The sequence below is a fragment of the Sinohyriopsis cumingii genome, chromosome 8 (assembly GCF_028554795.1).
Source record: "Sinohyriopsis cumingii isolate HCF-2022 chromosome 8, ASM2855479v2, whole genome shotgun sequence".
NCBI lineage: Eukaryota > Metazoa > Mollusca > Bivalvia > Unionida > Unionidae > Sinohyriopsis > Sinohyriopsis cumingii.
Window position 1 is genome coordinate 37196967 of NC_142968.1, and position 144179 is coordinate 37341145.

Sequence of the window (144179 nt, forward strand, 5' to 3'; positions counted from 1 at the left end):
TTGGAAAAGACGTCGATGACACAAAACAAATATTTGTAGCCACGATTGTAGCTGGCCAAATGAGAGACATCGGCTAAATCGGCTTGCCATTGATGATCGATGCCTTCCACTCGGGTGCGACTTCTGGCAAACTTGCGTCGAATGGGTTTGTGTAAAGTGTAGGTAGCTTGTTCTTGTAACCATCGTTGCACTTGAGGTAAACGGAGACTTTTCAGTCGCGTTTTGGCAGCACGATACAATTTTTGAACTCCTGCGTAACCTGCAGGATGGGAGGGATCGTAGTAAATGCTGGCTAAGTCTTTTTCCATTTTTTTTGTGTTAATAAGACACCCACTCTTGGAGGATGCTACTCTTTTTCTCTTGGGGTACTTTCTTGGATTGCAATGCTTTGCGTGTGCGACCAGCAATAGGTGTCGAAGAGGAGGATGTCTGAGCGGGGGATATCGGTTCTTGTTTCACTTCTGTCTTCACTTCTGTCTTCACTTTCTTTTTCTCTTGTGATGAAGAAGGGGTGGCCATCATCTTTTTAATCCATCCAATTCTGGAGGTAGGTGGTGTTGTTAACTTGCGTACTTTTTCTGGTGGAGTTTGAAACCCTTCTTCTTCTTCTTCTTTTCCTTTTTTTGTCTTGGTCACTGGTACTGGTACTGGTACTGGTGATGGTGCTGGACTTTTCATCAAGATCTTAAAATCTTTGAGAGTGGGTAGAGCTGTTTCGTCTAAAGCTTTCTGGTGAAAGAGTTGCAGTCGTTGCAAGAGTTGACCGTACTTTTGCGATTTTTCTGTTTCGGACAAATCTTGGCGATCCATCAAGGACTGCAATTCGTGTTGTAACTGGGACATCTCGCTCAAATTGGGATTGGGAGGTTAATGCGGGGTGCGTTGTTCTTGCCACCGATGGTATTCCATCCATCGTTTGTAAGGCACTAAAGCTAGTTTTGGTCCTTCCATGGGGTTGTCAGGGGTCGATTCTGAGATCTTGGGACTTCCGAGGATCTTTTATCTTGCTCCCACCAGTCCTCCCAACATGGTTCCCAAGACTCCTTTCAGTATGGGGCCTTACAAGAGAGGCAAAATGCCTCCACGTTGCACTAACATCTTCTTTTTTTGACGAATGGGAATTTTCTTTTGAACCATTTGGCGAAGAACGTGACGATGTTTGCCTAAGCATTGTTTCTGGTGTTTGGACAAAGGGATCGTGCCTTTCAAAACGTTCAAACAACATTCGCACACGGTATCGATGACCTCTTTGGAGGCCGTTTGAATGAGTTTTTTTCGTAGGGGTGGAGAAGCTTTGGACAGGACAGATAACATGTCCCCATGTTTGGCTAAACGTGGTGGCAGTCCTTTCCTTTTCTTTCCTTGGGGTTTTCTGGAGGGTGACATCTTTGAGTCTTCAGGAGCACCAAAAAAACACTGATACCCTACTTGGTCACAGGCTTTTTTTATACTGGAACGCGTCGCCACTGATTGTCTTTACGTCGTATTAGTTTGAGGACAGGCATGACACGTCGTGCAGGGGTACGTAACGGACTAAATCGAGCCAGTTCTTGCTTGGACAAATCCAGTAAACTTTGTAACATGCCAGATCTTTCTTGGACTTTGATTTTGGGAGAAGATACTTTGTGAGCAGCAGCCACTGCCACTAAATTGGAGGGTCCTGCCACTGGGGAAGTTCTTTTGGGGGTCATCAACGGAGAAGTTCTTGGTGTGATCAACGTCTCCAAGTACTCTTCAGTTCCTGGTGTCATCAACGGAGAAGTGGACAAACGTGAGGATGCCGGAGACGCAGTCACTGCCGTGGCAGATCGTGGTATGCGAGTGTAAGGTTGCGTCCTGGCCGAAGTGCCTCTCTTGCGACTAGTTTTCTTCTGTGGACTTTTCTTTTTCTGGGGACTTTTTTCTGTTCTTTTTCTGGGGGCTTCTTTTCTTTTTCCCGGGTGGTGGTGTCTGGTCAGAGGAGGGTCCTGCCACTGCAGAAGTTCTTCTTCTTGGGGACCTGGTCTTTTTCTTTTTCTTCTTGGGGCTTCGTTGGACTTTTTTCTTGGGGATAACTTTGGGGGCATTAGGATCCCATCTTAAGAGAGAGCGAATGATGTCCCCTCCTAGAGTACCGCTCCCTCCAGGTTTCAAAATGATTTGTTTTTTGGTTTGAGTGTCGATGCGGGGATCGGCCAGTTGGACCAAAGCGACTTTGTTTCGATCGAAAAAGCGTTTGGTTTGATGAGGAATCTGAATGATTCCTTGGAGTAATTGACGTGCCGTCACCGTGAACCATCGTAAGACTTCTTTGAGACTAGCTTCTAAGACACGAGCTCGTGTTTGTGGATTTTTTTCTCGACTGATGCCATACAAGGCACGAATCAATTTGACGGGAAGATGCGACTGAAGGGACGTCATGTTCACACTGTGTGAGACAGACGAAAAAGGGTCTGAGGTTTTTATAGATTTTTTTTTATGGGGAGTGAAATGAAGTCGAGGACGGAGACGTGTACAGCACAGGCCCTCCGTCTTGGCACCAGTGGTGAAACAAGTGGGTACGAAATCGCAAATCATCGGGGGTCGTAGGTTTCAAATCGACGAGTAAATAGGCGTGTGGCGTTTGAGTGGCATCGTCGTACGCCTGAGTCAGCCAAGGCGTTCCTAACTGTTTGGCTAAGACTTGCACTTGCGATTTATCTCGAGGGCTTTTAAACAAGACCACGTAATGCGCATTGAGACTGATGGTGCGATGGGCTTTACTTTGTTGAAACAAATTTTGGGTGATGTAAACGACACTGGCATTACGGTGATGCCCTTTGCGCGTGAACCACAGTTTAATTTCTTCTTCGTCTTCTCCTAACATGTCGTCGAAAATGACCAAATGGGTTTGACGGGAGTCAGAGACGATGCCGTCGTCTTCTTTAGGAATGCCTTCCACAAACACGATGGAATCGCCTTGACTTTCTCGCAAGAGGTTGTACGCCGATTGCCACTCTTTGTAACACCACACGATCCGTTGAGGTGGTCGATCGATCAAATGATGTTTATGTTCGATCAAACGTTTGACGAATTCGGTTTTGCCTGAACCGCTAGGTCCAGCAATGAGCATGTTAAAGGGATGACGAAGATACAAAGCCTCCCAACTGGCACTATCTAAGTGTTCGTCGATGACTTTGACAGTAGAGGAAGAGGGAGCAGAGACAGCAGAGGTAGCCATTGTGTGAGAAATGTCACTTGTGACACGAAAAAACAAACAAGACAAGAGTTTATATACTTTTTCAGAACACGTTTATTGAATGTTTTTTTTCAAACATGAATACGAAATACAAAAGTACATAAAAGCCAAAGGCTTAAGTACAAGAATAAAAGGCACATGATAACCATGAACGTGGAATAAAAACAAGTGTCTGTACAACAACATGTTTTGGGTAATGTTCTAACCAGTTCTATAGTAGGGGGTAAGGTCACACAAGTGTCCTCCCGAAAGGGTCTTTCAGGCCTGTCCACGACAGTCCTGTCCTGGGTGACGGGTTCTTCTGGCACCGTCACTAACACGGGTTGAAAAGTAACTTTTTTCCTTGAACAACTCTCGTGCATACTGGGCCACTTCTTGGGTCCAAGCCTCAAAACCCCATTCTTTCCAGGCACGGACATCTGTCCAATGGGGATGTAAGTCACAAGCTACACACACATCGTCATACACGTCTTGGGTAGCTAAAAGTTGACGAATCTTTTTTTCCTGTTGAGGTCGAGAAGTATCCAGATGAAAACGCAAGGCTTTGAGCAAAAGAAGTTTTTCGTGACCATTTAAGGCCATTGAGGTGGTAAGTACTGATCGTAAAGAGTCCACAAAGAATCGGCTGGTAAACGAAATCCCAGAAAACAAGTCACTAATACACACACCACTTGTCGTCCCAAATTGAATGGATAAAATTCTTGTAATAATTGATGGTAATGATCCACGGTTTGAATATGGTCATTGAGTACCTTCCACGGAATCTGTTGAATGATATGTGACATAATCCGTGGCATGGCAACTTATAGTGTCTTTGTTTCGGAAGCAATAAAGGTAATTTCTAACCAAACATGTTCGTTCTCCAGTAGGGAATTTAAATGTTACATACTGTAACTGAAACGTCAGAGTTTGTCTAGATGTTTCGTCTTTTTCTAAGCAGATTCCATGTAACAAATGTTGGTAATCCTTTAACTCGTCTTCCTCAATACGTTGCAGTAAGTGAATCTCGAAGTAACCAAAATTACGAACGTCTGGTCCATCATCATCATTTACAAACTGAAAGTGTTCAACAAGGTCTGACCACTGAAAAAATTTCTGACGAATCAGTCCTCTTATACCATTCAGGTACCAATGCTTAAAGATCTGGTGACGTAACGGATGCAATTATTCTTTACGTTTCACTTGTATTTTCACCAGCTCTAGGTAAATCCTTTCTCTCAACTCCTCAGGCAAGCCCAAAATGTTCTCTTGTAAAGTATCCATAAGTATATACACTGTTTTTGGAATCGTTGGGTGGTGGCCAATAGCCTCGTTTAACTTTGTGCCTAATGTAATATCCACTCATAATCAGTCTTCTTGTACTTTGGAACAAAGCATAATTTAAAAACGGATGAATCACTTTGCGTTTGCGTTTCACTTGTATTTTGATCAGTTCTCGGTAAATGCGTTCTCTCAACTCCACAGGCAAAGCACGAATGTCCTCTAGCAAAGTATCCATGAATAGGTCATACTAAATCCTCTTTGGTCTGACACAAGAAATGTACTGTTTGCACAAACATGGTTTTACTTCAGTGTCGAATTTAAATCGTTCAGTCACTAATCTACACATTACAATTCGTTCAGAAGTTTCCTCTTTCACCAAGTTGACATTGTGTTCAAGATGTTGGTAATTCGTTAACTCTTCCTCTGGAATTCTATGCAGTACGTTTACAATGATGTACCTACAATCGTCCATACCAAACCAATCCTTTTTAAAACTAGAGGATCGTTCATCAATGTCTGTCCGATGGAACACTTTCAATTGAATCAATCCTTGTATAGCCTTCAGGTACCAGTGGTTCAAACACCGGTGACGTAACGGATGCAATTGTTCTTTACGTTTCACTTGTATTTTGACCAGCTCTCGGTAAATGCGTTCTCTCAACTCCACAGGCAAAGCACGAATGTTCTCTTGTAAAGTATCCATGAACAGATGATGGTAAGAAGTTACTTCAATGTCTCGGTCCCACTAAGGGTAAGTAATGACAATTCGGTGACCATCGAGCATGTTCAACGTAGGCCGAATCTTGCGGTTCCCAGTGGTGAAGGGTCACGCAACTGAAGCACTTGACTTTATCTCCTTCGCCCAAGTAGAAAAATCCGGCTCTGGCTAATTCTTCGGGGGTCGGTCCTCCCAGATACTTAGGCCATTTTCCTTTGAACGATTGAAGACGATTTTCAAAGTCGCAGTATTCCGACAAACGCACAGGGAACGAATATTCGTCTTTCACAGGTTCGTTTCGATGAGAGTTGAGTGACATGGGTAGGAGTTTGCTCAGGGCTGGATGACATCCGTAGGGGGGTAGACGTGAAGGTGAACATTCCCCTTTAAAACGAAGCCCAGTAAAGTGTCCAAGAGGACGAGCGGCATCACTTTCGCATCCCTCAGGTTTGACACGCACAGCATCCCTTTCCATGATAGGGGTAGGGACACTAAAGTTCCCATGATGCTTTACGGCATCGCTAAGGTCACAAGGTACAGCATCGTACCCATCGCAAGGCTCACAATCGCATTCCACTTCAGAAGCCTCACACTTGAATTGTGCCTTTCTAAACAACTTGTTCTGTGTTTCTCTGAAAGTATTCATCTTGTTCGCTCGGTCTTGGTAGTCACAATGAACTATCGATCTTGCATAGGGTTCCTTTTTATATACAGACCAATACCGACGTGTCCATACGGTAAGGTGAAATGATTGGGAAGTCGCACTCGCTTCTGGTACACGATCTGATAGACTTTTTCCAAGGGCCGACTGACGATGTGGTGAGTGGGTAAACGTACAATCTTGTTCGGTTGATAGGTGGTCACTTTAAAGTTTCCATCCTCTCCCGATTGCAAGGCTTCTTTCAATACCCCAAAGTTGACCACTCGACTGGTACGATAATTCAGAGTCAGTCCTTTCACTTTGCACGTCATGTGCACTTCTCCTTGTTTGTCCCGGTATTCGTAGCTGTACTTTTTGGGACCGCCACTGACGAAACTTAGAATCTTGTCGTCGGGATGCTCGTCTGTCCAGGCTCCTAAACGGTCTCCTTCGATGTCAGGGTGATGTTGAATCGGGTGATGAATGTAAATGCAACTGTCCGTGTCAAAGTACAGGACGCGTTCCCCTAACAGTTCTAAAGCTTCGTACAATTTTAATCGAGCATGAGCTGTCACGTAAGCCGCAATGATGACATTTCCAAAAGGGTCGTCTTGTACAAAGTCCAAATCTTCTTCGTAATTGACCAAGATCAAATTCTCTAGAAACGACGTCCACGTATTTCATGTATTTGGTTTTGTCGTGAATTATCTGGAAGTAGAGGGAAGGTTCTGTCAAATATTCCGTCTTGGGTAAACACGGTCGTTGTGCCATTTTACCCCACAAGCAATTTAACATCACTTTGGCAAACGATCGCCTGCCTTCGTTTTTTTTCGATGTGGTCTAAAGAGATGCCTTCTTGTTCATAGTATTTCTCTTTGAATTGTATTTGGTCTTTGATAGTGTGACACCAGGAAGGATAGCCGCTGGCTTCTTGCTTCAATTTCAAAAAGGCATCCACGTAGTCAGCGAAAATGCCTTTCTGCGTGGGGTCACCCTTGTGGTACTGTTGTGTCTTGGGAAAGTGACAAATTTCGTACACTTCTAACAGTTGGTATCCCATGTCCAGAGCTTTGAACAATTCTACGCTGACCCAGGTTCCCGTCAAGGCACGTTCTTCCTGGGTGTGATGGCAAGGCTGGTCTTGGTTGCACGTTTCGGCACAAGTACGGCACAAGGGAAACATCAGTTTGCCTTGACAATGGTGAGGTAAGACGGGATGGTTTTAGTCCTTTGGAGGCAAAACTTTGCACTTGATCAAGCCTTCGTATTGTCGAATGTTGACCAGGTCGATGTGTTCCGTCAGCAATTGCGGGTGCCCTGTAGGAAAGCGACAATATTTGCACACGTAGGGATACAGCGAACACACGTCCAAGTATTTGATTTCTTCTCCTTTCTCTTCGTCGGCTTGGTACAGCAAACAGGTGGCATTGGTCCTTCCTCCGTACAAACTATCCCTCGGGTTCAGCGGATCCATGAACTGGTAACTTTCCACGAGGCGTTTAAACTCGGGATCGGTTTTCAAACGGTGATCGTACTCGTGTTCCCACATTTCCACCACTTGGTATCCTTGCTGTTCTAACTTTAGGCGTCGCTGACAAGTGTCCTCGTACAAGTCTTCCATGGTTCGTTGCAAAAACTGATTTTTAGTGCCACGGTCAGGGTAACAGACGGGACATCCGTGAAATAAACAACCGTTAAACTCGTACACGATCTTGGGGTTTTCTAAGTCCCAGCCATCGACCGAATACGTTCCGATGGTCTTTTCGCCCCCTCCGTTGCGAGCATGCTGAATCCACTTGTCTTCCTTGTCGCACAAGTAATGTAACCAGCGTAGGGCTTTGATCGAGTATTGACGTTTGACATAGTGGGTCGTTTGAGGGCTGATGACAGCCACGGTGTTTTCAGGCATGAATCGTTGTCGATACACTAAGGAACACGCTTTGGCAATGGTGGAAGCTTCTTTCAAAGGATCGACCACTCCGTGTTCCATGAACAGTTCTCGAAATTTTCCACAGCAACTCCGTAAAATGTCCACGTCGGAATGACAATACTTTAGCATTTCTTCCTGAAAGTCGAAAGGGTCCGAGGCGTGAGCCTGGTACCAAGCGTAGAAAGCTTCTCGTTGTTCGGTACGCATGTTGTCGGGGTCGTAATAGTGAGCCTCAGGTAAATGGGGTAGAACGGCATGTTGATTGGCTTCCGTATTGAAAAAGTGTGGAAAGTACCCTTTAGCCATTTCTGTCATTCCAAACGTTTTAGGCATTCGACTCAAAGGCATGGCCAAATAGCTCATCGAATCTTTAAACTGTACTTGTCCCACTTGCATGAAAATGATTTTGGCTCCGTTCAAAGTCACTTTAGGACGTTCAGTGCCTTGTTCCGTATAGTACCTCAAAAGAAACTGTCCATCGTATCCGGAGAAATTGTGAGCCATCACCGTGGCATGACGATGACAATCTCGGTAACGTTCGATGTCCTCTTGGCTTCACGTCTTGTCGACGGGGTCTAAGACCCATTGGGCAAAATCGGCTAACGTGTTCGACCCCCGAAAGATTTTTTCACGCCCTCCAGGAATTTTGCTGCAGTGAGGGCAATAACTGAAGATAGGTTCTTGAATACACTTCTCGCACGCTCGATGAGCCACGCAGAAATTAGGAATGTGAATCCCAGTCTCTTGCATGCATTCGAAATCGAAAAAGATGAAATTGCCTTTCTTCTTGTGACCGTCCTCTTTCTCTGGTGGGTGTTGGTATTTTTGCACGTAGCATTGGTGTTCCAAGTCCACGATGTGGTGACAAATGTGACATTTTTTCTTTCCTGAACATACGTGTGCCTTGGTATTATTGGTACGTATGACTTGTTCACACGTAGGGCACAATCTCAGGAGTTGACAAGCACATTTCTTCTGTGAACCTTGCGTCTTCAAATGTTGTTGGTAACAGGTAGGGCTGACAAACGCGCGCAGACAAGTTGAACAAGGCACTGGTTCTTCGCTCAGACAGGGTGAAGAGGCCAAACATCCTGAGCATTTCCATCCACAATGCTTGTGTTGCTCTCGATTATTATAACCATGGTCACATTTCTCACATTAATAACCGTATCCCAGGAATCCGGTGATACTGGTAATGGTATCGAAATGGTCATCGTGATAATAAACATGAATGTATTTTCTGTCCTTAAAATCTTGGCCTCGAAACAACAGAGGCCCACGCATTTCTTGAGGGTGCACTTTCAAGGTGTATCGTGGAGCTAGGACATCTTGCAATTTTTGCATTTCAGGAATGCCACAGGGTGTGTCTTTGGACAGGCCAGCTTGTTGCAACAGGAGTTCTGCTTCGTTTCGTTGTTTGGCTCGGTCCGATTGTTGAATAGTTTTCCAGGCTCTTTTCCATTCTGCCGTGTCGTTCTTGTTGGCATAGGTTCGTCCCACCACGATGGCTCGGGCTAAGCACATCTGGTCTTGAGGGTTGTTAATTTGGACGAGACTCTTTTTGGTGCTGCGAAGGTCGTTCACCAATAACATCTTTTTGCATCCAGTCCCTTGAGGAGGAGAGACGTGGGTCATGTCCAGTGTGGCTTTACCATCGGAGATGTCAAACTGATCATTAGATTGTTGTACGTGTTGAATCTTGTCCATGACTTTGGAAGCGGTCAATTCTGCAGGGCTGCTAAACTCGATCCAAACGGGGGATTTCAAACCGTCGTGTTGTATGGAAAGTCTCAAGCGATCGTCTTCTTTGGGTTGACATTGTCGCTTGAGTGCAGTGAGCAAAGAATCCCACACCCCAGTGATGAACACTTCTGCTTTCTCTAACGGCACTTCAGCCTTGAAATCTTTAAACTTCACCGTGTATTTGTAAGCCGTGGTTCTAAATTTTCTAGAGGAGCGCTTTTCCGTCTCTCGAATGGAATAGTATTTTTCAGGGTTGACTAAGGGTGGTGAAATTGGTTTAGAGGTTTCAAATTCTGGTTCACTCATGTCCTCTTCAAAATCACTGGCATGAATTTGTGCCAAGATTTCAGCCCTGGTAAGAGGCGATAGATCACGTTTCTGCCTCTTACTTTCTTCTTCTTTCTTCTCAAATGAATAGGATCGTTTCATCTTGAGTGAAAAACGTCAAATGACTCAAGTTCAAACACCATAGACTAATTTATAGTCATGGCAGACTAGCGTATATAAAAGGGTGTGTGTCTTGTTCTTTCACTATTCATTTCACTCTCAAGCCGAGCACAACGATGGAAGAGACTAACCAAATCGAACGTTTCGTCAGAGCTTTGCGAGGGGTCATTAGAAAATTCTCTTTAGACCAGCCGACGGACTACTCTCCTTCCTTTCGAGATAAAAGTCAAGATACTTGCTATATCTGTCAGAAGAAAGGGCATTGGTCTTCAGAGTGTCCAGACCGTCAAAAAAGAACAAAAACAGGGACTAAAAAGACAAAAGTCAAGATACCTGTTATTATTGTAAAGAAAAAGGACATTGGTCTCCAGATTGCCCAAAAAAGAAAGAAGAGGAGTCAGAAGAAAAGAAGGATTCTTCAGAAGAAGAGAGGGATTCTTCGGAAGAAGAGAGGGATTCTTCAGAGGAAGAAGAGGAAGAAAGAAGACAATTCTATTTACAAGAGGCAAAGAAACAGGAGAAGAAAAGAAGAAGGGAAGAAAATGAGGAAAAGACGGTGAAGAAATTTAAAAAACAGAGAGACTAAACAAGGAGAAAGAAGAAGTCAATGAACTTTTTCAAAGTGTTCTGTTGTGAATTGTGAATTGGATTGTAACAATGGAGAAAAGAATAAATTAATGATATAAGGTAAATGTCTTTGAGTTATGATTTTAAAATAAGAACGTACACTCACGCACTCATACACAGAAACGTACTATAAGGGTAAAATGGGCTGTTTAATATCTTTTGAGTTATTGGCAAATTGAAAGGCTATTTCTTTTCGAGAAATGTGGGTGGCCCTGAAAAGGGCCTTTTTTCTTCATGGTGAAGGGGTGAGTTTAAGCAATCAACTTTAACTGCCTTAAGCCTTTGCCACGGCCAAGGCCTACTTCTGGACTGCCTAATGTTGATGATGATGATTGGGTTGAAATCACTAAGGGTGGTACGGTAGGCTTAGTCACAGGGTTGACGTGTTTAGCTCGGGAAGGTCGTATTCTCTTCGGTCGTGATAAAGAAGTCTGATACATTTGTTTCAGACTTCTTAACTCCGCTAAAATGTCCAACAGTACCGTGACCGTTTGATTTTCACCCTCTTGTTTCTTTGCTGCTACTTCTTCTTGCTGTTGTTTTTTTCTTACCTCTTCTTCTTGCTGCTGTTGCTGTAAGAGAAAAGCTTGTTCCGCTTCCTTTTGTCGTTGTATAAATTTCTCCAATTCTTCTTTCTGTCTCTGTCTAAAATTCTCCACTTGCGGTAATGAAGAAGGTAACGAAGGTTCCGGAACAAATTCTTGCGAGGAGAGAAAATCCACAAAATCCCAATTCACCTCTTCTGAAAGTAAATCTGGGTTCCCTTGGGCGGTCTCCCCTGTTGGTGCACCCCAATGGATCGTTTTCTGAGTTTCCGTCATGTTGAATCACCGTCGCATAGATTGACTGCACACAAGCGCTAGCGAATCTATATAAACCACGTGACGTCACAGACTGCTCTCTTCGGATTGGATGCGAGCTTACTGAATTTTGTAACGCGTGTTCGGATTGGTGAATGAACTCAATCCGTTTCAATCCTTCCTCTACCTATAAATAAGCGCAGTTCACTGCATTGATTCACCTGTTCTCGTCGCTTCAAGATGTGGACCACAGTTGAGTCATCCACCCTTGTGTCTTCCATGATGTTTAGGACGGACATGCTCATGTATGTCCGATCCAAGTGGACCGTTGTCCACAGGACAAACACTAGCCTGTGGATACGTAGGATGTACGTTGAAAGACAAGGATGCCTGAAAAGAGTGCTGATTTACGGACCAACAGTAAGACGCAGCCTAAGGACAAGAAGAAGACCAATGCGGTGCCCTTTATGTTAATGAATACATTAACATAAACCCAAAGGCCCTTTTCAGGGCCAGCCATATTTCTCGAAAAGAGATAGCCTTTCAATTGCCTACCTCTTTTTTTATAAAAAATTTAAAAAAAAATCCCATGTTCAATTTCCCTTGACGCTATAAAGTTCCACCCTGTTTAAATTCCCTTGACGCTAAACCGTCCCACGATTTTTCTCCATGTTAATTTCCCTTGACGCTAATCTGACCCACGATTTTTCTCCATGTTAAATTTCCATTGACGCTAATCTGTCCCAGGGGGTGTCTGTATTGCTAATTCCCATTGACGCTAATCTCTCCCCCTTCACTACTTTCGCTTGACTTAGTTCTGTGCACTTTTTATCACATTATACCTTTTCGTTATTGAAATCGGTGGGGGGGGGGGGATACAAACAAACGGGGATGTATAGTCAGACTATACCTATGCTTTTCCATATAATTACACTTTTTGACAACACATTCAGTTAATAATTGCTTCCGAAATTGCATATCAACCGATACATTTTAAAGTTATTCTATATTACTTGGACCCTTAGCTATGAAAAAGGTCAAGTACATCAACAGTACAAGAGCGATCTGCTCGGATATTGCAACACCATTCCATATACACGTGCCACTTATCTATTGTATCGGTCGTCTGAGTCTCACGATCTGTTTATTTCGCGTTTCGTTCTGGAATGGATCGCGGACAGACGTAGATAGCTGGCCTTATAGCTCCGCACCTTGTTCTGAAATCTGCCTCGCTAAATATGGACTGAGAATTAATTGATAAAGAAAAATTCCTTGCTTGGTGCCAGCAATCTCTCTATTAACATAGACCACACATATTTGCATAAAATCAGACAGCCATGCAGACTCATACATGACGTACAAGTACAACCTGAACATTCTCTAATTATTATTTTAGCTAAGTTTATATGTTTCATTTTTGGTTTTCAGCGTGCCGCAATGTTTTTTTTTTCTTCATATGTTTTGGGTATGTTATGTAGGGAGAAAATAATGACATTTGAGATAATAAAAGTCAAACCCCGTTGCGGATTATTTTGTCATAAAGTAAGTGTGAACTAAATACAGCAAAAAGTTATCAAGGCTCGATATCATCATCAGAACGCTGTTGCCAAATATTTGCCCATAACTAACTACACGTTGAAACAGTAGGGATACCGACAGGTCGGTTACGCTTGATAATGTCGCTAAGTACGATCCAGTTCTATTGTGTGCTTTTTATTTTATATGTACCTATATAAATTTAATGGATTCGGCTTTGAGTTTTGAGTTTTACATATAACACATCTAAGGATCTTTCAAAATATGTTTTTGTCTGCGATTCTAACATAAGGAGAGAAGGAATGTAGCAAAGCAGAAACAATATATTCTTCCTATTCCAAAAATGTGCTGGGTTCCTCTGGTACATACTCGCAAATGGTGTGAACTATGCACATGTGGTTGGAGGTCCAAGTGCAGCTAAACACAGGTTAAAACATCTCTGGTCTAGAGCTAAGCGATCCCCATGCCAACCCCTGCTCTGAAAGCATCTGTGTATGTATGCAATATGTATGTAAGTAAATTGGTATGTATAAGTGTACTTACATGTGTACTTTTATGTTTGATTGTTTGGTAGGGTAGGCAAGTTGATGATCGATTTTAATAACCGGTAGCGAATGCTTATAAAAACTTGCTAAATCACTTAGTGTTCAGATCTGAAAGAAAATATAATGATCTTGTCAGGGTATGTATTGTATCCTATGGAAACACCCTGTACATGTGTATGATCTTGTCAGTGTATGTATTGTATCCTATGGAAACACCCTGTACATTTGTATGATCTTGTCAGTGTATGTATTGTATCCTATGGAAACACCCTGTACATTTGTATGATCTTGTCAGTGTATGTATTGTATCCTGTGGAAACACCCTGTACATTTGTATGATCTTGTTAGGGTATGTATTGTATCCTGTGAAACACCCGGTACAGTTTTATGATCTTGTCAGTGTAAGTATTGTATCCTGTGGAAACACCCTGTACATTTGTATGATCTTGTCAGGGTATGTATTGTATCCTGTGAAACAGCCGGTACATTTTTATGATCTTGTCAGTGTATGTATTGTATCCTATGGAAAGACCCTGTACATTTGTATGATCTTGTCAGTGTATGTATTGTATCTTATGGAAACACCCTGTACATTTGTATGATCTTGTCAGGGTATGTATTGTATCCTGTGAAACACCCGGTACATTTTTATGATCTTGTCAGTGTAAGTATTGTATCCTGTGGAAACACCCTGTACATTTGTATGATCTTGTCAGGGTATGTATTGTGTCCTATGGAAACACCCTGTACATTTGTATGATCTTGTTAGGGTAAGTATTGTATCCTGTGAAACACCCTGTACATTTTTATGATCTTGTCAGGGTATGTATTGTATCCTATGAAACACCTTGTATATTTTTATGATCTTGTCAGGGCATGTATTGTATCCTATGGAAACACCCTGTACATTTTTATGATCTTGTCAGTTTATGTATTGTATCCTATGGAAACAACCTGTACATTTTTATAAGTCCGTTGGTATTCGCAGTTATTGGAAACTCTCTAGAAATTTTTTAGAAAAAATGTTATTTGTTATTTTAGACAAAAGTAGTAGAAAATAGATTATTTCGAATTTATAGTTGCAAACGTATTATTCTTCAAAACATGAACCACAGAAAAGTCAGTTTTAAAAGAGTTAAATGTTCTATATAAGTCACTAACATTAATTTGCTACATTTTGTATTAGATCACTCTTGGAAAGAAGTTTTTGTACTTACTTTCTATACTTATTTTCTATTCTTATTTTCTATACTTACTTTCTATACTTACTTTCTATACTTATTTTCTGTTTCTTTTTTCTTATCGATTACGTCATTTGTATGATATCGTTACTATAATTCAACTACAAAAAGTACACAACTTTATATAACCAGTGCGTCCAGTATATTGACACAAAAATTGATAACGGCAAAAATTCAAAACGGTTTCACAACGTTTCGAGCTAAACCAACGTTTCGTCGGCGAAATAAAAAGTTTACATATACACAACAAACAATGGACTCTTACAATGTTTGAGTCACTTGGTGGAATTTACAGCAGGATATATACAAATAAAAACTTGTGGGATTAGCGTGTCCATCAGATAGAGAACCAAGATGTTTTTAATCTAATTCCAGCCTGTGAACAAGAGATGGAATTTATAGTCCGGTAGAATTACGGTATGCGTGGAGGTTCTAAACGGAAGATGTCAAGAGAATTGTATATGGAGATAAATACTAAAATAAATAAATAAATAAATAAATAAATAAATAAATAAATAAATAAATTAATAAATGCAATTATTTTGGTAAATGTTATTGCAAAAATTGCATACGGGTGTAAAACGGAGGGCTGTCTCTAATTTGTATAAGACTATAACGGGAAGGTTTGATTTTTATTTTATATTGTCCGAACTTCCTGAGTTTTCAATTTTAGTATCCAGTATCATTCCTTACGTGTGCGTTCTATGTCGGTCTACCCCAGGTTTGATTCAGTCAGTGGCATCTCTAACATCTCTATGAATTCGACTGAATGTTCAGTCGAGTTGTAGTGGTTGTCGACTTTCGCGTTGATTTTGTTGCTAGTGTGGCATTTGTTGTTATTCATTCTTTTTCTGAAATAAACGGTTCCTCTAACATCTTGAGTAACACGGATCTTGCATTCAGAACAATCATACCATCGTTAGATCAATGTTGTAATATTTGGTTGATCGTGGAACTAAATCCTGTTGTCGAACATCTGAAAGATTTGGTCGCGGGCATAGGTTTGCAAATTAGGCTTCGTTTGTCTTTGCAGCAGTATTTGCCAAAATCTGTGATCTTATTGGAAGTTACCTTGGCACGTACAGAATGGTCCTTGAGATTTGTACGTCTCCGGTACGCAGATACATAGGAACATATTATATAATATAATATAATATATATATATATATATATATATATATATATATATATATATATATATATATATATATATATATATATATATATATATATATATATATATATATATATATATATAAGTAGTAAATGGGGATACCCTAGCGACAATGGGAATTAGCATTACAAACACCCCTGGGACAATCTGGCGACAAGGGAAAATTAACATGGAGAAAAATCGTGGGACAATCTGGCGACAAGGGGAAATTAACACGGAGAAAAATCGTGGGACTGTTGAACTACAAGGGAAATGAACATGGAGAAAAATCGTGGGACTGTTGAGCGACAAGGGAAATGAACATAGAGAAAAATCGTGGGACTGTTGAGCGTCAAGGGGAATTGAACATGGGAATAGAGTGTGGGTCTGTCTAGGGACTAGGGGAATTTAACATATGGAAATTGAACATGGTGGGTCTGTATAGCGTCAAGGGGAATTGAACATGGTGGGATTGTCTAGGGACAATGATGGTAGAGGGTCAAACACAACAGAGACAGAAACATACATACACTAGTACAAGCGTGAGATTTATATATAAAGCATTACCAAGACCTGAAATCTTGCTGGGGTGTTCAAAAATCTGCATAATTGTAATGATGCTATAAATAGCTATAATCAAGGAAATGCTCAACGACAAAATGGATGTGACTAAAAGTAACGTTAAAATGACGAAATTGTCCCAGAATTTAAAGGAAAATAAACATATCCCCGAAAATTAAGTTACAATGGTTTAGACTAAAATGGATAAAATTAGTAACTACTTACAATATCAACTTCTGTGACGATCATGGATAAATACCTATGTATCTATAATCAGCTGAAATTCCTATCAAATCCCACTATCTATTTATAGCTCCAACTTGTGGGTTTTTCCTTTGGAAAATCCCACTATCTTTTTATAGCCTCAGCTTGAGTGACGTTCCTGTTTATGAATTCTAGTATATATGTATAGCTACAAAATGTGGAAATCCCCAAGTCGATATTTATAGTCTCAAAATTTCCAGCGTCAGTGACGTCAGTGTACTGAACACTAGGGGATAAATGGCAACAGTGTTGCAAGTGGCTGACCTGAATACGCGCTACTGTAGGTAGGTAGGTAGAGTGTATCTGATAGGGATAAAGTGAGTTTTATAGGGACAAACAGAGACCAATACACACACACACACACACACACACACACACACACAACATACGCGCGCAGACTCACACACACACACACACACAGAGGGAAGAGGAAAAAACAAACCCCAAAATATACTATCCACACTCGGGAGGAAGAAAAAGAAACAACCAAATATACGATCTACACAACGTACGCGAACACACACACACACACACACACACACACACAAACACACACACAACATACGCGCGCAGACTCTCTCTCTCTCTCTCACACACACACACACACACACACACACACAGACAGGGAAGAGGAAAAAACAAACCCCAAATATACTATCCACACTCGGGAGGAAGAAAAAAAAACAACCAAATATACGATCTACACAACGTACGCGAACAAACACACACACACACACACACAACATACGCGCGCAGACTCACACACACACACACACACACACACACACAGAGGGAAGAGGAAAAAACAAACCCCAAATATGCTATCTACACTCGGGAGGAAGAGAAAAAAACAACCAAATATATGATCTACACAACGTACGCGAACACACACACATACACACACACACACACACACACACACACAGAGGGAAGAGGAAAAAACAAACCCCAAATATGCTATCAACACAGAAGGGAGATAATACAAACCCCAAATAAACTATCCACACAAACGTACGCGAACGCATACAAACCCGAAATATACTATCAACACAGAAGGGAGATAATACAAACCCCAAATAAACTATCCACACAAACGTACGCGAACGCATACAAACCACAAATATACTATCACCACAGAAGGAGATAATACAAACCCCAAATAAACTATCCACACAAACGTACGCGAACGCATACAAACCCCAAATATACTATCCACACAACGTCGCTAACGCATACAAACTCCAAATATGCTATCCACACTCGGGAGGAAGAAGAAAAAACAACCAAATATACGATCTACACAACGTACGCGAACACACACACACACACACACACACACACACACACACACACACACACACAGAGGGAAGAGGAAAAAAACAAACCCCAAATATACTATCAACACAGAAGGGAGATAATACAAACCCCAAATAAACTATCCACACAAACGTACGCGAACGCATACAAACCCCAAATACAGTATCAACACAGAAGGGAGATAATACAAACCCCAAATGAACTATCCACACAAACGTACGCGAACGCATACAAACCCCAAATACACTATCAACACAGAAGGGAGATAATACAAACCCCAAATAAACTATCCACACAAACGTACGCGAACGCATACAAACCCCAAATATACTATCCACACAACGTCGCTAACGCATACAAACCGCAAATATACTATCCACACTCGGGAGGAAGAAGAAGAAAAACAACCAAATATGCGATCTACACAACGTACGCGAACACACACACACACACACACACACACGCACACCACAGAGGGAAGAAGAAGAAAACCATTATACACTATCCACACGCAGTGAAGAAATAACCCTTTATATATATATACTATCAACAGAGAGTGAAGAAAATAACCCATTATATTCCATCAACACAGAGTGAAGAAGAAAAAGTTTTTTGAAAGCACCTAAGCCCTCACCTGCAATGACCAACTCTGCCAAACACCTACACCCCACCCACCCCCACTCCCAACACTACAAAACCCATTTAACCCGTTATTTTATGGCATCAGTGTGTGATTTAGGAAACATCAAGACACAAAATGATGGACGAATAGACTGACTATTGTTTACGGACTTGCATGCCTAAAGAGCGTGCGTGAAGGAAAACATCCTTCCATTTCAATTCTAACTAAAACATGATCCAGAGGGATAGAGAGAGGTGAAAGAGCACAATTTCATAAAGTGTGAGTAAAAACAAAACACGCCATCCTTATTATACAATGTCAAGACCAAGAGACACTTACGTTTTCTTTCTGGTCTATTCTCTTTTAGAAGGTAGTATGAAATTTCACATCAGGGCCAACGCCACTGCTCACATTGTCAATTTTTCCATTTCCATGTTTTTACTGGCACAAGTTCTTCATCATCTTCAATTTCTTCTTCTTCTGAATCCCTCTTCTCTGTTTCGTCTTGTTTTTGTTTCTTCTCTTTTCTCGTAGGGCACTCTGAATTCCAGTGTCCTTTCTCCTGACAACGATATTAGGTATCTTGACTTTTGTCTCTCTTTCTTAGACGAAGCAGGTATTCTGGAGACAAATACCCATTTACCTTTGCAGATATAGCAAACTTCATTAGCACTTACACACTTTCGTATGACTCTCATCAAATCAACGACCAAAAGAGTAAGTTTTGTTGCCACTTTCGCATGTGAATTATGCTTTCGTATGACTTTTAGCAAATATTTGACCAGCAGGTCGGTCTGTGCTGACTCTTCCATCTTCTTGATCGTTTGAGAGCGGAATGAATACTCTGACGCTAAGACACTCTCCTTGTATACATGGACCTGCTGCGTATGAAACCTAGTCAAATGTAATTTTGCAATAAGATGAAACGATTTCATTGAGGAAGTAAAAAGCAATGATGTACCGTATCGCCTCACACAAAACCTGAAGTTTTAGTTCAAATCCGTGTCAGCGATTTCGAAGACGACATAACTGAGCTTTAATCAATGCTCTCCAATTATGCCACAAAACCACGAGTCCTGATTCACGCCAAAAGAAATTTCGTTCGGTCCATAAAAAATAGTATCACATCTGAGAAATGCAAAAACGAACTTCCAGAAAACTGAGAACGACGGCTTACACCTACAACGTAAATGTGTGAGTTCAACTAGTGCGTAAAACTTAGTCAAATTAGATTTTTATAGTCAAGACGAAACGATCTCTTTTCGAACAAGAAAGCAGACACCAAGCGACAATGGCGATCCGTGTCACACAACACTTTTCAAAATGTATATTATCAGAGGTTTGTTCTAGCGATCTGCACGGTTACATTAAATGTTGATGTATTTTGCAATAAGACGGACACAATTTCCATGGGATCGCCCATGGTACGATTGTTCGTGCATTAGTTTAATTTTTAAAAATATTTTTTTATATAAATCGCCTATAGGATAGACCCAGTAAAGCATGGCCATTCTCGTCACTGTCTGAATAGCTACTCAAGTCAATTCGAAGCGAACGCGGTAAGAAAATAAGTATAGCCAATGAAATGGCTTACAACGGGTGATGCATTGTTTTGTTCTAGGGCTGTGTGGCATAATAATCCCTATGTTCTTACGTTGTTACCATTACAGTGCAGACAGACTGAAATGTGAACTTACAAGCCCTCTTTGTGTGTGTTGTACCATTTCCTCTTACCACATCAAAATACTGAGCGTCACAGTATTGGTTCGCGTTTTCAAGCTGACCATTTTTTTATATCTCACTTAAACATTTCGACATAAACACTCACATCGGTAGAGTCAGAACAGACGTGTTACAGTATTGAGGGGCATGTTATCTTTTCTTTTTCAAACTAATAAATTTGGGGTTTGTATGAAGTAAAGAACCGAAAGTACAGTGAAACTCAAGGATGATGACCCAATCTGTCTGTCTATTGATGCGTGTATTTACTTAAGAAGAAATATGACCTCTAAAACACAAAAAGATACGGCAAGCATGATTAGATTAAACACAACGATGTTTTCCTTCACGCCCGTGTAATTTAGAGTTTCAATCGTCTTTGAAGACAAACTTGGTCTCCTTTTGTAGGGCTTGAAATAATAAAAAAACTGAAAAATCTTAAGCACTTTGCTATAGATAATTTCATCAACAGACCAAACAACATAAATACCGTTACAACAATAGAAAGCCTTAAATCTTCTATCAAAAAGAAATGCATGAAAAAAATTAAAGATTAACGATAACTAACCAATGAAACCGAATTTAACAAAGGCAATGACATGTGAAGAAATGCTTCTCACTTTGGAAAGGTAGGCGAATGTACTCTGTCATGCACCGTCAACTTGAAAAAAATTATAAACAGAGAGAAACCTGAATTCAAAATTCAGTTGTTTCTTTTTCTTCAAAATTATTTCGTTTCTTTTTTCTTTTTTTTTTTTTGGAACAAATCTAAGCACTAATATAGAGTGGAAAAGGGAAAATGCACATACAAGCTTTGATATTTCTGAAAAAAGGAGGGGATATTCCTAACGTTCATAACCACCTATATATGCTTGGACTTGTCTGTGACTTATCCACAAAACAAGATGTACATATTTCTGGTCAAGCTGCAAGTGTGTGCGTGTTTTTGAAAATGGTAAAAATTGGATATACAATTTTCTCGTGACACTTATAAAGTGAAGAGTCTGTGCAAGTGTCAAAAGCCAAAGTCATATAAGTTTTGTATTTTGTACGGCTTGTAAAGATTTCTACTTTAGAAAATGTGAAGTATCACAAGTTATTATCACAAACAGAAGTGGACCATAGGGGCTTGCAAGAAAGAAAATAACCCAGACAGTTGGTGTCATCAAGAGTGCTAAAGACGGTACCCGAACTTGCTTGCCTGCTTACTTGAATTAAAGTGATTTTCGCTCTAATGGAGCATGTATCACTGGTTTAATAACGCACCGCGTGATTTTTAATTACTCCTGGGGAAGGAAAGAGAGCCTCATCCCCCAAGCTTTTATGTACTCACAGACTATTTTTAAATTTAGCCACTCAGGTGTAGGACTAACTAGTCCTTAACACCCTGACTGAAAGACTTTAAACATGAGTGGGAATTGTCTCACCACACACTCATTTTTCTGTCCGAGCGTGGTAAAGGAGGAAAAAGGTGCTCAGCAAGACAGCCATGGATGTTAAGTACTCATCAAAACGCTAGCCCGTACTTATTTCAAATCAAGTCCCGTTTTTGCTAATGGACAATAAAAGGTACCAATAATGTGTTAACCACCTGTGCAATTAGTTCAAATCTAACGAGTCTGTTAAATTTCCTACTTCCTAACATATCTGTCTAATATTAGTACTTAGTGTACATAAAAATAGCCATACTGATCTTATTTTAAATTATTATGTCTAAGCGACATATACCAGTTTGGTCACTGTTAGGTTTAAAAAGTTAAGTTTGTTGTGGTGTTCCAATGGGTCAAGTTTGTTTCGAGAATAGTTTAGTCAAGGAGGGATACCAAGCCAAATATGGTTCCCTATTTAATAAAAAGCAATCTTTTGGAGCCCTAAAAAAAAGTCTGTTTTTTCTGTTAGAAGGTAACACGTCTCTCTTTTGCTTTCACGTTCTTTCCCGCACTCCTAGTCTCATGATTCTTGATATCAGGAAATGCGTAGCCATGATGGGCGGTAATGTAAGCAGCGGTTTCTACCAGTTGACTGAGGGGGTATCCAGTGTAGGCTTGTCTGTAGAATTGGGGAAGAACTCTGACCCCTAATCCCCATTGAGAAGGTCTTGGTTTAAAGGTGTCTAGAGATTTGTAGGCAACGTATTGTATGGCTGTAATAAACTGCCCTGCTATGTTGACGTCATACAATGCTTGATCTAGCCCCATTTCGGTGTACTTCTCAACGAGGGTCAGCGTCCCCTTCCTCCTCAACCGCCTCAATTTCCTCTTCTGGTTCTGATACTAATTCTTCAGTTGAGGTAGATAGTTTCAAATCCGCTGCTATGGTGTCTGTCGCTGTTATTGTTGTTGTGGTTGTTCTTTCAGCTGAGATTGCCTGTAGTATCGGAGTGAGAAAAGAACGTAGTGCCTCCGATAATTACATTTGAGTTTGCCATACCGTTTGTGTAACATAATTAGACCTTTGTTTTGCCACCACTCTTTCCGGGACGGGTTGTTTGTTAGGTATAGTCGGCTGTTGACTAGCTGTTATTTGTGTTCTCGATGTGGGTGGAGTGCTAACTGGCTAGGTCTGCATTTCTTGCTCCCGCTGCTGTTGCGTATATTTCTTCCCTCCACACCGAGTTCTGGACCTAATTCTTTAAATTTCGTTGTACCCGAACTTACATTATCCATATTATCACCAACAAAAGAAAACAAAACGCACAGACCTAAAAGAAACACTCATTCACTTTTTACAGAACATTACTATTTTTAAAATTTTGATAAGCGACGGAAACGAACAACTTAGAGTCACACTTTCTAACCAAGATAAAGAAATCATGCGCTGATAGACTCACTTCTGTATTTTTTCTTCTAACTGACTAACGTATCATAGGCAATGGAATGTGATTTCTTTTCGAGAGTATGGGGTAGCCCTGAAATTTTTTTTTGGGAAGTTGAAGCTATGGCGATCGCTTCGGTTATAAGATGACGGCCTCCTCTGACGACAGGCTTTCTCACAGGATAAGGAATTCAAAAATGTTGTGTTGTGTTGTGTCTCCAGTCTGTCCATCCATTGTCGACTCATCTTCCTACGAAGATGTGCTCAAGATAAGCCAAGTTGAACGAAGCCTATGTGAATTTGCATAGGGTCATGACAAGTCTGATACCGAGACCTGAAGAGATAGACAATATCATAATGTTGAAAGTCACTGAAGACCTGAAAGAAGAGCTCTTCAAGGAGGAATTCAAGAAGGAGAAAGAAGAATGGACGGAGAAGTACAGACTTCATAAACAGCAGAGAGAGCAGCAACAGCAGCAGCAGCATGAACCTGGCAGAGGCTTTGTTAACAGTTTTATCGACACCAAAGAGTTCTTCTTCTCTTTCCGAAGAAGCAGACCTTATCCTGTGAGAAAGCCTGTCGTCAGAGGAGGCCGTCATCTTATAACCTAAGCGATCGCCATAGCTTCAACTTCCCCAAAAAAAATTTCAGGGCTACCCCATACTCTCGAAAAGAAATCACATTCCATTGCCTATGATACGTTAGTCAGTTAGAAGAAAAAATACAGAAGTGAGTCTATCAGCACATGATTTCTTTATCTTGGTTAGAAAGTGTGACTCTAAGTTGTTCGTTTCCGTCGCTTATCAAAATTTTAAAAATAGTAATGTTCTGTAAAAAGTGAATGAGTGTTTCTTTTAGGTCTGTGCGTTTTGTTTTCTTTTGTTGGTGATAATATGGATAATGTAAGTTCGGGTACAACGAAATTTAAAGAATTAGGTCCAGAACTCGGTGTGGAGGGAAGAAATATACGCAACAGCAGCGGGAGCAAGAAATGCAGACCTAGCCAGTTAGCACTCCACCCACATCGAGAACACAAATAACAGCTAGTCAACAGCCGACTATACCTAACAAACAACCCGTCCCGGAAAGAGTGGTGGCAAAACAAAGGTCTAATTATGTTACACAAACGGTATGGCAAACTCAAATGTAATTATCGGAGGCACTACGTTCTTTTCTCACTCCGATACTACAGGCAATCTCAGCTGAAAGAACAACCACAACAACAATAACAGCGACAGACACCATAGCAGCGGATTTGAAACTATCTACCTCAACTGAAGAATTAGTATCAGAACCAGAAGAGGAAATTGAGGCGGTTGAGGAGGAGGGGGACGCTGACCCTCGTTGAGAAGTACACCGAAATGGGGCTAGATCAAGCATTGTATGACGTCAACATAGCAGGGCAGTTTATTACAGCCATACAATACGTTGCCTACAAATCTCTAGACACCTTTAAACCAAGACCTTCTCAATGGGGATTAGGGGTCAGAGTTCTTCCCCAATTCTACAGACAAGCCTACACTGGATACCCCCTCAGTCAACTGGTAGAAACCGCTGCTTACATTACCGCCCATCATGGCTACGCATTTCCTGATATCAAGAATCATGAGACTAGGAGTGCGGGAAAGAACGTGAAAGCAAAAGAGAGACGTGTTACCTTCTAACAGAAAAAACAGACTTTTTTTTAGGGCTCCAAAAGATTGCTTTTTATTAAATAGGGAACCATATTTGGCTTGGTATCCCTCCTTGACATAACTATTCTCGAAACAAACTTGACCCATTGGAACACCACAACAAACTTAACTTTTTAAACCTAACAGTGACCAAACTGGTATATGTCGCTTAGACATAATAATTTAAAATAAGATCAGTATGGCTATTTTTATGTACACTAAGTACTAATATTAGACAGATATGTTAGGAAGTAGGAAATTTAACAGACTCGTTAGATTTGAACTAATTGCACAGGTGGTTAACACATTATTGGTACCTTTTATTGTCCATTAGCAAAAACGGGACTTGATTTGAAATAAGTACGGGCTAGCGTTTTGATGAGTACTTAACATCCATGGCTGTCTTGCTGAGCACCTTTTTCCTCCTTTACCACGCTCGGACAGAAAAATGAGTGTGTGGTGAGACAATTCCCACTCATGTTTAAAGTCTTTCAGTCAGGGTGTTAAGGACTAGTTAGTCCTACACCTGAGTGGCTAAATTTAAAAATAGTCTGTGAGTACATAAAAGCTTGGGGGATGAGGCTCTCTTTCCTTCCCCAGGAGTAATTAAAAATCACGCGGTGCGTTATTAAACCAGTGATACATGCTCCATTAGAGCGAAAATCACTTTAATTCAAGTAAGCAGGCAAGCAAGTTCGGGTACCGTCTCTAGCACTCTTGATGACACCAACTGTCTGGGTTATTTTCTTTCTTGCAAGCCCCTATGGTCCACTTCTGTTTGTGATAATAACTTGTGATACTTCACATTTTCTAAAGTAGAAATCTTTACAAGCCGTACAAAATACAAAACTTATATGACTTTGGCTTTTGATACTTGCACAGACTCTTCACTTTATAAGTGTCACGAGAAAATTGTATATCCAATTTTTACCATTTTCAAAAACACGCACACACTTGCAGCTTGACCAGAAATATGTATATCTTGTTTTGTGGATAAGTCACAGACAAGTCCAAGCATATATAGGTGGTTATGAACGTTAGGAATATCCCCTCCTTTTTTCAGAAATATCAAAGCTTGTATGTGCATTTTCCCTTTTCCACTCTATATTAGTGCTTAGATTTGTTCCAAAAAAAAAAAAAGAAAAAAGAAACGAAATAATTTTGAAGAAAAAGAAACAACTGAATTTTGAATTCAGGTTTCTCTCTGTTTATAATTTTTTTCAAGTTGACGGTGCATGACAGAGTACATTCGCCTACCTTTCCAAAGTGAGAAGCATTTCTTTACATGTCATTGCCTTTGTTAAATTCGGTTTCATTGGTTAGTTATCGTTAATCTTTAATTTTTTTCATGCATTTCTTTTTGATAGAAGATTTAAGGCTTTCTATTGTTGTAACGGTATTTATGTTGTTTGGTCTGTTGATGAAATTATCTATAGCAAAGTGCTTAAGATTTTTCAGTTTTTTTATTATTTCAAGCCCTACAAAAGGAGACCAAGTTTGTCTTCAAAGACGATTGAAACTCTAAATTACACGGGCGTGAAGGAAAACATCGTTGTGTTTAATCTAATCATGCTTGCCGTATCTTTTTGTGTTTTAGAGGTCATATTTCTTCTTAAGTAAATACACGCATCAATAGACAGACAGATTGGGTCATCATCCTTGAATTTCACTGTACTTTCGGCTCTTTACTTCATACAAACCCCAAATTTATTAGTTTGAAAAAGAAAAGATAACATGCCCCTCAATACTGTAACACGTCTGTTCTGACTCTACCGATGTGAGTGTTTATGTCGAAATGTTTAAGTGAGATATAAAAAAATGGTCAGCTTGAAAACGCGAACCAATACTGTGACGCTCAGTATTTTGATGTGGTAAGAGGAAATGGTACAACACACACAAAGAATGCTTGTAAGTTCACATTTCAGTCTGTCTGCACTGTAATGGTAACAACGCAAGAACATAGGGATTATTATGCCACACAGCCCTAGAACAAAACAATGCATCACCCGTTGTAAGCCATTTCATTGGCTATACTTATTTTCTTACCGCGTTCGCTTCGAATTGACTTGAGTAGCTATTTAGACAGTGACGAGAATGGCCATGCTTTACTGGGTCTATTCTATAGGCGATTTATATAAAAAAATATTTTTAAAAATTAAACTAATGCACGAACAATCGTACCATGGGCGATCCCATGGAAATTGTGTCCGTCTTATTGCAAAATACATCAACATTTAATGTAACCGTGCAGATCGCTAGAACAAACCTCTGATAATATACATTTTGAAAAGTGTTGTGTGACACGGATCGCCATTGTCGCTTGGTGTCTGCTTTCTTGTTCGAAAAGAGATCGTTTCGTCTTGACTATAAAAATCTAATTTGACTAAGTTTTACGCACTAGTTGAACTCACACATTTACGTTGTAGGTGTAAGCCGTCGTTCTCAGTTTTCTGGAAGTTCGTTTTTGCGTTTCTCAGATGTGATACTATTTTTTATGGACCGAACGAAATTTCTTTTGGCGTGAATCAGGATTCGTGGTTTTGTGGCATAATTGGAGAGCATTGATTAAAGCTCAGTTATGTCGTCTTCGAAATCGCTGACACGGATTTGAACTAAAACTTCAGGTTTTGTGTGAGGCGATACGGTACATCATTGCTTTTTACTTCCTCAATGAAATCGTTTCATCTTATTGCAAAATTACATTTGACTAGGTTTCATACGCAGCAGGTCCATGTATACAAGGAGAGTGTCTTAGCGTCAGAGTATTCATTCCGCTCTCAAACGATCAAGAAGATGGAAGAGTCAGCACAGACCGACCTGCTGGTCAAATATTTGCTAAAAGTCATACGAAAGCATAATTCACATGCGAAAGTGGCAACAAAACTTACTCTTTTGGTCGTTGATTTGATGAGAGTCATACGAAAGTGTGTAAGTGCTAATGAAGTTTGCTATATCTGCAAAGGTAAATGGGTATTTGTCTCCAGAATACCTGCTTCGTCTAAGAAAGAGAGACAAAAGTCAAGATACCTAATATCGTTGTCAGGAGAAAGGACACTGGAATTCAGAGTGCCCTACGAGAAAAGAGAAGAAACAAAAACAAGACGAAACAGAGAAGAGGGATTCAGAAGAAGAAGAAATTGAAGATGATGAAGAACTTGTGCCAGTAAAAACATGGAAATGGAAAAATTGACAATGTGAGCAGTGGCGTTGGCCCTGATGTGAAATTTCATACTACCTTCTAAAAGAGAATAGACCAGAAAGAAAACGTAAGTGTCTCTTGGTCTTGACATTGTATAATAAGGATGGCGTGTTTTGTTTTTACTCACACTTTATGAAATTGTGCTCTTTCACCTCTCTCTATCCCTCTGGATCATGTTTTAGTTAGAATTGAAATGGAAGGATGTTTTCCTTCACGCACGCTCTTTAGGCATGCAAGTCCGTAAACAATAGTCAGTCTATTCGTCCATCATTTTGTGTCTTGATGTTTCCTAAATCACACACTGATGCCATAAAATAACGGGTTAAATGGGTTTTGTAGTGTTGGGAGTGGGGGTGGGTGGGGTGTAGGTGTTTGGCAGAGTTGGTCATTGCAGGTGAGGGCTTAGGTGCTTTCAAAAAACTTTTTCTTCTTCACTCTGTGTTGATGGAATATAATGGGTTATTTTCTTCACTCTCTGTTGATAGTATATATATAAAGGGTTATTTCTTCACTGCGTGTGGATAGTGTATAATGGTTTTCTTCTTCTTCCCTCTGTGGTGTGCGTGTGTGTGTGTGTGTGTGTGTGTGTGTGTGTGTGTGTGTTCGCGTACGTTGTGTAGATCGCATATTTGGTTGTTTTTCTTCTTCTTCCTCCCGAGTGTGGATAGTATATTTGCGGTTTGTATGCGTTAGCGACGTTGTGTGGATAGTATATTTGGGGTTTGTATGCGTTCGCGTACGTTTGTGTGGATAGTTTATTTGGGGTTTGTATTATCTCCCTTCTGTGTTGATAGTGGATTTGGGGTTTGTATGCGTTCGCGTACGTTTGTGTGAATAGTTCATTTGGGGTTTGTATTATCTCCCTTCTGTGTTGATAGTGTATTTGGGGTTTGTATGCGTTCGCGTACGTTTGTGTGGATAGTTTATTTGGGGTTTGTATTATCTCCCTTCTGTGTTGATAGTATATTTGGGGTTTGTTTTTTTCCTCTTCCCTCTGTGTGTGTGTGTGTGTGTGTGTGTGTGTGTGTGTGTTCGCGTACGTTGTGTAGATCGTATATTTGGTTGTTTTTTCTTCTTTCTCCCGAGTGTGGATAGCATATTTGGAGTTTGTATGCGTTAGCGACGTTGTGTGGATAGTATATTTGGGGTTTGTATGCGTTCGCGTACGTTTGTGTGGATAGTTTATTTGGGGTTTGTATTATCTCCTTCTGTGGTGATAGTATATTTGGGGTTTGTATGCGTTCGCGTACGTTTGTGTGGATAGTTTATTTGGGGTTTGTATTATCTCCCTTCTGTGTTGATAGTATATTTCGGGTTTGTATGCGTTCGCGTACGTTTGTGTGGATAGTTTATTTGGGGTTTGTAGTATCTCCCTTCTGTGTTGATAGTATATTTGGGGTTTGTTTTTTCCTCTTCCCTCTGTGTGTGTGTGTGTGTGTGTGTGTGTGTGTATGTGTGTGTGTTCGCGTACGTTGTGTAGATCGTATATTTGGTTGTTTTTTTTTCTTCCTCCCGAGTGTGGATAGTATATTTGGGGTTTGTTTTTTCCTCTTCCCTCTGTGTGTGTGTGTGTGTGTGTGTGTGAGAGAGAGAGAGAGAGAGAGAGAGAGAGTCTGCGCGCGTATGTTGTGTGTGTGTGTGTGTGTGTACGTGTGTGTGTTTGTTCGCGTACGTTGTGTAGATCGTATATTTGGTTGTTTTTTTTTTCTTCCTCCCGAGTGTGGATAGTATATTTTGGGGTTTGTTTTTTCCTCTTCCCTCTGTGTGTGTATGTGTGTGTGTGTGTGAGTCTGCGCGCGTATGTTGTGTGTGTGTGTGTGTATTGGTCTCTGTTTGTCCCTATAAAACTCACTTTATCCCTATCAGATACACTCTACCTACCTACCTACAGTAGCGCGTATTCAGGTCAGCCACTTGCAACACTGTTGCCATTTATCCCCTAGTGTTCAGTACACTGACGTCACTGACGCTGGAAATTTTGAGACTATAAATATCGACTTGGGGATTTCCACATTTTGTAGCTATACATATATACTAGAATTCATAAACAGGAACGTCACTCAAGCTGAGGCTATAAAAAGATAGTGGGATTTTCCAAAGGAAAAACCCACAAGTTGGAGCTATAAATAGATAGTGGGATTTGATAGGAATTTCAGCTGATTATAGATGCATAGGTATTTATCCATGATCGTCACAGAAGTTGATATTGTAAGTAGTTACTAATTTTATCCATTTTAGTCTAAACCATTGTAACTTAATTTTCGGGAATATGTTTATTTTCCTTTAAATTCTGGGACAATTTCGTCATTTTAACGTTACTTTTAGTCACATCCATTTTGTCGTTGAGCATTTCCTTGATTATAGCTATTTATAGCATCATTACAATTATGCAAATTTTTGAACACCCCAGCAAGATTTCAGGTCTTGGTAATGCTTTAAATATAAATCTCACGCTTGTACTAGTGTATGCATGTTTCTGTCTCTGTTGTGTTTGACCCTCTACCATCATTGTCCCTAGACAATCCCACCATGTTCAATTCCCCTTGACGCTATACAGACCCACCATGTTCAATTTCCATATGTTAAATTCCCCTAGTCCCTAGACAGACCCACACTCTATTCCCATGTTCAATTCCCCTTGACGCTCAACAGTCCCACGATTTTTCTCTATGTTCATTTCCCTTGTCGCTCAACAGTCCCACGATTTTTCTCCATGTTCATTTCCCTTGTAGTTCAACTGTCCCACGATTTTTCTCCATGTTAATTTCCCCTTGTCGCCAGATTGTCCCACGATTTTTCTCCATGTTAATTTTCCCTTGTCGCCAGATTGTCCCAGGGGTGTTTGTAATGCTAATTCCCATTGTCGCTAGGGTATCCCCATTTACTACTTATATATATATATATATATATATATATATATATATATATATATATATATATATATATATATATATCCTTCGGACATTCGGACGATGCGTTATGGGGCATCGTTGTGTAAAGTTATCACGAAGGTGTCATGCTTCTTCTTTGTTTCCTTGGTTTTATATTTTACAAGGGCTCCACTATCGAAGAGTCTAGTTTTGTTAATAGCCTCCTCAATGTAGCTTCTTCTGTGTCCTCTCCTTCAAAGGTGACCCTTGAGCTTTTCGAGTCTCTTTCCAAAGGTCATAGGATTAGAGCATATGTGTTTGGTAAGAACGCACACGCCTTAAAGGAGGCCTTTATTACCTGCTGGGGATGGAAGCTGGTCGTGAGTAGATACCGATGAGAGTATGCTTAGAAGTTCATTTGCATGTTCACTCCAGGAGGGTAGATTGATTATTCGAAAGGATACTGGACCTGTTCGACTAAGAAGCAAATTTAATCATAGGATAGAAGTTATTGGCGAAGTTAAACACTATTTTGAAATTGTCTCCCGTTTCGATCAACTTCGATTCTATATCTCGAATAAATATGCACCAGCGTACCGGTCTATAATGTGCCTTGTTGAGAAGCTTTTACTCGATTCTTTCCATAAAAAATTTGGCATACGAAGCGATCCCTTTTAGTGACCATTATAGTCCCTTTAAATTGTATAAGTGTTGGCTGTTGAATGCAAACTTGTGCAACCTGAGAAAATGTGTTAAATGTTTGATCAAAGTGAACGATTGAGGGGAATGATCAGGTGAATGCTTACTTCTGTATGATGTCAGTGTGTGTACATACAGGAACACATTCATTGTGACAATGAGAATTTTTCCAAAAATTAGTTCGTGATGTGATGCTATGTTGAGATGGTGCGTCGTATTTTGGATATATGAAGGCGGTTTTTCCATATATATATTTGAAAGGTTTGGGGTCATTATTCAGTACATGACAAGTTATACGTCGAGGCCAGTATATTTGGTGCAGGAAGAACCCGGTAAAACCGAGGAACGAACCATAGACCACGGGAAGCTACTGGCAAGATTCATGTCATACCCTCAAAGGATGCAAGTGAGATCCCAGAGACGACTCGGCTACCCGGGGTACCGTGTTCCAACACAAGGATTATGCAGATATAGTCTAAAATTAAACCCACACTCAAACTATATATATCCCATTTTAATGCTAAGCGCTGCAACAGTGGATAAGAACTAGTGACGATGGATTAAGGAATTTACGCCCCCTACGCACCGTTTTTGCATGAGTGGAATAAAATCACTTATGATCAGCGACTGTCAGTAAAGCATATCTATTTACAATAAGAGTAGATATTGGAAAATTTTACACGAATTTCGGAAACAGTGCATTAACTTGCACTGTTACATCCCCATCAATCTAAACGTTCTTTCGAGATACATACTTTTCTTTCTTGATTTATTAATGTAAACAAACTACAAACGCACAGAAAACATAATTATTTTCTGGCTACTTTTCTCTACCCCTTGATCCATCCCAAATTACCCCTCCCGAAAAAAAGGTGCACGAGAACATCATTAACTGGTCAGTGATATTGTCTACGTTTGTAAAACTAACTACAGTCATAACCAACAGACACAGCAGGGTGACCGGTTTGAAGCTTTTACTAGTGTATTTTGCGTGATGGAAAAACTATATGCACGGTATCTTCTTGGACTTTGCATTTCCCACCCCTCCCATCCGTTTTCTATGTGCAGAATAATTTATACATCCCATCTGATTCGGTAGAGAACTGGTACTTTCTTTTTGTTCTGTCTCGGTATCAAGTCAAGTGATCCCATAGTCGCGAAACTGTCTGGGCACAAAAACTGAATTCATGCTAAATTTTCAGAAACGTTAATTTTCTATAACCACTCTCTGGATGTGAGATTAATTTTAAAATATCTTTGCATAATCCTTACGCTTGAACAAGGGCCCCATTGGTAGCCGAGATTTCTAAGGCTCTCGCCTTTACAGATCACTGAATCTCACCTTTGTCCGTGTTGGTTCGAGTCTCTGCTCGGCCATGAAGGGTACGTAAGAAACTTGTTAGTAGCTTCCCGTGGGTCAGGGGTTCTTCCCCTTATTTTCCCGTTTTCCTCCACCAAGTGTACTGTTTACCATGTATAGCCTGTCATGTACTGAATAATGGCCTGAGACCCATAAACAAACACAGATTTGAGCACTTACCTACGTACATGCCAAATTACAATGATGTGAGTATATTCGAAATATGGTTTTTCAATTGAAAAATTTGGGTACAATTTTTCATTTTGTGCTCAGACTGTTTTGCGACAGCGAAGCCTTTTTAAAAAAAATAAAAATCAAAGACATTTTTTATCCATATCCGTAAATATGGATAAATGATTTGAAAAGATTTATCACACGTTAATTAAGCAATTTTTATTTCCTGGTCACTTCTAAGTTTGATTCGCCGATTTTGACGTCATGTGTTCGAATGTGATTTCTTCCAAACCGTAGATGACATTAAATAAAAGAATACAAACAAGTCACAGATGTGCCCTGTCTCATCGCTAGGTCCAAGGAACTGATATTGGTAATTCTCTGACACGGTCATTCTTATCTTCTGACTTGAGGACTTCATAATAAGATAAAAACCAGCCCACATAAAGCATGTAAGCGGTTACCTGACATTGTCAACAAGTGTACACAAATAATTTATGTTTATGATTTTCAATTTTGGGCACGCCATGCCACATATAATGGCTAATTATGAAAACTAATGATAACGAAGATGTAAAACTATCGGAAATTACATTAGTAGCTAGGTCAACGGGAATACTAAGCCAATATTGTATTTGAAAGTTAGAAATTATAATCGGACATTTTTATATCGGTTTGAAACATTTTTTTTTAAATGAGTACCCCTGAATCAGTCTGTACACAGGTTTGTTGGAATTAGTATATGCAGACTGGCTTTATTCTGGGTTTAGGGATGTAAAAATGAACCGTAGCCCACATGACCCTCTCTATTATCGCAAATGTTTACAAGAAAATTTATTTCCCATAAATGTAAGGAAGATTTGTTGGGAAACTTTATCCTTTATAGATACATAAATCGACTACCAAAGTAACGTTAACGTCTTGTTAGATTATATTGTAACAACACTGGGGAGGGATGTCTCTAAGCACCCTCTCAAGCAATGAATGTAGAGTTCCTAAATTTGCTTTTACATAGAAGTTTCTGTGCATTACACCGCTACACTATTACATCATTACACCAACACGCCATTACTGTGAAACGTATGATATAACCAAGGGAGTCTGCATAGCACCTTCTACATAGCAATTCAGTTATCAAGACAATTTTTTACATTTTAAGACCTTAGAATGTTTAACGGTTTAACATCTTAACATTGATAATAATAACAAAATAGGCAAAAACTTTAACGGTCCTTTAATATCAGCATACAAAATAATGACTACTTGCTATACAAGGCGAAAACTTTAAAGGCCCTTTCTTATCAGCATACAAAATAATGACTGTTTACTATCATAGCCAACTGTAAAGCAACGATTCACTCTGCAATGAAAAGTCCTGGTTTCATAGTTGTGAATAGATTCCAATAAATAAAATATCAAAAGAAATGTTGCTATTCAATTGCGTGTATAAATAAAGATATACTTGTAGCAGTTGTAGAAATAGGGACTGATTTAGCTTGGTTGTATTTAGTGTTTTCACCACAGCAATACAATAAGGTTATAAAGTCCCCGAGGCAGATGGCAATCGGAATGCCCATTTATTTACCTTGTAGAAAGATTCCTTTTATACCGGACATACAATCAGCTGGTGTGCTCCGAAAACAATGTATACAATAATGATACAAGATAGAGCTGGCAGTCTGTTCTGAGCATGTACAAGACATTTTCTTAACACATTAACTCCTGGAGGTTTTTGTCTTTTTCGCCTGAAATTCTAGTAGGAAACACATTTTGAAAGCTATTTCTGAATACATCCGAAAACACCAACTTCCAGGTGATCTTCCAATAACATACTGCCTAGTTGTGTTAGAAACATCGTTTTTCATTGGCTATCTGGCTCGCGCATAAGCAGAAGGGTAAAAGTTGTATTTTTTAAAAAAAAAATTGTTGCTAAACGGAGCCATTAATTTTGTATCGAGACCACTCTTTATTCCAAATGCCCATCTTATCCTACTTTTTGCAAAGGATAATCTGTCTGTTTGCAGTTCATACCGGTTTGCCTTAGATCTGAGTCCAAAAAGTATAAAAATCCGGACACAAAATCAGATTTCGACCACGGGCGAATTTTGGGGGGAAAAAAATCGGGTCCGAAAAATGAGGTATTTCCCTCTGTATTTTGTAGAGCAAATTGAAATTCCAGATTATTTGGTATAATTATAGAGCTACAACTGTCTACCTTTCTATAATACCACCCATTTTAGTGTATCTTGCATGACCATGACGACACAGAGCTTGGCAGTAGGCTCCTACCTCCTGCCACGTTAACTCGTCGCCAGGGGTTAATCTGTTAATGCAGTGGCCCAAGTGACATTTTTGAAAGGGAGCGAAATTTAAATCTATCTTAAATTATGAAACAAACTGAAAAACCGCTAGAAAACATCTGATCTTGTATGGGCGACTATATACCCTTTCGCGGGATGAGGGATCAAACCCCGGATGGCAACGGTGTACAGCGGACTCGTTACTGCTGCGTATATTGGCCCTACAAAAGCGTTCTCTGACAATCCAACTTAATACAAATATTTCTCTACATAATTTCGTTCCAATAATTACTCAATAAATGAAAGAAAAATATTTTTTTTTGTTTATCAATGAATATTTATCATACTGGCCTATTAATCTGAAAAGTTGGGTCAATGTAAACGACGGAGATGATTTCATCTTATCACATGATAGACAGCTGGCATGCCTATCTCTAATCTTATGGGAATATGACGGTCACGTGCCCAAGCAAGTTAAAACCCGAGCGGCTACCAATAAATCGTTAGTTTACTGAACAGAGAACTACAGAACAAGGTAAGGACATATCAGCTGTATGTGTATGATCATGTAAATACTCATATATGACAATGGGTTGTTTTCACAGTCACGATTGTGTACGCAAATACCCACAATGCAAAATGAGCGTACCTTGTGTAGCCATTCCGAGTCTCTAACAAATCTTGATCAATGCGAGTTATCACGTATATTCAAGATACAAATCTGATTTAATTATCGATAAGGATGTTTACTTAATCGACATGAAACATGGATTATGCTTGAATTTATGTGTCCCAATAGCACGAAAATATAAATAAAACTGTAAGTTACCTGGCTTATATCAAAAGACAGAAAAGTGAAGTTGAACCATAATCGAGCATATTGTTATCAAATATAAATACATTTTTTTTATTATATAAACAGACAATATTGTCTTTTTTAAAAATATTTTGTATGATGTTCCTAAGCAAGTCATCTTGAAAGAGTATTTCCGGACAATTATCTTCGGATACAATAACTGTTACGGAAATAAAAGTTCGTAGCATGTGTACTATGCCAGAACTTTAATGAACAAATACTTTTCGCGAAAACATGTCCTTGTGCCAAAGACAGTTGACAAACCAGTTTTAATAAGTACGGTCAAATATTGTATTTGTGGTGGAGACGATGGACTTATGGTGATATTGAATGTAACGGATAACCGTTCAAAGAAGTTTTATCATCAGTGTATTAAAACGAAACATTTGCCTAACGGAGCATGACTTTGTACCGAACGTCAAAACCGAGTATTCTTGAAATGCTTTTAGAAATATGAAATTATATATTAATGATTGGTTTTTAAACTTTGACTATAACTAAATGATTGATTTCAGCCCATGTAAAGTGAAAATCATTGCATGTTTATACTTGTTAGTGTATCTATTTGTTTATGCATCTGTTTATTGATTGATCTATTTGTTTATGAAAGAATAACAAAGATGGTTGAAATGTCAATGTTTTACCTGAAGAAAACATGGGGAAGTCAAGCATTTGGTATCGTGCGGCTGACATGCTGACAGAATGTGATACATTATTATATCCTTACGCACAAAATGAGACTTGCCTTCATAGTTATGTAGGAAAAACAATGTTGTTAAGAACCGGTTTGAGAATCAATATGGCGGATATGGAAATACACACGTTTTTTGACGTCAGGTGAAAACAACGGATAGAATATCAAGTAATACATTTGAGAAGGGACGGGGTGGGTAGGGAGACCACAAGATTTTGATAGAGTGAGCAGCCTAGAATTGCATACAGGTACCAGTGTAGTACAGTAATTTGAATTACTCTACCTGTTCATATAACAAACATTTTCTACCTGTAGAAAACGAAATAATCGACAATCCTGGTCGACCGTAAAGTATGAAGGTATATGTAGTGTGGTCCCTAAAATCGTCCATTTGAACAACAAGACTTCATTTGAACATATATGAAATCGTACACTGTCCTTAATTCTAAGTGATCGGAGTAGCTGGATTACAGTATAGTAGTTACTAATTGGTACAACTATTTAATGAACTGCCATTGAAAAAAAAAACATCTTGGTACTTATTAAGTTGAGAAATTCCGTATAGACCATGATTGACAACAATAAGCGACCGTATATTCCCAGTATTACTACTTCTTGGCCTCGTTAGAAATAATACAGTACAAAAGTCTATTCTATTTACTATGTTTATGAACAATGTTTTATTAATTTATTGTTTGTTTATTTAATCATGTCTATTACACTCCCAACAGAATACGTATCGGGTAAAATATCTCGAATAACACGCCACAAGGGATGATTCCATTGCAAACAAAAAATAAATGAACAATACATTTTTGAGAAATTTACCGTTTTATCTGTAGAAGTGAACGAATTATAATGATGCACTTTGAAAGTTAAAATGGCGTTCGTTCTTATGTTTCTTAACTTTCACCAACTTGTTGAACGATATTTTTAATTTTACATCTGATTACCGTTGTGTTTCTTGTTTAGGCTTTCCGAAGTTGTCTCCCCTTGTAATGCCATGGTCAATTTATCTTACCCAATGTATGGCTATTTTGGAGTTAAGTTTCGAAATCAAACGAATTGTTTTTAACACATGGGGCGGCAGGAAATCTCAGAACACGCTTAAATGTTAACTACAATATCAAATATAGACGAACTACTTATATTTATTGTCTTTGCCAATTGATATATCTAAATTTTCTTACTCCTCTAAAAGATCGGTTATATGTATCTAACTTATATTTTCTCATTGTTAAAGACATGTATTTCCTAAAAAAGGTGACTGGTAAGTCAGATTTTGCTTATGCTGCCTGCGGCGAATAGCACAAACATTGACTAGCCAATATGGATGCCCAATGCGGTAACAAAATCATGCTTCATGAATATGAATGTATTTCATCTACAGCTTGATCATGACTCTTGGATATATAGGTCCCTTATCTATAACTAGATCATGTTCCATGGATATATACGTCCCTTTATAAGTAGACCATGTCTCATGGATATATACGTCACTTATCTATAAGTAGATCATGTCCCATGGATATTTTGGTTGGCATCCGTTAGTCTCGAGAGACGACGGAAGTGCGCCCATGAGAGATATCCAGGTTGGTGGTTGTGCAGCGTCTGCTGTGGCTATGTAGTCCAACACGAGAGTGGCAGTCCTTGCTGCTGTTGAAGGTTGTGTCTGGTGTTGGTTGGAGCTGCTCCTTCTTCTTCTGCGATCGTTTTTCATCAGCTAGCAAGTGTATCTTGTCCTCGCCGGCTTTCAGACCAGTGATCAGATCATGTCGCCAGCTTGACCTGTCTAGAGCGAGTTCGTCCCAGGTGTTGACATCGATGTCAAGGGCTTTCATGTCGCGCTTGCAGACATCCTTGAAGCGGAGATGTGGCCGTCCGATCGACCTTTTGCCAGAGGCGAGTTTGGAATAAAGAATGTCCTTAAGGATCCGTCCGTCATCCATCCGACGTACATGGCCCAGCCATCTGATGCGACGTTGGCGGAGGAGTGTGACCATGCTGTAAATCTTGGCACGTTCAAGCACCTCGTTGTTTGTTTCTCAATCGCTCCTAATCTTTAGAAGCTCTAAGCGCTTTACAACATTAGACAACACTTATAACATAAAAAAAACATATATAATGATATGATATATAATGATATGATTACAGAAACAAACACCATGAAATTAGAAACATAAAAAAACATGCTGAAAATATTTAAGGTAGGAAACATTATTAGGTCTTTAAGTTTGTTTTTGCAGTCGAAATAAGTGAGTTTTAAGAGATCTCTTGAATGGGATCACTGTGTCTTTGTGTCTAAGTTCAGTGGGCAATTCATTCCACGTTGCTGGGCCCTGGTATGCAAAAGAACGCTGTCCATATGACTTTGTTTTCATAGTGGGAATAATGAATACACGATTGTCAGAAGAGGAGCTTAAGTATCTTGCTGGTGTGTAAACATAGGTGAGGTCGGATAGGTATGTTGGACTGGAGTCCAACAGTGAAACGTAGCACAGAGAACAAATTTTGTGTTTGATTCTGGATCGAATGGCTAGCCATTGTAGGGTACAGAGCAGCGGGGAGGTGTGCTTTGATCGTGGTACTCTAAGTATGATCCGAGCAGCTGTGTTTTGAACTTGTTGAAGTTTCTGGAGTAGATACTGAGATGAACCAGACAGAACTGAGTTGCAATAGTCCAGTCTTGAAAGTACTAATGAACACACAAGTGTGTTAGTGGCATCAACTGAAAGATATTTGCGAATGTGACTGATGCGTCTCAGCTCAAGATATGCAGCCTTGCATATGTTCATGACATGTTGGTGCAATGTGAGAGTACTGTCCAGAGTAACACCTAGGTTTCGTACTGATTGGGTGAATTTAGTGTTGGTGTTGCTGATATTTATTGTTTGAGATAAAGAATGTGAATGAGAAAGTCTTTGTGTTGTGATCAGAATGGCCTCAGTTTTATCATTATTCATCTGCAGCTTGGTACATGTCATCCATGATTTCACAGCAGAAATGCACCTCTTTGCACCTTGGATGGTAGCATCAACTTCAGTTGGGTGGCTAGATTTGTATATTTGGGTGTCATCAGCGTACAATTGGTGAGACACTGGATGATGATCTATGACACTTAAGAGCGGTTGAGTGTACAGAATGAAGAGAACAGGTCCAAGAACAGACCCCTGTGGAACACCACAACATAGATTAACTGGGCTGGAGTGTATTCCATTTGAAGACACAATTTGTGTCCTGTTGACCAAGTAGGACTTGAACCACAGTAAGGCTTTATCATGAATACTAAATAAATGCTGAAGACGGTGAAGTAATATATCATGGTATATTGTGTCAAATGCTGCAGACAAATCAAGGAGGGTGAGGACTGTAATCTTTCCGCTATCCAAAGCATAGAGAATGTCATTAACTACTTTTAGAAGAGTAGTTTCAGTACTGTGGCAAGGGCGATATGCGGATTGTACATTGCTAAAAAGACTGTTTGAATTCAGATGAGATACAAGTTGGGATAGAACAAGCTGGGATAGAACAACCTTTTCTAAGATTTTTTATATGTTCTTTAAATCGTTATGGTCGAGTGTTGGTTTCTTCAGCAGAAGCTTTACAATGGCAGTTTTGAAAAATGATGGGAATTCACCAGATGAGAGAGAGAGGTATTAATAACATCAGTTAGTGAAGGCAATATTGTATCTAAGCACTCAAGCAGCAGTGATGTTGGAATTGGATCAAGTTCACATGACTTTGGTGCACTCTTCATCACGATAAAACGTACGAAATCCATAGAAACAGGTTCAAATGCTGCTAATGGTTGCCGCTCAAATTCTGCATCCCAACTGCATGGTGCCGACGAGTCAGCTAAACTTGTGGTGTCAAGCTTATCTTTAATGGTTTGTACTTTGTCACGGAAGAAATTTGCAAACATGTCCGGAAGGTCGACTGGAGAGAAGGTAGTTGGAAGTGGTGTAGATTTGTTCCTTGACATTAGCTTGTTAGTAATCTCGAAGAGCTCTTTGCAACTGGAACTTTCCATGATCTTAGTAGTGTAGTGGGCTGATTTCGCTGCATGGACTATATTTGTGACATTCTTCTTAGAGGCCTCATATATTTGCTTAGTCTGGTGGAAAGCCAAAGCCTCTCAACTTTACGGCGGTCACTTTTAGCAGTGCAAACCTAGTCTCTAACACTGCGATACCATGGAGAACACTTTTGAATTGATACTCTGCACTTGGTAGCTGGGGCATGTTTGTCGAGCAATAAGCGCAGGCAGTTATCGAGTTGTTCTGCTCTAGGAGGTAAGCAAGTTGTTAGGTTTGCTTGGATGTCATGCATTAGTTTGGTAGATCATGTCCCACTGATATATACGTCCCTTATCTATAAGTAGATCATGTCCCATGGATATAAGCAATATACATCCTTTATCTACAACTAGGTCAGGATTTATTGATATGTATATCCCTTATTTACAATTACTGTACTCACACACCATACTGTTTTTTCCTCTTCTAATTATAAAAAACAGCATCAAGGATATAAAAGCTATACAAAACTTAATAATTTCATTCATCAATTTTGAATTTCTGACCTGATTTTGTCAGGAGGACTCAAACACTGTCAGCATGTTAGAGTTTCGAATCAAATTGGGGGTTTTGTTAGTAACAATGTCGCCATATTTGCATGGGCGAGTCTATGTTACCAAGCAACATGTTTGATGTCATTCGCCGTCTTTGATAGTTTCAATAATTTCGACAATGTTTGACATTCGTATACAAGAATTCATCTTTATTTGTTCAATTATTTTTATTTAGAATTTTTAAAACTGGACATTGCAAATATTGGACGCAGACGACATAGCTTTTACTCAAATGGACTGTTCTAGAAACCAGATAACGACGGTGATCAGTCTGTCTGCTTCTTTACATTGAGAGATTCAGTTTGGTTTAAAACGGCAATAAGTAGAGAATATTGGGGACCCCTTGCGACAGTCATATTAGACAATAAAAATTAATGAGTGAAATGACAAACATTTGTGCATTGTTTGTCCTTGACGCTTCGCTTATAAAATCAGTAGGGGGTACAAACGAACTGGAGAATGTGCAAATGCCATAGCTGTGTGTAGTATTCACACGAAATGTGCTGATGCATATTTTGCTTTTAACTGGAAGAGTTTATAGGGAACTAATCAAACAGAAGAAATACACCAATATGAACGGTTGAATAAGACTTCCTTTGATGCTTAGTTACTGATGAAAACAGTTTCACTTCTAACAAGAGAAAACATGCCCCGCTTTCCTAACTGAGAGAGAGAGAGAGAGAGAGAGAGAGAGAACTGATTTGACTAAATTACCTTAATTTATACTTCTATTTATATTTAAATATCATATCTTACTGTGAGTGACGAGTATCGTGTTGTTTCTCAATTATTTTTTTCAGATATAAGCATACTTTCAATTTTAAGGTGGTATAATTTTTTTTTATAAACGACTCATCAGAGTTAGTATTAATACAGTTTCTTGATTTTCTGTAATAAAAAAGATAGCATCGCTTTTACTGACTTTGAATATTTGAACTGTAAGCAACACAGTTTTTAACTTTTGCATATTCAGAGTTGACCTAGTTTAATTATATTGCATGAACCTGAATTGTCTCGTTCCGATGTGATTATTTACCATTTAGTCCATTTTGTTTACTGGATTATTTATTTATTACCGGTTCGATAAACCAAAAGAGGTCCTTCAATCACTTCCGTATTTGCGCGCTTGCGAGTATATCTGTGTAAAAAACAAAATAACTGGTAGCTTGTTGGACATCGAGACCTAATGTCCATCACCTTTCTGTCTGCCACTAAATATAATCTGCAAATTCAAAAGGTCATACCATCCAGCACTATTCAGCTATTTTGTATGATATTTGCTGCATGCATTAATTGTTAAATCTTAATTTACATGGACCAGGTGTCAACATAAATAACGAGTAGAAGTGGTTTTCTCTTCTCTGACGACAAGTCAGTTAAAAACACGATAATATTTACCGAGGATGATTCAATGAATAAATGGTTGAATTTTGATACTAATTCTTCAGCAACTTCAGAGCATTGGTATAAGAAATAATATCGATAAAAACTAAGTGTGTAGTTATTAACAATAGTTACCCTAATGCTTTGGCTTTCATTTGTCTGCGAGGAAACTCCAAACAAGGTGGAGTCTAACATGCGATAGCTAGAACGATGGATCAGTTCGACATACAGATACTTTGGTTGAGTTATATATGAACTGGGTCCAGGTTCGCATTAACATTTTCCCCTCTGGTTTAATTATTTATCTATATGCTAATACAATTGCATACGACAATTATAGCGCATTAATCTTCTCGTTTAGATGTTACGCGTTTTTCTACTGGCTGGTCTTGTGGTCCTAGGGCTATCATTCAACCTTGAGCTGGACAATGAGTTTGAGTTATACAAGACAACGTACAACAAGAAATATACCCCAGAGGAGGAACCTATGAGGTAAGACATTTATGGACATGTAAGTTTGCTTTGCAGGTCATCATCAATTTTCCGAAAAGCTTCTTTTTCATATTCGTAAAACTTATTATACGCATGTACGTTGAAAATGTTTTTGTTTTATCCCATTTGTACTGCACTGTTAGCAAAAGAAAGTCAACGTGACCTATTTTCACGTTCCACAAGGAACCCATTGAAAGTAGGTTCCAGTGATTATGCTGAACTGCATTTCTTGTTCAAGTGACTATAATAATTGTTTAATCACTCTCTTGCGGGACAGACGAGACGTAAAATTTCGCTATTTTTGTTAAAAATTTGTTTTTTTATTATATTTTCATAAGTTATTTTGTGTTGATTTATATATCAACCAAATTTTAAAAAGGTAAGAGTGGGGTGTGCTCTAAGTGACTTCAGCTAACTAATTATATTTAATTTTTGCTGGATGTTTACAATGTAATCTATACGTTGAAAGTATTGCACTGTGGTTAAATTTTTGACATCAGTTTTGCTATGTCTTTAGGCGCTTTATTTGGGAAGAGAACCTAAAGCGTGTCCAGCAGCATAACCTGGAGGCGGACCGTGGCGTGCATACTTACTGGCTTGGAATGAATGAATATGCCGATATGGTCAGTTTGGACATGCCCCCAGTAAAAGACTATGTGCTACAAGAACAGATTTTTGACCCAACTGCAAAAAGTCGCTGATATAAAAACAAAGCTTTTTGAAGATGCATTTTGTAATGACTAATAGCAAGACATGAAAAATCTGTAATAAAAAATAAAGACATCACATTTTATCATGTTCTGAGATCATAACAGAGATCTTAAGTCCCTATTCCTATAGATGATAGATTTGGCAAATGCCGATTTTCCATACAAGACCACGAGTAATACTTATCAAAGTTTAAGAACTTAAAATTCAACGTTCCCCGCCATTGCCTTGGTCGTAGAGAAATGAACATAGGCTTAGCTATTTTTCTCATTGTCATCAGGAATAACATAATTTCGGTCTTCTTATCGAAGTCAAAGTCAGGGTAATGTGTAATTTCTAGTTCAAGATAAATCGTATTGTTATCGCTACGCTAGGGAATATTGTGCATGTCTGACATTCCATCTTATGTCAATAGCTTCATCTCGTTATGAAGTACAGTTCATTGGCTGTCTATATGATAATCACCATATATAAGTATTTGGCTCCCTCCTCTTTGGCCCATAAGACGGGTCAACGGTAAAATGCATTAAATGTTTATTTAAAGTGATCAGATGCAGTTATGAATACAGCATCTTCAATTAAATGGTACACCATTACAAAAAAGTAATTGAACTTTTTTTTCGCATTTATGTAATAATGGAAAATGTATTTACGTTCCTTTCTCATACACTGTCTTCTGTATTGCAGTATCATAAACAAAACCTGAAGTTGTATGCAGTATGAGCGAAACTTAAAAATTCTACCGAGACTGAGTCATTGTGGCCTATATTTTCTTTTCAATTCACCACTTTGACCTAATGGTGAAAATTGCAGTGAAATTTGTTCTGTACTTTCTCATTAATTAGCTGCTATTTAGTTTCACTGCCTTCTAAAGCAGTATATTATTATTATTATTATTATTATCTAACCTCTGTCGTTATAAATATTCAGACCTCAGAGGAGTTTGTTAGGACAATGAATGGATACAGACATGATCCATCCAAGACAAACTGTGGAAAGTTTACATTCCCGAGTAACTTACGGTTGTCTGACCTTCCTGCATCGGTCGATTGGAGGACAAAGGGGTACGTCACGCCAATCAAGAACCAGGTGATTTCCATATATTACGTATTATCACATAGTTGGATACACTTTGCACCCTATTGTGTGCAGTTTCATATTTTTGACATACAGGTGAACATATCACTTTATGTGATTCTGATAAGCCTATGAAATTATTGTGCAGTATTATCTTTACAGATTGGCTGCAATCGTTGGAAAACTTTTTAACCCCGCCATCTGGAATTTTTTGTTTCATTGAACATTTTTGGCCGCCAGTGTTCGATTCGACACATAAATTCAGTATTATTTCGTTACTCATTTGAGATCCTTTGTATATTTTATAGATTCTCAGAAAGTTTTTATTGTACTTTATTATGTGTCCTAAGCTAATTGTCCTATAATCAGTTTGTATTCTGAATGAGTCCCAGTATTTGATTTGACATGCTGAATTTTTCATTTATGGTAAATGTGCCATATTCGGACTACTTTGGCAGTTGTACTTATTGACATATACACAACAGCATATCTGACTTCAATATTTCCCGAATTAGACAAATATTAAGAGAACTTATATAATGAAATTTGACTATGGGTTTCACACAAAAATAATAAATAATAGAAGAAAATTTAATTTTATCCATCCAAATCAAATTCTATCGACCAGGTGGATTATTCTAACTACAATAAGTTAGCACTTCTGACGTCAATAAGTGGGTAATTATGACCGATATGACATATATATTAACTATTCACTTCTGATATATTATTTGTATTGATGATCAGTTTTAGAGTCATTAGGAAGCCATTTCTTAAAGGGTTACAAAACATATTTATGTATGAATCAAGTAGTTGAGGTGGGGGGGGAGAGAGAATTTGGGGAAAGAAAGAAAGATACTTTAAAATTATAAGTTCATATGGAGTCGTAGACAAATAACAAAAGCAGCAACATATGAGTTGATGTTTTTAAATTTTATGTTTTATCTGAGCTGATTGCTAAATTTAGCAATGACTATTCTGCTCTGCTCATATTCCACAGTAGTACTTTTCGATGATCAGCGTTAACCAGATGCTCAATATGGCTTGGGATGAATCCGTGCATGTGAAACTTGTAAAAAGTATTATCATTTTGTGTCTACTCAGTACTTTCTCAAATATTTGACATAAAACATAAGCAAACTGTACACATGATATTGAGGATGATTTTAACTGTCTTCAAAGCTAGACTGATAAATTTCCCAGAATTACTGAAAGCCGCATGTTTCTATCGTATTCGACAGCTCCTGATGGCAAGAATAGAGCCGCTTTCTATAGCTGCAATTTAGTAGTGCGCCGGACTCATAACCCATGAATCGTGTGTTCGATACCAGCCAAGACCAGCCTGGCCTGGCCGCCTTGGTGTATCCCTGGGAAAAACACACCAAGGTCCCATTTTCTCAGCATGATATTGGCAATCATGTGTTAAGAATATCGTTAAGAAACAACCAAAAATCAACCTGATGACAAGAGAGAGAGAGAGAGAGAGAGAGAGAGAGAGTAATAATACGATTTGTAATAGGAATGCCCATTTGTAATAGGAATGCCCATTGTAATAAGAAATGTCCATTGTAATAGGAATGTCCATTTGTAACAGGAATGTCCATTGTAACATGAATGTCCCTTGTAATAGGAATGCCCATTGTAAAAGTAATGTCCATTGTAATATGAATGTCCGTTGTAATAGGAATCCTCATTTGTAATAGGAATGTCCACTGTAATAGGGATGTCCACTGTAATAGGGATGCCCATTGTAATAGGGATGCCCATTGTAATAGGAATGCCCATTTGTAATAAGAATGTCCCCTGTAATAGGCATGTCCATTGTAATAGGAATACCCATTGTAATAGGAATGTCCACTGTAATAGGGATGTCCATTGTAATAGGAATGCCCATTTGTAATAGGAATGCCCACTGTAATAGGGATGTCCATTGTAATAGGAATGCCCATTGTAATAGGAATGTCCATTGTAATAGGAATGCCCATTTGTAATAGGAATGTCCACTTTAATGGGAATGTCTCTTGTAATAGGAATGCCCATTTGTAATAGGAATATCCACTGTAATAGGAATGTCCATTGTAATATGAATGCCTATTTGTAATAGGAATGACCATTGTAATAGGAATATCCACTGTAATAGGAATGTCCATTGTAATAGGAATGCCCATTTGTAATAGGAATGACCATTGTGTTCGAATTAACCACTAAATCACTTACATAATCATGTACACAAAGACAAGCCATTCTGCATACAGACTGGCAAAATACCTGAATAGCACACAATATGTCAGTGGTCCTAATTATCCCATTGATCCTAAATGTCAATTTGAATCAAACCTAAATGTTTCCTGTACTTTTCTATATTGAACAGAGTATACCCATATTTTCTCGCAAATTATGTACCGGCAGAATGAAATCTATACTTTTTCAGGCTATTAATGTATTTAAGCGAAATGATGCAGACTCCAAAGCGACTGCAAATAATGACGTATTAGTAGCTGGTTGCTTGTTATAAGTACGATACTATCGATACGAATTCTGTGAAGAAACTGGAATCCCAAATTAATCTTCTTTCATAATTGTACAGTGAAATTAAAACAATATATTTTTCTACGATTGCTATTATTATTATTATTATTATTATTATTGCCCTAAGGAGGGTAACACTTCAGGATATTTATCAGTAGGCAAATCTGTTGACTTCTGATCAATATTTCGATTTCAAATAGAACGATATTTCCTCGTTCACCATGCTGTCATAAATAAAAGATTACATGGAAAAATTCTAATTCCAGTGCATCCCTTACAGTCTTGATATTTGAAATTTACTCAGATTAAATGAGATGGAAACGTCTGCAATTTTAGTGTTGAAAAACAGTAAGTATACGTGAACAAACAAAGCTCAGTTAACACTGTTCTTCATTTAGAAAGCTGCTTCGCTGGGGATGATTGAAAGCCTTCTCCCTTATTCTCTTGTTAAATATTAAGACAAATCGTTAGTAACTGGATCCACGGACCAAACTATGACATTGCATAGCGTGAAGTGTTGCGCTGTGTTGCATCATTTCAACTGTTCAATGTCATCGAAATTAGATGAAATCTTTGATAATAATAATAATAATAATACAAAATAAATAAATAAATAAATAAATACATAAATACATAAATAAATAAATAAATAAATAAATACATAAATAAATAAAATACAGGTGACTATCTCTGTATTGATATGATAATTTTGAGAATAATATGTTCACCTGATTCTAATTGATTGTAAAATAGGCTGATTCCTAAAGAGAGGTAACATATCGAAGGGACCGGGATGTCCAATCACTGTATTGAGAGTGTGAATGATGCAAATGCTGCTTTTCTGTTGCTATAGGGCCAATGTGGGTCGTGTTGGGCCTTTTCAGCAACTGGATCCCTCGAGGGACAGCATTTCAATAAGACTAAAAAGCTGGTGTCCCTTTCGGAACAGAATCTCGTAGACTGCTCAGGGAAAGAAGGTACTTAATTTTACAGACATAAGAAGTATGATGTATATAACTCAGATGGGTATGTGGGAAGGTAGACATACAAACATACATACATACATACATACATACGTTGTTTTCTGACTAAACATGTCCAAGCAGCCACTATTAATGACAGTTCATTTGCATCATAATAAATTGATCTTATAAAACAATTTTAACTGATTAATTGATAACTGTCTAAACTGCTGTTTATTGTCATTGCTACGTTTTCAACATATGCCGTTTGAAAATTTAAACCTGTTTTTTAGTCTCAGCAAAGTTATAACTTTGTTATATATGTCTGCGATTTCTACACATTTAGTCGAAATATCAACCGATATTGTGCTTTATATACCGACGAGTAACCTACGCTAGACCGCGGGATTCGACCAGCATTGTGTAGCCGCCACTTTCCTATAGTAATTGTCTTATTTAAAATCTTGCTCTATTTACCCTTTTAACCAAATGTCTCTGACGTATATGTATCGTAAGTTATTCTCAGTTTGTTGTGAAAAGGTCCCAAGAAGCCACATAGCAAGGCACTTTACTCCAATTGATTCGACATAGCAAGGCACTTTACTCCAATTAATTCGACATAGCAAGGCACTTTACTCCAATTAATTCAGCACTAAATAACTAGCTTATGTTGCTGTGAAGTAAAGCACTAAGACGAAACCAAATTTTGACAACATAACATTTGAGGAATTAGATGCTTTATATATATATATATATATATATATATATATATATATATATATATATATATATATATATATATATATATATATATATACACATACATACATATATCAATGATCAGCTTAAGAGATCACAAGTGTGTAAAAAGCAACAGGGCAAATTGCATACACTGCCCTCGGAATAATACAGTGATTCTGAGTGACATACTAACTTCACACTTATGTGGTCGTGGGGTCGATCCGAGCGCAGCACATATAAGTACAAATTGCCATACATCTAAAGATGGTGGTTTTCTTCCGGTTCTTCTTGTTCCTTTGTCTTAAGTCCACTTTAAGATCTATATACGTCGTCTATGGATTGGACGTGCGAGATTTATGTACGATATATTTCAAATGTATTAGTTTGAAACCGAATAATCAATTATTTTTTATTTGGTTGGTCATTGACACGGGGCTTTTATATATCTAAGTTTTGCAAAAAATTAGTACATTTATTTTAAATGGTCAGTAAAACCTGCATTTAAGAATTTACAGAAGTGGCAGCTACTCAAGTCTATCCGAACGTTAATATAGTAACACTGAAGAGTAATTGCTTGGGTGACTATTTCGGTATTGATATGTTAGCTCGGCCTTGGGAATGGACTGTTCTTTTTTCCCCCCTTTAATATACAAAATTGAGATTATAACATTAACGTTTTTCAGCCTATCAGTGTTAGTTGTTCAGGATAGTTGGGCATAGAGGTTGTCGTCCCTTATCAACTTCGACTTAACAAAATAGAAAATTTGAAATATAAATTTCATTTCGCGTACATATGATACATTTTTGTGACCAGGTAATATGGGCTGCGAGGGAGGCTTGATGGACCAGGCTTTTCAGTACATCATCATCAATAAGGGCATCGATACTGAAACATCTTACCCATACAAAGCTCGGGTATAATCTCTCTCTCTCTCTCTCTCTGATATACACGTGTGTTTCCGAACTCACATATTTGATAAATCATAGTTCTGTGAGTCATTGATATGTCACCTTTATTTACGAAATAAATATGCACTAATTACGTAAGCAAATATGATAGGTTATTTGCTACATAATACAGGTAAATATGGTTGACAATTGACTAGTTGCGTAGTACATATAGCCGGCAATAGGTTAAATTACATAAGTAAATTTGGCTGGCTATTGACTAAATTAAGTATGTAACTGTGGTTTAATATCATCTACATTACGTAGCTGAAAATGCTTGGTAATTAGTTAATAAATACTGAATCGATTCGTTTTATTTCATCTCGTCCACGTTAGCAAAAGTGAGACACAGTTATCAGTTTCTTGGTGATGATTATAGTGGCATTAGAAACAACTAAGATTATTTTCTGTTTTTAAAGTTTTGATTCTGTAACATGAATCATATTGGAATTTGCACTGAGCTAAACAAGTAATAGTTCGAGGAATCCATGTATAATGATAGCAGTCTACATATATCTTCTGTTTGAAATATGCTTTTTGCGGTTTATCGCAGTATTTTAGGATATTTTTGCCATTAATACTGTTTGAAAAATAAATTAACTCTTCCTATAATGCCGCTTTTAGGTCGTGTTTCATGGGAACTATGTTAAAAGGATAGAAAGTCGAAGTGATTCACACTGCTGTCTCCGAAATCTATCGTATCGTTACTCATGTCCATATCACAAATTCCACAAGGGACTCCTATCAATCACCAACTCCCATTTCTTTCTACACCATCACCACCACTCCTTACTGAAATTTTAAGTTATCACCAGTTGCGAGTGCTGGAGATATCTAAGTCACTTGCCTTTCGCAAAGTCACAACAACAAAAATTATAGCCTACATACAGACCGTGACCATGGGGAAAGGCCATTTAAAAAGGGGGCAAAATATGGCAGAGGATTTCTTTGCACCCGTACTTTTGTCACCTTTCATAAGGGAAGAGAATTATTTTTCGCCTGGCAATAAAGGATATATGAACAAACGGATAGGGTTCGGGGGAGCAACAGTTCTAAGTTCCACGTGATCCTGAGTAGCATGACCTTTGGGTTTATGTCAGTATATTATATCATTCAGAATCAAAAGTGCAAGTTCTCACAAGCGAATGTGGGAGCCACCGAAGTTAGCTGCAATGATATCGAATCAGGTAGTGAAGCGGACCTTCAGAAGGCTGTAGCAACGGTGGGCCCCATATCAGTTGCAATAGACGCCAGCCACAATTCTTTCCAGCTGTACAAGCATGGAATCTACAGTGACCCACAATGTAATCCTCAAGCTCTGGACCATGGAGTTCTAGCTGTAGGATATGGAACTCAAGGTGGCAAGGACTATTGGCTAGTTAAGAACAGGTCAGTCGGAATTATTTGATAGTTTGGTCTTGTTCTTCTGATTTTGTCTTCTTTGTTCAGTTTTGTTTGTCTTCTCTGCATTTTGCCTGTATTACTGTCTGTCCGCCCGGATGTATGCATGTGTGATTGTTCGGTTGGTTGGTTTGTTTCTTTTATTTCTTTTCATTGAGCTATTGGAACACTTGTACTACAATTATGTAATTCTACTTGTCCACATATGCATGCCTGCTTTGTTAGATTACGCCATTTGGTTAATTATTGGACCCTTTCGTAAACAATCAGAGATATTGTAGAAGAAATTATTTAATGACTCTATTCCCATTATATATCTATCTATCTATATATATATATATATATATATATATATATATATATATATATATATATATATATATATATATATATATATATATGTGTGTGTGTGTAGTCGGGAATATAATAGGTATGTAACAGATATAGTCTGCTACATGCATACATACATACACACACACACACACACATACGTATATGCATGCATACATACATACATACATACATACATACATACATACATACATTGACTTAGTTTCTTGCATTTATTTATTTTCCAGCTGGGGAACAAGTTGGGGTATGCAGGGTTACATCATGATGGCCAGAAACAAACACAACATGTGCGGCATAGCCACAAAATCCAGTTTCCCCACAGTGTAGAATCAATGACTCAACAAGGCAATTCAGTCTGACTTGTTAAAGCATGAGATAATTTTTTGTGTCGTTTGTCTTTTTATGTAAGATGGAAAACGATGTTTATTTCTCAAATTTTCGGAGTGTTGGTGTAAGAATATGTAGTGATTAATCCGGTGCTGCGGTGATTGTGTTTTTGGAAAGACTTATTTATACAGGAAATTAATAAATAACCTAAACACCTGAAAAAAATTACATTTTTTGGCTCCTGAGATAACAATGTACCTTGAGGTTATATTCATTGTCTCATGCCAAGTTGAAGACTGTTGAATATACAATAAAAGTTATTTTTCACGCACATTGTTGCTTTTTAATAGCCATGATAACTATGATTATGTTTGTTTATGCTGGCTGTCATATCTCGTCTACCAATGCAAATATAGTATCGCCATATACCATGAAACTGGTATAATTAAATAACAATAGAAATGAAAACTTAGCATTCTTTCTTTTTTTCGCAGCAGTTTAGGTTGTATCAACGATTTGTCAAAATACGTTTGACTTTAAGATATTTTGTAAAGTTTTGTTTCCTAATTTTTGTTTTAGTGAAGGAACGTAATTTAACAATTTTCCTAGAGCAGAAAAAAAGTTTTACCAATAAAATATTTCTTTCACTCTATGTTTCTTTCTCAATGTCACGAGTGGGGTCCATCAGAAGAAGTACGCAGATTGTTAGCAATGAAAGACATTATCGTCATTACCCTTAGTCTGAAATAGGTCTTAGATGAGTGTCACGTGATGATCGAACGAAGTTTAATATCAAGACAAATTCTGCCAACAAAATGGTAAAACATTGAACATAAAATTTACAAAAGAGGACGTTAATTCATAAACAATAATTTTCCGAACTTTCCCTGCCTCTGCCCCCAAGATGAAGATGTGTCTGTAGTACATCAAAACATAGCAACATACAAACGGGCAATAACTCTTACAAAAGTAATGAAAGCACGACATTGCTGGGTGACAATTATATGCACCGCGTATCCCTGAAATCAGTCAGTACGTATTAGACTGACTGCAGGCAAAAGATTGTCATATGGTACACCCATTTGAAAACCAAAAAGGTCAATAGCTCTTACAAAAATGGTGCGAGTAAAATAATTGAAAGGACACGTTTTACAAAAATGGTGGACTACAGTTTTTGCAAAAGAAATACGGCGTCAAATACGATAATAATATCAGAGGAAATCGTTTCTTTAAATTAAAAAGTGAGAATAGTTACAAGACACACATCGCTTTTAATAATTACTACAAGGTGGCTAACTCGCGCTGTCCGAAATCTGGGCCCTCGCTAGTTCCTTGCTTATTTTCTAGTACCATCCAGTTCAGGACTCATGATATTAATTCAGCTCCCATAGAAAATCTATACAAGCACCGTGCTATTGAAAATTTAATAACTTTAAATTTCTCAATGCTCATCATCAGACCTATATTTATCAGTATTGACACATCCTTGATGACAGCTTCTACATATAGAACACCATATGATCCGCGATATGTTAGGATGTACATGTGATTGAAACACGTGTTTTCTTTTCTTCTTCAAAGAGTCAGATACTCCTTTCAGTAATAGATTTTCCAAATTCATTTTTGTGAAAGGACTGAAATTCCACCAATATTATTTGAAGATGTACCTAGAAAATGTTCTCAAATGATTTTTTTGCCCAAACTTTTACTTTCATTAACAATCAACAGTGGACAGCCTCACCCAAACATACACTATTTTATCTTCACCCATTTCCACACTGGTTCCCTTTTTCTCATGTGATTAGTATCGTGGCTCCTATAAACACTAATACCATGTATCACAATGAATGACTCAATCCAAAACTTTTCCCACATATACGTTAAAAGTACGAATATATTTCTGATCATTATGGCTTCAATTGATGGACTATATTCATTGCGTAACTTGATCTGCAATATGGATATGACTACAGGACATGAACTGATTGACGATATATATATATATATATATATATATATATATATATATATATATATATATATATATATATATATATATATATATATATATTCTAAAACAGATGTTTCGAGGACTGCCCCATACCAGCTGCTTTGGCACATTCCGCGTTGATGCAATGTTACGGATTTAGGATAGTTACATTATATAACAGACGCAAGATAAGGTCGTTATAAATAACATACAAGTTACAAGTCATATACTCTCTTCTTTAGCTGGTGATAAGAATGGCAAAAACAAAATAAATATACTTACAGTTTTACATCCTGAATTTCCTCAAAATGTTTTTTCTTAATTCAACAACTTTTCCATTTGATCTAATGAATAGATTTTGGTATTTTTCTCGATTCTAGGAAATTTCGTGATTATTGACTGGATTTGTATGTGACGATTCCACATGAAATACATGAGACTTAATAAGCTAGGGAGAAGCGTGTTGACATCTGCAAATGTGTTTCTGTTTCTGTCATTGAAAGTTTGAAATCATAATGTGGGAAAAATATGAAGTCTTTCAATTGCAATTATCAAAAAGACGCTATGGAATTTAATGCTTATTTCATTTTGAGTGCAGTAAGGAGGATGCAATTGCACTTATCATCGAAATTACAGCACAATTTCGAAATGTGTAATCCAGATTGAAAACCTATGACATGTCTCATGTAATTCGGATTTGCAGAATTAAGAAAAAACATTCTGAGGAAATTCAGGATGTAAAACTGTAAGTATATTTATTTTGTTTTTGCCATTCTTATCACCAGCTAAAGAAGAGAGTATATGACTTGTAACTTGTATGTTATTTATAACGACCTTATCTTGCGTCTGTTATATAATGTAACTATCCTAAATCCGTAACATTGCATCAACGCGGAATGTGCCAAAGCAGCTGGTATGGGGCAGTCCTCGAAACATCTGTTTTAGTTCATTCAGAAACAAATTTAAACAACCACAACGTAAAGAGCCTCTTACGCGAGTGTACATGATTTGTGTACAAACCAAAAGTGCTGGCGTCTGCGTCCATTGTTCAGTATGCGAGTTCAGTATCGGGTAATACTGAATGATTCTGACAATGTAAAGTTAACGGGGAAAAAAATGAGCATATAATAAATACATATACACATGACTTCAACTGATGGACGATATTCAGTGCATGACTTGATCTGCAATACAATCATGAACACGAGTCTTAACTGATGAATTGTATTTATTTCATGACTTGATCTGCAGTATAGACATGGACACAAGACTTGAACTGATGGATTGCATTTATTGCATGACTTGATCTGCAGTATAGACATGGACACAAGATTTCAACTGATGGACTGTATTTATTGCATGACTTGATCTGCAGTATAGACATGGACACAAGACTTCAAATGATGGACTGTATTTATTGCATGACTTGATCTGCAGTATAGACATGTACACAAGACAACAACTGATGGACTGTATTTATTGCATGACTTCATCTGCAATATAGACATGAACACAAGACTTCAACTTATGGACTATATTTATTGCATGGCTTGATCTGCAGTATGGACATGGACACAAGACTTCAAATGATGGACTGTATTTATTGCATGACTTGATTTGCAATATGAACATGAACAGAAGACATCTTATCAAGATTTTAGTCATGGTTAGAATTGCCCCCACCCCCCTTCGTTTGTAGAAAACTTCCACAATGCAAATCATCTAAAACACCAAACGTAGCTAAATTTTATTTCAGCTTCAGTCTCACGAGTCTGCGGAATTATATTCATTTGAGGAGGATGTTTAAGTGGAGGGACTTTGTTTATTAAAATTACTGAGGAATCGAATTTTTTTAAGTAAATCTAAGGATAAAATTGTCAAACACTTGTAACATAAAGATAGGCATATCAGAGAGAGAGAGAGAGAGAGAGAGGCAGCTGTTTAGAATCTGACGCAAATATAGAATTACGTCTTGTTATAATTTTTTAGCCCCTGGGGCACATGCATGGAACTGTATTGCTACATTTTATATTTTTGTGACTGTTTACTTACTAAATAAGGAGAAGAAAACAGAACAATACTGCAATATTGTTTGAATTGTCTTGTTAAAATGTATCCAATCGAATATTAAAAATATAGTAAGCATGTTTGAAAGACAGAATCTTCGATTTCTTAAATATATATGTATAAATTATCACTTTAAGTTCAATGCATCAAAGCTTTCTTGTATTAAATGGAAACTTAAAATTAGAGAGATTGAATGCAATAAAAGGATTGGTCTTTATGTATAAAACTGAATGTATTTAATTAATGTTAGTCTGCGAACTATGACATGACATTTGCTTGGAATTAGACTGTCGATTTAGTAAGTAGAATGAAAGAGAAAGGGTCACTAACTGGTTCAAAACCTATGTTCTGTTTAAGTAGTAAGGAAACATTCCACTTTTCTGTGACTCCATATTAATTCTATGCATACGTCCAATAAAACATTTTATTAAATTTTGAAGCTAAAGAGTATATAGAATGTAGACAGATGGATGACACAATTGTACAGGATATATCTAGACCTCACCCGCTTGTCTGAGGGTTGCACAATATCTTTCATACAAATGCCAGATGCCTCATTCATTTTTTCAAGAGTATATGTTTAACAATTTAAATAGTGTGTAAATATAAAGCGGGTATGTAATAAATCGAATACCTTTGTTTCGAGTAGTGATGAAGAAATCTGTGTTTTATACTAAATGTGAGTATAAAACGTTGCTCTGGTTCTCGTAATGTCACGCTGTTGTCATGAGTATTAATGGATTCGTCAAGAAATTCATTTAAAGACTTCAACAGTTCTACAAGCCTTGGGATATCAACATTAAGTGGAAATAAGTTCGCGTAATAGCAGTTATTGTGCCATATTCATTTGCATGTTGGACAATGCGTGTGTCGTGCTGGAATTTCACATGAATAGTCTAGGAAATGAATTATCTTACCTTCCATGATTTTGGAATATCAAAGCCAGAAATATGATGCTAGTCCATAAATTAGAGACTTCAACCAACCAGTGGAGTTTTTTACCGAAACAGAGGCGATGCAGGAGAGTGATGAAATCAAGTGCCCAGCCGAAGAATCACATTTCTCTTGTCAGACATTCGTTGAACAATAAGTTAGAACTAATGTTACTGTTCATTATTGTAAGTTCTTTTGTCCGTTTCGTTCAGTTCTACTTAGTCATAGGTATGAATATATAAATAAGATTAAAAGTAAGAACGCACACCACGGACATTAAAAGGACAACTTAATTCTGTCTACATTTTGTGTGCAGAGGGATTTTTCCATGCAGTTTGAACAGCTGACTCTGTTACTGCCATGGCTAACCCTGAGAAGGACAAACATTGATTGGCTAACTAAGGTCATATGACGTGAATAGGCGTCTATAAATACGAGTGCAGACAGTGCACAGGCAGATAGCTGTCAGAATGGCAAAGTAAGAACTTGTAATTAGAAAAGAATTTAGGCCATGTATTCTAAAACCATTACTTATATTTTTGCATAACCGATATTAACTGTGGCACTTTAAAATCCCAAAGCTGAATCAAATTGTTATGAGAAGTTTTAAATGGATTTATTACATGATTGCTATTGAATTTAAATGCTTTATGATAATTAAATAATTCTTTATAAAGCCGCTGTTACACTGCTTAAGTACACTAGTACTAAAACAAAATTTCATTGAGATCACGCTACTATATCAGAATGTGTTACAGTCAATCTAATAAATTTAGCTGTTAATACACGCATGAATATAATAATATAATGAATTTCCCTATAATATAGTGTATTGTAACGTTGTCTTTTGGTGTTTAGACAAACAAGTCTGCTCTACATTTTCAGAAATTTAGTTGAAAAGCATGTTCTATATGACCTTTATTATTTATAAAAAGCATTCTAAGTCTTGAACTCTGGTCTTTTCGATATAACACGCGGGATGTTACAATATAACTCCTCAATTTTATCATAAACAATTGACTTGAATTTTTTTTCTTCTGGTGCCTCTTATGGGGTAGTGCTTTAAGTTTGTACTTAGTGTGCATAATGGGTAATCCGGCCCTGCCTATAATTGTTCACTCAAGCGTCTAGATTAAATGGATGATAATATTATTGCTTTGATAGAGAAATTAATCGAGACCTGGGCGACTAAATTTATAAATTTATATTCAAACTATCTCTCTCCGGCCGATTCCTTCGTAACTTATGAGTGCCAACATGACATATCACTTGACCTATTTGAATACAAAATGTGAGCGATCCTCCCTGCTGTAGTCCATTGTTATCTTGAAATGTGGTATTCGTTCTATTACATACATATCTGGATATTGCATCAGATTTAATCGTGTTCTTCTTGCCAGCAAGAAAAGTTAATATTTGGACATATATTCAGACAGTGTGCGATACATTTTGGTAGTACTGTTTTTCAAATTCTTTACAATTTTTTTTTATAAGCAGCGCTCTGTCCAATCTACCATACCGTATACTTCGTATTACGGAATGATGGGTTCTAGGTCAAATTAGCTGTTCCTTTTCTAAAACTGTGATGAAAGATTTGAGGGATATCTCCCTGATTTATTCATTACTTGTCGTAATAATTACTGTGGTATTTAATAACTCTCTTATTAGTCAGAATAAAATTAATAATTATTATGATTGGAGTGTATGGCTGAGTTTGCATTTTGAATGTACCAATAAAAAATTTCAGTCATATCGCCACGATATCTGCAGTATGGCAGTTTACAGTGATGTCTAGCACTGGGCCATCATGCCGCAGACAGGTAGTATCCTGTCCCACCCAGTCACAATTATCCTGACACCAGGTCGATCAGACCTAACACTAACCTCTTAATGCTGAGCGCCTATCGAGGCTGCTGTTAGTACCAGTTTTATGTCTTTGATATGACTCGGCTGGGGTTAGAACTCGCGACCTCCCGCACCCGAGGCGGATGTTCTAACCACTTAGGCCACCGGAGCTGTCAAATAAGATTGGAAGGAATCAATGCACACATTGAATGAAAGGCTTAAAAGGGACAGTGTTCCGATAAAGGTACTTAGAGGCAGATGGAAAATTCTCCCCCAGTGGGATTGCTTTTGTTCTTTTCATCCGAACAAAACAGAGGTGCCTCGAAACATCTCACTGTAATAGAATATTACTCACATTTATGTTTGCAATGTTATGTGGATCCAAAAGTGATCTGCTTGCGATTGGCAAGAAGAAATAAGGGCAAATACGAATAAATACTAGCATGTGTCATCAACAGGTTGTTGCTGATTGAATGGAATATTTTAGAGCGTCATTAAATTTCTAACGATGACCACCTGAAATTAGAACTACCAAAATTAGAAAAACCGAAACTGAGGTTCATTTTATGACAGTGATATTAAATGTTAATCTAGTTAATCCTAGTCTCCATTACGGAGTGAGCTAGTGGTCATGTAAAAATAATGACCAACACATTTTCCGGACAAGAGTGTAGAGCTTTCAGTCAATTGGTTGTTCTCAAACTGTGCATGGAAGGACCCCAAATGCATGAATGTTTCAAGAATGCACAAGTAATATCGTAAGTATATTGAGGAGCATGGACACTACATTATTACTTTCTTTGTTCAAAATATGTCTGCCATGTATTCCTGATAATTAAATATTTTGAATCTATTCAGAACAAATCAATTCAACATTATTTAAAGCTAGTAAAACATAATAATAACGGAAGTATAATTTTATTTACATACGACGTTCTCCTGGTGGCATTTAACACTAATTCTACTGTTCTTTGGCAGTGCATTATGTTGTCTAAGGGAGGCAACACGTTATTAGACGTATGCGCGCATGGTCGTCCAGAAAAGGTCGCTGCCAAGACTATGATGTGACTCCTAGATCGTCCAAGACTTAAGCAGCCCATCCTCTCCGGTGATTAGTACCTGAAAGCTAAGACTGATTCCTACTTGTGTTGCAAATTGTATCCAAAGTGGAGATCTCCCTTGCATGAACGGCGTTTGGGGGTGGCAAGTGAGGCGACCGCCCCAGGCCCCGCTCTTGAGGGGGCCCCGCGCTTCAGGCCTAAGGTCGTCGTTAAGAGTTTGTCAAGATATATTCTCTAGTAAAATGGAAAACGCTGATACAGGCCGCACGTAATGCATGCAAAGTTGCGAAGTCAACTTATTCAACTTTGTAACGCAATTAACAGGTGGCAGCACAGATGCAGACAGATGCAGCCATTTTCTGAACGCCACTAGCGGACAACGGCTGTCCGATAACTTGGATCTCAGTTTTTCACTCTGGCCCCGCACGGTCATGGTCGGCCTTAGGCCCCGCGTACTCCTAAGGCCGCCTCTGCTCCCTTGTATGTGTCACTTTAGAGCAGTTCACTATTGTACATTTTACATGCATTGGCATCGACTCAAGAACGTAAATCCCGGTCGTACTTTAGGTTACCTACTGGCCAGAGACCAGACTACTTCAAGCAGCAGAGGGTGAAGCCTACAAAGAGTACAGGTCCGCATTTTTTATTTCGAGGTCTCTTACGTCTGCAAAGAGTACAGGTCCGCATTTTTGATTTCGAAGTCTCCTACGATCGGCGTTAAAAATGTCACTGGCATCACTGACCTTCACTGACCTTTACTAGTCTTGTTTGATGTTTGAAATAAATTCTTGTTGAATTTTACTGTTACTCATTACCACGCTGATCTTGTTTACACCGTCAATACCAGTGTTTAGTGATCTCACACACATAGAGCAAAATGAGAATAATTAGCTTATTTGCATGCTTAACATCAATATAAATGTACCATTTTATTCAGAACGTCATACATAATGATATGGAAATGAAAAAATATAATTGCATACATTTTTATATTTGCTTTAATTAGTGACGTCAGGGTTACCAATTGTTCCTGGTTGTGATGGATCTTAGACAGGATGTGACATCATAGTCATGCTGGGGCTTGAAATTGTTAGGAAACAAACACACGCCCCCATGTATAAAAGTCTGCATGTTTGGAGGTTTTTATTTATTTGACCATTTAATGCAGTCAACTTATTTCATTTTCATTGTAATCAATTGTGCATGTAATCACCAATCACATTCCTTGTCCATGGAATGGTCTCACCAGGAGTTAATTCCCCTTGACTTTTCATTTCAATTCTTTGGCATAGAAGCATTAGTACAGATTCAAATTAGGTCATTAGTACCAAAGAAAAATTAATTATTTACAAAAAATATATATTGTTTCTAGTGTTATGAAGTTATAGCATCAAGGACTTGTTTTTCTTAATCGAATGCTGGATAATTTTTGTACTATTGCCTCAAACGTTATGGAATTTTCCCCACTTTTTTCTCTTGATTTAAATGTAAACATGACCAACGTATAGTGTGCAACTTGGGAAATGATCAGAATACATCATTTAATGTTTGAATTGAAAAATGAAACAAATAATCCATACGCATTTACTCTTGAATGTCTTTCTTTCATCTAAAATTTATAGCATTTCCCAGTGACGTTAGAATACAGTTGTGATGTCATGAAGCTACATTCAAGCTACTTCAGAGGGGTATAGTAAATTAACTATGTGCTTGTCATTTTGGAAGTAAATACTATGTATAATATATCAAAATCTTTGAAATTGACAATATGACAAATTGTTCAATAAGTTGACAACACATTTTCAGTGGTTCTTTAAGGTGCCGCTCTACAGTTTCGTATTTTGCATAGGGTTAGAATTTTAAAGAAAAAGAATTTACCAGGATTTCTTCACTAATTCTCCACTAGTTATACTGGCTACATAATAAAGACTTTGTATATCTTAGGTATTGTTAAAATACTTCTAATTCCCTTATTCCGCATGGTCATTTTCACTTCCTGCGCTTCAGTGATAAATTGTAGAAAAAAGAGTCGATAACTTTTTTAATTTTCGGCTATTTTGTAATTGGTTCATTGCACTTTCAGTAGCTACTATTGTCTACTTCAGAAAAATTCGTTTTCCCTATTTTAATAACTGATAAAATTAGTGTACTTTTGATTATTTCTGGTTAATTTGTCAAGTACATAGGAGCATCCATTTTGTTATATCGTGTGGTTAGATCATGTACAATTTCCACAAGTACAGTATCAAAAGAAATGTCAGCCTCATTGCATAAAAGTAGCATAGAAGTATGCCAACATTATCTCTATTGTGCATGTTACAAATGCAAACAAATTCACCTTACATACGTCACTCTCTGAAAAGTACATAATAACTGGTGAGCTTAGCTTAGCTCTTTCATCTCACATTACACCCAGCCTATCATTAGATAACGGCTATTAAATTGCCTCGGTCCCGCATTCATTCATATCAAAATACTCATACGTCCTTATATGGTAAAACAACAATCGTAATAAAAGCACGGTATCAATTACTTCTCGTACATACATCAGTAAATTGCGTCACATCAGTACATATTCCTAATCCCATAATACTAAACAATATCACAGCAATCAGACGCATTTCTTTTCATTACAACTCATACAAAGTACACAAATATTCAAATATCCATGCTCTGATATATCCATACTCTTTATCAGCTAATTTTACACACTTCAACCATTTTCCAAATTCACAATTCAGGCATGTGTAAATTCCATAGGTGTTAACCCCTCGAGATGAAAGCCAATACGCCATACTAATAAAAACCTTACAATGGCCAAACAAACCTTACACGAAAAAATGTATTCATACATTGTATATTATCAACAGTTTTAAAACAAGAAATGCTATACGCAAAATTTGTTTTACATATATTTACATAATTATTTACATTTCTGAAACTTTATTTCATTCTTTTTACTTATAACACTATCATCTTCCTGTTTTGGCTGAAGTGTTCCTCCAGATCATATATGCCCGACGCCACCACTTTAATGTCTTTACTGCATATTTTATAAAAAAAGCATGTGAAGATCCTTACTTGGATACATCTACAATGTCAGGGAAGACATTAATCCAATCAGCCAGAAACTTGCCACGACATCGGTCAGTGTCTTCAAGCTTGCATTTCTTTGAGTAAGGCTAAGCTATTTGATGGATGGAATATTTCAGCTAGATGAAAGAAATAAGATTGTTTTAAACTTAGATTTGACATGTGATATAGGAAGATCTCCTGATTACAAATTTGTTACGAATGTCTATTTTTCTCCTTAAACCCAAAGATATTACCCCAGGAACTCTCCAAAAATTGAAATTTAGAAATAAAACATTTGAAAAAGTAACAGTCCATAAGTTTTTACATCGTAAGCTATTGGTCGTTTCTATTAAAATTGCGTATATGGTGTTTGAAAATTTATGAATTTGTTTTATGGTGTGCCAATTTTGGTCCAAAACTTGATATAAATTAGCAGTGTTACATACTTTTGAGCCACGAGAATGACGTCACTCATTATCTTTACTACATTCGTCATTATGGCAATGCATCTTCCTGTTTGCATTATGTATTTGACAAACTTTATTCAAAATTATGACAGCACGATAAAATACCGGTGCTACAATCAATAGAGTATTAATTATTAATTAGTATATTGGTTCTCCATACAGAAAATTACGGTTACACCAGTATGACTGTAGCACTATGTAAAGTATGAAAATTGTTGCAAATTTATGCATTTGATAGTAATAAGTATACATACTAAAATAATAATGTATAGAATAAGAAAACATACTTACTACACAGGTAGTTAGCCAATAATTGAAATCCGGGTGAGAGTCAAATTTCAGAGCGATAAAGGACAAGATCTTCACACACAGGAGTTGAACCATGAATGAAACTCTTTTCATTATCAAAGGGAAAGCGCGGTTGTTTCGGGCTACCCTAATCTCATTGAATTCTCGTTCTGAAAAGAAAATGCCTAGAGTCCCGAATGCGCAAAAACGAACGAAAACAAAAATATATTAAAAGCTAGAAATATTGTGCGAAAAAATCGTACAAAAACGGTTGTACGGCCGTACACTGACAAAAAACGAAAAAACTGTACAAGCTGACACGTATGAAATTCTAACATATCAGATGAATAAATGCACTACTTTTCTACGAGGTAACCTATTAGCGAACGACAAACTTAATTCTGACCACAAGCTAACAATCTACATAATTTTCTACATAATACTCAAGTACGCCTGTAAATGAACACTACAAAGGTAATTCTACGTACTACACGATCCTAGTAATTAAAGTATACATACTAGACACAATAGGTTCTTTGAATTATACCTAGGATATGCATGGTCTTTTTCTAAATAGTCAGTATAACCAGTGATGAAAGCCGGGAAAATTCTTTTTCTTTAAAATTATAATACTATGCAAATACGAAACTGTAGAGCGCCACCTTAAAACAAATATAAACATGTATGCAATTATTTTTTTATATTCATATCATTATGTATGATGTTCTAAATAAAATGGAACATTAATATTGATGTTAAGAATGAAAATCAGCTAATTATGCTTATTTCGCCCTTGCTTACATAATTTGCCATGATGCCGTAGATACCTCAATTATGGGGAAATTAGATGTCTTAAAATATAGGAATTAAGGCAACTTAAATTTAAAACTGTAGCAATAAGTAGCAGAAATATATAGTGAAAATGTTTCTTTTCATATTTTGCAATTCGCTTCTTCCATATTAAACAATACGCAAATATTTTACACTTTGAACTTTGACATTTATGAACCTGATCTGTTCCATACCTTTACAAACTGTAAAATGTATTGTTGATATCTCAGAAATAATTCTGGATAGTTTCATGTTCCTGTCATTCAGCATAACATTGGTTGCTATGTTGACAAATTGTAATGTGCATTCTTAAAATAGCTCACGTTTTATCATGGGGTGGGGTGGGGGCGGGACTTGTTAGAGACTCTGACACTTATAAATAATGTCCGGTGGGGGGAAATGCAGGAGAATTATTCAAAAGGACTGTTTTGATGCTTGCGACTTAAATGTTTCAGCCATACAATCAAAATTAAATCATACAATAATAATATATATGTTCTCATTAAATTATTATGTACGTTTGAGAGAGTGACGTATGTAAGGTGAAGTTGTTTGCATTTAAAACATGCACAATGGAGTGAATGTTGGCATACCTCTATGTTACATTAATGTAATGTGGATGATATTTCTTTGGATATTGTACTTTTGGAAATTGTACATGATCTTAGCACACTGCTAACTAAAATGACTGCTTCCTTGTGCTAAACAATCAGCCTGGTATTGTCTAAAGTACACTATGCACAGCAGCTATTAAGAAAGGGAAAATTAATTTTGCCAGACTAGACAATACAGCTTCTGAAAGTGCAATGAATGAACTACCAAATATATAAAATGTAAAAAGGTTATCGGCTCTTGTTTATACAATTTACCTCTGAAGTTCAGGAAGTGAAAATGACCAAGTGGAGCTAGCACTTTTTTGAAAGGTGCACATCAGGAGTAAGGACAAAATTACAAATACAATGCCGTAATATTCTGCAAAATTCTTTTTCTTTTTTTTTTTTGGGGGGGGGTAGAGGAACCAGAAGACAGCTGCCCTCCCCCCCCCCAATTTTCCACCAAAAAAAATTAAAGGCGTTTTATGCATGTATGTTGCCGCCGAAGGTATTATGTTTGTCTTATTTTAATAAAGTAATTTCGATCAGAAATTTAGTTAACTACTAAAATTTTTGTCGGGGTATTATTCCCCCTCCCCTAGTGTTATCTAAAGAGTTGTTCGTCCAATTGTGGGCTTTGTCCCCAGTGTCGGAGTTCCTTCCCCTTTTTGTGATCTGTGCCAAAGATCTCCTAAGTCCCGTGTGGGCTATATGTGTTTTGCTATACATTGTGTGTATGCTATAGATTTAGATGTAGGGACGGCAGCCTCAGTCAAATTATATCCCAGTTTTCTTATCATTCAATTTTTTTTTACTTATAAATTGTCCAAAATTTTGGATAATTTCTTTTTGTTTTTATTTAAATTTTTGAATTTTGTAGAGAAAACGGTGTATTTCATTGTTTATAAAAGATAAAGATCCTAATGTTTCACATGCGTGATCATAGTGTGTCGTTTTCTCATTGTTTCTTAATTGCTGAGAAGGCTCATTCCGAGTAAGGAGCCGCATTTTCTTTATTCGTTTATGCATCCGTTATCATTAAAGATATAAAAGTTCCAAAAGGGTTTTATTTTTGAGTTAGTCCCTAAAAGTTAGAAAGGGTAACTCTTGGTTATTTTACTCAATTTATAGTTTGTCCCCGTATAGTTGTTCTGTTTGTCCATTTCCAAACATGTGGGGTTCTCTGACGCTCTTCCGAAGGCCTTTTCACTTCGCGTAGCGCCATGTGACATAGCCCTTCGGCGTCTGTGCGTCATACTTCTCCCACATGGATGTTCCCTGTATCACTTAGAAAAGAGTGCAAAGGACAGAATACTGTATCGGTGCTTTATTAGTATTATTTAGTGCAAACAGTTACTTAGTATTGCGTTGTTGGTTAGATTTTATTGTTTTCTCTAAATATTCCGCAATAGTTTGGTTTCGTATATTGGTACTGTGAGGGAGAGATGAAGGCCGGGCTCCAGCCCGTATTTGACGTTACTCGCCCCTAGTTGGGCGGTCTACCGAAGCCCCTTCCGCATCTCCCCTCTCCCTGACCAATACAGACAACTTTGAAAAGTAGACTTATTGTTAAAGAGAGGATTCTTAGTACGGAGTAAATAAAAAAGAAAAAATTTTTATTTAATTATTTGTTTTTACTTGACCACAAGAAAGCATAGTAGTTGTAATGTAGTCAATTATTTTTAAAACCACTTTATTTTCCAAATTTACATCTAGATGTCAAATATTGTTTCTGTGATACTTGTACTTTTTACATATTTCCATAATCAGCAAAATTCGAGCAAATAACTTACTGACCTTTTGCGAAGCTTTGTCTTTCCGTAGAATCTTCTCTCTAAATTTTACCGCCAAATTACAAGTGTCTTCCTCGGAGTAACACTATATTGCTCAGCAATCTTCCTAGGCGAGACTAAATTTTCGCTTGCTAGTTAGAAGTTATAATTCGGACCGGAAATGTTATCACATCCTCCGTCTCAATTCCGACTGGAGGTTGCTTTGACCTGATCCAATCAAACTTAGCGGGCAATGTCCTTCTCGCTATCTATTCACGTGAGGACTGATTTAAAACACGCTCCTGTTGGTCACGGTTCCTCTGATGTTAATACTAAGCTGTAACACATAGGTGGGAAGTCGCTCGATCTAACGCCTGTGCCAATCCAAGATGCCGTGTCCTCTCTCTGGTCACGGTAACCTTGCGTAAGAGATCAACTTTAGCCTGCGGAAATGTTTAGACAACAACACATGGCTTGTAATAATACCTTAGTGTATACACGACTTACGAACTGGGACTGAACAAACTTGGTACTCTTTAACGAAGCATCTTCTTCTGACTTTGTTTCTAATTGGTATGTGGCTACACAAAATTTATCAATCTTCTCATTAACAAAAATTGAAGAAAAATAAAAACAAACGTAGATAATTAAGCCATTGACATAATTTGATGCTGGTTTGAAGAACGAAAAGAGGACGCTTGGAGTCAGTTAAACTTCAGACTTGACTGAAAGTGTTCAAGCCTATGTAAGAGATATTTCAGAAGGTAGATAATTGCAAAGTATAATTGCACAGTGGAGAACTTCAAACGTATTATCGCCAGTGTTGAGTTAGGCAGTTTTGAAACTTGTGTGCTCACTGTATAATAGACCGCAAGAGGTAATATATCAAAATATCATCGTCAGAATGTATAAGAGTCACTCTCTCAGATAAGTGACCCAATGGAAAGTTTGAATTACATTTGATGCTTAATCAAGAAAATAGTTGAAACCGGAAATGCAATATGCATTATAATTAGACTTTGATCCTCTTCCAGGCACCAAAGAATCAGAAGTAGAAAACTTCTCACAGATGACCGCAAGGGTAACATAACAAAAACTTTCGTTAATTTCTATCCACGATGTATGATGAGCTATGAAAATGGATATACTGATGGGTGGATGGACAGAGTTATGGGTAAAAAACTATCCCGAGGCCTTTAAAAATATTAGGCTTGCGGAAAACAAAGAAAGAAAAAAATATTTTTTGAAAGCCCTTGACGATTCTATGTCTGTAGATCTGAAAATGTGACCTTATTCTCGCATCTAAAAACTATTATGTCGCAATGCAACCGAAATTGAAAGTTAATTTTAAGAATCTGCTCTATTGACAAGACTTTAGAAATTTAGATAATATAAGCATATACATACACGGTAATAGACACATACAATAGAAGCATAGACATACACGGTAATAGACACAGACAATAGTAGCATAGACGTACACGGTAATAGGCACAGACAATAGTAGCATAAACATACACGGTAATAGAGACATAAAATAGAAGCAGAGACATACACGGTAATAGTCACGAGAATTACATAACTTGCAAAAACTTTTATATTCGACTTGATTTTTTGTGTGTATAATAAATGTTTTTACTGCCTAAAGTAAGCATTAGTAATCTGAAAGAAAATTGATGTATGGGTGGATGAATGTCTCGTGATCTAAACCGTTCAAAAACATTCATGATCTTATTCAGTAAGCGAATCCGTCCTATTCATATCGAACGGACATTGACATAATTTAAATGATACAAAAATAAGGAAGCAAGATTTGATGTGGTAATGTCGACATTAGCTAGAATGCGGTCTTGCCTACTAAATAAGTGAACGAACATGCAAACATTTCTATCAGAAAGAACAATATCTTAATGAAATGTTCAAAACGGCCTCGCTTTTCAAAATATATATTTTCCTAACATGGCAAGTTGTTACAATGAACTACGTTTAGCAAGTCTGGTAATTCTACCACGCAATCAAGGAACAAGCTCAAATAGCACGTTTAGATATTTTCAGAAGCTTCGTTGCGTCTGTGGGAAAAGAATGGATAGCGCATACTAAATTATATACTTGTATATATTTTCAGCTTAATTATCAGATTTAATACCATATAAATTGTGAAAATAATTAAAAAATTTCATTTTTAATGTCAGAGAGAAAATATCCAATCAGAAGTCATTTCATAACTACTCCTAACGTCTCTTTACATGATTAAACAACCGAACGGTTTACTATTTTTGAAGATCTTCACTTCAATTGCTTACAGATTATCAGTTATAAATGTAGAAGAGTGTATTGTAGGTCTACCAAAATAAAATACCTGCAGCAGGGGGATGACTGTTTGACAGTCTTCTTGTACGATCTAAAGTCACGGGAAACACTTCTTACTTCTGATGCGAACATCAAATGCCTAACGCATTCACAGTTTCGAAAAGCAGGATGCCAGCTCATTTAACTCAGTAGTGTCCCGAAACCAGCCTGTACATTAATCGTGGAAGGACAATAGTGCTTTTCTTGTATACAATGTGTGACTGATTCACTATATGCAAAGTATGTTTTCTGGTCTTTGCATCCTCCACCCATACCACTCAGCCCATATCTTGGGAATTATTTGTACATTTCAAAGGACTTTTGTAAATGACTGGTACTTTTTTGTCTAAGTATCCAGTCACCTGATAATGTAGTCACGACACTAACTGGGTACTCTAACAAAGACATGCTCAGAGTTGAAATATATTGAGTTTCTGTAACTTCTCTCGAAATGGCGCTAGAGATATGAACATTTTGGCGTGGTTTTATAGATTGAACAAGTACATATTCACCAAATCTAAATATTTTTAGGAAATTCTAAATATGATTATATAATTTCAAAATAGGTTCTGTATTTCACGAAACAGTTTCAGCAGAAACTGTTCCGTGAATACAAGGCTTGTTTAACAAATTGAGGGCATATTTTCATCCATATGCATAAAAGTGGACCTTTTTTTTAAAAAAAAAATATGTTTACACCTTGAATAAAAGTTATTATCCCCATATTCAAGTAAGTTTGGCTTTTCCCCCCACATCCAGTTTCCTTAAGGTGATGGTTGTTTCATCTAAACCACAGATGTCAGTAAACAGGGGAATCAAGAGAAAGGACACGGATGTTCCCGATATTTCATCCGACGTTCAACATGGCACAGTGAGCGGTTTTATTGAGTTCTCCGATTCGCTCGTTCTTATCTCTTGAATGGTCCTATTTTCTATCCGAGAACTAGTAACATACATTGAAGCATGGGGGCAAATACCAGAAGTTGTCAACAAGTTAACACAGATAAGATGGCAAGATGTGTTGTCAACAAGTGCAAACATATGACTTGAGATGTTGTATTTGCGAAAAGAGGACAACTCCAGTTTGGAGCGAAAGTGGCCACACATAATCATTTAAATCTGATCACGGTTGTTTAAGAAACAGTAACACTGTCTTACATATCATGAGTAGTTATATTCATAAGAAAACTTGTGATTTATACCAATCGTTAGTTTGAAAACAAGGAAAGATACTTTGATTTAAAACAAAGATAAAACATTATTACTCTGGGTTAGTATTTAGGCTTTATATTGCTTGTATGGATGAGAATGGAAAATCACCATATATAAACACTTCTGGAATATAATAAGCAAATTCCCAGTGATGAGCCATAATTTCGCCCTATTCTGGACACACACACACACGCGCGCGCGCGCGCGCGCTCGCTCACTTACGCGCATACGTACAGACGCATGCAACATCACACAAACTCAAATATTTTACATAAAAACAACGGAGATATAGTCGATATCTTTTTTAAAAATTTACCAGTACACTTGTGACTTTTTGTTACCTTGCATGGCAATAACATGGAAGGGAGACTGGATACTCTTTTAGGAACTGGGTACAGTATTCAGAACTTCTCGCGCAGACGTATACGTTAGTTTGTGTACAATATAATGCCTTACCGTAGAGTAATGAAAATATGTACACCACTAATTTCTGTGAAACTTATGATATAACCAAGGAAATCCGCATAGAATATTACAAAAAGACATTAAAGGCAACTTAGATGTCAGACTTCTACTTTCAAAAATGTTTTACAAAATTATGTATTTAAAATAATTCTAAAATAAGGAAACCTTAGAATGGCTAATGGTTTGAATTTTACTTCTTTGGTTTGATGGCAACACTTTAAAGGATCTTTTTTTGTATCAGCATACCTAAATAATGATTGATTCCTACCATAGCGCACACAGTGAAACGAGATTGTCATTAACAAAATCCTTGTTTCAAAAATGGCAGTATATATAAATATGTAAAGTAGTAGAATAAACTTGCTTACTCTTCAATCTTATGTCAGTGCTGTAAATTTCTTAAAATGATATTATTGACAGCTGTAGATATATGGTTTTGGTTTGGTTTGTTTTAGTGTTCAACGTCACAGCTACACGTTATACGACGTCGATGCAGTTAGGAGCTGTAAACATTGATATCTACTAATTTACCTAGTAAAAAGATTCTATTCGCACCGGTCATTCAATAGGTTGTAGTGTTCTGAAAACGTTGGATAGAAAAGTGTTACTATCAAAAGAACTGACAGTCCACTATATGCATTTTGCAGCAGATTTCCCGTGTACGCCATATTAATTTTGAAAGAAAGTATGATTAGCAAAAGAACGGTATATAGGGCTAGTTTGTCTATCTGAAGCTCTGTGGGAATTTACTGTGCAATGCCAAGAATACCGCCAGGTTTCTATGACAACAACATGCTCTTACTGTTGTCGGAACCGGACAGTTGAGGTATACAGCGTACGAATTACCGTTGCGCTGTCTATTTCCCAAAGCGTTAACTATCAACCCAAGTAAATAACAACATTTCTTAGTAAAATTCAACCACGATTGTGCTACAATAGTCTAAATTAATCTCTTAAGTAATTTATCATTGAATATTTTATACTGGACCTACTAATATGAAAAGTGGGGTTCGTGTGAACTATCCATTCTCGTGACTTTATCTCGGCTGATGATAGGCAGCTGACACGCCTATCTCTAATCTGATGGGTAGTATGATCAGCAATATGACCATCACGTGCTGCGACGAGTTAAAAGCCGAGTAGCACGCAAAAGATTAGTTCGCTGTCCCTGTGCTGAGCAGTGACCTACAGAACAAGGTAAGGACACAGAGAGAGAGAGAGAGAGAGAGAGAGAGAGAGAGAGAGAGAGAGAGATGAAATTTGCATTGTAATTAATTCTACCTGATTTGAGTACTTAGACTGTATTATAATTGCATTGTAATTAATTCTACCTGATTTGAGTACTTAGATTGCATTATAATTGCCGATAAATAAAACTATTTAATACACTGCCACTGCTACTACCAACTCATATTTTGTTAGGTTTTAAAAATTTAATAAAAGACAAGGAAGTTAAACCAAGTTAACGCAACTTTGAAACAACCTATTGAAATGAGCAGGATGTAACGTGATCATATATTTTAAAACTAGTATTCCAGCCACGGTGGTCACTAATGTTACCAATCAGAACATCGAAGTAGGAATACACATCAATTAGATGTGTTTGGTGACTAGCCTCTGGCGGAATTCACCACATGCTACGACAGGAAATGATAAAATTATTTCGATTGTGATTTTGTCTCCTTCCGCCGTCATACCATTCCATGTGAACTAAAGTAGTTCAGAATATAGTTCTCGATGGCGACGAATTACATCACAATTTTTTTTTTTGCGACTTCACAGACATGGCCATATATTTTCCGATTGGTGTTATAAAGCAGTAACCTCATCTTTACAAGTAGGTGTTTAATGGGTCTATTCAAAGACAAATTCAAATGTTCTGGAAACATACATCGAAATACGGTGTACTGCTCATTGAATTCACACCACCACGGCTAGATACATTTTTTGCTTGCTCTAATTTAATGTCAGCTTTGATAATTTTGAAGAAAATATGAAAGCAGTTAGTGCTCATCCAGTAAAAGGAGAGAGCTCTTCGATTAAATACCAAAGGGATTACATTAACCATAAGAATACCTCACGAAAATTGTATAGATCTTGTTTAGTATTTTGTTGGGCTGTTCTTTGTTGTCAGACATTTTAGAAGCTAGTTTCTTCACTGTTTCTGGTCAGAAGGAATGTGGAGATGAAAATAAACTCAGCAATAGTAAAGAAGCTTTATTTTTATAGCGCGAATGTCCTCACTTTGTGCAAGAAACGATTAAACATTTCGTACAGGTCTCCCCTGACAACAATAACCGAACATATTTTCTAAATTCTATTCAGAGACATGGCTAGAAGCAATACACAAAGTACAAAGGTATATTGTATTTACGATGATTATGTACAATGTTTATATTATCGTTTTAGTTATGAAGAATGTCTAATTCGCCCCAAATCTGTGTGTGTGATTTGGATTTTTAACGTATCTATAACAATTTTTCAGACATATCGCTACGCTGTGTGGCAGTTTATTGTGATGTCTAGCACTGGGGCATCATGCCGCAGCCATGTAGCATGGTGTCACACCCAGTCACATTATCCTGACACCAGGCTGACCAGTCCTAACACTAATCTCTTAATGCTGGACGCCAAGCGATGCAGCTGTTAGTACCATTTTTGTCTTTGAAATGGCTCGAGCGGGGATCGAACCCATTATCTCCTGCATCCGAGGCGGACGCTCTAACCACTAGGCCACCGAAGCGGTCTGCCCCAAATAGTACAGATGTCGTGTAAATATTGTGAATATGACATCGAAAGGCCGGTTCAATGTAAACAAAAAATATGGAAAAAAAAAGTTTCGAAGGAACCAACTCTATTGATATGTGCAACTAAAATTTATACTGACGTTCATTCATAAGTTTGAAAAATAAGATTTTTTATATACATATTTCCTTTTGTTTAACAAACGTAAGGGGGATGCTTTCCATCTTTCAATCGCATTACCTTTATTTTCCTTTTTGCGTTGGAACTGTCGAACCTAACCTATCTTAACAGATGTGAGGTATGTAACAAGATAACCGGGTGGGATATTTCGGATTAACAACAGAACACGTTTTGACGACACAGATATATGGTTTAATGTGGCGATTTATATGAGTAGTGGATGATGAAGATGTGTGCGTATTTATAATCCAAATATTGGATCTATTTAACAAAAAACGCACAGTTTCAAAGATGGAAAAAATGTACAAATAAATTTAGGTCAGTAACCCTAAAACACAGGATAAATGATTTCACAAATGATTCAATAATGGAAAGATGAATATAGTTCACTCAAATAGTAAACAATGTAAGCGTTTACACATAGTAAAAAAAATGTATTCGCTCAGGTAGCGAAATTATGTCACTAAACAAGAACGGATATACAATCTATCCTTCCAGTCCTGAATAATAAACTGGGTCTTACTAACCAAAAATTAGCATACAGCTAAAAATACATGTGTGGAGATGCACTCCGTCACCCGTGCACCATATCCGCTCCACAGCTCCTCCGAATCAATTTCACAACCAATATAGACTCCGGACCCTCGGAATACTATGATCACTTGAAACATTAGACCCTCCGGACACTTGAAATATTAGACCCTCTGGTTCCCCTGGTCCTTTGACGGCTCTACAGCTGGGTCACCTTAGTCACTCTTGACATTCCGGACGCTAGACATTAGACGCTCCGGCACCTTAAACGCACCGGACACACGGACGTTTCTACCCTCTGACAACACCGGACACCCCGGATATTCCTACCATCAAAAACTCAGCTGAAAATATACCCGATACAGTGTACTAAACTTGATACAGACATAACGTAAGGACGTTATACATGGTAAGTTAAAAAGATTATATTATAATGGCAATTACAAAACAGAGGTTCAATAGTAAACCTAACCCTGCTTGATAAGACAATAGTAAACAATTCTTTTAAAAAATGTAGCTTTACATTACCAATATAAGTCCTGCACTACGTTGCAACAAGAATAAAAAATGCACGCATTATGGTATGTAAAGAAAACTATAACAAACATGCAAAGGCAAATATGGTAATACACTAGTTATCACTTAAAACCCAAACATTACCTACCCCTACAGCTGGAGTTGTGCGAATCCTTTAAGCAGGCCGCTTGCTGACAAAACCATTAGTATTGTAAAGGTCCTTTACATGTAGTAACGTATTTATACCTTTAGAATTTTCGTTATTCTTTATCAAAGACACCTTGCACGTGTGGCACAGGACGAATCGTACTCACGATTTCGAAATACATAGACCATATTATAATCACCCTCGGGTATCGTTGTACAGAGAAAAAGAAACGAAACCCGAGTACATGTATTTAATTAACAACATTTACACCATTTCGTGACAAGGTAGGTTTGGAAATATATTTAGTAATAATACAAATTGTTTGATTGTAACACTCGGATGGCAATGTCATTCAGCGCATGCTTAAATGCTCCCCCAAACCCCCAGATCAAAAATACACTCGGTGCCTACATCTGTTGTCTCTGATCATTCTGTTACTACATCTCTCTCCGACGTTATTTCACTACCCGACGGAGTTGATTGTTAATGTATGTGCAGCGATATCTGAAGGCATCAAAGATTGTACAATTGATACGTCTGTTTTCTCTCAAACTTATTTATAATAACGCGTTTTTACCTCGTCTGCTTTTATAGATAAATGTATGTATCGTATTATAAATCTACAATAACGTGTATTGCAAAAGATCCCATAGACGACTTCGGCGATTCTCAGAAATAAAATAAAAATAGCATAGCAATCAGCAATATCTGCACGTTCAAAGTTGGCATAATTTGAGTCGTACAATATTAATCGAAATAGTCTCGTTTTGATGTGATAAACGTGAACTGAGATTATTTACAAGCTGATTCATTTATTTATGTTGGACTTTTTGTTTGTTAAGACCCACGAAACCAAACGAGTAAACTCCTCCATCTGCAAGCATGCGAATACGACTGTTATGATTTTTTAAAAACCTGAAAGTTTTTGAACATTAAGTTCTAATGTATTTCACCTGGCCAACCGACGCTTTATATCAAACAGAAATTAAAACAAATTTCAACAGTTATCAGGCCGTTTTCATAAACGTTTAAGCATCAAATGAGGAAAGAAAACCCCACCAAGTTACATTAACTGTCAATATAAACACGTGATGTGTTTTATTAATGAGCAAGCGTTTATATCTCAACGCTAATAATAGACGTACATGTGCGTAATAAAGTTGATAAGGATGATGCAAAGAATAAATGATTACAGCAATTTCAACAGTGTTGGCATAATGCATACTACTAATACAACTTAAGCTATTGACATTGATGATCAGGAATGCTGTGTCTTTCATGTTTCTGCTGTGAAGCTCCAAACTAGAATCATTCTCTTGGCAAATCGAGTATAGGGTGCGAAGCCAGAAGACGGATCAGTTCGACTTATAAATATTCTTGGACAGTCATATCTGAAGTGAATAAAGGTTTTGCATCTACATTTGCTACTCTACTTTGGTCATTTATTTATTTATTTATTTATTTATTTATTTATTTATTTATTTATTTATTTATCGTATGATTGTTAAACTAAAGTGTTAATGATCTTGCTTAACACAATCATTGTTTATTATTCTTCTCGTTTAGATGCTACGTGTTTTTCTATTGGCTGGCTTTATGGCCCTAGGGTTATCATTCAACGTTGAGCTGGACGACGAGTGGGAGCTTTACAAGACAACCTACAACAAGAACTATGTCCGAAGGGAAGGTCTTGTCAGGTAAGACATTTATAGACATGTACGTTTTGTTTCTTTTATAATTTATCCGATACCATAAATGTTTTCTTATAATTTCTCCGATAGGGTTGCTGTTTTCTTATGTACGCAATGTTTGCATTAAACTCCATGTTCAGAACGATTGCTTTTTACATTCGTAAGCTTTTTTTGATGAATTTACATCGATGATTTCTCTCCAGTAATTCCTACATTTTTGTCATGTCCTATTTTCACGTTCCACCAATAACGCTGAGATACTGCAGTGAGTTAAATTTCACTGGTACTGTCGATTTTACAACAATGTACAATTAAGAACGCATTCTTAATAAATATTTATATATATTTTAGTAGCTTACAGTGACCGACTTTTCTTGTGCAAGCTACTATAATAGGATTATAATCGTGTTTTGGGCGAACAGACTAGACTCAACATTCCGCTGGATTTGTTTTAAAAATATTTTGTTTCATCATTTTAATTTTGATTACTTATATCAAAACTTTCGAAACGGGGGAATTTAAGGGTTTGAAGAAACAATTTCAAAGCACATTTTTATTTTTATTGAAATGTTATAAATTTAACGTTTATGTTGAAAATAATGTATTATGATTACATTTTTGACAACAGTTTTGTTATGTCTTTAGACGCTTCATCTGGGAAGAGAACCTAAAGGGTGTCCAGCAACATAACCTGGAGGCGGACCGTGGCGTGCACTCTTACTGGCTCGGAATGAACGAATATGCCGATATGATCAGTTTTTCACAGTTAGGCAAATTCCGATAATCCATAAAAGTAAATGATTAATAAGGCCTTTCTGAAACTGTATGAATTGAGAAAAGCAACGTACGCCACCATATTGTTTGTACCGCAGAAATGAAGGCCTGCTAAGGTCATTTTTCTGAGTGCCATCATAATGAATATATATGTCTGTCTCCTAATCAAAGTTCAAGACATGATAAACACAGGATCTCAAATGAGTAATGATTTATTGCTGAATTTATGAAACAAGTCGAAACATTATTTGACGAGTTTCATAACTTTAGTATTAAAACATTACCCATTTGAAATTCTTTCTGTCGCATAGTTTTTATTTCGGTATAAATTATTTAGATAGAAAGAAAAATGAATAATCTCATTCATATTGACAGACGCTGTACATTTCATTTGTCGTGTATAAAAAAATAGTCCCAAACAAATGGAAGAGAACCGACCATGTGATAATGTATAATTTTGACGTTCATGGTTAAATCGTCTTGTTATCATTACGCTAGTGAATATTGGGTGTGTCTGACATTCTGTCCTCAGCTCGTCAAATTTGGTTCATTAGTTGTCATATCATAATTATATGCAAGATTGATGTTTCGTGGATTCCTCCTTTTGGGCATTTGGGAGGGATCAAGTTTAAAATACATCAAAAGCTTAATTAAGGTGATAGAGCTTAATAATGATTGAGTCATCTTGGATGGTTCGACACTGTAACAAAATTAGTCGATGCGAACTATCTTCGCACCTGAGTGATGATGAAAAGCCTGCTTTTAAGTTTCCTTCTCTCAGGATGTTTTCTATGCAACTGTATTATAACGCTTGCATGGTTATGTATGTATGTATGTATGTATGTATGTATGTATGTATGTATGTATGTATGCATGCATGCATGAATGTATGTGTGTGTATGTATGTATGTATGTATGATGTATGTACACATGTATGTATGTATGTATGTATGACTGACTGACTAATTGACTGGCTGGCTGACTGTTTTTCTTTATTTCCTCTTCAGTTAATTTTTCATTAGTACAAAAAAGAGATAGGAACATAGCTTGACATTGATGTATTTACAGTACACAAAACATGTAATATATATATATATATATATATATATATATATATATATATATATATATATATATATATATATATATATATATATATATATACAAAAGTAAAGAAAATGCATTATCTATAAGCATGAGTGCGAGAACTCATTACAAACGAGATATATAAGCAACAGAGATTAAGAGAGGAAAATAAAGGAACTGGAATTATTTACATTCGACTGGAACGATTTAAATGGATTATCCCATTGACTCTCTCTTAGAACAGCTGTAAATAATTGATAAGATAGAAATGAACCTAATTTACGAAATTGCACATTTCTACAAAACGTTGACTTCTGAATACAAAATCAAATGAAGATTTTATCTGGTTCTTTCTGATTTCCAAACTGCAGATTAGTTCAACTGCCGCCTAAACATGGATTATTATTATTATTATTATTATTATTATTATTATTGTTGTTGCTGTTGTTGTTGTTGTTGGAATTGTTATTATCTTTGTCATCATCAGTAGAGCACTCTAACATCTATCGTTATTAATATTCAGACTACCGAAGAGTTTGTCAGCACCATGAATGGATTCAAATACGATGCATCCAAAACAAATTGTGGAAAGTTTACATTCCCGAGTAACTTAAGTTATCTGACCTTCCTGCATCGTTCGATTGGAGGACGAAGGGCTACGTCACGCCAATCAAGAACCAGGTGATTTCCACAGATTTCGTAGTATTTCATAGATTCATAGAGCTCTGATTGTCGAATAATCAGTTTTTGTTATGTGTTAAATGTGATTATCAATACTGCATTTGCCTTGCGGACTACTTCATTTATGGCAAATGTACGATATTCTTTATTCTGCAGCAGATTTACTTCTCGACAAATACATATTAACATAACTGACTCTCAATATTTCACAAGCAGGCAAGTTAATGACAAAACTTATAGGACGAAATTAGACTATGAATGTTACATGAAAATAATAAGTAATGGAGGAAAATATAATTTTATCCAACAAATCAAACTGGCAAATTCGGTCGACCAAGCGGGTAATTATGACCACAATAAATGGGTTATTATGACTGCTACAATATACATATTAACGAGTCACTTCTAAGTCATTCAGACTTTGTTTAAAATCTAATAATCAGCTTTATAGTCACTAGAAAACAATTTCTCAAAGGGCTAAAAACCATATTTAAACATGAACCAAGAGAGGTTTGCGAGAGGGAGGGAGAGAGAGAGAGAGATTGTAGGGAAGAAGAGACACAACGCTTTAAAACTACGAGAGAGAGAGAGAGAGAGAGAGAGAATAGGTGAAAAAGCATTAAAACTATCACTTCGTATTGATTGATTGTTGTTGTTGTGGGATTTAACGCCATTATTCAGCACACGATAGGCTATGCATGGCGGCCAGTATTAATGGTGGAGGAAGGACCCAGGTAAACCCTGGAAAGAACCACCGACCCAGGAGAAGCTACTGGCAAGCTTTCTCACATACCCACATTGGCCGAATCCTAGACTGGAACCCACGCAGACAGAGGTGAGATGGCAGTGATCCGTAACGGAGAGCGCTTTAGACCACTCGGCCACTCGGGGCCCCCAGTTCGTATGGAACTGCTAAAGTTAAGCGATAATTGTTCAGCTTTGCTCATGCCGCATTAGCATTTATGGGTGGTCAGAGTTAACCAAACACTTTATATTAATGTATAAATCCGACCACAAATTGAAACTTTTGAAAACTAATAGGCTTTTTGTGTTAATGCTGTATTTTCTCGCGTATTTGAAAGAAATTAAGGAATTTAATAAAATGCACACACATGATGTAGAGGATGTGTAAAATTATCCTCAAGATTGATAGATAATTTTACCCCAAGTACTGCCGGCCACATGTTTCTATCGGATTCGACAGTGACTGATGGCAAGAATAGTGCTGCTGTAGCTCATCTGGTAGAGCGTCGGACTCGTAACCCATGTGTCACGGGTTCGATACCAGCCCATGCCAGCCTGTCCTATTTGTTCTCTGTGTATCCTTGGGAAAAGGTGCTAAGCTCCCATTTTCTCAGCAGGATATTACCAATGCCATTAAAAGCAGCCAAAAATCAACCTGATGACGAGAGAGAAGTGATGATATCATTGGTAATGGGAATGCCTAGTGTTTGAATTGACCAGTAAATCGTTTAAATATTCATGTACACAAAAGACGAGCTATTTTGCATACATACTTGCAGAATAACGCAATAGCACACAGTATGTGAATGGTCGTAATATCCACGCTAATCGAAATTTGAACAGCTTACTCTATATGAGCACTAAATGTCAAATTCAAATCAAAGCTAAATGTTTTTCATATTTTACTTCTTTGTATGAAGTTTACAACTGTGAACAGCTTATACCCATGTTTTCTCTCGTATTATATGCCTGTATATCAGAGTCTGCGTTTTTTTTCAAGCTATTTATGATTTTAAGCGAAATGACGCCGACGCACATCCATCCGTACATCATAACATGTTCGAAGTTTGCTGCTTGTTATACGTGAATAAAAAAGGTACTACTAAGAAAAATTCCATGAAGAAACTGTAATCACAAAGTAATCTTCTTTTATCATTATATAGTCAAATGAAAACAATATTTATATGTACAATTATTATTATTATTATTATTATTATTATTATTATTATTGTTGTTGCTGTTGTTGTTGTTGTTGGAATTGTTATTATCTTTGTCATCATCAGTAGAGCACTCTAACATCTATCGTTATTAATATTCAGACTACCGAAGAGTTTGTCAGCACCATGAATGGATTCAAATACGATGCATCCAAAACAAATTGTGGAAAGTTTACATTCCCGAGTAACTTAAGTTATCTGACCTTCCTGCATCGTTCGATTGGAGGACGAAGGGCTACGTCACGCCAATCAAGAACCAGGTGATTTCCACAGATTTCGTAGTATTTCATAGATTCATAGAGCTCTGATTGTCGAATAATCAGTTTTTGTTATGTGTTAAATGTGATTATCAATACTGCATTTGCCTTGCGGACTACTTCATTTATGGCAAATGTACGATATTCTTTATTCTGCAGCAGATTTACTTCTCGACAAATACATATTAACATAACTGACTCTCAATATTTCACAAGCAGGCAAGTTAATGACAAAACTTATAGGACGAAATTAGACTATGAATGTTACATGAAAATAATAAGTAATGGAGGAAAATATAATTTTATCCAACAAATCAAACTGGCAAATTCGGTCGACCAAGCGGGTAATTATGACCACAATAAATGGGTTATTATGACTGCTACAATATACATATTAACGAGTCACTTCTAAGTCATTCAGACTTTGTTTAAAATCTAATAATCAGCTTTATAGTCACTAGAAAACAATTTCTCAAAGGGCTAAAAACCATATTTAAACATGAACCAAGAGAGGTTTGCGAGAGGGAGGGAGAGAGAGAGAGAGATTGTAGGGAAGAAGAGACACAACGCTTTAAAACTACGAGAGAGAGAGAGAGAGAGAGAATAGGTGAAAAAGCATTAAAACTATCACTTCGTATTGATTGATTGTTGTTGTTGTGGGATTTAACGCCATTATTCAGCACACGATAGGCTATGCATGGCGGCCAGTATTAATGGTGGAGGAAGGACCCAGGTAAACCCTGGAAAGAACCACCGACCCAGGAGAAGCTACTGGCAAGCTTTCTCACATACCCACATTGGCCGAATCCTAGACTGGAACCCACGCAGACAGAGGTGAGATGGCAGTGATCCGTAACGGAGAGCGCTTTAGACCACTCGGCCACTCGGGGCCCCCAGTTCGTATGGAACTGCTAAAGTTAAGCGATAATTGTTCAGCTTTGCTCATGCCGCATTAGCATTTATGGGTGGTCAGAGTTAACCAAACACTTTATATTAATATATAAATCCGACCACAAATTGAAACTTTTGAAAACTAATAGGCTTTTTGTGTTAATGCTGTATTTTCTCGCGTATTTGAAAGAAATTAAGGAATTTAATAAAATGCACACACATGATGTAGAGGATGTGTAAAATTATCCTCAAGATTGATAGATAATTTTACCCCAAGTACTGCCGGCCACATGTTTCTATCGGATTCGACAGTGACTGATGGCAAGAATAGTGCTGCTGTAGCTCATCTGGTAGAGCGTCGGACTCGTAACCCATGTGTCACGGGTTCGATACCAGCCCATGCCAGCCTGTCCTATTTGTTCTCTGTGTATCCTTGGGAAAAGGTGCTAAGCTCCCATTTTCTCAGCAGGATATTACCAATGCCATTAAAAGCAGCCAAAAATCAACCTGATGACGAGAGAGAAGTGATGATATCATTGGTAATGGGAATGCCTAGTGTTTGAATTGACCAGTAAATCGTTTAAATATTCATGTACACAAAAGACGAGCTATTTTGCATACATACTTGCAGAATAACGCAATAGCACACAGTATGTGAATGGTCGTAATATCCACGCTAATCGAAATTTGAACAGCTTACTCTATATGAGCACTAAATGTCAAATTCAAATCAAAGCTAAATGTTTTTCATATTTTACTTCTTTGTATGAAGTTTACAACTGTGAACAGCTTATACCCATGTTTTCTCTCGTATTATATGCCGGTATATCAGAGTCTGCGTTTTTTTTCAAGCTATTTATGATTTTAAGCGAAATGACGCCGACGCACATCCATCCGTACATCATAACATGTTCGAAGTTTGCTGCTTGTTATACGTGAATAAAAAAGGTACTACTAAGAAAAATTCCATGAAGAAACTGTAATCACAAAGTAATCTTCTTTTATCATTATATAGTCAAATGAAAACAATATTTATATGTACAATTATTATTATTATTATTATTATTATTATTATTATTATTTATAGTGAAACTTCAAATAAGGTTATATTCTTGGATTTCATTACTGTGATCCAACAGAAGAATGTTGGCACATCACCAAGACATGGGCCACGACTGGTACATCAACACTTTCAGCGTTGAATTTAATTTAAATTTCCACTAAAATTTATTCCGAACTTTAAACATTAGGACTGTAAGTCTAGTATTATTGGGAATGTTATTCGCAATACCGTAAGTTCCTTATTTTACATTTGCACTATGTATTATAGGGAAATAAATTATTTCTTAAATTGTACAAAGCTTGTTGCTTCTTACTCTTTTATACTACTTGTTTTAAGACCATAGAGTCATACTAATTGTGCAGCTTGAAATGAACTAAAACAAATGAGTTGGTAACGTGCTACAAGTGTATTATTGAATAAGAGGCAAACAAAATTGAAGAAAGAAAGGTCAAAATATCAATTTTGTGTATACAAGTTAGACTGAGAAAGATTGAAAGCGTTCTCTCTTTTATTCTCGTTTAGTATTAGGAAACATCATTAAGAATCTGGTCCAGAAACCAAACTATGACACAGCATTAGAGTGTTACCAGCCGTGATACGTTGTCTCATTTCAATTGTTCATAACTATACAATTTAGATTAAATTGTTCTGTTTTAAACGTAATAATGATAATAAATACACGTGATTTTAGAGTTATTGTCGTCACCAGATTCTTAGTGTAAAGCGTACTGATTCGTAAAGGGGGTTAACTTGTTAATGTGATCGAGAAGTTCATGCTCTGTATTGAGAGTGTGAATGATACATATCTTGCTTTGTGATACTATAGGGTCAATGTGGATCCTGTTGGGCCTTTTCAGCTGTCGGATCCCTTGAAGGACAGCATTTCAACAAGACTAAACATCTGGTGTCCCTTTCGGAACAGAATCTCGTAGACTGCTCAGGGAAGGAAGGTACTTAATTTTAGTTATAACAAGTAGGCGTATAATGCATTCTCAGTAGGGAAAGTAGACATACATACATACATACATACATACATAGCATAGCATAGCATATCAGCATCTACTTTTAACGACAGTTCATTTGTCTCATAGTAAATTACTCGTGTATTAAATTTTTAACTTATTAATGGATAACTGTCCAAACTGCTGTTAATTATCAGTACTACCTTTTCAACTGATGTAGTTTGAAAATTTAGACTTGTTTGTCAGTCTCTGCAGAGACATAGCTATGTTGCAGATGCTTCCGCTTTCTACACACATATGCAAATATTAATCGACATTGTGCGTTATATCCTGACAAATAGCCTACGTTACTAGGCGGGAATCAACCAACATCGAGTATCCTCACTTTCACTTCAATAACTGTTTCTCAGATATCTTTAACTTTTTTCTCCAAATGTCTCTGACAGATAGGCATCGCAAATTCTTTTCATTTTTGTTGTGAAAAAGTGAGAAATGTTTAACAGGAGCCGAGGTGGCCCAGTGTTAAGCGTGCCGGATTCACGCCCGAAAGTGTGCAGGTTTCGGATCCTACCATCGGTCCAGCCTGGGTCAGTGGTGTCGCCTTGGAAAAGGCACTTAACATCATACATATCATTGTCACTAAGTAACCGGCTTGTGTTGCTGTGTCTTAAAGCACTAAACCAAATAAAAGTTTTACAATATAGCAGTTGAACAATTAGACGCTTTCTTTCTGTGAATGCCATTACAGCAGATCGCTGGTGTCCATGAAGCTACAGGACAGAAAGCATCCACTGTCCTCGGATTAGTGTAACGATTCTGAGTAACACAATGTCTTCACACTTATGTGGTCGCCGGATCGATCACAGTGCGGCATGTATTTCTCCGGTTCTTCAGTTTTCTTCGCCTTACGCATGCGTTTAAATCTAAATATAGACAAGTTGTGCAATACGATAGATTGTAAACGAATTAGCTTTAAAGCGAATTATCAAGATCTTTGAAGGATTCGTCATTATCACACCCGCTGCACACTTTCAGTCGTGAATCCGGCACTCCACCTCGGCTCCTGTTAAACATTTCTCACTTTTTCACAACGAACTGAAAAGAATTTGTTTAATTCTCCTTTTAATATACAAGTTGGGCTTCTTACATGACAAATCTACTAACCCAGCAATGAGCCTTAGCTGTTCGGGCTAGTTGGGCATTTAAATTATCGTTTATTGTGATCTGCAGATAGAAACTCATCGCTTTAAAAAAAAAGATTTTTCAGTACATATGGTACATTTTTTTATGACCAAGTAATATGGGATGCCAGGGAGGCTGGATGGACCAGGCTTTTAAGTACAACATCGTCAATAAAGGCATCGATACTGAAGCATCTTATCCATACAAAACACAGATACACACACACACACAAACACTCTCTCTCTCTCTCTCTCTCTCTCTCTCTCTCTCTTACATATATTTGTGTTTCTAATAAACAATGATCCGTGAGTCGTTGATATCTTATCTTTATTTACAAAATAAATATCAGAAGTTAATGGGGACGCCCCATTAACTGTTAGTATCCAATGGTAACGCAAGCAAATACGATTGGTTATTGGCTTAATTGTGTGCGTAAATGTGGTTGATAATTAACTAAATTGCGTTAGTAAATATAGCTGGCATTTGGCTCATGTTACGTAAGTTAATATGGCTAGTATTTGGTTAAAGTACATACTGTAAGTAAATATGGCTGCTTATTTACTAACTTAAGTAAGTAAATATGGTTTAAGAATGGCTAAATTACGTAAGTGAATATGGTTTGTAATTGTCCAATGAGTAAGGAAGTGATTTTTTGTTCTATTTTGTCCTGGTGGCGACAGTGGCTGCGTCAAAACATTTAAGATTCATTCTATTTTAAGATTTTGAGTCATGTAACTTACTTCATATAGGGATTATTTTGAGGTTATAACAGTTTAAAAGTTGCTAGTCTTTAAAAAAAAATGCTTTTGGCAGTTTATCCTAAACTTTTAGGACATTTTAAGGTATTGATGAAACATCGGAAATGATTTTCCCTTATATACTGTTCAAAAAGTAAAATAAACTATTCCTACAATTTTGTTTTTTCTTTACACCATGTTCCAATACTTTACTTTAAGACCATTACGCTTGTATGTGCGTCAATCTCACCAACTCGAAATGGCACTCATGTTCTTCACCATGACAACTCCCACCACTTCATCCAGCATTATTACCCCTCTAACCCCCTCCCCGAAACTTTCATTCACTTCCGGTTGGGCGTATTGAACAATGTTACGTTCCCCGCGTAAAGTAAAAACAACAATAACTCCAGCCAGGATACATTCTGTGACCTTGGGAAATGTCCGTTTAATCTTTTAGGTAGGAGAGAGGAAACCTAACTGAGGATATTCTTAGGGACAGTTAATATAGGACTGTGAATTTTATTTCGGACTTAAACTATGGGATATATGGACAGGTGGACATGGTGTGGGCGGGCAACAGTTCTAAGTTCCATGCGATCTTGAGTAATCCGGCCTTAGAGTTTATGTCAGTATATCACATCATTCGGATCAAAAGTGCAAGTTCACACAAGCTAATGTAGGAGCCACCGAAGTTAGCTGTAAGGATACCCAAACAGGCAGTGAAGCTGACCTTCAGATGGCTGTAGCAACAGTTGGTCCGATCTCAGTTGCAATAGACGCCAGCCACAATTCGTTCCAGTTGTACAAGCATGGAATCTACAGTGACCCACAATGTGATCCTCAAGCTCTGGACCATGGAGTCCTAACTGTAGGATATGGAACTCAATGTGGCAAGGACTATTGGCTAGTTAAGAACAGGTCAGTTGGAATTATTTGATAGTTTGGTTTGATTTTACTGTGTTTGTTGTTGTTTTGTTTTGTCTTCTATGCATTTTTCTTGTCTGTCTGTCTGTCTGTATGTATGTATGTATGTATGCATGCATGTATGTATGACTGGTTGGTTCTTTCTTTTATTTCTTGTCATTGAGGTACTGGAGAATTCGGGCCACAAATATGTAAATATGTAAACTACTGAAAACTTGTAAGATTACGATAAATAATACATATTTTTATGAAATTTATTCATTTCAGAATCTGGTATGTTAAATTTAATTAATCGCAATATCTATATCTGGTATATTAAAAAGTAATAAATCGCATTATCTGATATGTTATAATTAATAAATCGCAAAATCTGGTATGTTAAGATTAGTAAATCGGAATATCTGGTCAATGATCTTCAATGTGAATCGAACAGCGACATTCTAAATATTTATAGATAGCTTTATGGGTTATTTATGATACGATTGACCTTAATATAATATGTATGGAACATACAGGGGCAGATACATACATACATCCAGCCATACATCCAACCAAACATACATACATACATGCATACGTACACACATACATACACACACACACACATACATACACACATACATACATACATACATATATGCATGCATGCATGTATTATTCATACATACTAATGGTTTATTTATACATACATACATACATACATACATACATACATACATACATGTATACATACATACATACATACATACATACATACATACATACATACATACATACATACATACATATATTACATTGACTTAGGTTCGTGTATTTATTTATTTTCCAGCTGGGGTACAAGCTGGGGCATGCAGGGTTACATCATGATGGCCAGAAACAAACACAACATATGCGGCATAGCCACCAAATCCAGTTTCCCCACAGTGTAGGATTGTTGACTCAGCAAGGCACCTCACTCTGATATGTTAAATAGACAGCATAATAGAATTCTGTCGTGTTGTTTGTTTTTTATTGTAAAAAGGAAGACGACGTTCATTTCTCAAATTGCATAGTGCATGAACAAGAATACGGGATGAAAGACCCGGTGCAGCGATAATTACATTTGTGAAATAACTTATATTTACAGGAAAATAATAAATAAAAGTAATCCTTAAAACATTGTTATTTTTGTGACTTTGAGCTTAACTTAGTCATGTGAGGTGATTTTCTTGGTCCCATTACAATTTCAATGTCTGATGAACAAACAGTAAAAGGTATTTATGATGGAATTTGTTGCAGCTTTTTTAAAAAAAAAATCAACGAGAACTACATTTATTATAATTTAATTGGTTAAATGTAGGTTAAGTAATATACAGTGCATCCTTCTCTGACTCCTTGCTGGGTCCCTATTTGTCTGCTATGGTGATCTGCCCAGACACGATGTAATTGCAGCCAATATATGTTAATAAGTTAGTAACTTAATTTAGATATGTTGTCATGTTGAACCAATCAGATGACCGAGTTGAAGCATGTGATCAAACACTGTCAGTTAGGCGTTATTCATATAACTGATATACCTGTAGAGATGCATTCCTTTCAGTGCAGATGCTTCATTTACTTCTTAACATTATTTGCGGAAAGAAACAGTCCTTCTGTTTGTTGATACCACATATTACTTTCCATCTTTTGGGAATCATGCGTTTATTCAACTCACAATGGCTTCTCGTATATCAAGACGAACTGTTATTTGTTTGACCAGCGTTCGCAATACAGAACTTAACCAGGGCGCCATCACTGCGACAAATTCAAATTGGGTGGACATTCCAGAAAATTGGACTGCATCAAAAATTGGTTAAACAGTAGCTGAGAAGAACATCAAGGTCTTAGTTTCAATTGGAAAGAAGCATCTTTTTCAACTGTACAGAGATAATGTGCAGCTGACGGCTGATTCTTCTTTGTGTTCAAGAGCATCATCACGTGACCAGACGGGTGTTTCATGTCTTCAAACGGCATCGTCACGTGACCTGCAAGCAGCTGATACACCACGTGATCTAAACATGTCGAACTTGGCAGCTGTCAAGCAAAGGTTAGCCGAATTACAATCATCTGTCGCCGCATTGACACAATCTTCCACATCAACTGCCATATCACCGCGAAGTACAACAGCTTCACAATCTTCGTGGAGTCCGAGACAGCCTCATGGTTTGACGGGTACGCGGTGGTGGTGCTGCAAAATACGGCGGTTACGTTAGCCAAAAGTAATCACTCCTTGATGGACTCTAAAAATATTGGCACGAGGGAAGCACGGATCCATCGGACATACTATTCTTTTGGCATGCAGAATCATTTCTGCCGGATGGCTCCGTCTTTGATAACAATGCAGCGCTAGAGGAAGACAACTTCCCTCCCTTCTGTGACGTTCGCAACATAATATCAGACCTGTTTTGGCGTTTGAGCTAACTGTAGCCAGTTTCGTTAAAACAATCAATGGATACGCGGCGGAGTCCTTGCCGTTCATGGAGATAGTGCGTCCAAATTGTCGCTAACAAATTCAAGAAGGTTCACGGATTCTTCCAGGATGACGCCACTTGCTTAGTGGCCTACTTTCCACCATATTGAGAGGTCACCTTGAATACTGGAAGCTGTTTTCACCTCGGCGGTCGTAACTATGCATTGTAAGTGCCCGGATGAGAAAAAGTACCCGGTTTTCCGACCCAGCCTATGCAGAGGAAAGCCCAGAACAGGACCCAGAACTACTGACATTAACAGACAGGGAGTAATATTGTTTCATTTTGCTATAAAGTGCCCATTCCATGTTCGATGGAGACTTAGAGCGCAGTTAGAATACAGTGCATCGATTTATCTACGTTAAAACTCTTCAGCACTTTCCTTTTTTAAAACATTTGGTACTTTTCATTTGTATCTTTTGCAAACCACTATGCACTATTTACATATGTCTTGTCTATTGGCTAGGCCACAAACTGAACAATATCCCTGATCCAACCAATTCTTTTCTTATTCCAAGCTATTGCAATTGCTTCGTAAGCTTTTACCGCACACAGATGCCAGACTACCATTGACAATGTATTCTATAATAAAAGTCCTGCCATGATTCACTCACGATGCCTTCTGTGCAGCTCTATTTAAGTCCATTTTTCAACTTGCATTTCGAGCATTCCTGTGAGTTGGGGAATGACAGTAAGACAACTTGGTTACAGAAACCCAAACGCAAACGGTTCAGATCAGTGACAATGGTTTAGTTGTCGAGTTTAAGCGCTGAAACATTCCAAGGTACCCTTTATTGCCTTAAGTGTCATGAACACCCCACCCCACCCCCCATTTACAAGACCAGAGCCCTGGCCATGCGCTGCTTCAGTATTTACAAATATTGGGTTGTCATTTGGACCCACTCTTCCTTATTTGTGAAAGTGTTGCCCATAGCTATGCAGGAGTTCAATCAATCCTTACCCATATTTCTCTTGCTGTGTGGTTTTAATCCTCAATTATTCAAGACTCATAGTTTTAGGATTGGGGTAGCAACGGAGGGTGCTAAGCAGGGTCTATCAGACAGTCTCTGTTCGGGTCTTAGGTAGGTGGCAGTCTGATGTCTTTAGAGATACACCCGCCTGAGCGATAGAATTTCTAGTTTGTAATTCAGTGCTGACTTCGGTGTTTCTGCACATTACCACAGCACTTTCTACTGCCTGGTTCTGCTTTCCAATTTTTCTGCTTTCAGGTTTCACTGTGCACAAATCCATGCAACCGTCCCCATCATATAGGCACTGCACTTCACAAGGGCTCCTTGGAGAGCACTTCACTTCATATGGGTTCATTGAAGACGTGACCTTGGTACAACACATTCTTCCACTGTTTTTTTGTGACATGGAATACAAGCATTTCTGGATAATGTGTGCACAGTTCGGCCGTCTCGTAGGTGCACAGACCGATAGAGCCGTGCATATCGTATGGCACTGCACTTCATATGGTTCATTGAAGACGTGACTATCTTACAACACTTTAATCTCCCACTGGCATTCTGTGACATAGAATACAAATGTTTCTGGATACTGTGTGCACAGTTCGGCGGTCTCATGGGTACACTGACCGACAGAGCTGTCCATATCATATGGCACTGCACTTCATATCGGTTCACTGAAGAGCACTTCATATGGGTTCATTGAAGACGTGACCATCTTACAACATTTCAGTTTCCCACTGACATTCTTTGACATGGAATACAAACATTTCTGGTTATTGTGTGTCCCCGACTTCAAAATTCATGCTATGTTGACATAACATGAGCAGGAATTTGTTTTATTCTGTGTCTGTTAACTAGGTCAGTGTACAGAACTGGTTTCAATTGCTTGTTGAATTTTTTGGCAATGTCAGGCGTTGTTGCTCATTCGTACTCTTTACATGAACTCTCAGATGTTTTGATTTATTTCGTCATAGGCTGTCACACCAACCTGCAGCTGCAGTACTCCACAGTTAAGCTGTACCTTGCAGGAATTAGATTCCATTACCTACAATCTGGTTATAATAACTATGTCAGGAGTCAGAGAGGTTACAGAGTATAATTCGTGGGATAAAAAATGAACAAAATAGTAAGTCCAGATTTCCTATTACATACAGGATGGTGGTGCAATTTTCACCTATTTGCCAGAGGGAGTTCACCGGCTGTGGACTTGTTGCTGTAGTGCATGTGTCTAGTGGCATTTCTTGGATTCTTGCAATATGGTGAATTGACAGTTCGAGCATTGCAGAAAAATTCCACATGCAACTGCCTGAGGATTCGAGATGTGGTTGAAAAATGACCCCTTTTCATGCTGGTGTCAACATATCAATCCTTCGGAACTCGTGGTTGTGTCCCATGTACTGTTTGGATCAGTCTTCAGCAGCAAAGAGCTTTGGCTGGAGGTCATGGTGCAGCCACATCTCAGCTGGAGTTGGTATGGAGGACCATTTTATTTCAACTTTAGGACAATAGTCTCTGTCATGTTATACGCGCTATGTCTTCTAACCATCTTCTTTCTGCTCAGGAACATTTGTGTAGATAAATTTAGTGTCATGTACTTTGGACAAAATTCCTTCCAAAAAGATTGTTACGTTCAAACTGGCATTCTCTTTGGGGCCTCTAATTTGATATGGAGTCCACTGAACTATTACTACAAACTAATTGTGCACTGGTTTCGTTTGCTTAGTTGCGGTGTGGATAATTTGCTATTCTTGGAGCCCATTATTTCTGCAACAAACAATCAGTGTATGCCGGACATGATATTTCATATGGATAAAAGCATATTCACTCTGCATTGTAGAGCATCTAAGAATTACATTTTACCTCAAGGTGTGGATATCATATTAATGATATAAGCTATAATGTCCTTGATTGTCCTTTCCAGGTGAAGAGGAAATTCAATTATATTCAGATATTAGCTTGCGCTCGCCTTTGTGATCCACTGTTTATAATGTACAATGCCTTAAGTAGAACTACCATCTTTATCACTACTATTGAGGCTGTTTCGCTCAGGTTAGGTTATGATTCACATCACTATTATGTACATACCTGCCACATTGCAGCAGATACCAGTGCTGCTAAGGCTGGAATTCCGTACCATCTGATCCAACCTTGGGTCGATGGTCCTTTAATGTATTTTGTAGATATATTCAGGTGCACTCTGATATAATAGAGTTTGTGAAGAGGCATATATCATAATGTGCGCCTCACTTGTCAGTGCACACTTGTTTTGATCAATGCACTATTCCGCTTCTTTACTTATAGATACCATCATACAAATTTGGAACAATTCATAGACGTTGTATAGCTTCATGCCAGTCTCTCATTTTGACACCCTTTGCTACATAATCATTTCAGCTGTATCTTCTATTAGTGGAAATGTGAATTCCTAACTGGTTATCAAATACATATATCTAATATTGATACATTTAGGCACATCTGGATTATTATGCAGTTTGAAATCTAGTTCATGCATTTTCCACGTTATTGCATTATCAATCATTAGTATCTTTATCCTTTCATTTCCTAAGATTGGGGGCCTTCGTTACAGTCGCACTGTTCCATAGTCACAAAGCTCCCTTCACTTCGTTTGGGTCATTGCCAAGTTTCTTGCATTCACAACTTTGCTTTTGACCCCCAATTTGTGTCAGCACTTAAATGTACTCAGCTATTATGCCCATATACTTCATACCTATTTAGTACAATGCATGTATGGAGTACTGGCTGATGTTTGTTATCATAGCAATCCTCAGGATCAGACTTATCGAGTTTCGGTTATCAGTGTCCCTATATAAATCGTATCAGCCCGTTGCGACTCCACATACAGGTGTAGGACTCTTCACAACCCTACAAACTCCCCCAAGTCTCTCTTCCTGAGGTATTCATATAGAAACAATTCACAGCTGAGCTGGTGCAGTGTGCTGTGACAGGATTTGCCCCGATTATGCCAAAGATTATTTATATTTACAATAAAGTTTATATTGAACCTATGCATTGTATGTTATTTAAATTATAATTTAATTGGTTAAATGTAGTTTAATAACAGTGCATCCTTCTCTGGCTCCTTGCTGGGATCCTCTTTGTCTACTATGGTTCTCTGCCCAGAACTGATGTCATTGCAGCCAATATATGTTAATAAGTTAGTAACTAAATTTAGATACGTTGTCATGTTGAACCAATCAGATGACTGAGATGAAGCATGTGATCAAAGTTGTCAGTTAGGCGTTATTCATATAACTGATACACCTGTAGAAATGAATTCCTTTATGTGGAGATGCTGCATTTAATTTTTAACATTATTTGCGGAAAGAACCACCAGCCTCCCCTCCTTCCACCATGTTGTATATCTGGGACATTTCTTGCATAACGTACCGTTCCAGCTCTGTTCTAGGGGTCATTTATCAAATCGGCTAATGTTATTGCCATTGCCAAGTTTCGTGCATTTACAGCTTTGCTTTTGACCTTCAATTTATGTCAGTACTTAAATGTACTCAACTATAATGCCCACATACTTCATACCCGCTTCCTACGGTGCATGTATGGGGTATCGGCTGATGTTTGTTATCATAGCAATCCTCAGGATCAGACTTGTTGAGTTTCGGTTATCAGTGTCCCTATATACCTCGTATCAGCCCGTTGTGGCTCCACATACAGATGTCGGACACATTTCACAACCCTACAAAGTCCCACAAGTCTCTCTTCCCGAGGTATTTCTATAGAAACAATTCAGAGCTTAGCTGGTGCAGTGTGCTGTGACAGGATTTGCCCCCATTATGTCAAAGATTATTTATATTTACAATAAAGTTTATATTGAACCTATGTAATGTGTGTTATTTAAACGTTAGTTTACATTGGCTGTCATTTGTCAATGACCAATCAAATTATATTATGGTCATATGCAATGAAATTGGTATTATTAAATGACTATCTAAATGCATGTAATATCAATGAAAACTTAGAATTCTTTCTTTTTGTTGACCTTGAAGGTTTTACCGACTCAATTTGTCAAAATAAGTTTGACTTTAGGATGTTATTTTCCTAATTTTATTTGTGTGCGTAGCTGCCTAATTTAAGGTAGCATTCTTTCAGAGAAGAAACACGTTGTGCCGTTAAAATCTTTCTTTCTCTCTCTCTTTCTCTCTCTGAGTGGTCGCGAGGGGGCTGTCATCCGAAGTATTCATATTGTTAATAATGAAAACTTCAACACCATTACTAATCAAGTTGATCTTAAAATGAAGTCTGAAATTTTAGTTTTAGATGAAGAACACGTGGATCGTACGCAATTTTAAATCCAAGAGAGACTCAGGTAAACAAAATTGCAAGCGATTTCATATACAAGATAGATTCCGCATAAAATTATTAAGATGTTGAACATATAGTTTATAAACTATTGCGAAAATTCATAAATAATAAATCCCTGCTTCTTTCGCATCCTGCATCTACCATCCCGATGCAGATGTGTTTATAACAGAATCAACAAAAATAAATCAAATACAGGAACAAGGAAAAATGGGCTGTAACTTGAAAATGTAATGAAAGCATGAATTTGCAATGATGATCGTAATATGTATTTTTCATCAACAAATTCCTCCAGTAACTGTTAGGCTGATTGTATGCAGAGATTGTGTCATTGTTGCACCCATCTGTTGACCTAAAAGGCAATAACTTTTACCAATATGGTGGGAGCAAAGTGATTCGTAAATATGCACATCATCAAACACGTCTTTCAAAAATGGTGGGAGTCCCGTGAAAGATATGCACAGCGTTAGATGCAATGACATTATGATAGGCATTCATTTTGTGAAAAAGTGAAACTATTTGCAACATCCAGCTATCAAAGGTAGATAATAACAACTAATCTGTAGATAGCGGTTCAAATTGCTTCCTTGTGACATCACATGAATGTTGTGACTGCTGTCGCCGACGAACTTGTAGTATCATCAACCGGGTGTTCAATCATTGTAAGTAAATAATTCCTGCCCGTTTCCTCCGATATGTCACAGGGTTCGATAAAGTCACAAGTCTTCAACTGATGGACTATACGTTTGGCAAGACTTGGTCTGCAATATAGACATGGATACAAGACTTTAACTGACCGATGGATTATATTTATTGCATGCATTGATCTGCAATATAGACATGGACAAAAGACTTCAACTGATGGACTGTATTTATTACACGACTGGATCTGCAATATAGACATGAACACAAGACTAGTTTTCATCACAGCAAAATTTGATATCTTCATTCTAACATGGTTGAGTGGAAAATGCGCAGTGCATATATTTAGACATAAATATGTAATGCATAATTAAAACAAGAAATACAAACCGAAATGTTATGCAATGCAATTAGAGGTTGATACAGCGTCCCTTCAATGCATGTTCTCTTTGACACGTGTTCAGTATGTGATCAATGTTCATATGAAAATCAACAGAGATCGATGAAAAGAAATATTACAACAATCACGTATTCTTTGATCATATTCAAGCACAACATGGCAATTCATGCGTCGACATGTTTCTCTTCCATGAAAGGTAAACAGATAAGTACGTGACAAAATATGTAATTAAACATACACACATAAACATATACAAACACACACACATTCATGCAGTGATATCAATAAAAAATAGAAAATATGAAATTATGTGCACATGGAAAAGCATAAAAGAAAGACTATTGATATATGTAATACGAAATTTCGGCACTGAAAACCGCCAAGCCGAAATAAAGCCAAAGAATCATCACTGGTGTAATTGCTGGTCAGACGTCAAGTGCATTACTCATTGAGTCCAATACACAAAACGGTTTGAAATAAAAATATGTTGCATCGTTATTACGCCACAGATGGGAAATATGTTATCAGAAAAATGCCTTAGAATGATGTCCCACATTGGCATGTTGGAACGCTCTTCAAATGGCGATGCAAATAGAAATGAGTCTTGATGAAATCACTACGTAAATTCATTTGAATTGTGAAAGAAATGATCACGAAAATTAATGGAAATTATGATGGCTGATAGATGGATGAAAGTAACACAACTAACTTTTCCCTAATCAGGAATATCAAGTTCAGTAATCCGTTGTTGTCTGTGGTTCCACTAAAAGTTATTCAGGGTAACTGAAGGCTGTAGAGTTGGTGGTGGTAGTGCATTGTTATTTTATCACAGACCATTTTAAATGAGAATTAGACCTTTCATAGTAGAATTTCACGTTATTCGAAAAAAAAGTGTCTACCCTTCAGTCAGCTGGTTGATATCACAATATGCATAAAAGCAGGAAATGCATGCACGTTTGAAAAATGCTTAAGTAAATTCGTTAGTATATTGAGGAGCGTGGGAACTAAATGATTACTTTCGTATTTAAGGAAATGTCTGTCATGTTTTTCTAATAAGTACATATTTTGAATACGTTCAAAACAAATCAATCAAACATTATTTTAAGGTCAGAAAACATATTCATAACGTACGTATAAGACTATCTTGTGGTTTAGTTATCAATACATAGCGTACTCTTCAGGTGCAATTTTAACACTAAATCTACAGTTTTATAGCAGGAACATATTCACTAAGGGAAGTACACAGCTGCTCAGAATATGAACGCATGTTTTTTCAGAATATATCGATGCCGAAACTTATGTTGTGCCCGTTAGGTCATCCAAGAATTAAACAATGCATCTTCTCCACTGATTAGTATATGAAAACTAAGACTGATTCCGACTTGTGTTCCAAAGCATTTGCCAATTGGTGTCATCGCTTCCACGCATCACTGGAGAACAGTTAATTTACTCTTGTTTCGTATGGATGCATTTTGAAATCGCCTCAAGAACGTAGATGGGTTCCCTGTCGTACTTTTGATTTCAGACAGTCCGGAGACCAGGCTATTAAACGTCTGAAAGATCACTGTAAGGGGCTCTCTACACATGTATTGTACTTCTGAGAGAGTGAGAGGTGTAAGCTGAAGATGTTTGCATTTCCAACATGCACAACGGAGAGAATGTGGCATACGTCTACGTTACTTTCATGTACTGTGGCTGAAATGTATTTTGGATATTGTACTTCTGGAAGCTGCACATGATTTAAGCATAGAACAAACCAAAATGGCTGCTAAAGTGTGTTCGAACAATCCGCCTATATTAGTCCAAAGTACTCTATCTTTAGCAGTTATTTAGATATGGAAAACCAAGTTTGCCAGACAAGACAAAAATGTACCTCTTAAATCCATTAGGTGATAATGCCCAAGAGGAGCTACCAGTATTTCATATGTGCACATCTGAAGTAAGGCCAACTAGTATGCTCTGTAACCCACATTATACCATTCAGAGACACACCAGCAGAAAGGGAATCAAGAATTCTTTTAACAATACATAAGATATACAAGGTCTTTTTAAGTAGCGAGGATAACCAGTGAAGAAGTACTAATAAATTCTTTTTCTTTACAAATCTAACCCTATACAAAGTATGAAACTGTAGAGCGCCATGTTACTTGTTTATTTGCCCAGCGTCGCGTACATTACGACGTCAGAGGATGAAGTATTATCTCGACGTAAACAAACCGAATAGAGGTACTTCAATTCTGGATGCAGATACAGTTTCAGCTGCGCGAGATTATGCATACATCGCACAATAGGTTATATTTCTAACACAATTGCTACAGTGCATTTCGTCCGGCTCCCGTCCCATCTTTCTTAGTTGGATTTCAATCTGTGATAAATTACATATGACATGATCTAGTCGAGTAGACGGTGTACTATGGTTTAGAGGACAATCGAATCTGGTTTTACTGCTTCCTCAAAACTTATGAGCTATGGTCATTGACAGATGGACAGAGGTAGGGGTAATACACTATCCCGAAACTTAAAACGTATTAAGCATGTGGATAATAAAATACGACAAGTATTTTTGAAAGCCCTCGATGACAAACACGCCTCTTGATCTTCTCAGATGATAGGACAATGCTTTTAATTTATAATAAAACGATCTAAGCATAACAGATTTTAACAGAGGAATTGTGCACTATGCCAAGTTCAAAAGTAATTATGTCAATGCCTATTAGTTAACATGTCTCTCTGAGTTATCTTGAAAACCGGCTAACACAGCAAACTGCGCTTATTTGCTAATTGATCATCGGATCAATTAAGCAATCTTAAATCTAAGCCACACAAATCATTACTTGTACAGAAATGTCGATTCCTGCATGATATTTACACAGATATACCGTGCGGACCTATGGATGTAAATGTCTACCTCACCAATTATTGTGTCCAGATTCGTCTGTTGCTAGCTCAAAAAGATCGCGCACGAGTATATGCAACACAACAAGTGTGCCCTGATAATAGTCTGAATTCAGACATTGAAAACGAAGATGTCTCTCCTCATCCATTAATAGTCAGCAGGATGCCAAAGGGAACAAGTCGATCGTAAAATACTTGCCGAGATGTGTTATGTATATTTGATTTAATTATATCTGATATAATATATATTTATTTCAATTTAATTGTTTGTTTGTCAGTTTTAATTTTTTTTTGGTTGTATTTTTCATTACATTCTATCATAATGTAAATTTATTCAATTTATTCAATGGAGATGATACTTATTCCAGAAAATATTTTGACCTTGACTGTTCGTTTTGTAAACACCAGATGTTGACCTAGATCCTGGCCATGATTCAAAATTAGTAGCAACCACGTAAATAAATTCTAGTTTTATTTTAAAATGATTGGTTGTTGTCAAGGTCATGATGGGACTACGTGTTTAAAATGTAAACAATTTTTTAAATTTTATTTCTTGGAGTAAAATGATTGGTTTTCGTCAGGGCCACACTGGGTGTACGTGATCTTTAATAAATAAATATTTCGATGAGATTCTGGAACATGATCTCGTGACCCCCTTTTGCGATTTTAGAATACGATATAACCTTTGTTTTGGAGAGATATTTTCATGAGTTGGGCTCTTACACTGGAAGTTGTATGTTTTGCTGTTTGTATTTATTTCAGATTACTTGGATTCAAAAGGATTAATTCTTTTTTCCTGGAAAATACCTGTGCTCATGTGAAATTGTTGAACAAGGACAGCTTTTTATTTTTAAAAATTTAAGATTTCCAAAACCAGAGTGATATTTCTTGTTTCTAAAGGAACTGTTGACTTCAACACTACAAATTTCAGCATACGTCATTGTCTTCCCTCTTGGATTCTTCGTCGGGACTCGAACTTGAAATAATTAGAACAGTTAGTTATTAGGACTTCAAAAATTGTATTCGTGGATTATTCGTGGATTATTTTTTTGGATTTGATTCTTTAAACCGTAAGTTCATATTTTTTCATTTTCACAGAATTTTTCCAGGGAAATAAATTATTATATTTTTCAAAGTTTGTTGTTTCACTCTTTCTTATGTTACTGTTTATTCGAGCCTGAACACGTAACATAAGAGCTGAAGTGACAAGTAACCAGTCATCATGTTATGCAGACATGCAGGACAATTAGAGTTAGAAACGCTTCTTCGATTTCGTGATGAAATTTGCCTTATATATGTAAATGGAACTCCTGATTGCGTTCTTTTTTTAACTTTGTGTTAATTTATTTTCTGGTCGATGTGCATCCTACAATTAAAGAAATCTTAAATCTGAACAATGATTGTCTCAGAGGACAAACGGCCATGCCAATATCGCGTACCTAAGCCCTAATTTGCAGCGAAAGTACGCCTCGCAGTTAAAATATTATATGTCAGTGTGATGTTGATATCCAACATTTCACAATTTATTATTGCTTTCCGAAAACACTCAGTTGATTGGACATTTTTAAAAACTTATCGGAAATGAAATTAAATCATATGTATGACTATTTCTGACAATTTAGCAGAGAAAACGAAAATAGGGATGAAAGGAACACATTTTGAAAAAGAAATAGCGTTTGCACATTTTGCAGAAAGTCGTGCCATTGAAATTAAAGATTCAAGGAACAGAAACATTATTTCTGTATACGAAAAGTGATTGCATCCAAGACAAACAAAACACTAAAACTATAGGATAATTTTAGTTTAAATTAAAATACATAAACTATGGACTAATATTAAAAATAAAATACAAAAACCGTAGAATAATAATATTCACAATTAAAATCCCTTATATAGATTAATGATTTTTTTAGATTTAAAATACTCAAAACTATAGAATACTGTTATTTTAGTTAAAATATCAGATCATAGAATATTGTTATTTTACTTAAAATACCATACCTATAGAATAATGTTATTTTAAATTAAAGTATCAAAACAACACATTAAACTGTTTAGATAATTGTCTGACTGAGATCCAGGATTCTGAAAATGGGCTGATGTAGACATTTTATGGGTTAGAAACTAAAATTTGTCCGTTAGTCAGAGACTAGTAGGTTTAATTAGAGACTAAATAAAAATAAAAACTAGTACTAAGGCAAATTTGACTGATATATGCTGTCTCAACACGGAAACTAATATAGCATTCACACACATAGTAATACCCATATAGCAAACACGAGACTAAGGAGACCTCTAGCAAAGGACACAAACACGAACTAGGGGAGCGAATTCGAGAAAGGTGAAAGAAACTTGGCTCGGATAACACTAGGAAATATAAATACCCCATCAAAAAGTTAAAAATAATAAAAAATTTGATTGAAAATTCTTTCTATAAAAATAAAACAAACAACATACCTGGGGGATACACTTACACATAAACACTTTTTACTTTTGTTTTGGAAATGGGGGAGGGGCATCTGTCACTACTTTTGGAAACTGCGTGTACACCACATCGAAGTATAACCGAGGCGATGATCCTGTAAAAGGTTAGAGTACCAGAAGCATTAAGTTAACAACAAGAATACCTCACAAAATTTACTAGATTTTTCAGTATTGTATATGCTTGTGCTATGTTGTTAGGCATTTAGTGTAGGAGCTAGTTTCTTCACTGTTTCAGGTTAGAGGTACGTTGAGACTAAAATGAATGCTGACGTAGTGACTATGTTTTCTTCTTATATAATGAATGTCATCACCAGGAACGTCATTTGGGGGAGGGGGCAGGGGGGCATTTGCCCCCCCCCCCCAAATTTGCATGTGCTGCAAAAAAAAAAAAGGAAAATACGAAAATTAACAAGCCCGTCAAGTCCCCCACCCCCGACTCACTATTTATAAGCAAATTTATGAAGCCGCTAAGAAGAATGTCACAAATATAGTCCATGCAGCGATATCAGCCCACTACACTACTATGCTCATGGAAAGTTCCAGCTGCAAACAGCTCTTCGAAATTACTAACAAGCTAATGTCAAGGAACAAATCTACACCACTTCCAACTACCTTCTCTCCAGTCGACCTTTTGGACATGTTTGCAAATTTCTTCCGTGACAAAGTACAAACCATTAGAGATAAGCTTGACACCACAATTTCAATTGACTCGTCGTCACCATACAGCTGGGATACAGAATTTGAGCGGCAACCATTAGCAGCATTTGAATCTGTCTCTATGGATTTTGTACGTACAATCCTGATGAAGAGTGCACCAAAGTCATGTGAACTTGATCCAATTCCAACATCACAACTGCTTGAGTGCTTAGATCCAATATTGCCTTCACTAACTGATGTTATTAATACCTCTCTCTCCTCCGGGGAATTCCCATCATTTTTCAAAACTGCCATTGTAAAGCCTCTGCTGAAGAAACCAACACTAGACCATAATGATTTAAAGAATTACCGCCCAGTTTCTAATCTCCCATTCATATAAAAAATCTTAGAAAAGGTAGTTCTATCCTAGCTTGTATCTCATCTAAATTAAAACAATCTTTCTAGCAATGTACAATCTGCATATCGCCTTTGCCACAGTACTGAAACTACTCTTCTAAAAGTAGTTAATGACATTCTCTCTGCGTTGGATAGCGGAAAGATTACAGTCCTCACCCTCCTTGATTTGTCTGCAGCATTTGACACAATAGACCATGATATATTACTTCACCGTCTCCAGCATGTATTTGGCATTCATGATACAGCCTAACTGTGGTTCAAGTCCTACTTGGTCAACAGGACACAAATTGTATCTGCAAATGGAATACACTCCAGCCCAGTTGATCTATGTTGTGGTGTTCCACAGGGGTCTGTTCTTGGACCTGTTCTCTTCATTCTGTACACTCATTCGCTCTCAAGTGTCATAGATCATTATCCAGTGTCTCAGCAATTGTACGCTGATGACACCCAAATATACAAATCTAGCCACCCGACTGAAGTTGATGCTATCATCAAAAGTGTAAAGATGCGCATTTCTGATGTGAAATTATGGATGACATGTAACAAGCTGCATGATGATAAAACTGAAGCAATTCTGATCACAACACAAAGACTTTCTCATTCACATCCTTTACCTCAAACAATAAATATCAGCAATGCCAACATTAAATTCACACAATCAGTATGAAACCTAAGTGTTACTCTGGACAGTACTCTCACATTGCACCAACATGTCATGAACATATGCAAGGCTGCATATCTTGAGCTGAGACGCATCGGCTCAATTCGCAAATATCTTTCAGTTGATGCCACTAAAACACTTGTGTGTTCATTAGTAATTTCAAGACTGGACTATTGTAACTCAATTCTGTCTGGTTCATCTCAATATCTACTCCAGAAACTTCAAAACGTTCAAAACACAGCTGCTCGGATTATACTTAGAATACCACGATCAAAGCACACCTCCCCACTGCTCTGTACCCTACACTGGCTATCCATTCGATCCGGAATCAAACACAAAATTTGTTCTCTGTGCTTCGTTTCACCGTCGGACTCTAGTCCAACATACCTATCCGACCTCACCCATGTTTACACACCAGCAAGATACTTACGCTCCTCTTCTGACAATCGTATACTCTTTATTCCCACTATGAAAACAAAGTCATATGGACAGCGTTCTTTTGCATACCAGGGCCCAGCAACGTGGAATGAATTGTCCACTGAACTTAGACACAAAGACACAGTGATCCCATTCAAGAATGCTCTCAAAACTCACTTATTTTGATTGCAAGAACAAACTTAAAGACCTAATAATGTTTCCTACCTTAAATATTCTCAACATGTTTTTAATGTTTTCTAATTTCATTGTGTTTGTTTTTGTATCATATCATTATTTTGTTTTATTTATTTATTTTAATGTTTTTTTAATTATCTTATATGTGTTGTCTAATTTTGTAAAGCGCTTAGAGCTTCTAAAGATTAGGCGATATACAAAGTCCTCATTATTATTATTATTATTACTATTATTATTATTATATTAAGTTTTGCCCCCCCCCCCCCCTTTTGAAAAAAGTTGAAATGACGTTCCTGGTCATCACATTTCGCACATTTATTTGCAAAGAAGCCCCATACATGATACATTTTCTAGGCGAACTGAGTCGTGTGTTAGAAGTGAGGACCAGTTCTGGGAGAGTCATATCTGAAGAGGAGCAAGGTTTTGCATTTTAATTTGCTATACTAGCTTATTTATTTATTTGTTTATTTATTTATATACTTTTTATACCTGGATTGTTAAACTCAGTGGTTAATGATCTTCCATAACACAAGTATCGTTCATTATTCTTCTCGTTTAGATATTACGCGATTTTTGGTTTGCTGGTTTTGTGGCCGTGTGGCTATCATTCAACATTGACGACGAGTGGGAAGACAACCTACAAAAACAGTATGTCAATAAGGAAGGTCTTGTCAGGTAAGACATTTATGGGCATGTAGGTGTTATCTCACCTTGAATAATGTCTGTGTTGCTGTTTTCTTTGTCCTTATTATCCCTATATTCGCAATGTTTGCGCTTCACTTCATCGTTGCTTTGACATTCATAAAACATCTTTGCTACATTTACATCGAGGGTTTCTCTCCGGCGTGTACTATACTTTCACTAAGGCAAGGTCAGCATGGCCTGTTTTCACGTTTCATCAAGAACTTTAAAATACTGCATGTAGCCTAATTTAAATGACACTGTCGATTGTACAGTCATGGAAATTCTTTTCCTCCATTAACATGCATTTATATCCATTTAAAGCAGGTTACAGTGACATACCTTTCATGTTCAAATGACTTTAATAAGTTTCTAATCATGTTCTGACTGAGAACACCAGATCATAACATTCAGCGGGAAATTTTTTAAATATTTTTTCATTGATTAAATTGACATATACCAAAGTCACTTTTAAAATGGGGAGTGGGGGGTCTGAAGAGATCCTATCTTGATAGCTTTTACTTTCACTTGTATGTGACATATATTATGTTTACAATGACAGATACTAAATTATATTTAAAACCTTGTACCAAGTTTTGTTCTAGCGTTAGGCGCTTTATATGGGAACAAAACTTAAACTGTGTCCAGCAGCATGGAGTGCACACTTACTGGCTCGGAATGAAGGAATGCGCCGATATGTTCAGTTGTGTGTGTGTGTGTGTGTGTGTGTGTGGTTTTAATCTTTCCTTAGTACACTGTGTTCACAGATTTGACAATTGCCAGTAATCCATAAAAGTTCCTGATTAAATAAGCCTTTCTGAAATCGAATGATTTATAAAACTCAACGCACCCAACCATTCTGTTTGAACAATAGAAGTGAATGCACGCTAAAGCTATTTTTGTGATTGTTATCATGAAGAATATCTACTTATCACAAGTTAAAGCTATGGTAATGTATAATGTCTAGTTCATTATTAAATCATCTAGTTATCTTTACGATAATGAATATTGTGTATGTCTGACATTCCGTCCTAAGTATCATTCTTTATGACTAAGCTCGTCAAATTAGGTTCATTATATATATATATATATATATATATATATATATATATATATATATATATATATATATATATATATATATATATATATATAATAAATTATATGCACATGGCGTGTTTCATGGATTCATCCTCTCGGTCATCTGGGATTGATGAAGTGTACAGGCACTAAAAGCTTAACTAAATTGATATAATTTGAGAATAAATTAATCATCTGGGATGGTACACCAGTTCAACAAATGCAGTCGACGTGACCTCTCTTTGCACCTTATTGATAATGCATAACCTGTTTCTTAAACTCACATATCGTAAAACTTTTGTTCTATATAAAGTTAGCGAAAGTACACAGGTCTACGCATATTTTGCCACCGTGTTCTACTTTTCACATTTCTTAGTACATTGATGAGCTTGACTTCAGGATAAACAATCTAAGGAAGATTTTTTTCCTGGTTATTTCTGATTGCCTAACTGCAAGGTAGTTTCATTGCCGTCGAAATGTGTAGTTTATTATTATTATTATTATTGCCATACAAGATATGTGATTAATAATATTCAGACTACCGAGGAGTTTGTCATAACAAGGAATGGATACAGATTCAATGCAACTAAGACAACTGTGGAAAGTTTATGTTTCTAAGGAATTTAGAGTTACCTGACCTTCCTGCATCGGTCGATTGGAGGATAAAGGGCTACGTCATGCCAATTAAGAACCAGGTGATTTCTTACACAGAATTTTATAACTTCACACATATTTCATAGTCGAATATACTGAATGTCGAGATAAACACATTGATTTGTATCATGTTATCTTAGCCTACCTAATTATAAAACGATTTTTAAAAAAAAAGTATTTACGGTTGCATAGTGATGGCTGAAGGTAATGGCCTTTTGCCGGGCCGACCTGATCATAAGTTATTTAGTCATTCTTTAAAAGCATTAACTGATTTTGCATGTGGTAAGTGATCCGAGAAACTAATCCAGGACGCCACTACTCAGAATGTTTGAATGACACATGATTAAGAGTTTCATGCGACATACCGCTAGCTTGGCCATCTTCGCTTCTCTAAAATACATATTTAGGGAGGCAATGCATTTTAGAAGTCCTAATAATAAAATGTTCTAATGAATTCAAGTTCGAGTCCTGACGAAGAATCCAAGATGGAGGGCAATGACGTATGTTGTAACATGTACTGTGCTGAAGTCTACGGTTCCTTGTAGAAACAAAAAATATCACCCTGGTTTTGGAAATCTAAATAAATGTTTATAAAAGATGTCTTTGTCCGGAAAACAATTAATCCTTTTGAATCCAAATAATTCAAAATAGCTCCAACTGACACAACAGACACTTTTCAGTGTAAAAGCCCAACTGAGATTAGTTCACGAAAGCGATGGCTTAAAACTTGAATCTTACGCCACGGATAAAGGTCACTTGATCGTGTTTAAATATAAAAAAATCACGTAGCTCTTGTATGTCCTTGATAAGAACAATCATTTTACTCTGAGAATAAAAGTTGTCTACTTCACTAAAAACTATTTACAAGTCTAGGGTCACGTATTCAATACAGCTCGATCTCACTCTTGTAAGTCCCACAACAAAAATAATTTAAAATAAGAACTTGTTAACATGGCTGTTACTAATTTTGAATTAAGGTCGAGAACCAGGTCAGCCTTATGTGTTTATTAAAATGAACAGTCAAGGTCAAACTCATTTTTAGAAACAAAGTATGAGTTCCTAATAAACAGAACTACATTATTTTGACATAGAATTAAATTTTAAAAAAGAAAGATTTTGAAACTTACAAACAATTAAATCAGATACAAAAATTAAATCAAATATACATAACACATATATGGTATGATAGAAAGTGTCCGGTGTCAGAACGGATCATAAAAGTAATCTGAGGAACTTTTGTCACTTGGTATGATTATTTTCCTTCAGGCTATATATTTTTTGAACATTTAGCTTGTGACAGCCACCTGTGGCAGAGAGAAAGTATTCATAAGGGTATAATGTACTAGCGCAGTAACATAGAGTGTTTTTTTTTTTGCCTCTGTATGTGGAGCGTACAACAGTGAAGAATAATATTTTCTTTCGCACTATGTGAAATACATCACGCTGGTAAAATGTTACATTTGTGGTATTAGTAAACAATCATTCATGAAAGGAAAAACAAATAACAACGTAGAGTGATTCACAAAATGGGTCATGTAGGAGGAATAACGTATTCAGTGGCTCCGGATACCAGTGTACTGCATTGAGAGAGTGAATGATAACATGATGTTTATGTACCACAACAGGGCCAGTGTGGATCCTGTCGGGCCTTTTCAGCAACCGGATCCCTCGAGGGACAGCATTTCAATAAGACTAAACAGCTGGTGTCCCTTTCGGAACAAAATCTCTTAGACTACTCGGGGAAGGAAGATTCTTAATTTTAAATCATTCTGTAGGCATTTAATAAAACTCAGATATGTAGACAGACAGACAGACACTAGTATACATACATGCATGCATACGTACAAAATGTGTGTTCAAACACATCTTAGCAACCACTTGTAGTGGAAGTTCACTTGCTCCATAGTGGCGAAGACTCGAATTTTAAGCTATTAGCCTGACATGTCGAATACATGGGAAGTGACTTCATTCTTTAATTTTTTCTTCTTATTTAATTTAATATTTAGGCTGGTTCTAGGCCGGATGAAGACTTCTGGAGCGGAAGGAGGAAACGGGGTAGTTAAGATGGGATGTCCTTATAGATCTACAAATACACTCTGAAAGCAGTCTTTAAACTATCTTTTGTATGTGTATACTTGTTATAGCTATATTAAGCTAATTATTCGGCGGTTTAGATCCATATATGGTTTATTTAAACACTTGTACTTTCAGTCACAGCAGCTGAGGTGAGGGAGAGGCCATGACTATACTGACCCTGGATGTTCCTTGTGCTCCCATCACTAATCCGACCCTGAACTTCCTATACGAATTTTTCTTGATGAAAAATAACTTTCGAAGTAATTGTTTAAGCTAGATGGGCATACAAATTGTCATTTCTTGTCAATTATATGTGAAAATGTATCGTTTAAATAAGGTAGTCAAATCAGAAACATATCTTTTCTTTCGTAGTGCATATGACAAATGTTTCATTTTCATGTAATCTGGGATGCCAGGGAGGCTGGCTGGACCAGGCTTTTGAGTACATAATCAAAAATCAAGGCATTGACACTGAAGCATCATATCCATATAAAGCTCAGGTACTCTCTCTCTCTCTCTCTCTCTCTCTCTCTGTCTTTCTCTCTCTCTCTATCTTCTTCTCATGTTCCTGTGTGTTTCTGAGCTCATATTATTCACCAATCACCGCTATATGTGTCGATGATGACATCAAAAATAACGTGCAGCAGAAGTGTAAGTAAATATGGTTCACTATTTGCCTACATTTTATAAATAAATACGGTTGGTAACTGCCTAAATAACGTAAACAATACGGTTGGTAATTGACCAAATTACGTAAATAAATATGGTTGGTTATTGGCTTAATTACCTAATTAAACAAGGTTTGTTAGCGGCAAAATTACGTAAATAAACAATGTTGGTAATTGCCTAAATTAATTAGGTAAACACGATGGTAAATGGCTAATTACGTTAATAATCATGGTTGATAAGTGGGTAAATTAAGGAAGGAAAGACGGTTCGAAATTGGTAAAATAGTGCAAGTAAACACGATTGGTAAGTGATCAAAGTACGTAAAAAAAACCTACGGCTGGTATGTGACTAAATTACTCAAATAAATACGGCTGGCAATTCGCTAAATGACGTAAGAAAACGCGTTTGGTAAATGGCTAAATTACGTGAGTAAACACGGTTGGTAACTGGTTACATTACATAAGTAAACACTTTGGGTAATTAGCTAAACATATGTATACAAGATTGGCAATTGGTTACATTCCATACGTACAGACGGTTGTTAATTGGTGACACCACATCAGTAAATATGGCGATGGCTTGTTTAAATTTATTGAAATGATTTGATTCATTATGTCGTCTGCGTTAGCAGATGGCGAGACATATATCATTTTTTTCTGGTGGCGTCGATGGCGGTTTGACAATACAAAGGGTCTGTGTTGAGGTTTTGAGCCATGTACCATACATCTTGTTAAAATTTGCAGCTAGACAAAAATGTAATGTTCCAAGGAATCCCTGTGTGAATATATATATATATATATATATATATATATATATATATATATATATATATATATATATATATATATATATATATATATATATTCACATCTGACGACCATGCAATAAATATGTATGTACATTCAAAATACTTTCGTGGGTTTATCTGAGTATTTTGGCATATTTCGTAGCGAAATATCAAACACCAGAGATTTCCGATACAAAAATTTGGAATCCTTTGACCAAAGGAAAGAAATTATGGAAATGAATTCACTTTTAAACGATATTCTAAAACCTATACTGACGATTACTATGTTTACATGGATCTATCCTAAAAGACGAGAAAGTTGGAATAAGTAGCTCAAAGAAATGTATAACGAGGTTTTGCACCCTATGCACCCAGCACTCACCCTCTTCCAAAAGGTTAACCCATTTCTCCACCCTAATCTTAACCACAAACACATCATTTCATTTCGGGCTGGATGGATCGAGGTCATTTTAATAGGACGGGGGTGCTCTTCCAGCCAAATATATTCCTTATATCAAAATGTCAGTTTAAGATGATCTTGGTAACGAAACTTTGAGTTTCTATTATTATGTTATATCATTCAGACTCCAAGGTGCAAGTTCAAAAGGGCCGATGTGGGAGCCACCAAAACGAACTGTAAGGACATTCAGGGAGGGAGCGAAGCTGACCTTCAGCAGGCCATAGCAATGGTGGGTCCCGTCTCAGTTGCCATAGACGCCAGCCATACTTTTTTCAAGCTGTACAAGCATGGAATCTATAGTGACCCACAATGTGATCCTCAAGCTCTGGACCACGCAGTCCTAGCTGTAGGATATGGGTAAGATTAGTTAATATGGTAGTATAGATATATCAGAGCATGGATGTTTGAGTATTTATGTACTTTGTATGAGTTGTAATGTAAAGAAATGCGTCTGATTGCTGTGATGTTGTATAATATAATGGGATTAGAAATATGTACTGATGTGAAGCAATTTATTGATGTATGTACGAGAAGTAATTGATACCGTGCTTTTATTACGATGTTGTTTTACCATACAAGGACATATGAGCATTTCGATGTGAATGAATGTGTGATCGAAGAAATTTAATAGCCGTTATCTGATGATAGGCTGGGTGAATGTGAGATGAGAGGGCTTAGTAAAATATTGTACCATTCTTGTTTTCATAGGAAGCTTTTTGGAGGAGAGAACTTCCGGTTCACTGAATCCCGAGTCTCTAAGAGGGGAGACGGAAATGCGACTAGCAGAGCAGTCGGAATAGACAAGTCTAGACGGAGGAGGAGGAGGAAAATGAGTCGAGGAGGAGAAAGTGAAGAACGAGGAGGAATATCAAAGAGTCGGTGGAGAGAAGGAATTTGGAGAAAGTCGGGAGGAAGAGGAGAAGGAATTGGAGGGATATTAGAGAAGAATACACATATGAGTAGAATACAAGGACAGGTGGAAAGCGGTCTCACACTACAAATCAAATGATGCAATAGGCTAAAACAGGGTCGAGCGGAAGGAGAGTACTTGGGAAATTTTAATCATTTGATCATTGAATTGTCATTAAATTGTTATTACTTGAATTTCACTTTTTGTATATTCAGTCATTTAACCGTCGGCATTGCTGATTTCACTAATTTCCAACTAAAATCGAGCCTGGGTGGGACTTCTATAATAATTTAAATAAATACTGGAAGCACCCCACACCACACCTACCACAGTGACGGCATTAACAACCACGCCAGGACACAAACACAGTAGTACATATCACAAAAATTGACTGTATTCTCTTGCCGTGTTATACTGTGGGGAAAGTGGTTTTAGTGGCGATGCCGCACATGTTTTGTTTATGGCCATCATGATTTACCTCAGCTTGTACCCCAGCTGTAAAATAAATAAATTCATAAATTAAAATAACTTTTTGATATGAAGTATCTATGTCTGTATGCATGCATGTATATGTTTGTCTGTATTTGTTAACATGCCTATTCTATTGCGGCCAGTTGTGTCACATCATACAATTTTTTTTTATACAAATCTAGATATGTTTGAGGTTTGGTTCCAACAATGTATAACTTCATGGGAAATGTGTTAAAAAGATATCATTCATTGTGGGTTCATAGTTTTGAATCGTACATTCTTTGTCATTTTCAAAGCCTTTCAAGAAGTCAGTACTATGTATATCACACTTTACCGAGACCAAGATCCAAATGGCGGTAACTAAGATCAGAGTCGGCTACTAGTCTACAGCAATGTTCTAAGTTTTTGTTTTTACTTTATAAGAAGATTCTTATGTGTACAATTTTCTAAATAAAATGACTCGATTAATTTCACGGCAAGAGGTAAGCATACTTAAGGGATGGTTCCGACACGTTCAGAAAAATCGGAATATGATCTTGCTAAAACTTAGTTTACGTAATCTTTGTTTCGTTACGAATAGGTACACAAATTAAAATAAAAAAACAGGCGACAAGTAACGAAGCATGCGTGCACAAAACTGACAGAATGAAATGACATATTTGTGCCAAACTTTCCCAACATCTCAGGGACAACAAAATGAACGAAACGAAATAAACAATCAACAGAACATAAACACAGATAGACAGACACTCATATATTTCCAAAACAGACAAAGGCAGGAATTAAAAAAGCAGCACAATAAATGAACAAACAATTCGAACTTACCTGTTCTTAACCAGCCAATAGTCCTGACCCCCCCCCCCCCCGTTCCATATCCCGCAAAATTACGAGAGGCTTTCTCAGAGTAATCCTATTTGCTCAGCAATCTTCCCAGGAGAACTAAATTTTCGCTTGCTAGTTAGAAGTTATATTTCGGATCGAAATGGTTACCACACTCTCCGTCTCAATTCCGATTGGATGTCGCTTTGATTCGATCCAGTTAAACCTAGCGGACAATGTCCTTCTCGCTGTTTGTCCATGTAAAGGACGGATTTAGAACACGCCCCAGTCTGATTTTTGTAACACATAATAGGGAAGTCGCTCAATCAAAAGCCTGTGCCAATTCAAGATGCCGGATCTTCTCTCAAGCTCTTATGACGGGTGCACAGCGAACGCGTTCCTGCTGCTCTATCTAGGTTCCCTAAGCATTCTCTGGCATCCCAAGTCAACAAAAATATTTGTCTGTAAATTTCATTTTCACTATTTATTCAAAACGTTAAATAAAACTCTTTATTAGTTTATCAATGAAGATTTATCATACTGACCAATTAATCTGACAAGTGGGGTCTATGTGAACTACCAACGTGATTTCAGATTATCACACGATAGACAGCTGGTATGTCTATCTTTAATCTTATTGGAACATGACCGGCACGTATCCAAAGCAAGTTTAAAAGCAAGTGGCTACCATCAGATCGTTAGTGTAATGTGCCTGTGCTGAGCAGAAAACAAAAGACAAGGTAAAAGAGTATAAATAATTGTATGTATGGTGTTGTGCAGACCAGCCCAGGGATGCATAAAGATTCCAGTGTACTATAGAAATTGGAATTTCTTACCTTACTTGATGTATTAGCCATTTGAAAAAGTATGCTCGACCATCCTGTTTGAGCGAAGAGTGTTCTGGTATATGTACCTCTTATTTTGTCTTTAAATTTGGGCCACGTGACTTCATTTGACATAGCAGAAATCATTCATTGTAGATAATTCCATAGCCGAAATCAGTCATTGTAGTTAATTCTAACTGACAGGTAAAAATATTAAATAAACCACCATTAGAAGAAATAGTTCATATTTTGTTTGAGTAGAAAATCCATATAGACCTTAACTGACAATATTAAGCAACTATATATCCTCAGTATTACCATTCACTGCTCTTGCTAGAAATGATACACACAATAAAAAAATCAAGACTATTTACGTTATTTAAGCACAATGTTTTCATATTGTTGTTTTGGCTTTGAATCGGGTCTAATGCACACCATATCAAGTATGATATCTTGAATATTACGCCACAAGCGACGATTCCAATGCAAGCAAGAAAATATAGGAAAATATATTTTGAAGACATTTACCGTTTTGTCTGTGCAAGTAAATGAATTATAATTGGTGCACTTTGAAAATTAAAAATAAAGTGTTTTGTCTTGATGAGCGATGCTTCAAAGTTTCAATCTAATTACTGCTTTTATTTTTCTGTTTTGGTTTCCGATTAAGTTTTTCCTTGTAATCAACATATCTAATCGGTTGTGTATAATTTATCTGAGTTTAGTTTAAAAATCATTCGAATTGCTTTTAAGACATGGACGCAGGACCATTCAGAACACACTTAAAAGCTCCTTACAATGTCAAAGAACTGCTTATACGTTTTCTCCATCAATTGATGCATGAACACACCATAATATAAGCAATGAATATTTCAGAATTTTCCTACTCTCTAGAATGCTTTTTTTACGTACTTATAACATAATTTCTCACTGCTTAATATATTTATATCCTTTTGTCAAATTTTGTTTATTTTGCCTGCGGCGATAAACAATGACAAGCTGATATGGATGCCAGATGAGGTAACAAATCATGTCTTGTTGAATATACTTTATATATAACTAGATCACGTGTCATGGATGTGTGTGTCCTTTATATTGAACTTATTTTGGACTGTGCTGATACCGATTAGTTTATAGACAGCTGATCAAACAGAAGAAGTACACCAAATATGAACCTTTGAATAAGACTTCCTTTCATGTCCAGTTGTAAATAAAAAACATTTGTATGTCGAAAAAGAGAAAACTTGTCATGATTTCCTAATTTTCAGAGAGAGAGAGAGAGAGAGAGAGAGGACTTGTGGAGTACAATGACCTTAATAGACACCCTTATTTCTTATAAATATTATATTTTTCAAGTCATGCGTATTGAGGTCACTCCTACTTTCTTTTTTATTTAAATATCTATGAAAATTATGAGTCAAATGTATCTTTTATTCTAAGAAACTTAATACAGTGAAAATGTTTTACTGATTATTTTGTAATAAAAATAGTATCGATTTTACTGATATTAAACAACAAATAAAAAATTTTAAAAAAAAACATTTTAAAATAAAATTATGAGTTGGATATCGCTTTTGTTATCAAGGAATTAACGGAGTGAAACTTAATCTAGTTTCGTGATTTTCTGATATAAAAAAATAGGATCGCTTTAACTGATTTTGAACAGTAAGCAACACAATTTGTAAATTTTACATATTCAAACTTGATCTAGTATAAGCTATATTGCATGAGCCTGAATCATTTCGTTCCGATGTGAGGAACATCTGAAAATAGATTATTGACTAATTAGTCCGTTTTCCTTATTTGATTATTTATTACCGGTTCGATAAACCCAAAATTCCTTTAATCACTTCTGTATGTGCTCGCTTGCGAGTGTGGCTGTGTAAAAACCAAATCACCGGTTGCATGTTGGATATTATGGCCTAGTGTTCATCGTCTAGCCGCCTGCCACTAAAAATAATGTACTAATTCAAATCGTCATAACTTCCAACACTTTTTAACTAATTTGTGTTTAATTTTCTTGATACATTAATTGGTAAATGCTAATTTACAAAAGCAGGTGTGAGCATAAATAATGAGTGGTTTCCTCTGCTCTGACCAAAGGTCAGTTAGACTTTTCTGAGAGTTACGGAGTATGATACAAAGAAGAAATGGTTGAATTTTTTGCTTATTTATTCGCACATTCTAGAGCATTTGTATAATGAATTTTGCTAATGTGAAGTACGTGTAGTTAATAGCATTGGTGTAATGAATATTACCAGTAAGAACTACGTGTGTAGTTATTTGCACAGGTTACCCTAATGCTTTTGGCTTTCATTTCCCTGCGACGAACTCCAAACAAGAAACATTTTTTTGGCAGGTCGAGTCTAACATACGATAGCCAGAATAATTGATCAGCTAGACATAAGCTAGTCTCCGTGAGCCATATATGAGATTCGTCCAGGTTTGCATTAGCATTGTCCCGTCTGGTTTATTTGTTTATTTATTTATTTATTTATTTATTTATTTTTTATTTATTCTTGTACACAGCAGTTAATACATTTACATAACACAATAATGTCACATTACACTTCTCGTTTAGATGTTGCATTACACTTATCGTTTAGATGTTGCAAGTCGTTCTGTTTGTTGGTCTTGTGGTCCTAGGGCTATCATTCAACGTTGAACTGAACAACGAGTTTGAGCTATACAAGACAACGTACAGCAAGAAATATACCCCAGAGGAGGAACTTGTCAGGTCAGATATTAGTGGACATGTGCGTTTGCTTCCGATGGTGTTGTTGCTTTATTTTTCAATATTGTCGTCATATTCGTCTTGATTCCATTTACGCTCATAAAATGTAATAGCTACATTTATGTTGAGAATTCATATCCCGTTTGTACTATATTGTTTGGAAAACAAGGCCATGCGTCCCATTTTCACGTACCACCAAGCACCAGTTTAAAGTAGGTTCCAGTGATTACAGCGATCTGCATTTCTTGTTCACGTGACTATAATAATTTTTAATCATGTATTAGCGTATCAGAAAAGATGTAAACTTCCGTTGCTTTTGTAGAATTATTTTTATAACTGAATTTTTGAGTTATTTTTCGATAATTTACATATCAACCAAATTTTAAAAAGGTAAGAGTGGGGGTGCGCTTTAAAGTGAGTCTATGGAACTAATTATACACTTTAGGTTTAATGTTAACAATGCAACATACATGATGAAAATACTGCAGCATGATTAGAGTCTTGCCAACAATTTCTTATGTCTTTAGACGCTTCATCTGGGAAGAGAACCTAAAGCGTGTCCAGCAGCATAACCTGGAGGCGGACCGTGGCGTGCACACTTACCGGCTCGGAATGAACGAATATGCCGATATGGTCAGTTATTGACATTCACCCAAGTAATGGACAACGTATTATAAGAGCCAATTTTTTGTCCAAGTGCGATAAGGTTCCCACATTTGAACAAGGACTCTTGAGGATACATTATTACAGAATAATAAAAATATATAAACCATCTTTTTTTACAAAAGCAAAGACATCAGTTTGTAACATGTTCTGGGACCATACAATTGATCTAGAGTCCCAAGTCATTTAGATGATAGATTTGACAAATGCAGATTTTCCATACAAGACAAGTAGTATTTTCTGAAGTTACAAGACTTGCCATAGTCAAAGTTCCACGCCATTGCTCTTGCACTATACAAATGAATGAATGCTAAAAGCTCTTTTTGTTCTGAGCTTCATCACGAAGAATATATGTTTGTCTCGTTTCCGAAGCTGAAGGCATGGTAATGGATCATTTGTAATTATTTGAATTGTCTTGTTGTCCCTACGCTAGGCAATATTGTGTATGTATGACATTCCGTCTTATGTCATCAGTTCCATCTGCTTATGAAACATAGTTTTTGACTGTCTAAATAATAATAATAATAATAATAATAATAATAATAATAACATTAATAATAATATGCAAAAGGGATGTATTTAGTTTCATCCTTTTTGGCCTTTAAGACGGATCAACGGTAAAATGCATTACAAGTTTAGGTACAGTGACCTAAATTAGTCACGAATACGATGTCTTGGATGGTACAGAATGACATAAAATGTAAATGAGACCTCTTCGCTCTTAAGTGATAATGAAAAACGAATTTATGTTCCTTTGTCTCGCACTGTCTGGTGTCGTATCATATTGTAAAACTTAAGTTGCATGCAGTGTTAGCGATACAATTCTATGTATGTATGTATGTATGTATGTATGTATGTATGTATCTGTGTGTGTGTGTGCATGCGTGTGTGCATGCATGCATGTATGTATGTGTCAATGTAGTATGCAGTGTGAGCGATACAATTCTACACAAATTAGGCCTATGTATGTATGTATCTGCGTGTGTGTATGTGTGTGCGTGCGTGCATGCATATATGTATGTATCAATGTATGTATGTATGCAGTGTGAGCGATAGAATTCTACACAAATTAGGCCTCTGTAACTTATTTTTCTTAAATTCACCACCTTTACTTAAGGGTAAAAATGTAGTGAAAAATTGTTATGTAATACTGATTCCTTTGCTGCTGTTTAGTCTCACTTGCTACTAAGGTGGTTTATTATTATTATTAGTAGTAGTAGTAGTAGAGTAGTAGTAGTAGTAGTAGTAGTAGTGGTATTTGCATTATAATCATCATAATCAGCAGCAGCATCGTTATAGCCATCTAACCTCTATCGTTATTAATATTTAGACTTCCGAGGAGTTTGTCAGGACAATGAATGGATACAAATACGAAGCATCCAAGACAAATTGTGGAAAGTTTACATTCCCAAGTAACTTAAGCTATCTGACCTTCCTGCATCGATCGATTGGCGGACGAAAGGCTACGTCACGCCAATCAAGAACCAGGTGATTTCTATATATTGCGTAATATTCCAGAGATTCACCGAGATGTGATGGTCGAATACAGTGTGTGCAGTGTGTTAAATACGTGTCCCAGTATTGTTTTGCCTTGGCGACTTTTCCACTTATGGTAAATGTGGCATATTTCTGGGAGGTTTAGTTCTTGACACATACACATTAGCATATATAACTCTCAATGTTACAATAGCAGGGCAAATGTTATTGAAAAAGAACTTATATAATGAAATTAGACAATGACTATATCTATGAATGTCACGTGAACATAATACATAATGGATGGTAATTTAATCCCAAAAGATAAAAGCGGCAAATTATGTCGATCAATTTTGGTAATTCTGTCCACAATAAGAAGGTAATTCTTTCCACAATAATAAGGTAATTATGACTGTCAGAATGTACATTATTCACTTATCACTTCTAATATATTATATTATTTCAAGTTAATAACCAGTCTGAGTCATTAGGAAACAGTGTCTTAAAAGGTTACACTCCATATTTACCCATGATCCAAGTTGTTGAGAGAGAGATGATATTAACAGGGAAGGAGACAGACAAAACTTTAAAACTCTCAGTTCATATGGAGTCGAAGAGAAATAAAAAGACCACATATAAATTCATGTTTTAGAAGTTTATATTGCATCTGATTTAGCGATGATCGTTCTGCTTGCTCATTTCCACATTAGTATTTCAAGATTATCAGCATTAATCAGCTGCTTAATATACTGGGGATAAATCAGGCCACAACTGAAAATTTTGAAAAAATAATTTCCTTTGTATGTCTATTCAGTCTCATGCATTTGAAATAAATTAAGCAGTTTAATAAAGTGTAGACACGTGATATTATGTTTGGATTTAATTGTCCTCAAAGCTTGACTGGTAGATTTTCCAGTTGCTGCCCCGATGGTTAGAACAGAGCCACGGTAGCTCATGTGGTAGATTGTCGGACTCGTAACCACTGGGTCTCGAGTTCAATACTAGCCCAGACCACTTATGCATGGACGCTTCGGTTTATCCTTCGAAAAAGCACTAAGCTGCCATGATAGTTCAATTCATGTGTTAAAAAATACCATTAAGAAACAACCAAACATCAACTATAGCAAGAGAGAAGCAAGTGATGATATCATTTGAATCGGGAATAGCCGGTGTGTTCGAATTAACCAGTGAATCGTTTACATATTCATGTACACAAAGAAAAACCATTTTGTATGCAGACTAGCAGAATACCTGAATAGCAGACAATATGTTGTCGTAATACTCCACTAATCAGAATCTGACTAGTTTACCGTATATAGACACTAAATGTCACATTTATTCAAAACAAAATGTTATATTTATATTGCTTTTGTATATCGAGCTTGCAACTGTGAACAGCGTGTATATATGGACTTCTCTCGCAATATATGGAGGTAGATTATAGTCTTTGATTTTATTTAGTCGTATTGATGATTTTAAGCGAATGACGCAGCCTCCTATAATCATGTACATTTTCACGTTAGTAGCTGGTTGGTGTTATACGTATATAGTAAATAAATACGGTACTACTAACACAAATTCTATGAATAAAGGAATCTAAAAGTAATCTGCTTTCATCGTTATATGGTAAATTAAAGAAATGATCTCTATGTACGATTATTATTATTATTATTATTATTATTGCCCTAAGGAGGGTAACCCTTCAAGATATTCATGAGTAGGTAAATATGTCGACTTCTGGATCAGTAATTCGATTTCAAATAGCACGATATTTCCACGTTTGCCAAACTGTGATAAATATATGATTACAAGGAGAAATTCAAATTCCAGTGCTCTCCATATTTACAGACTCCGGTGCATCCCTTACTATAGTGCTATTTGAAATTTGCTGAAATAAATGAGTTTTTAACTTGCTATAATTGTGGTATTCAACAACAAGCAAACACTATGGAAAGCCAGTGCAGCCAAAAATAACAAATGCAAACAAAATAAGTAACTTTAAAACAAACCAAGCAAAGATAAAAAAAACAAGCATACTTGTAAAATAGGAAGAAATATGAATGATCAGACAATAAGATCAATACTCAAATAATACAAACCAAACAGACCAATGTCATATGTCTGTTTCGCTCGTGTTTCGTTTGTTTTAATTTAGTATTGATCATATTATTTTAGTTACCGATATTTAATTTTGGCGTTTTAATGTTTCATTTGTGTTTTGTTTATTTTGACACTTTCCTATTTCGCTTTTGCTTCGTTTGTTTAATTCGAGTATTGAATGAGTTTGAAAACTTTTATTTTACAAATATGCTTGTTTTATTTTTAAAAAATTTCTTGTTTTATCTGAAGGTTACTTAGTTTGCTTTAATTTCATGTTTCTGGTTACGATGTCCTTCCATAAAACACAATTGAATTAAATAAAGTTCAAATAACAATGTTGTACATTTACAAAGCAGCTTGAGCGAGGAAGATCGAAAGCGTTCTTACTTTTACTCTCTATACATATTATGGAATATTAGGAAATGTCGATAAGGACTGGGTCCTGGAACCAAATTATGACATTTCATTAGAAGGTTAAGTGTCGTGCTATGTTGCATCATTTCAATTATTCACTGCCATACAAATTACATTAAAATATTCTGTTTAGACATAATAATAATAATAATAATAATAATAATGAATTCACGTGATGTAATATGTGTTGATACGATAATGTAGAGAACAATAAGTTGGATTTTTGACAGAGATGTCCATTCACTGTATTGAGAGTGTGAATGATAAAAAAATTAGCTTTTGTGATACTATAGGGTTAGTGTGGATCATGTTGGGCATTTTCAGCTGTCGGATCCCTCGAGGGACAGCATTTCAATAAGACTCAAACACTGGTATCCCTTTCGGAACAGAATCTCGTAGACTGCTCAGGGAAGGAAGGTACTTAATTTTCATGGTCATGAAAGGTCAGCGTATAATACAAGCTCAGATACGTAGGAAGGATGAAGGCATACATACATACATACATACATACATACATACATACGTGATATTTCTAATTAAACCTGTCTTAGCAGAGACAGGTAGCGGAAATTCATTTGTATGATAGTAAATTACTTGTATATCATATGTTTTACATTGACAAATGGATAATTATATTGTGAACATAGTATGCATAATATCATATCCAATGTTGTGTTAATGTAAGAGCTACCTTCTCAACTGATTACGTTTAGAAATGTAGACATGGTTGTTTTTCTCTGCAAAGACATATCTTTATTACATGTGTCTCTGATTAATCGAAATGTAGGCGAAATATTATCATAGTCAATGTGGTGTTTAATATTAGTGCTACCTTCTCAACCGATGACGTTTAAAAGTTTATACATTTTTCTTTGCAAAGAATTGGCTTTATTACATATGTCTCCTATTTATCAAAATGTAGGTGAAATATTAACCGATATTGTGCAATATATTCTGACCAATAACCTATGTTACATAGTGGGACTCGACAAGACTGCGTAACCACCACTATAACAATCAAATAATTATTTGTTTTAAAACAATATTTATATATTTTTTTCTTTAACCAAATGTATTTTACAGCTGTGCATCGCTAGTTCTTTTCGTTTTGTTGTGAAAAGATCAGAAGTATTTTACAGTATCCGTTGTGGCTCAGTGCTTAGCATGCTTGACTCACGACCAAAAGGGTGTGGGTCCGAATTCTACCATCGGATCAACCTGGGTTAGTTGCGTTGGTGTGTCTTTGGGCAGGCACTTTACTCCAATATTCACGTCACTAGATAACCTCCCTGTGTTGCTGTGGGGTGAAATTCCAAACCAAATTTTGACAAAATGATAGTTAATAAATTGTATGCTTTATGCGAATGTCATATAAGAGTTCGCTAGTGTGTAAGAAGCTACACCACAAATATAATCGAATGTGCTCGGAACAGTGCTGTGATTGTGAATGACACAATGATTTTGATTTCACACTTATGTAACCCTGGGTTCGAGCGTTCTGATCTATCTGCGTCGTCTATAGACAAGTTGTGCAAGAATGAGACACGAAAGATTTTAACTGAGAAAGCTTGAAACCGAATGATCAATATGTTTTTGAAAGTTTGGTCATTGTTACGCGGGCTTTTATACATGTACGTTTTAACATAATTAGTACATTTGTTTCAAGTGGCCGGTAAAACCTGCATTTGATGATTTCACCGACGTCAGAATGAAAAGTGGCAACTACGCAAGTTTAATCGAACTCTAATATAGTAAAACCGAAAAGCGAATGCGGGGGGGGGGGACTATTTAAATATTGACATATTAGCATGGCATGGGAGATGGATTTATCTCTTTTTTTGTCTTTTCCTGTTAATATACAACTTGTGCTTCTTGCATGAAACTTTATTAACCCAGCATCAAGGTTTAGTTGTTCGGACTAGTTTGGCATGCTGATTATCATCCATTATCAACAGCAGATTGAAAACTCATCGCCTTTTAAAAACATTTCTCAGTATATATGGTACATTTTCATGACCAGGCAATATGGGATGCGAGGGAGGATTGATGGACCAGGCTTTTAAGTACATCATCAAAAATGAAGGCATCGACACTGAAGCATCGTATCCATACAAAGCTAAGGTATTCTCTCTCTCTCTCTCTCTCTCTTTTGTTTGCCAAAGTAATTTGCAATAATTGGCTAAATTATGTACGTAAAGATGAATCACAATTGACTAAATTGTGCATTTAATATAGCTGGCAATTTTCTAAATTATGTATTTAAATATGGCTGGTTGTTGACTTAAGTAAGTAAATATGGTTAACTATTGCCTAATAACGTGGGTGAATATTGTTGATAATTTGTTAATGAGTATGAAGTGATTTTGTTGTTTTTCGTCTCGTCTGCGTTAGTAAAGGGGAGACATGGCTATCTCCCTTCTGGTGGCCACATTGGAGGGATCAACAACAAAAACTGTGATTTACCTCTGTGTATAAGTTTTTTTAGTCAGTCAACATGCCTTGCAGTGTAGGCTTAACTGAGTCCCACAAGCATTATTTTGAGGAACCTATTTAATTATAGCAGTCCACACGTTGCCGCTCTTCAAATAAGTTTTTGTTAGTTTATACCAATATTGTGGGATACTTTCAGGTACAGATGAAACATTGGAAGGGATTTTCCCATACCCAGTTTTCGAAAAGTAAAATAGACTATTCCTATAATTTCGATTTTATATTATATTCCGATATCTTTATTGACGACCATTACGCTTTTATGTGGAATTATTATAAGATGGCGGAATATTGGTGTAACAGACACACTAATGCTTTAACATTTATTGGGACGTTATACACGTCCATCTCACGAACTCTAATTGGAACTCGTGTCCACCACCATGACAACTCCCACCGCCTTTCTCCACCATCACCCTTTCACCACCCCCACCACCGCCACTGAAACTTTTATTCTTCTCTGGTTGGGCAGGTTAGACATATCAAGAGCACGTAGCTTGCTCAAAGTCACAATAACAGTAACTGCAGTCAGTATACAGACCATAACGTTGGTCAACAGCCGTTTAATCGTTTAGACAGGGGAAAGGAAAGCTGACTGAGGACTTCTATGGACCCGCAATTTTTTACCCTTCTTAAGGATAATTAATAAAGGACGGTGAATTTTGTTCCGCCTGACAATATGGGATATATGGGCAGACCGACATGTTGTGGGTTCCAGGCGATCTTGAGTAATCCGGCCTTAGAGTTTATGTCAATATATGTATATTATTATTCAGAATCAAAAGTGCAAGTTCACGAAAGCGAATGTGGGATCAACCGAAACGAGCTGCAAGGATATCGATTCAGGTAGTGAAGCGGACCTTCAGAAGGCTGTATCAACGGTTGGTCCCATCTCATTTGCCATTGACGCCAGCCACAATTCTTTCCAGTTGTACAAGGTTGGAATCTATAGTGACCCACATTGTGATCCTCAAGCTCTGGACCATGGAGTCCTAGCTGTAGGATATGGAACTCAAGGTGGCAAGGACTATTGGCTAGTTAAGAACAGGTCAGTCGAATTATGTGTTAGCTTCATTAGATTTTTCTGCTTTATTTTGTTTTGTTTGCTTGGTTTGTTTTGTCTTCTCTGCATCGTGCTTCTATGACTGTCGGTTAGCCCCTATGTATGTATGTATGTATGTATGTATGTATGTATGTATGTATATATGTATGTGTGTATGTATGTGTGTGTGTGTGTGTGTGTGTGTGTGTGTGTGTGTGTGTGTGTGATTTTGATTTTTAACGTAGCTTTAACAATTTTTCATTTATGTCTGCAGTGTGATAGTTTGTATTGATATCTAGCACTGGGGCATTATGCAGCAGACATGTAGCATGATGTCCCACCCAGACACATTATCCTGACACCAGGCCGACCAGTCCTAACATTAATCTCTTAATGCTGAGCGCCAAGCGAGGCAACTGTTAGAACCATTTTGGTAAGAATTTGGTATGACTCGATCGGGGATCGAACCCACGACCTCCCGCATTCGAGGCGGCTATGCATGTGTATATGTATGTATGTATGTATGTATGTATGTATGCATGGATAGATGGGTGGGTATGTATGTGTGTATGCATGTATGGATGGATGAATGGATGGATGGATGGATTGGTTCGTTTATTTTGTTGTCACTGAGATACTGGAGAAATGGGCCACAATTATGCAAGTCCCTCTGTACAATATATCTTCTCACTTTGTGTTTTCCATTAATTGTATGCTCCTCAATCTTATCAACAAAGTAATGTTCCATAAAATTTAAACATACAAATAACGTTATTATTAGGTACTGGTGGAGAATAATCTTCATTTATTCTCACCAGACTTTATGATGATTTCTGCAAATTGCATTAGCCATTTAGCTGAAAGCTTTTAAGATCGCAATAATTTTTTTTATTATTTTCAAAATTAATAAATTGCATAAACTGGTATGTTCAAATTAATACTTCGCAATGTGTGGCCATTGTCCGTCAAAAGATTTATACAGGGTCTTGATGGGTTATTCATAGCACGATTGACTATAATAGAAAAGGTATGTAACACACATACACACACACACACACACACACACACACACACACACATACATACATATATGCATGCAACCTTAATGTTCTTCCTCCACCATTAATACTGGCCGCCATACATAGCCTATCATGTGCTGAAAAATGGAGTTAAACCCCACAACAACAACAACAACAACAGCAACCTTAATGCTGATCTCTTACAGAAGTTGTGCGTACTAACACTAAACCCTGTCTTTTCTTACAAGACAGCCATCTGGTCCCCTATTCTAGTTGAACGAGGACAGCACTATTCGTTTTAGACTTCCTCGGTACAAATTCTCTTTCTCTCAAGAATTTTAAAACTAAAGAATTTTGACCAAGGTCGTCACTTTCCATTCACATTACTTCTAAAGTGTACGCCTTGTTTATTCTGGAGAATCGTAAGTAGCGGTACCTAAATTATCCCAGAATAACTATTTCTTTCGTCAGATTTTAGACAGCATAGAATCTGTGAACTACGGGCCATATCTATTTTCCTTTGAAAATGATAATTTGACATGGGATCCTATCGAGCGGTTATAGTTTGTAGTTCAGATATTTGCTTCTCAGGACAGCGCAGCAATGCCCCTGGTCGAATCTCACTGATTCATAAATGCAAGCCATTCAAGTTTTAACATTAACAATGGGGGGGGGGGAGAAAAGAAGAAAGGTCGAAGTGACCCTTCACAAAGACTTTTCTGACTTAAATGTGATAAAATTTTAATGCTCAATGCTTTCAATTGTAAGGTTCAATGCAATTCAAAATTCGAAACTTTTACTTATATATACATAGGCATATACTACATTTAAATAATTTATATTTATGTTGTCAATTATTTTCCAGCTGGGGCACAAGCTGGGGTATGCAAGGCTACATCATAATGGCCAAAAACGATCATAATATGTGTGGTATTGCCACAAAATCCAGTTTTCCTACAGTGTAGTATTATTGACTCGAGAAGGCAACTCGGTTTGATTTGTTAAGTGTACATCCTAAGAGAATTCTGTCATGTCGTTTGTCGTTTAAATTTAAAAGGAATACAGCGTTCAATTATCACAATTTTGGAATGACATAGCATGAATATGGGATGGAAAAACCCACTGCTGCGGTTATTTTATATTTAAAACATTTCTATATACAGGAAAATAAGAAATGACCTTAATACCTGACAAAACTGCCATGTTCTGGCCTCCCAACATATTTAAGTCCTGTGAGGTAATTTGCATGGTCCCATTCCAGGTTAAATGTGAGGTCAACATACAATAAAAGGTATTTATCATGGAGCTTGTTGTTTCTAATTTTATTAGCCAGAAGAAATAAGATTACATTGGCTTAAGTTGGCTATCATTTCTCACTGAGCATTCCAATTATAGTATGGTCACATACCATGAAGCTGATATTAATTATGTAAATTCATATAATATCGGTGAGAATTTTTGTGTGTGCCAAGCAATCAATGATTACGATTTTCTGAAAGTTTTATCAAAAGAATCTTTGTCTGTCTGTCTGTTTCCTCTATCTCTTTCTCTCATTGGGTTTGAGTACAGACGTACACATATTGTTAATACTGACAAATATCAACGCCATTACTAATTAGGCTGAAATACGTTTTCGCTGAGGGTCATATGGAACGATCGTTTGTACTTTCATATCTAAACCAAATATTTGCAAGATATAGAACATAAAATTTACAAAAGAGTGCGATAATTAATAACTAATAAATCCCCGCCTCTCCCGCATCCTTGATCAATTTCGCTTTGCAGATATGTCTATAATACAGTCTAAACCAAACATCATAAGATCGATTATAGAAACATGTGAAAAAGGGCAATAACACTTGTAAATGTCATGAAGGCAGTACATGTCTATGATGATCAGTATAACACTGAAATCAGTTGCTAACTAATACGTTGAATTTAGGGAAAATATTCTGTCATATGTTGCATCCATCTGAAGGCCAAAAGAGGCCATACAAAGCTGGTGTGAAAAATGATGGGAGTACAGTGATTTAAAAGTAAGCACATCGATAGATACAACGAGTATATCATAGGAGCTGATTTATGTAAGATAAATAGAGAAACCGTTCACAACACCCACATCGCTTCTATCAAATAATTTACACAAGGTGACTAACTCGAATAGTTTGAAATATGTGTCCTTGCCAACTCCTTCCTAATTCTCGAATACCATTGGCGCGTTCTTTACGTACGGTACTAATTTAGATTCCACAGTAAGGTTATGGAAATATCAGGATTTTAAAAATTCACCTACTTTAAACTTATGAAACCTATATTTATCAGTATTCACATATCCTTGATGCAAGTTTCTGTGTGCAGAATACCATATGATCCACGACATGTTTGGAAACACACGTGTTTTCACTTCCGCACCCAAAAATCAGATACTAATTTCAGTAATGAGTTTTCCCAACTCATGTATGTAAAAGGATTGAAATTGTAATAAAACGTGGTCTCTGTTCTTTTCAGTTGCAATTAGAAAAAGCTATCGAAATATTTGTTTTACTATAAGTGTATTGTCTTTAAAAAATCAACCGGATGATTCCCAGCCAAACCGCCATATACTCTATTTGAACTTAACTCATTTCGAGAATGGTTCCCACTATCCCGTATAATCAGTACCTTTGGTCTTCCACCCAAAAATAACGTGGATTACAGTTAACGACTCATTCCAAACCTTTTCACTCGTAAGGACGTATATATTTCTGATCGTTAAATGGCCACTTTTACTCGACTTTCGTTTCTTCGTTGGCCTATATTTTGGACACAGTTGGAAGATGTATACATTGGGTCGACGTTGCAGTGGCTACGCTCACTTCTGTGGTGGTTCACGACGGAATATTTATATGTTTTGACCCATAGGTAATCTAAACCTTAGTTCACTGACTTCGCGCATTAGTACACAAGAACGTCGACCGGAAGCTACGTTTCCTCTCTTTATCCAGATTTAAATCCAATCAAAAGCAGCGGAAGAAAATAAAAAGTAAACTGCGGCTCAGATTGTTTATTGTTACGTCACAAGAATATTGTGACGTCTGCTGCGGACGAGATTGTATTATCGTCAGCCCTGTGTTCCATCATTGCAAGTAAATAATCGATGTTTCCTCCTTCATGTCACATGGTGTTAAAAAAGTCACAGAACTTTAACTGTTGGACTATATTTAATGCATGCCTTGATCTGCAATATAGACATGGACACAAGACTTCAACTGATGGAATGTATTTATTGCATGACTTGATCAGCAATATAGTCATCGACACAAGACTTCAACTGATGGACTGTATTTATTGCATGGCTTGATCTGCAATATAGACATGGACACAAGACTTCAACTGATGGACTGTATTTATTACACGACTGGATTCTGCTCTAGAGACATGAAAACGAGACTAGTTTTCATCACTCAAAAAGTGACGTCTTCACTCTAACATGGCTGAATGGCAAATGCGCAAAAAAACGGACTAAAATGCTTGACTTGATCTACAATATAGACATGAACACGAGACTTAAGCTGTGATTTGGATTTTTAATGTAAACATATAAATTTTTGAGCCATATCGCTACGATGTGTGACTGTTTATAGTGATATCTAGCTTTGTTGCATTAGGTCACAAATGTGTAGCATTATGTCCCACCCAATCACATTATCACGTCACCAGGCCGATTAGTCCTAACACTCGCCTCTTAAGGCGACAAGTAGTCCGAGTTTCCTCTGACCCTTGCCACCTCATTTTTGATATCTGGACATTTATGTTGGGGTGTAGGGTCAGAGCGCATTCCCTATCGAAAAGTTATAATGGGGTAGCCGCTTTCTAGCCGACCCAGCACACTTGAACGACGTCTCATCGAGATATACCTGCATGAAATCGATAGGAATATGATTTATTTTCTCAAAAATCGTGAGCATAGCTTTCGTCATGTCTTTAATCATCTGACAGACTAAACGAAAATACGTCGTTGCTGAAATTTGACCTGGATCTGGCTATTTGCATTCCAAGTCACATGACTATACAAATCTCGGAACATACATGTCAGGTCATATAGTCACCTGATATCGACATTAAACAAATTTCCCAAGTTGTTGTACATATAATTTGGACATATTATATAGAAGTCACTTAATGTTTGTAAATAAATATAATGCACACTTAATTCTCAACATATTTATTCTGAGAACAACGAACAGAAACCTGTCGCTATCGCAGGAGGGTGGAGAAGACCATTTTCAAGAAGTACCGAGCACGTGTCAGCGATGTTTTTTTTGTTGTTGTTGGTATCACGTGACTACCACATTGACACGTGCTCTTCGTAGTGAATCTGGTTTTCTTCAAATTTCTGCAGCATTTACAGATTTTCGTCGTTGTTTTCACAACAAATACTTTGAGAAGTTTTTTAAATATTTTTCTATAAAAATTACATGACTTTTATTTATATGTTCGATTCGTTTTCCTACAGCAACACTAGAAATTGTCTGTTGTTGATATCACGTGACTGTATGACCTCTGATGTCATTGAGATGTCGGTAGCGAGAGTTTTGTAGTCACGTGACTAGGAATACAAATGGCCAGATCCAGGTCAAAATTTTAGCAACGATGTACTTTTGTCTCGTGTATCAGCGGATTAAAGACATAACGAATGCTATGATCGCAATTTCTGAGAAAATAAATCATATTCCTATCGATTTCATGCAGTTATATCTCGATGAAAGGTCGTTCAAGTTTGCTAGTAAGCGGCTATCTCATGCCGACACCAAATGGTGTCGGAGAATTCCAACTTTTCGATATGGAATGCGCTCTGACACTACACCCCAACAAAAATGTCCAAATATAAAATTGGGGTGGCAAGGGTCAGAGGAAACTCGGACTAAGCGACAAGCTAGGCAAACTGCATGCACCATTTTTTAAAGTCTTTGGTATGACTCGGCAGGGGTTCGCAGCCGAGGCGGACGCTCGAGCAACGTACGCCACAGGAGCTGTCGACTTAAAGTGCCATGCCAATGTAGATAAAGTAAATACAATTCAATATTATTTGAATAGAAAATCAAGCCTGGAAGCGGTAAAAAAAACCCGATGAAAGAATTCGCCATAATATAACTGAGAAATACGCTCAGGTGTGTTTTCGAACATAATACACATCGGTCCAATTTTATCGCTCGGTAATTTCCGGAGTGTGTAGATCGCCTGACGTCATATTTTGAACACACACATTACTTCCGTTTCTATCGAAACATAAACAAAGCACTTGTTCCGTTCCATATTAGCTAGTTTGAAAAGTTTTATCATCACAGTCATGCCAAGAAGAGATCGTGGAGGTACAAGCAAGGACAGCGGGGTCAGGTGTGTTATAGCAAATTATTGGAATTTAAATTCTGATGGGTTATCCATGCATTCCTTTCCGAAAGACCAAGCACTTCGTCGCAGGTGGACAGATTTTGTAACAATCAAAAGAGCAAACTGGGATGGTTCGACTGAGTTTTCTGCCCTCTACTTCTTTCATTTCACACCAGACTGCTTCCCATTTAGGTATAGATTTGATCTTGAGCATATGGATAGGACACCAAAGAAAGTCAAACTCAATGATGCTGCTGCTCCGTCATTCCAATGAGTGAAGGAAACTGACAACCAAGCCAAGGTAACTGCAAATGTATCAGAAACTTCAACACCAGAGCATCAACTGTGTAGGCTTGAAATGTCACCATCAGAGGAAGTAACTTGTTATGTGTCACCACCAAAGAAAATAAGAATGGGCTGTTCAAAGAGAGAAGTTGCAAGGGTGAGTTTTTAATGACATGTGCCATATTATATATATATGATATTCAACAGATCAGTCACTGCAACATTTCCATTTCTACCCTGTAGAATGTTTTCTCATAGTTTTCAAAACAAATGCATTAAACATCTAATCAATCAAGAACTGAGATATAAACAGTGGATAAAAAATTACAATTTTCATGTTGCCTTCAACTTTGTTTGACCATGTGAATAGAAAAATCTTTCTGCTGGTAGATTTAGAAGGCCTACATATATTTTTCATTGTCGGACAAACGTGTGAATCAGATTGCATATAGATATTTACAAACATGACGAGGTTTATTCCCATCCGCAATTAATAAAAATCTGAATAACACAAAATGTAGTAGAAATTTTACAATATTGTGTTATGATTTTTTCAGTGGTGGTGGTGTTGTCATGTTCAACAATTTTTAAGTCGTATCATGGCAACACTCATTTAAGTCCATCAAGTTTGTTCAATTAGTAGATCTATTTCTTATTGATCAATGATATTTGGTGTGCAAAAGCATCTTATTGAGCACATGTCATATAGGTATGTGACTTTGATTTATTGGTCTAGTAATTTATTGAATTTAGATACATTTTTGTTAGTGCACATTTTAATTTTCATGCAAGATAGCATAAAACCAAGCTTTGATGAATATATTTTATAACTTATAGGATCTAAAGTAAAATAAATTATCTGTATTCTGATAGAATTATATAATGTAATTTGCATCTTTATTTACTTTGAAATAGGATTTAGCTACCTGCATTGCATTTTAATGGAAACAGCCAAAGAGAGAAAGCATGCACTAAGGATGTGAGAGCCAGATATAAAATACTGTATCCAAAGTACAAGAGAGGAGAATACACTGTCAGGAAAATCCTTGTTGACTCAACATATGGCAAGAATATACATTAGTAATTAATGAACATAAAGGCATATATCACTTAGAAATATAAATACTGTTGTACCAAGTGTAAGTACCTATATTATTTTTTTAAATTATTAAATTCAAACAGTAAAGGCAAAACATTTGTTAAAGTTGACACTCCTTTAATTTTAAAGGTCATGAATTTTCCCTGTGGTAAAATAATAAAAATATGCAAACAATTGTAAAGACAAATACTTTTAATTCATGTATTAACTTCAACAAAAGGTTGCAGTTTTTGGCTTGTACAATACAATGCATATTAAATTTAATTTGCAATTTATGTTGAATGTTTGATGAAAACAGCATTCTGACTTGGACAGGTGTCTCACATGAATAATGAAGGAATAAAACTTCTGGTAGATGTACCACCACCATTATGTAGTCTGTATGAGAGGCCTGACAAGGAGATTGCTACTCAAAATCTTCTTAGCAGGTCTAATAGCTGTCAGCCTCATGAAAGCCAGTGTAGTTCAGGTTTTGATCAGGAAAGGCAGTGTGGATCCTCTGAACAACACATGATGGAATGATGACCCTCACTTCCTTCCCCAAGAAGTGTCAACAAAAGCAAGCAACTTGTCTATATGCTGTATACCGATGTATTCTGAAATAATAATTTGAAAATTAAGTTGAAATAAAATATGATTTATGCATTAGATCAAATTAGGAAATCAAGTTTTGGTAGATAGTATTAGTAGTCGCTCGGTGTGATTTATCGTTATTTTGTATATCAATAAAGTTAAATGATTCCTATAATCTGAGCATATATATATATATATATATATATATATATATATATATATATATATATATATATATATATATATAACCATTTTATTTTCCGACACAAAACAAATGAAATAAAACAATATTTGTACATGTATATGTGTTGTTTTTTTGGCATGATTTATCAGTATCACTGGTATAAAGGTTAGACAGCGTAGGCCTCCAGAACATGGGTTCAATCCAAGAAGGTGTCATAAAATGACTTGAAAATGTGGTTTATTTATTTGCTGTATTAATAACCCCAATACTATGCTGTCATGCATAGATCATGAAAGCAAAATTTATGGAAACAAAAGAACATGAAAAATTACTCATACAGTTTACTTACTCATTTCCTTGTTCTGGATGTTCTCCAAATTGTTGTCTTTACTGGTAGTATAAAACTTTTAAAACATGGATGTCGAGACAAACTGCAATGAACCCTTGATGGTGTGCTATACACTGTATCCCCTGGTATTCATTGTGGATACTTGTGACCTTCTCTATGTCACAACAACATACACATTCCCTTGCTGTAGGCATTACCAAACAATGTCCACAATTACACATAAAATAGAGTTTTCTTCTTTAATGCATAGTGCTGTGCTTGTCAAATTTAATCTTATATTTATGAACACATCAATAGCACAGTACAATGACACAAACTGACTAAAGTCAGGAACAGATAAAACGTTTAGTACAGCACTGTAAAATTAAATTAGATATGAAGGAAAATAGAAGTTGCAAGAAGATGCTTGCCACAGACTAAAAGGTTTATTTCAAGGTTATCAAAATCAACTATTAGCATACATATGAGAAATTCGAAATTTTAACTTATAATACAGCCTACAGAATATGAATTCAATTTTAATGTCATGAGGGTAATATCCTGCCTATTTCAAAAGTTGTGCCAAAGCGGACCTCCTCTCCTAGAAATCTTAAGTACTTCTAAATCATATCAACTTGTTCACAGGTTTTCAAAGCTTACAACTGTGATCCGATGTACCTTTTACTTATCAACGTATAGATACGTATCTACCCATGAAATGCTATACACTTGTGCAGCCTTTATTACAGGTGAGAAAAAATCCAAATTTGTAAAGGAACAGGAGACTGTCAATATCGTCGGATACACATATTTATCGTAACCTAGGCCGTAGACATTTTCAGAAAACAATTACCATGAACTGTCCGTCAATCTATCTCGTCTTTCTTCTTCGTCATCGTCATCTGCAACTTCGGATTGTTCGGTATTGGAAATATAGGGTTCAAACTGGTACGGATTAATTTAGGTGACGATACCAACTGAGCCTTTGTTTACAACAAGCGTTCATAATGTGACGTCACGCTTTGTTTTCACTAAATACCGGAAGTGGTCGGTGGTTGCATTCGGTTATTATTGTAAACAGGTGCAAACGCGATATTAGGTAGGCTTCCACGCAGTTATTACTGAAAATTTTTCAATCGGAATTTTTACATTCGTATTTTGAATATATAATCTCTGTAGAGACACTGTTGTGACACTTTAAACTGGTAGAATATAATTATTGCACGACTTGATCTGCAATATAGACATGAACGCATGACTAGTTTTCATCACAGCAAACATCTTCAAGCTAACATGGCTGAATAATAAATGCGCTATACATATTTGTAGGCAAAAATATGTAATAAATAATTCAAATCAGAAATTTCACTGAGAATTACAAAATTACATGTTATGCACTGAACATATATAGGTTTAGACAGTGTTAATTAAATACATACATGTTTTCTTTGATAAGTGTTCAATATGTGATCGACGAAAATAAACAGAGATTGATTGAACGACATATTACAAAACCACGTAGTCTCTGAATAGCCATTGATCACATTTACAATATAAAAAAATGAATTATATCATTCAAGGACGACATGTTGTTTTATAGAGATGTTATATCTGCTCCGACACGTTTCTGTTCCATCTTTGATATATGTTTGCACACATTAAATTACAGGTAAATGCACTAAAAATATCTGTTAAGATTTGCATTACAACACAGACGCGCGCGCAAACACACACACACACACACACACACACACATGCAGAGAGAGAGCAAAAGATGAATAAACAAGAGGCCTTCATGTAATTGAAACATCTGACGTAAATTCAGTCTCACTCAGATTCCTGCTATTAATGCTGTTTATACCAGATTTGATTTTTCTGGTAAGACAAAACCATCCCCCAACCCAAAACTTGCCAGATACGAATATCACTATGTATCATCAATCGGTTGAGTAAGTAGAAGATTACTTGCAATTTTGAGCAATGATTCCACGTCATTGTATCTTAAACATCAGAGAGGTACCATCTATAAAAATTGATTTGATGGAATGTTTTTGAGTGTGCTTCAGTGTCTGAAGATAGCTATGTGAAATTTAAATTACCAAAACGGATTGAAGGTGAGGTCAATTGCATAATAACCATATCACACGTTTATCTAGAAAATTATAGTCTATGTTGTTGTAGTTGTTGTTGTAGGGTTTAACGCCATGTTTCAGCACACGATAGGCTAAACATGGCGGCCAGTATTAATGGTGGAGGAAGAACCCGGGAAAACCCCGGGAAGAACCACCGACCCACGAGAAGCTACTGGCAAGTTTTCTCACATGCCCACATTTGCCGAATCCTAGACTCGAACCCAAGCAGACAAATGTGAGATGGCAGTGATCCGTAACGGAGAGCGCTTAAGACCACTCGGCCACTCGAGGCCCCAATCTAGTCTAGTCTATGTAAAAGATTTGCATTCCAACAAGACTGGTGGTCAGATACATATTTAACAACACATTATCCGGACAAATGTATCAACCTTTAAGTCAGATGGCTGACATCAAGCTGTATGAAAATGCATGCACGTTTCAACAATATTTAAATAAACCAGAAAGTTTATTATGGACCGTGGGAAATATATGATCACTTTCGTTGTTAAGGAAATGTCTGAGATTTATTCCTAATAATTAAATATTTTGAATAACTTCAAAAATAAATTCAACATAATCTGTAGCTAGGAACACATATTATAAAAGAGCGTATAATAATAACGTGTGATGCAGTTATCAATCCGTACCATTTTCTCCAGGTGGCCATTATCACTAAATGTGCTGTTTTGTGGCAGTGCCATTATATATTCCCTAAGGGAGGTAACCCACTGTTGGGAAAATGAGCACATAGTATTTCTAAATATATCTCTACCACAACTGTCGCGAGCCCTAGGTCATCCAAGACTTAAGAAGCTCATGCTCTCGAAGGATTAGTTCATAAAAGCTAAGGTTGATTCTTACTTCTGTTCCAAAATATTCCCCAGGTGACGCTCTTGCTTTTATGCGTCACTTGAGAGTAATTTACTGTTGTTTCGTAATGCCTCAAGAACGTATACAGATCCCCTATCGTTTACTTTTGGTTACAGACGGGCCAGAGATCAGTCTGTTCAAAGATGAGTTTTGTTTCTTATTTACCTAGCGTCGCGAACATTATGATGTCATAATCTCAATGAAGCGAACACGTACGTTAAGGATGAATTGTTCTCCTGACTCGAAAAGGTGTACTTAAATTCGGCTTGCACAGTTTGAATAGGAAAGGCTATGCATACACTGTACAATATGGTACCTCCCCTTGGTTGGATAACTACATTACCACTTCGCTCTCTATATATCTGTTCGGTTCGTGTCCCTTTGTTATTAATTGGATTTCAGTCTGTGATAAATAACATATGATATTATCTAGCTGAGAAAAGGATTAACTATGGTTCAGTTTATCCAGATTAGAGATATAATCTGAAAGAGTATGGTCTTGATAGGTTAATTCAATTCCCATAGTAAACCCATGAAAACACCATAACATTAAAAATTAGATAATTTTAAAGTACTAAATCTGTTCATTATAGTCTTATTTCTCAATGAAGACCCATTCTTGATGCAAACTTCGGTGAAGAGAAAACCATATGAGCCGCTACGTGATCTACGCGTGCTTGAAACATGTGGTTTCCACAACGAACCCAATAATCGGGTGCTAATTTCAGTAACGACTGTCCCAAAGTCAAGTCTGTAATATGACTGATGTTCCGCCAACAAAAAAGTCTCTATTTTTTCGGTTATAAATAGAGGTACGCGTGGTATTTTTTTATGGATGTACGTAGGACGGTACTTGTTCACTGTGCCGGTTCTTCGGTACATCCTGTCAGTAAGAAATATGCGAAAATCACCGAGTTATCTTGTTACAAATTTGATTACACTGAGAGGATGTTTTCATTCTTCGTGCATTTGTCACGAATTAATTTGGCGTTCGCCAATGAGTTGATTTCAAAGGTATTCGGTGCAAATCCAACGTTTGGAAAAAATTATGTTGTAAAACAAAACACAAATCTGGTAACTTTGCAGCATATTTGTAGTTTCACCAGAAAATAGGTAAAATGCCAAAGAAATAAAACAAAGGTATCACTTGGTCTTTCCACCGACTCCCAGAGATCCCAGAGGCGGAAGCGGAATACATCTCTCACATAAGACTGGAACGGTAACAAAACTACAAGGTTACGTGAAATTATACCCAGCGGTTTTTATTGAGCTTTGGTAATGGACGGAATGAGGGAAGATAGAGGGAGGGCTAATACAACATCACGAAGCTTTGAAAAAGTATTAATGTTGCAGACAATAACTAAAGAAAAATATTTTCGAAGCCCTTGATAACTAATGTCTTTTGATCGTCTCGTATGATATGGCAATTTTTTTTTTACAAAAATATATGTATAATGTGGTTTTAACATAGAAATGATTCATTATATACCTAGTTCACGTTCCGAAAACAATACTTGTTGGTTCATATTTATTCCTGAGTTTCTTGAAAATCTGTTGACACAGCTGTATATGTGCTAATCGATCATCAAATCAAGTAATCTAAGCCACACAAAAGATTACTTTTCTAGAAATGTCGATTCATACAGGGTATTTGCACAGATATACCGTGCGGAGCTATACGTGTAAATGTCTACCTGACCAATTATTGTGTCCAGATTCGTCTGCTGGTAGCTTAACAAGGTCACGCACGAGTATGTGCCCAGGTAGTAGTTCAAATTCTGACATTGAAAATGCATATGTCACTCCTCATCCATCAAGAGTCAGCAGGATTATGTAAGACTGATACATTGCTTTTTCTTGTTTGCTTTTGCTGTTCTTTTCGCTTCGTGACAGACGGAAGACGTTTGCATAGAAAATACTATGCATACAGTTATTCGTTTGATATATGACATATTTATGATAATTTTCGTTTCACCTATTTCGTTTTAATGTATATGTTTTATTTCTTTGCTAGACACACGTATGTGTATCTTATACATGTTTTTACCCACACATTAGTAATGGACTTGATAACATGTTGTATGACAACTTATAAAATATACTTATAGCGGCGTAAAGTAGACATTTTTTTAATGTCTTCAACTATAATTTCAACAGGAAACATGCACGTGATGTGATGTTGTCCAATAAATGTGATTACAGTCTTTGAATTATTTCATTTATAAAGTAATATTGTTTCAGACACTTGAGTCTGAGCTCAATTATTTTCACTCCAGTGTATATTGTCCGCTTTATGAAAGCACATCTGTACTTTAAATAGCAACACTTGTTGATGAGTAAAAGATAGTAACCCATTTTTCTTTGTGCAAAAGTAGTGTCATTTCTATATTTCTACTCATCATTGAAAGAACACACACACACACACACACACACACACACACACACACACACACACACTTCATTCCATTTTACTTTGTGTGACCTGAATTCATTTGTTATCATAAATGAATTTCAATGTTCACTGCGAACGTGACTTAATGTTCGTATCTACAAACTGTATTTTATGTCACGAAGCAACCGGAATGTAAAAATAGTTTTGGGCTTTGTTCTGCTCATAAGATTTTGTCAATAATTATATGGGTGTTCAAATTTTCTAAACAAAGCTGTTAGATAACAAAAGGAAAATTGATGTTTGGATGGATAGATGTAAGCTATGTCGTGCAAAACATTCATCCATCTTATTATCAATTCCACCGTTTCTTTTTGAAAAGACATTTGCAAAATAAAAGTAACACAAAATAAAGAAGCTCTCTAACCTCTTCCATCTGCACGCGTGCGAATACGTCGGCTGTTGTTGAAAGAAAATAACCGGAAGTTTGTTGGGCCTTGATTTCTAATGTATGTCACCTAGACAACCGCTTCTTTATAACATATACAAATTAAAATAATCATAACTTCAACATTGTTCAAAACGTTTTAATGTGAGCTTAAGCATATATACAATGCAAAATTAACACAATTCAGATGAAATGTCAGTATCAACAACTAGGATTTTCTGTGATGTGCCAATGAGTGTTTATAGGAACCCTAACGATAGGCGTACATGTATGTAATAAATCGAGTCTAGTGTTCAAAGCCGGGAAGACGTATCAGTTCACCATATAAATATTCCCAGAGTCATATCTAAAGGGGAGCAGGTTTTGCAAGTTAATTTGCTATACTAGATTATTTATTTATTTATTTATTTATTTATCTGTTTATTTATTTCTAGCTTGATTGTTAAACTCACTGGTTAGTGATCTTGCATAGCACAATTATTTATTTATCACTTTATTTATTTCTAGCTTGATTGTTAAACTCACTGGTTAATGATCTTGCATAGCACAATTATTTATTTATCACTTTTCTCGCTTAGATGTTACGCGTTTTTCTAGTGGCTGGCTTTATGGCCCTAGGGCTATCATTCAACGTTGAGCTGGACGATGAGTGGGAGCTATACAAGACAACATACAACAAGCAATATGTCCAAAAGGAAGGTCTAGTCAGGTAAGACATATATGGGCATTTAGGTTTGTCTCGCCATGTATAATTCCTCCTATTGTATTACTGCTTTCTTTGTCGCTGTTGTCCCTATACGGACATAGAACACAATTAATTGTACTATATGTTCTTTACATTTGTTTCTCAGTACTGACCTTTCCAGTGTGTGACAATCAATGCAAATCATGTTAATCTAAAATACCTTCAAAGATGACTTCACGGTGAAGTTCTTGTCGAAGGTTGACCTGCTCTTTTTTGAGATGATCGACTGTCAACAGAGCAGCATGTAAGGTGGCGCTCTACAGTTTCGTATTTTGCATAGGGTTAGGATTTTAAAGAAAAAGAATTTCCCCGGCTTTCCTCACTGGTTATACTAGTTATTTAAAAAAGACCTTGTATATCTTAGGTATAATGCAAAGAACCTTGAATTCCCTTTATTTTGGTGTATGATTGATGGGTATACTATGGGTTATAATGTATACAGCTTGGCTTTACTTCAGATGTGCACCTTTCAAAAAAGTGCTAGCTCTACTTGGTCATTGTCACTTTCTGAACTTCAGAGGTAAATTGTATAAAAAAGAGCCGATAACTTTTTTACATTTTATATATTTGGTAATTCATTCATTGCACTTTCAGAAGCTGGTATTGTCTATTCTGGCAAAATTCATTTCCCCTATTTTAATAGCTGCTATGTATAGTGTACTTTAGACTAATTCAGGCTGATTTTTTAACACAAGGGAGCAGTCATTTTAGTTAGCAATGTGCTTAAATCATGTAAAATTTCCAAAAGTACAATATCCAAAAGAAATATCATCCACATTACATTAATGTAGCATAGAGGTATGCCAACATTCTCTCCAATGTGCATGTTTTAAATGTGAACTACTTCACCTTACATACGTCACTCTCTCAAAAGTACATATTATCTGGTGAGCGCTCCCTAAACAGAACACATATTTCACTTCCGGATCATCACCACGGCCTAATTACTCACTGTGCACTGTCGCCGAAATACACACAGACAACAACACCCTGAGCTCATATTATCAAGAATAAACAATTACCTTTAAATCGCTACAACAAATACATAAATAAAACTCTTCTATCACCACCATAATGAGAGAGGAAAATATGTTCTAAAAATAGACTAGAACTGACAGGCTTCATCTTTCACGCCAATTTTAGTCAGACTTTTATATTTGCATGCTACACCTATTTCAACTTTATACTTGAAGTCTTTTTGATTTTCTTTGCAAACAAAATACGTGACACCTGTCAGAAAGTATGTAGTGCTGGTGTTCCACAGGGTGCAAGTTTTGGTCCAAGTGCTCTTGAGAAACCAAAACTAAATTTGCTATATCTTCCTTAATTATAGCAATTTTTCAATGCAGTAAAAACCTAAATGTAATAAAAGATAAGCCCTGTCTGAAAATATGTTTGAGAATTACAAATATTGATAAATTAAAATTTAATGCAATTTAAATAAACATTTAAATTTTAAAAACTACATTTTATAGAAAACTTAAATTTTCATACAAGTTTTAAAACACAGTTTGAAAAATGTTAGACAGAAAAGTTGACTAATGAATGGTATTTAAAACAAATGGTTGTTTGGTTCTGTACAACTGATAACATTTTCCCCCGGGGTAGTGAAGCAACATAGCTCATAGTGATTTTGGCAGTAATCCGCAATATGCTTGTCCAGATGCATATAGGTGTACACACTAAATAAATAATAACAGGTGTTATGGTTCACATTTATTGTGTCAAGTACTTAGGCAGTTGTTTCCATAACTAATAGCACATTCAGATTTAAAGTTCTAATGTTTTATAGCAAAAATGCATTCCATTACAATGTCGATAACTACAAAAACTGACAATGGGATAGGAAATTAGCTTCTAGGGAGGCTCTACCTTACTGAAAAATGGTGCTGATCTATCTCGTGAAGACCTAAGCCATGTCTTTGAGGTGCTATATATCAGTGTGCTGATGTGAACTATCTCGGTCACTTATGGCATTATAATGTACACGCACTTATGAAACCTTGCTATCACCACCAGACTACTGGAGAGCTTCCAAGCTGATCCAACTCTAACACTTTGTTCCATATACCAGGCTAGACCTGAAAACATACAATATGTTTCACTTAATTCTAGAAAACAATAAGATCTAGGTAAATGAAATTAAAATGTGTTACATATGGTGATTTCAAAATAAAATTAAGGTTGCAAGCATGGGGAAAATATTAAACTTGACAGAGTGACACTCAGAAATGTGAAGCAATGGCCATGTATTAAAGTGATAAATTCATCCTAAAAATATATGCGGTTTCTAGAAGCATATTTAGCCATTTACAGGTTAAATAACTAATCAGGTAGACAGACTATGTATCATAAAATTTAAGTCAATGTTGGGGCTGTGAGGTTTGATCGTTGGTGCAAACATTAGTACATACCAGTATACAGGTAAGTCAAGTGACAATGTACTAAATTAGAATTTATTACTATAAGCAATCGTATTCATGAAGGAAATAAAAATTTGGATATTGCAAGTGAATACAGCCAAATGTGGTCACACAGATCAACTATAGGTACCAATTAATCCTATATCATCAACTGAATGTGAAATTCTGATCCCCAAAACTTGTAAACAAGGATGGAAATTTGCATATGTGGGACATATACAATGTACTTGTTAAGATCAAATGTGCAAAATAATTCAGATGATCTGTTTGAACATTTATAGTGTACTTTTAAGAGTGTTGGTTACCAATTATTAAGCTCGTTGATTCAATGGAATCAGATATCAGCTGATGTTTCAATACCGTACTCTGTCAAAGTACTAAATTGAAATATGTTACAATACATAGGCATATTCATGATGCAAATAACATTTTGGGATATTTTCAGTGCACACAGCCATAAATGTGCCTTACAGATTCACTATAGGTACAATGTCAGCCTATATGATGTACTGAATGTGAACTTTCGATCCCAAACATTCTAAAGTGCATGGATATTTGTTCATGTGGGGTATGTAACCATGATAAGATCAGTTGTACAAAGTTAAATTCAAATAATCTGTTTGAATATTTATTATGTAATCTTTAGAGTGTCAGTTAAGAAATATTATTAGTAATTAATAATGCATAAAGCAAGATGGATCATTAGAATTCACGTAACATCATATAGGCCACAATGCCGCACTAAACCAAGCAATATATTAACCAAACTGAACAATAAAATGGAATGCATTTTGTGTTCAATTTACATGATTTTGCTGTTTTCTTACATCCAAGGGTAAATATACCTGGGGAAAGCATATTTTTATCCCTTTGACCTGTATTTCATTATCAGACAGTTTAAAATGATTTAGTAGAGAACTTGAATAGGTTCTAGTATAAAGTTTTCATCTCTGTCCTTACACTAAGTACCTTATAACTATGTTTATAAACAATTGCTGAAGCTATACAAGCAGATGTGTTACTCAGGAAGTGACCCCATCATAAACTCATAAATTAACTGCTTGGACCCCTAATAAATAGTCTGAATGGCCAATACAAAATATAATTTTGTCTTCGTGTATTTTAAATGAAGGTCTCATTTTGACTTACAAAGATATTTTCTCTGACAAAATATGACAAATATCCAACATTGGAGCTTGGTGTAGGAATATATAAATTCTGATAACATTTGATATCATTCCAAAAAATATTATATATGTGCATTTTGGGGGGAATGTTTTAGTTTTGTAATTCTTTTATAATTTTATTAAATTTTTAAAATAAAATCAATTTTTTACTTTTAATTTCATTCTTATATTTTCAAAGTCAATATACATAACGTATTCAAATTTCTTGTGTCTGTCATTAATAATAAAGATTTTATACCAATTTAAACTTTACTCCAATACTGCACTGACATGACATTGAATATAATTAATTTTACTATATGTTCTCTACATTTGTTTCTCAGTACTGGCCTTTCCACAGGGTGACAATCAATGCAAATCATATGTTAATTTAAAATACTTTCAAAGATGACTTCACGGTGAAGTTCTTGTCAAAGGTTGACCTGCTCT

At 36.7% G+C, this 144179-nt stretch overlaps 2 protein-coding genes, 1 long non-coding RNA gene and 3 pseudogenes across 5 annotated transcripts in view; 5 read left to right on the forward strand and 1 right to left on the reverse strand.

The window, feature by feature from the left end:
* The first annotated feature begins 35943 nt into the window (after positions 1 to 35943).
* On the forward strand, positions 35944 to 52859 carry LOC149793298 (cathepsin L-like peptidase). Its single transcript, XM_089967276.1, has 8 exons — positions 35944 to 35968; positions 43358 to 43488; positions 44006 to 44111; positions 45127 to 45285; positions 48656 to 48779; positions 50320 to 50420; positions 51571 to 51842; positions 52433 to 52859. The coding sequence occupies exons 2-8, from the start codon at positions 43358 to 43360 to the stop codon at positions 52530 to 52532; spliced, it is 993 nt and encodes a 330-aa protein (XP_089823402.1). The 5' UTR covers positions 35944 to 35968; the 3' UTR covers positions 52533 to 52859.
* A 19615-nt stretch (positions 52860 to 72474) lies between these two features.
* On the forward strand, positions 72475 to 88930 carry LOC149793299 (cathepsin L-like peptidase; annotated as a pseudogene). The gene is made up of 8 exons (XR_016422757.1): positions 72475 to 72677; positions 77167 to 77297; positions 77937 to 78041; positions 79674 to 79832; positions 84831 to 84967; positions 86263 to 86363; positions 87536 to 87806; positions 88642 to 88930. The product of XR_016422757.1 is annotated as a cathepsin L-like peptidase (transcript).
* Positions 74575 to 75862, reverse strand: LOC149793300 (uncharacterized). The gene is made up of 2 exons (XR_016422547.1): positions 75601 to 75862; positions 74575 to 75280 (listed from the first exon to the last, which is right to left on the reverse strand). It is a non-coding gene; the product is annotated as an uncharacterized LOC149793300 (long non-coding RNA).
* A 19848-nt stretch (positions 88931 to 108778) lies between the features above and the next one.
* LOC149793301 (digestive cysteine proteinase 2-like) lies at positions 108779 to 111805 on the forward strand. The gene is made up of 3 exons (XM_089967277.1): positions 108779 to 109342; positions 110883 to 111115; positions 111467 to 111805. Exons 1-3 carry the CDS (start codon positions 109220 to 109222, stop codon positions 111765 to 111767), a joined length of 657 nt encoding a protein of 218 aa, XP_089823403.1. The 5' UTR covers positions 108779 to 109219; the 3' UTR covers positions 111768 to 111805.
* Positions 111806 to 116385: 4580 nt separating this feature from the next.
* On the forward strand, positions 116386 to 126682 carry LOC149793302 (cathepsin L-like; annotated as a pseudogene).
* A 13291-nt stretch (positions 126683 to 139973) lies between these two features.
* LOC149793303 (cathepsin L-like peptidase) overlaps positions 139974 to 144179 on the forward strand; it is a 12131-nt pseudogene continuing 7925 nt past the window's right edge. Inside the window, exon 1 of the transcript XR_016422548.1 lies at positions 139974 to 140104. The product of XR_016422548.1 is annotated as a cathepsin L-like peptidase (transcript). The remainder of the gene's footprint in view (positions 140105 to 144179) is intronic.

Coding starts and splice junctions, on each gene's coding strand:
- LOC149793298 (XM_089967276.1), top strand. CDS start 43,358: ATGTTACGCGTTTTTCTACTGGCTGGTCTTGTGGTCCTAGGGCTATCA. Junction 44,112..45,126: donor TGAATGAATATGCCGATATG/GTCAGTTTGGAC, acceptor ATAAATATTCAG/ACCTCAGAGGAGTTTGTTAG. Junction 48,780..50,319: donor AGACTGCTCAGGGAAAGAAG/GTACTTAATTTT, acceptor TTTTGTGACCAG/GTAATATGGGCTGCGAGGGA.
- LOC149793301 (XM_089967277.1), top strand. CDS start 109,220: ATGACAAATGTTTCATTTTCATGTAATCTGGGATGCCAGGGAGGCTGG. Junction 109,343..110,882: donor CATATCCATATAAAGCTCAG/GTACTCTCTCTC, acceptor TATATCATTCAG/ACTCCAAGGTGCAAGTTCAA. Junction 111,116..111,466: donor GTCCTAGCTGTAGGATATGG/GTAAGATTAGTT, acceptor TTGTTTTCATAG/GAAGCTTTTTGGAGGAGAGA.